Source organism: Balaenoptera acutorostrata, chromosome 11, assembly GCF_949987535.1.
Source record: "Balaenoptera acutorostrata chromosome 11, mBalAcu1.1, whole genome shotgun sequence".
Classification (NCBI taxonomy): domain Eukaryota; kingdom Metazoa; phylum Chordata; class Mammalia; order Artiodactyla; family Balaenopteridae; genus Balaenoptera; species Balaenoptera acutorostrata.
The window spans coordinates 75,086,727-75,230,905 of record NC_080074.1 but is presented as its reverse complement, the minus strand read 5'-3'; the positions used below and the strand labels follow the sequence as shown (position 1 = coordinate 75,230,905).

The 144,179-nt window shown below is 35.0% G+C and overlaps 1 protein-coding gene across 2 annotated transcripts; it reads right to left on the bottom strand.

Annotated features, from left to right (window-relative positions):
• Window positions 1-26,178: 26,178 nt before the first annotated feature.
• On the bottom strand, window positions 26,179-116,021 carry ABCD2 (ATP binding cassette subfamily D member 2). Of its 2 annotated transcripts, XM_007166912.2 has the most exons (10): window positions 114,959-116,021; window positions 113,273-113,453; window positions 100,431-100,552; window positions 97,457-97,625; window positions 96,635-96,729; window positions 93,009-93,154; window positions 62,146-62,291; window positions 51,979-52,063; window positions 37,131-37,256; window positions 26,179-28,708 (listed from the first exon to the last, which is right to left on the bottom strand). In XM_007166912.2, exons 1-10 carry the CDS (start codon window positions 115,892-115,894, stop codon window positions 28,489-28,491), a joined length of 2,226 nt encoding a protein of 741 aa, XP_007166974.1. In that variant the 5' UTR covers window positions 115,895-116,021; the 3' UTR covers window positions 26,179-28,488. The 2 variants fall into 2 exon arrangements, with proteins under 2 accessions (XP_007166974.1, XP_057412817.1); XM_057556834.1 differs by lacking the exons at window positions 100,431-100,552; window positions 113,273-113,453; window positions 114,959-116,021 and adding an exon at window positions 97,790-97,852.
• Window positions 116,022-144,179: the final 28,158 nt, after the last annotated feature.

Genomic DNA, 144,179 nt, shown 5'->3' with positions numbered 1-144,179 from the left:
TTACAGTGGAGGATTACTGGACTGAATGTCAATATTATGACGTAGTATGAGTGTGTTTCATGTTTGGTAATTGCAATCATTGTTGCTTTTGTTGTGGTCATCCATGTACAATGCTTGGTGTCAGTTTAATTATCTCTTGTAAAAATAAAATACAGTGTGTGTGTGTGAAAAAAAAAATCTTGTATCCTGCAGCTTTGCTGAATTAAAAAAAAAAAAAGGGAGGTGGTGTTTCCTAACAATGTCCATTGTTGGTATGTTGGATGGGATAATACTTCTTTGTGTGGAATAGTTCCAGGTTTTGAAGGACATATACCATTCTCCTAGAAGCCTGTCACTTATATATCAGTAGCAAACCCTTAGTCTTTGTGACAACCCAAAACAATCCCAATATTTCTAAACACTCCCTACAGCTCCTCATATTGAAAATCATGGATATTATATTATCCCAAAGAAGAGTAAGAAGCATTGCTTTCCAAAGCTTTTATTGCTTCATTTTTTGAAGAGCTTTCTTGCTTATGAGATGATCTTTTTACAGAAAACAAAGGGATGGGACTGGAAATCTGAATTAAATGGATTAACTGCTCTTGTGTGAGTATCTGAGAAAGAGAAGCAGAATAGCTGAAAGAGTGTGGTATTCTGAATAAGATATCTAAGTTTAGTTTAGAAGTTCAAGTAGTTCCAGATGATGACAAGTTCACCTGTAGCCATGGAAGTGGATGGCTTATGCAGGTAGAGGTGAATATCATTAGAGATGAAGATGCCAAGGCACAAAATGGCCATGTTTTTGGATGATTAATTCACATGTACATTGAAAAGATTCAGAATGATGGCAGGACTTGGGACAAAGAAGAAACTATGTGAGGTAATAGAGATTTAAAAAGGGACATGTGAAAAGATATTTGTCACCTCCAGTAGTCAGGAAGAAGCAAATTAGAAAATAATAGGGTATTATTTTTCACCAGTTTGGTAAACATTAAAAAATTGATAATGTTCTGTACTGGGAGCTGAGCAGGCAAACAGATATTCTTATGTATCCCTGAAGGGAGTGCTGCTATCTTTTTGATTAGACATTTGAAAATATCTATTAATTCTCCTGGCCCATTTTTGAGAAGTTATTCTGCAGGAACTTAGTTACAAATCTGTTTTTTTAGTTACAATTAACATAAAATTTTATATTATTTTCAGGTGTACAACATAATGTTTCAATATATTTAATCATTATGAAATGATCACCACAATATAATTCAGTTACCATTTACCACCACACAAAGTTGTTACAGTTTATTGACTATATTACCTGTGTGTACATTACATCCCCATGAATTATTTATTTTTATAGCTGGAAATTTGTATGCCTTAATCCTCTTTACTTATTTCATCCATCCCCCTATCCCTCTCCCCTCTGGCAACCACCAGTTTATTCTCTGTATCTATGAGTCTTTTTTCCATTTTGTTCTGTTTATTCATTTGTTTTGTTTCTTAGACTTCACATATAAGTGAAATCATACAATGTTTTTCTCTTATTTCACTTAGCATAATACCCTCCAGATCCATCCATGTTGCTTCAAAAGCAAGATTTTATTCTTTTTTATGGCTGAATAATATTCCATTGTGGTATATATATATATATATATATATATATATATATATATATACCACAATGGAATATTGAGGTATATATATATATAGCTATCACATCTTCCTTATGCATTTATCTATTGATGGATACTTAGGTTGCTTCAATATCTTGGCTATTATAAATAATGCTGCAGTGAATATAGGGATGTATGTATATTTCCAAATTAGTGGGGGGTTTTTTTGTTTTGTTTTGTTTTCTTCAGGTAAATTCCCCAAAGTGGAATTGCTGGATCATATGATAATATATCTTTAGTTTTTTTGAGGAATCTCCATACTGTTTCCACAGTGGTTGCACCAATTTACAATCCCACTAACACTCGCAAGGATTTCCTTTTCTCTACATCCTCTTCAGAACTTGTTTTATGTCTTTTTGATAGTAGCCATCCTGACAGTTGTGGGATGGTGTCTCATTGTGGTTTTGATTTGCATTTCCCTGATGACTAGTGATGTTGAGCACATTTTCATGTGCTTGTTCACCATCTATATGTATTCTTTGGTGACTATTCAGATCCTCTGCCCATTTTTTATTTATTTATTTATTTTTGGAGGTTGAGCTGTATGTATTTATTTATATATTTTGGATATCATCCTCCTATCAGATATATCATTTGCAAATATGTTTCTTCATTCTGTAGGTTGCCTTTTCATTTTGTTAGTAGTTTCCTCTGGTGTGCAAAAGGTTTTTAGTTTGATGTAGTCCTTTTAGTTTATTTTTGTTTTTTGTTGACCTTGCCCAAGGAGACAAATTTTTTTAAATGCTGCCAAGATTGATGTCAAAGAGGCTACTGCCTATATTTTCTTCTAGTTTTATGGTTTCATTTAAATCCCTAATCCATTTTTGAGTTTATATTTTGTATGATGTGAGAAAGTGGTCCAGTTTTATTCTTTGCATGTAGTTGTCCAGTTTTTTCAACAACATGTGTTGAACAGACTGTCTTTTCCTCATGGTATATACTTGCCTCTCTTGATGTAGATTAACTGACCATATGAGCATAAGTTTATTTCTGGGCTTTCTATTCCGTTCCATTGGTTTATGTGTCTGTGTTTGTGTCAGTACCATATTGTTTTGATGACTGTAGCTTTGTAGTATAATTTGAAGTCAGAGAGTGTGATACCTCCAGCTCTGTTCTTCTTTCTCAAGATTGCTTTGGATATTCGAGGTCTTTTGTTGTTCCATTACATATTTTAAGATTGTTTGTTCTAGTTCTGTGAAAAATGCCATGGGTATTTTGATAGGAGTTACACTGAATCTGTAGTTTGCTTTGGGTAGTATGGGCTTTTTAACAGTATTAATTCTTCCAACCCAAGAACACAGGATATCGTTCCATTTATTTGTGTCATCTTCAACTTCTTTCTTATAGTTTTCAGAGTACAGGTCTTTCACCTCCTTGGTTAAATTTATTCCTAGGTATTGTATTCTTTCTGATGCATTATAAATGATATTGTTCTCTTGATTTCTCTTTCTGATAGTTTGCTATAAGTGCGTAGAAATGCATCACATTTCTGTAAATTAAATTTTTATCCTGCAACTTCACCAAATTGATTTATTAGTTCTAAGAGCTTTTTGGTTGGGTACAAATCTTTTTATAGCAGTGTTAAAAAATTGGTAACAATATATTTATCAATAGTGGGACAGTGCATTGATAGTATGGAATAATATGCTCCTACTAAAATGAACATTAGAAATAAGTGATTTAAGAGCAAATATCTATAATAAGTAAGAATTTTTTGCAGTTACAGAATTATATGTGGAGTAAGCAATAAAAAGGAAATAAATCCTGTATATATTGCTATGAAAGTAGAGAAAGGTTTGGAGATTACCCACCAATTTGATCACATGGGATATATTATGGGATAGGATTAAATGGAAAAGATAGAAATTATGAATGCTTTCCTTATACACTTTGATTTTTTTGACTTGTCAGTACTACTTTTGCTTTTAAAAATAAAATTATCATAATAAATAAAACATTTTCTTCAAAGGAAATTAAAATCTTATAAGAGGATAAAAGAAGTATACAAATAGCATCAAGAAGCAGAACAATTGATGGGCCTTGAAAGATCAATAAATAATCTATTGAGGGCATAGTCTAAGGAAAGACCTCCATGAATTTTTTCTCATGCCTAATAATCTTTAAACAAAAAAAAAACATATTCAAAATTCTAAGTTAGATAGTCAAGTAGACAATGTACGAGCGAGATCTACCTTACAGAAAATTTTTTTCTTTATATGTGTTAGGAGTTCCTTCAAACATTAAGAAAAAAAATGCTTCAGAAAGCAATAAGCTCTAGATTTTGACAAGCAGTATTTAGAATTTAACAGGCACTCCATGGTACATGTTTCATTGCCTGAGACATATCCTTAAAACTATTCACTTTGTCTAGATATTGCCTAGAAACAGTGTATTGTTTTACTAAATACAGCCCATCCCTAGCCTTTGGCTATAGATACAGTATTTTCATGACAGTATTACACAGTATTACATGTCATGAAAATGATAAAGAAAAATAAGAAATAGCAGGCATATGTGAGAGATGAAAGCTATTATCTCTCTTAACCCAAGGTCATGAAGAATTCCTGCATATGAATATTATGTTTTGCAGAACTGGAATATACAAACTACTTCTTTAGCCCAAATTGTCATGGTGTTGCTGGGTTGTTGGGGTTTTTTTTCCCTTCATCTATTTAAGCTAATGCATCATGTTTGGAACTACAAACCTGGGTGTCATCAATGAACTCCACCCCTCATTTCCAGTTCCACAAGAACCATAAGTAGGTGGATAGGTGTGTGTTAGGGTGGTAGCCCTGTCACATCCATCTATCATATCCTTGCTCATCCAGTTGTTGAGCCAACAGGAAATTGCAACCCCATAAGGAATAAAGGTAAACATCCACTTAATCTTCAATGTTTCCAACTTCACTGGATATTAAGGGAATCAAATTCCAACTCTACAGCTTCTAATTGTATGATTTGAACACGTTATTTTATCTTCTAAGCTTCAACTTCTTTGCCTATGAAATAGTGATTGTATCCTCTTTGTAGAGCTTTTGTGAACATTAAGTGAGAAAATACATGGTAAGTTCCTGGTGCAATGTCTGCTTAGAAAATATTGACTCATCTCCTCATCTACCTATTTTACTTACCTGACTTCTTTTTTTTTTTTTTTTTTTTTTTTTTTTTTTTTTACTATATAATTGCTATAGTGTTTTAATGTCTTGACATGTGGGAGGGCTGGTTCCAATTCTGCTCTTTTTTTTTTTTTTTTTTTAATTTTATTTATTTATTTATTTATTTTATTTATGGCTGTGTTGGGTCTTCGTTTCTGTGTGAGGGCTTTCTCTAGTTGTGGCAAGTGGGGGCCACTCCTCATCGCGGTGCGCGGGCCTCCCACCGTCGCGGTCCCTCCCGCCGTGGAGCACAGGCCCCAGACGCGCAGGCTCAGTAATTGTGGCTCACGGGCCTAGCCGCTCTGCGGCACGCGGGATCCTCCCAGACCAGGGCTCGAACCCGTGCCCCCCGCACTGGCAGGCAGACTCTCAACCACTGCGCCACCAGGGAAGCCCCTACCTGACTTCTTATTTAAATTTTCTCTCACTCTCTAGTTCACTTACTTTCCATTCTTCCTGACCCTTTTCCTTCTCTAAATGCATATTCTTTCTCTGGAACAATTGTGATTCTTTTTCTCCCTTAATATTGCACTCCTTTTAAATTTTAGCCACTAGAGGGATAAATAATAAGATATAATTCCACTCATCCTGATCACACTGGGATCAGAGGATAAAATCAAAGAATCAAAGAAGAATCAAATAACTACAGAATGTTAACGAGATATTAGAAAACATCTAATAAAACACGTAATATTAAATGAAGGGACTAGGTATTTAAACAAATATGAACAGTAAACGTTATAGTTTTCAAATCATTACCTCTACAATATATATAGTTAAAAAACTAAATTTTATTTTTCCTTGAAATTTTCCTCTAAGCCATTTTCTGAAAAAAAAAGACAAAAGACAAATGTGAGGGCAGAAAACTTTTAGCAACAAAGCCAGTTTGCAGGTTGTTCAATTCAAGTAATTTAAAGTCCAAAATAAATCCATACATTCAATTAAAAATGTATAATCTCTATTGCACAGCAAAGGAAACCATAAAAAAAACCCAAAGACAACACTCAGAATGGGAGAAAATATTTGCAAATGAAGCAACTGACAAGGTATTAATCTCCAAAACATACAAACAGCTCATGCAGCTCAACATCAAAAAAATAAATAACCCAATCAAAAAATTGGTGGAAGATCTAAATATACATTTCTCCAAAGAAGACATACAGATGGCCAAAAAACACATGAAAATATGCTCAACATCATTAATTATTAGAAATATGCAAATCAAAACTACAATGAGGTATCACCTCACACTGGTCAGAATGGCCATCATCAAAAAATCTACAAACATCAAATGCTGGAGAGAGTGTGGAGAAAAGGGAACCCTCCTACAGTGTTTGTGGGAATGTAAATTGATACAGACACAATGGAGAACAGTATGGAGGTTCCTTAAAAAAGTAAAAATAGAACTACCGTATGGCCCAGCAATCCCACTCCTGGGCATATACCCAGAGAAAACCATAATTCAAAAAGATACATGCACCCTGATGTTCATTGCAACACTATTTACAATAGCCAGGACATGGAAACAACCTAAGTGTCCATCAACAGAGGAATGGATAAAGAAGATGTGGTACATATATACAATGGAGTATTACTCAGCAATAAAAAGAACAAAATAATACCATTTGCAGCAACATGGATGGACCTAGAAATTGTCATACTAAGTGAAATAAGCCAGACAGAGAAAAACAAATATCACATGATATTGCTTACATGTGGAATCTGAAAAAAGGGTACAAATGAACTTATTTACAAAACAGAAGTAGAGTCACAGATGAAGAAAACACACTTATGGTTATCAGGGGATAAGGGGGGAGAGGTATAAATTGGGAGATTGGGAATGACATATACACACTACTATATAAAAAATAGGTAACTAATAAGAACCTGCTGTATAGCACAAGGGTAATGGTCTAAATGGGAAAAGAATCTAAACAAAAAAAAAAAGAGTGGGTATATATATATAAAATATCAAATACCCTATATGATTAAAAGTATCAATTAAAAATGTAAACAGTAAAGAAATGACGAATTCATGTAAAATATCCAATCCAGAAGTTACACTTTATATTTATTCACCTACTTTTCACGCATACAGCAGAGCCTTATTTCTGGGATACTACTTTGTATTTTTGTTTGTTATTTGTTCATTATTCTCTTATTTAAAAAAATGTTGCTCTGATAATTTGAGGACAATCTAGGCCTCACATAGTTTTACCACAGGAATGCTGCTGGCAGTGAGAGTCCTGTCTGTACCTTAGAGCTGCACTGGAGAGGACCAAACAGTTGGAGGCTCCAAGATTAACATTCCATCAAGATGGAAGTGTTCAAATATATTCTCGTGCTTAAGTTATATTTTAAGAAAAGGCACTTATATGTTTGTCCATATAATTCTGTGTATAATTGGCAATATTTAACATTTTAAACAACAGTTATAAAATGGTAATAAGTACATACCTATCAATAATTGTTTTAAATGAAAATGAACTAAATTCTTCATTCAAAAGACATAGAATGGATGAGTGAATTAAAAAAAACAGACCCATCTATATGCTGTCTACAAAACACTTGCTTAAGATGTAAGGACACACACACGTTGGAAGTGAAGGGATGGAAAAGGGTGTCTCATACAAATGGAAACCAAAAGAAAGTTGGGGTAGCTATACTTACAACAGACAAAATAGACGTTAAAATAAAAGGCTTAATGGGAGACAAAGATGGGCATTATGTAATGATAAAGGGGTCATGACAAGAAGATATAACATTTGTAAATATTTATGCACTCAATATAAGAGCACCTATATAAATAAAGCAAATATTAGCACATTTAAATGGAGAAATTGGCAGCAATACAATAATAGTAGGGACTTTAATCCCCCACTTACATCAATGGATAGATCATCCAGGCAGAAAATCAATAAGAAAACTGTGGCCTTAAATGAGTTTTACACCAAGGAACTTACTAGATATATACAGAAAATCCTATCCCAAATCAGTAGAATACATTCTTGTCAAATGCACATGGAACATTCTCCAGGGTAAATCATATGTTAAGCCACAAAACACATCTCAATAAATTTGAGAATGTTGAAGTAATATCAAGCACTTTTCCCAATCATAATGGTATGAAACAAGAAATCAATTACAAGAAAAAAAATTTAAAAATCACAAATATGTTAATATAAACACCATGTTACTGAACAACCAGTGGCCAATGAAGAAATCAAAAAGGAAATTTAAAAATTCCTTAATACAATAAAAATGAAAATAAAACATACCAAAATCTGTGGGGATGAAGCAAAACCTGTTCTAAGAGGCAAGTTCATACTGATACAGGCCTAGCTCAAGAAGCAAGAAAAATCTCAAACAATCTAACTTTACATGTAAAGGACCTAGAAAAAGAAAAATAACTGAAGCACAAATTTAGTAGAAGGAAAGAAATAATAAAGGTCCAAGCAGAAATAAACAAAAGAGAGACTAATAAGACAATAGGGGAAAATCAGTGAAACCAAGAACTTGTTCATTGAAAAGATAAACAAAATTATCAATCCTTTAGCTACACTCACTAAGAAAAAAGGTAGGGCCTTTTTTATAGAAATTAGAAATGAAAGATGAGAAGTTATAACCAACACCACAGAAATAAAAGAATCATAAGAGACTGCTATGAAAAAGTATACACAAACAGATTAGACAACCTTCTAAAATGGATAAATTTCTAGAAACATATAATCTTGCAATACTTCATCAGGAAGAAATAGAAAATCTGAATAGCCCTATTACTTGTAAGGAGATTAAAGCAGTAATCAAAATCCTACCAACAAACAAAAGTCCAGGACCAGATGGCTTTAAATGGTGAATTCTACCAAACAATCAAAGAAGATTTAATACTTCTCAAACTCTTCTAAAAAATTGAAGAGGAAACACTTTTGAACTCATTTTATGAGGCCAGCTTTACTCTAATATCAAAACCAGGCAAGGACACTACAAAAAAAAAATGAAAATTACAAGCCACTATCACTGATGAACATGGATGCAAGAATCCTCAACTATTAGCACACTGAATCCAACAATACATTAAAATAATCATACATCATGATCAAGTGGGATTTGTTCCAGTGATGGTTCAACATCTGTAAATCAATCAATGTGATACATATTAACAAACTGAAGAATAAAAATCATATTATCATCTCAATAGATGCAGAAAATTCTTTTGGCAAAATTCAACACCCATTTACAATAAAAATTCTCAACAATGTTGGCTTAGAGGGAACATAACTACATCATAAAGGCCATATATGACAAGTCTATAGCTAACATCATACTCAATAGGGAAAAACTGGAAGGATTTCCTGTAAGATTAGGAAGAAGACAAGGATGTCCACTTTTACCACTTTCACTCCACATAGTATTGGAAGTCCTGGCCACAGCAATCAAACAAGAAAAAGAAATAAAAACATCCAAATTAGAAAGTGAGAAGTAAAACTGTCACTGTTTGCAGATGACATTATTTTACATATAGAAAACCTTAAAGACCCCACCAAAAAAAACTTATAACAAATGAACAAACTCAGTAGAGTTTCAGGGTGCAAAATCAATATACAAAAATTTGTTCCACTTCTATACACTAACAGCAAACTATCAGAAAGAGAATTAAGAAAACAATCCCATTTATAATTACATCAAAACATTAACCAATAATTTTAACAAAGGAGGTAAAAGACCTGCACACTAAAATTTATAAGACATTGATGAAAGGAATTAAAGAAGATACAAATAAACGGAAAGCTATTCTGTGTTTATAGATTGGAAGAATTGGTATCATTAAAATAGCCATACTTCTCAAAGAAATCTGCAGATTCAATGAAACCCCTATCAAAATTCCAATGTCTTTTTTCACAGAACCATTAAAAAACACTCCTAAAATTTGTATGAAACCCCAAAAGACTCCAAATAGCCAAAGTAGTCTTGAGGCAGAACAAAGATGGAGGCATTACACTTCTTGATTTCATGACTTTACAAAGCTATAGTCATCAAACTGTATGGTATTGATATAAAAACAGATATATAGACCAATGGAATAAAATAGAGAACCCAGAAAGAAACCCACACATATATAGTCAATTAATTTATGACAAAGGAGTGCAGGTTGTGTAATGGTGAAAGGATAGTCTCTTTACTAAATGGTGTTGGTAAAACTGGACAGCCACATACAAAGAATAAAATTAGACTACTGTCTTACACCATACACAAAAGATCACTCCAAATTGATTAAGGACTTGAATATAAAACCTGAAACCATAAAAGTCCTAGAGGAATACATAGGTGGTAAACACCTTGACATCAATCTTGGCAACGTTTTTTGGGGGATCTGACTCCAAAACTAAAGGTAACAAAAGCAAAAGTAAATAGTAGGATTACATCAAACTAAAAAGTTTCTGCACAGGAAAAAAAACCATCAACAAAATTAAAAGCCAGAATGGGAGAAAATATTTTTGCCATTAGATATTTGAGAAGAGGTTAATATCCAAAATATATTTTAAAATTTATACAATTCAACAATGAAAAAACAATCCAATTTAAAAAGGGGCAGAGGAATAAACATATTTCTAAAGAAAACATACAGTTGGCTATCAGACACATGAAAAGATGCTCAACGTCACTAATCATTAGGGAAATGCAAATCAATACCACAATGAAATATCACCTCACACGTGTCAGAATTGCCATTGTCAAGTAGATAAGAAATAGTAAGTAATGGCAAAGACGTAGAGAAAGGGAATCCTTGTGCCCTGTTGGGGTGCAGCTATTATGGAAAACATTATGGAGTTTCTTCAAAAAGTTAAAAATAGAACTACTATGTGATCCAGCAATTTCACTTCTGGGTATATATCTAAAGAAAACAAAAACACGAATTCAAAAGGATATGTGCACCCCTTTGTTCATTGCAGTATTGTTTACAATAGTTAGGATATGGAAACAACCTAAGTGTCCATCAATTGATGTATGGATAAAGAAGATGTGAAAGACCCTGTGACAAGAAGGTATGTTTCCCATTTCAGGGAATGAAAGAAGAACTTGGAGCAAAGAAGGCATTGTTCAAGAAGAGGCTCTGGAAGGAGAGAATCCAGATTGTGCAGGGTTTTATAGGCCAAATTAAGATTTTAGTTTTTCCCAAGAGTTACTGAAAGTCATTGAGAGAAGAACAATAGGATAAGAGTTGCATTAGGAAAATCACTCTGATTATTGTGACTAGAGTGGATGGGCCCAAGAGAAATGTGTGCCCATGTGTAGCATGACACATGTAGAAAAATGTTCATAGCAGTTTACTGTTCTTAACGGCCGTAAACTAGAAACAGACCAAATGTTCATCAAGAGTAGAACGAATAAGTAAATTGTCACTTATGTATACAATGGATTTCTATGTAAAATGGGAATGAACAGACTAAGACTGAACACTACTACGTGGATGAACTTCAAGCACATAACGTTAGATAAAAGCCAGACACAGAAAGACACATACGGTGTCATTCTATTTGCATAAAATTAAAAGCAGGCAAGACTAATGTGTGGTGCTAGAAGTTAGGATAGTAGTTATACTACGAGTGGTGAAGGAGGGAATAGTTATTAGAAGGGAGCATTAGGTGGGCTTCAGTGCTGGCAATGCCCTATTTATTAGGTGGTGGTTAAACAGGTGTTGGATTTGTGACAATGTATTTCACCGTATATTCACACTTCATGCAATTTTCAGTATATGTACAATATTGCACTGGAAAAAACATTTTTAAACTTTTTAAAAGAATAGATTGAATTATTAAGAGTTATTGAATGGATACTATGAGATTGGTTGGGAAGCAATGGCAGTAATCCAAGTGAGAGAAATGATTTCTCCTTGAACATTGCTAATGTGAAGATGGAAAGGAGACTTATTTGAGAGTTATTATTTAGGCGGCAAAATGAATAGAATTTGGTGCTGAATTAGATATGGACTGTGAGGAATGAGGAACTAACAAGGAGTATTCCTTGGAGCAACTGATTTTGGAAACAAAAGAAGCAGTCCTCTGTTTGTGAGAAGGGACAAGGGGTAGAACAAATGAGCTGTGAGAAAAGGAGAAGGAGGTAGGGTTGCATTTGTTCAGAGAGCAGAGACAGAGTTGTGGAGACTGAGAGAGCGAATGATCTAAAGAAATATGATAGGATTGCAGAGTGCTACTGAATCATCATAACTTTCTAGTGAACATTTTACTGTGAAGGGTGACTTGCTCCATCAACACTCAGCTGTTCCTGTCCAGGCATGAAGAGAACCAGTGACTAGGATCACATATGATTGGAGTTTTGCTGGATGGGTGTGATCAATATTGTTTTCAGGAATATGATAAGTCAAAATAGATCAGTAAGAGGTTGGGGTACATTCCAACTTTCCATCCTCATCATAATGAAAGAGGATTTTCAATGAGCATCTATTCAAGTGTTCCCTGGGAATATGGAAATTCACTTGAGAAGGTAACAGAGATGAGGGAAGCCAGTGTGATGAAGGTCATAGGTCTCCAGAATTACTATTCCTCTCCTCTCTAAACATACCTTCCATTGTCACTACAACCACAGTCACATATTACTGTTTTTCCTTCTTATCTTTCTCTTTATTGTTCTTTTTCTACAAGTCCCTTTCTCTTCCTCATGTCCTCTTCCCTTTAGGGGACTGTATGGAAGAAATAAAAGAAGTGGATCTGCCAAAATTGTGTTGGGACGCTGGCAGACTTGGGACTTGAGAAACTAAGTTGAGAGGAAGATTAGTGTTTTAACTTTTTGGACACATCAGTTTATACATAATTTTAGGCTTTAGTAACCAGTGGACCCATTGCAAAGACCCAAAGCAAAGTCTATACGATTTAAGTGATATGCCAACTAGCATTTGGACACTAGGCAAAATTGCAAAAGAAAGCATTTTTACCTTTTTTTGTGTGCCTATCTCCCTTTTTCTTTTGCCAATAGCTAATTTATTCATTCAGTTATTCAGTCATTTATTCCACAAACATATTGAGTAACTACTGATGTATAGTAATATATCAGACACTAAGCTAGTTGTCTTCTAACAAGTCAGACCTGGGGGGGGGGGTGTCTCTTAATCCAAAAGGACCACCCCTCCCTCCTAAATTAGCCCTCTCTTTTCCATGACTCAATCAAAACCAACCATTTCCTGAGGGATGCTGATTAGATTTTTATTTAGATAACTCATACAAGTATATGCATAAATGGTAATAACTATAAGCATATGCCAGGCTCTCTCCTGAGCACTTTATAAGTATGAATACATTTAATCTTCACAACATACTATGAGGTAAGTAGTATTATTATCTCTATTTTATTTTTATTTTTTTTACTTTTTTTCACACACACACACTGTATTTTATTTTTACAAGAGATAAATAGACTGACACCAAGCATTGTACGTGGGTGACCACAACAAAAGCAACAATGATTGCAATTACCAAACATGAAGCACACTCATACTATGTCATAATACTGACATTCAGCCCAGTAATCCTCCACTGTAACAGTTCCTTTACTTTGCAGTGAAAATTGATTTGTATAGTCTTTGCCTCTGAGTCCTTGTGGGATTTTGTTTTTTTAAATTCAAACAGAAAGTCACAAAAATTATACTCATCCTCATCAATTCACTCAGTCCCATGTAATTAATTTTTTTTCATCTTGATCTTTTGCTAGCACTTTTATGAGTTCATCAGTTTTTCACTAGAGTTCTGAAAATGTTTATTCATTCAGTTCAGCAGTACAGGCAGTTACCAGAAACCTATACTTGTGAGAGTCTTTTCCATGAATTTCTTGAAGATGAAACCCTTTTATAGGAACATATTTGCAAAAGCATCAGAGTACACCCAGAACTGTCTGTAAATGAAAAAGACTTAAAAATGACCACGGTTAAAGATTTGATGATAGTTCATAATAATACAGTTGACAAGAAAATTAGTTATTTCTGAGATATACATTTTAAAATAATAACTAGGATTGTGACATAACATTATACCAGAACATATAAGATTTTTAGAAATTTCATGTAATGTCTGAAACATTTATATTAACATATTTCCATACAAATAACCCAATGAAAGTTTAGTATTAGTTGTTTTGTTTGTTTGTTTTTTTATACTGCAGGTTCTTATTAGTCATCAATTTTATACACATCAGTGTATACATGTCAATCCCAATCGCCCAATTCAGCACACCACCATCCCCACCCCACCGCAGTTTTCCCCCATTGGTGTCCATATGTCTGTTCTCTACATCTGTGTCTCAACTTCTGCCCTGCAAACCAGCTCATCTGTACCATTTTTCTAGGTTCCACATACATATGTTAATATACGATATTTATTTTTCTCTTTCTGACTTACTTCACTCTGTATGACAGCCTCTAGATCCCTCCACGTCTCAACAAATGACTCAACTTTCTTCCTTTTTATGGCTGAGTAATATTCCATTGTATATATGTGCCACGACTTCTTTATCCATTCATCTGTTGATGGGCATTTAGGTTGCTTCCATGACCTGGCTATTGTAAATAGTGCTGCAATGAACATTGGGGTGCATGTGTCTTTTGGGATTACGGTTTTCTCTGGGTATATGCCCAATAGTGGGATTGCTGGGTCATATGGTAATTCTATTTTTAGTTTTTTAAGGAACCTCCATATTGTTCTCCATAGTGGCTGTATCAATTTACATTCCCACCAACAGTGCAAGAGGGTTCCCTTTTCTCCACACCCTCTCCAGGATTTGATGTTTGTAGACTTTCGCATGATGCCCATTCTAACTGGTGTGAGGTGATACCTCTTTGTAGTTTTGATTTGCATTTCTCTAATAATTAGTGATGTTGAGCATCTTTTCATGTGCTTTGTGGTCGTCTGTATGTCTTCTTTGGAGAAATGTCTATTTAGGTCTTCTGCCCATTTTTGGATTGGGGTGTTTGTTTCTTTAATATTGAGCTGAATGAGCTGTTTATATATTTTGGAGATTAATCCTTTGTCCGTTGATTCATTGGCAAATATTTTCTCCCATTCTGAGGGTTGTCTTTTCGTCTTGTTTATGGTTTCCTTTGCTGTGCAAAAGCTTTGAAGTTTCATTAGGTCCCATTTGTTTATTTTTGTTTTTATTTCCATTACTCTAGGAGGTGGATCAAAAAAGATCTTGCTGTGATTTATGTCAAAGAGTGTTCTTCCTATGTTTTCCTCTAAGAGTTTTATAGTATCCGGTCTTACATTTAGGTCTCTAATCCACTTTGAGTTTATTTTTGTGTATGGTGTTAGGGAGTATTCTAATTTCATTCTTTTACATGCAGCTGTCCAGTTTTCCCAGCACCACTTATTGAAGACAATGTCTTTTCTCCATTGTATATCTTTGCCTCCTTTGTCATAGATTAGTTGACCATAGGTGCGTGGGTTTATCTCTGGGCTTTCTATCTTGTTCCATTGATCTATGTTTCTGTTTTTGTGCCAGTACCATATTGTCTTGGTTACTGTAGCTTTGTAGTATAGTCTGAAGTCAGGGAGTCTGATTCCTCCAGCTCCGTTTTTTTCCCTCAAGACTGCTTTGGCTATTCGGGGTCTTTCGTGTCTCCATACAAACTTTAAGATGATTTGTTCTAGCTCCGTAAAAACTGCCATTGGTAACTTGATAGGGATTGCATTGAATCTGTAGATTGCTTTGGGTAGTAGAGTCATTTTCACAATGTTGATTCTTCCAATCCAAGAACATGGTATATCTCTCCATCTGTTGGTATGATCTTTAATTTCTTTCATCAGTGTCTTATACTTTTCTGCATAAAGGTCTTTTGTCTCCCTAGGTACGTTTATTCCTAGGTATTTTATTCTTTTTGTTGCAATGGTAAATGGGAGTGTTTCTATAATTTATCTTTCAGATTTTTCATTATTAGTGTATAGGAATGCAAGAGATCTCTGTGCATTAATTTTGTATCCTGCAACTTTACCATATTCATTAATTAGTTCTAGCAGTTTTCTGGTGGCAGTTTTAGGATTCTCTATGTATAGTATCATGTCATCTGCAAAAAGTGACAATTTTACTTTTCTTTTCCAATATGTATTCCTTTTATTTCTTTTTCTTCTCTGATTGCCGTGGCTAGGACTTCCAGAACTATGTTGAATAATAGTGGTGATAGTGGACATCCTTGTCTCGTTCCTGATCTTAGAGGAAATGCTTTCAGTTTTTCACCATTGAGAATGATGTTTGCTGTGGGTTTGTCATATATGGCCTTTATTATGTTGAGGTAGGTTCCCTCTATGACCACTTTCTGGAGAGTTTTTATCATAAATGGGTGTTGAATTTTGTCAAAAGCTTTTTCTGCATCTATTGAGATGATCATATGGTTTTTATTCTTCAATTTGTTAATATGGTGTATCACATTGATTTATTTGCGTATATTGAAGAATCCTTGCATCCCTGGGATAAATTCCACTTGATCGTGGTGTATGATCCTTTTAATGTGTTGTTGGATTCTGTTTGCTAGTATTTTGTTGAGGATTTTTGTATCTATATTCATCAGTGATATTGGTCTGTAATTTTCTTTAATTGTAGTGTCTTTGTCTGGTTTTGGTATCAGGGTGATGGTGGCCTCATAGAATGAGTTTGGGAGTCTTCCTTCCTCTGCAATTTTTTGGAAGAGTTTGAGAAGGATAGGTGTTAGCTTTTCTCTAAATGTTTGATAGAATTCACCTGTGAAGCCATCTGGTCCTGGACTTTTGTTTGTTGGAAGATTTTTAATCACAGTTTCAATTTCATTACTTGTGATTGGTCTGTTCATATTTTCTGTTTCTTCCTGGTTCAGTCTTGGAAGGTTATACCTTTCTAAGAATTTGTCCATTTCTTCCAGGTTGTCCATTATATTGGCATAGAGTTGCTTGTAGTAGTCTCTTACAATACTTTGTATTTCTGTGGTGTCTGTTGTAATTTCTCCTTTTTCATTTCTGATTTTATTGATTTGAGTCCTCTCCCTCTTTTTCTTGATGAATCTGGCTAATGGTTTATCAATTTTGTTTATCTTCTCAAAGAACCAGCTTTTAGTTTTATTGATCTTTGCTATTGTTTTCTTTGTTTCTATTTCATTTATTTCTGCTCTGATCCTTAAGATTTCTTTCCTTCTGCTAACTTTGGTTTTTTTTGTTCTTCTTTCTCTAGTTTCTTCAGGTGTAAGGTTAGATTGTTTACTTGAGATTTTTCTTGTTTCTTGAGGTAGGCTTGTATAGCTATAAACTTCCCTCTTAGAACTGCTTTTGCTGCATCCCATAGGTTTTGGGTCGTCGTGTTTTCATTGTCATTTTTTCTCTAGGTATTTTTTGATTTCCTCTTGGATTTCATTAGTGATCTCTTGGTTATTTAGTAACGTATTGTTTAGCCTCCATGTGTTTGTGTTTTCTACGTTTTTTTCCCCTGTAATTCATTTCTAATCTCATAGCATTGTGGTCAGAAAAGATGCTTGATATGATTTCAATTTTCTTAAATTTAGTGAGGCTTGATTTGTGACCCAAGATGTGATCTATCCTGGAGTATGTTCCGTGCGCACTTGAGAAGAACGTGTAATCCGCTGTTTTCGGATGGAATGTCCTATAAATATCAATTAAATCTATCTGGTCTATTGTGTCATTTAAAGCTTCTGTTTCCTTATTTATTTTCATTTTGGATGATCTGTCCATTGGTGTAAGTGAGGTGTTAAGGTCCCCCACTATTTTTGTGTTACTGTCGATTTCCTCTTTTATAGCTGTTAGCAGTTTCCTTATGTATTGAGGTCCTCCTATGTTGGGTGCATACATATTTATAACTGTTATATCTTCTTCTTGGATTGATCCCTTGATCATTATGTAGTGTCCTTCCTTGTCTCTTGTAACATTCTTTATTTTAAAGTCTATTTTATCTGATATGAGTATTGCTACTCCAGATTTCTTTTGATTTCCATTTGCATGGAATATCTTTTTCCATCCCCTCACTTTCAGTCTGTATGTGTCCCTAGGTCTAAAGTGGGTCTCTTGTAGACAGCATATATATGGGTCTTATTTTTGTATCCATTCAGCAAGCTTGTGTCTTTTGGTTGGAGCATTTAATCCATTCACGTTGAAGGTAATTATTGATTTGTATGTTCCTATGACCATTTTCTTAATTGTTTTGGGTTTGTTTTTGTAGGTCCTTTTCTTCTCTTGTGTTTCCCACTTAGAGAAGTTCCTTTAGCGTTTGTTGTAGAGCTGATTTATTGGTGATGAATTCTCTTAGCTTTTGCTTTTCTGTAAAGCTTTTGATGTCTCCATCAAATCTAAATGAGATCCTTGCTGGGTAGAGTAATCTTGGTTGTAGGTTCTTCCCTTTCATTACTTTAAGTATATCATGCCACTCCCTTCTGGCTTGTCGAATTTCTGCTGATAATTCTGGTGTTAACCTTATGGGAGTTCCCTTGTATGTTATTTTTCGTTTTTCCCTTGCTGCTTTCAATAATTTTTCTTTGTCTTTAATTTTTGCCACTTTGTTTACTATGTGTCTCGGCGTGTTTCTCCTTGGGTTTATCCTGTATGGGACTCTCTGTGCTTCCTGGACTTGGGTGGCTATTTCCTTTCCCATGTTAGGGAAGTTTTCGACTATAATCTCTTCAAATATTTTCTCTGGTCCTTTCTCTCTCTCTTTTCCTTCTGGGACCTCTATAATGCGAATGTTGTTGCGTTTAATGTTGTCCCAGAGGTCTCTTAGGCTGTCTTCATTTCTTTTCATTCTTTTTACTTTAGTCTGTTCCGCAGCAGTGAATTCCATGATTCTGTCTTCCAGGTCACTTATCCGTTCTTCTGCCTCAGTTATTCTGCTATTGATTCCTTCTAGTGTAGTTTTCATTTCAGTTATTGTATTGGTCATCTCTGTTTGTTTGTTCTTCAATTCTTCTAGGTCTTTGTTAATCATTTCTTGCATCTTCTCAATCTTTGCCTCCATTCTTATTCCGAGATCCTCTATCATCTTCACTATCATTATTCTGAATTCTTTTTCTGGAAGGTTGCCTGTCTCCACTTCATTTAGTTGTTTTTCTGGGTTTTTTTCTTGTTCCTTCATCTGGTATATAGCCCTCTGCCTTTTCATCTTGTCTATCTTTCTGTAAATGTGGTTTTTGTTCCACAGGCTGCAGGATTGTAGTTTTTCTTGCTTCTGCTGTCTGCCCTCTGGTGGTTGAGGCTATCTAAGAGGCTTGATGGGAGGCTCTGGTGGTGGGTAGAGCTGACTGTTGCTGTGGCGGTCCGAGCTCCGTAAAACTTTAATCCACTTGACTGTTGATGGGTGGGGCTGGGCTCCCTCCCTGTTGATTGTTTTGCCTGAGGCAACCCAGCACTGGAGCCTACCTGGGCTCTTTGGTGAGGCTAATGGCAGACTCTGGGAGGGCTCACGCCAAGGAGTACTTCCCAGAACCTCCGCTGCCAGTGTCCTTGTCCCCACGATGAAACAGAGCCAGCCCCTGCCTCTGCAGGAGACCCTCCAACACTAGCAGGTAGGTCTGGTTCAGTCTCCCCCAGGGTCACTGCTCCTTCCCCCAGGTCCCAATGCGCACACTATTCCATGTGCGCCCTGCAAGAGTGGGGTCTCTGTTTCCCCCAGTCCTGTCGAAGTCCTGCAATCAATTCCCACTAGGCTTCAAAGTCTGATTCTCTATGAATTCCTCCTCTCATTGCTGGACCCCCAGGTTGGGAAGCCTGACGTGGGGCTCAGAACCTTCACTCCAGTGGGTGGACTTCTGTGGTATAAATGTTCGCTAGTCTGTGAGTCACCCACCCAGCAGTTATGGGATTTGATTTTACTCTGATTGCGCCCCTCCTACCATCTCACTGTAGCTTCTCCTCTGTCCTTGGATGTGCTGTATCCTCCTTGGTGAAGTCCAGTGTCTTCCTGTTGATGATTGTCCAGCAGCCAGTTGTGATTCTGGTGCTCTCGCAAGTGGGAGTGAGAGCACGTCCTTCTACTCTGCCATCTTGGTTAATCTCTATATCTATTTTAAAAATGAGAAACCCAAGGGATGGAGAGATTAAGTAACATGGTCATCAGGGAGGTGGCAGAGGCAGGATTCAACAAAACAGTCTTTCTCCAAAGTCTGTTTTCCTAATGTCACTGCTCAGGTTCAGCTGCTTGCCACTTGAAAGCCAATACTCAAGAGATGAAAGGGAAAAAGAAAAAGCTACTTTTTTTCAGGAAGCCAGCAATCTGGGGAGAATGTGGACTCATGTCCAAAAACCACCTCCAAATATTCTGCTCAGCCATGAAAGTTTTTAAAGGGAGAATCATCTGGGGAGGGGGGTCAGAGCCATTGTTACCTTCCACTGTGTGCAGATTTTCTTCTGATTGGTTGGTGGTGAGGTAACCAGGGCAGTGTTCCAGGAACCTTGTGCTCAGTCTGAAGTTATCATCCTCCACCTGGTTGGGGGCCTTTTCTCCTTCAGAAGAATTCAAAGGTATTCTGTTATATATATTCCTTGAGGAGAAACCAGGACCCTGCCCCATGGCTGCACTACTGTTTCTTGACTGCTCCTCTTTGTTTCTGCATTTCCTCCCTTCTCTGATAAGCAGCTGTTTGAATCTGCCCTTTGGAACTCAGGGAAGGTCAGGGAGGCTGAACGAACCTTATTTCCTACAAAAAAGAAACAGGGGATACGGAAAGAATTTATACCTGGGAGGACCCCACAGGGTCCTGCTGCATTTCACAAATCACTGCCCAACATAGCCTACACCTGAGGCTTGTTGTGAGGCGAGAAGAAGTGCTGCATTCTAATAGACTCTGTTATGGGTTGGAATTGAATTGCTTTAGCCTTTGAATTCACCCTTTTGTTCTTACCATCAGGAGTCTAGTGGTCGTTAGGGTGAAGTTGTTCAGTTGCTATTGAATTTTATGTAAACATTAAAGAAAGCAAAAGTCTATTCATGTCTCTAATTTGGAGAAAGACCCCTTTATGGTCATTGGGATTGATAATAATGAGGGTATAGGATCTACGAATTCCTAGGCCTATTCTATCTGACTTGAGGGGTGTTGACACCTACCCAGAGAAGTAGAAAGAGGAAGGATATACACTTGTGGGATCTCAGAAAGAAAGAAAACATGGAGCTAGGTGATCCAATTAGACAGTTAATGTGATATCTAATTTCTACTGAATCAGCAAATTATGTGGAACTTTTATAATCAGCATCCTGTTGGGAAGACTGAGACCAGTGTATTACTTCTTATCTTATTCTAGAGAAAAGGAAAGAAGGTGGATGAAACAAATAGTATGAAATCCCACGATGCTCAAGTTTTTTCAGCAGAAAAGGAAAAAAATACACATTATAGTTTTGCCTAGCAGTATGGGTTTAGTTTATGCGGATATGAAGGAGAGAATGCACTTCTTTTTATATCTCTTCCTCAGTGATTTCACTCATTCTCATTAATTCATTTTCATTCTTTCATTCATTCATTTTTGTTCTTTTGCACTATTTTTATTCATTTGTTTACTCATCCATTTATGCACCTATTGAACAAATACTTTTTAAATGTCCTCCAACTGCCATGTATTGTTCTAGGTGCTATAGATATTGCCATAAATAATACAAGCAAATTCCTGGTCCAGAGTTCACAGTCTATGGAGGGCATAGGTAGTAGACAGAGAGAAACAACTAAGAAATTAATGAATAAGATAAAAGGAGAAATGAGTTTCATAAATAAAACTGATGTCATAGAGAGAAACTTGTTGGGGGGTTATTTTAGATTATGTGACAAATGAATAAAATTGAATAAAAGGTAGCATATGATAAATGTGATGACAGGATTTTAAATAAAGTGCTCTGTAAGCATTAAAAAAGAAAGAGTTTTGTTTAACTGGAAATAATTTAAGACATCCTTAAAGCTAGATAGAGTTTTGGTAGATGAAGTTGGTGGAAAAAAGACATTCCTGATTTGAGAAAGAAAATGAATAAAGGAGGAGATAAAAGGGAACACCTGCCATGTACAGCCAAAGGAATGAGGTGCAGAAGGATGGATGAGGGGTAAGGGGAGACAGCTTTTGGAAGCAAAGGAAACAGACTGCAGTCCTAAACACCATGAAACAAGTTTTAATTAAAAAATTCTTCAGGCAAAGGACTTGAATAGACATTTCTCCAAAGAGGATATACAAATGACAAAGAAGCATGTGAAAAAAATGCTCAACATTACTAATAATCAGAGAGATGCAAATCAAAACCACAATGACACATAACCTCACATCTGTTGGAATGACTATCATCAAAAAGACAAGTGATAACCAACAAGTGTTGGTTAGGATGTGGAGAAAGGGAATCCCTGTGCATTGTTGGAGGGAATGTAAATGGGTACAGCCATCATGGAAAATAGAATGGAGGTTTCTCAAAAATTAAAAACAGAACTACCATATGAACCAACAATCTCATACCTGGATATATATTCAAAATAATTGAAAGCAAGGTCTTGAGATATTTGCACACCCATGTTCATAGCAGCGCTATACACAATATCCAAGAGGAATAAGTAACCTATTCTTTCAACAGATGAAAAGATAAACGAAAGGTGGTAATACATAAAATGGAATATTATTCAGCCTTCAAAGGGAATGAAATCTTTTCACAAGCCACAATATGGATTAAACTTGAGGACGTTATGCTAAATGAAATGAGCCAGTTTCAAAAAGACAAATTCTGTATGATTCTACTTAGATGATGTATCTAACATTGGCAAATTCATGAAAGTAGAATAATGGTTACCAGGGGCTGGGGGGAGGGGGAAAGAGGAGTTACTGATAAAATTTCAGACTTATAAGATAAAAAATACTAGAAATCTGTTTCACAACAATGTGAATGTAGTTAACTCTACTGAAAAACACACTTGAAAATGGTTAAGATGGTAAACTTTAAACTTTATGTTTTTTATCACAATAAAAATAATTCTTCAGTTACTTTGGTTCTCAAAATCATTATGCTGCTTTTGTATTAAACTATTAAACTTCTAAGGTGTGTGTGTGTGTGTTAAGTTGCAGGAAAATATATGTATCTGTTTGGATCTACATTAACCTCATTTATCTAAACCCCACTTACATGGATCTTGGAAACTTTTCCCATATTGAGCAACAAGCTGTCCTAAACAAGGGGACTTTGATTATTGTTTCAACAGTTTTTATTACTCTTGAATTATCAATATCTGTGTTGCAAAAGTTCCCATTACATTAGTTTCCCAACAAAATGTCATCTGATTATAGGACTTCTTTTGCCTCACCCTGTGTGAGTTCTGACACATTTCTAGTGTAAACTTGTCTAACTTTATACAACTGCGTAATGTCTAGACCCAACACTTTTTAAGTATTAAGTTTAATATATTCAATATGTAAAAATTAAATAATATATTTGATATATAAGGTTGTCTCCTCTTTTATACAGATCAAACTGTAATTAAATGATAGATCCAAGTGAATATCATTTAGTGTTTAATATTTTATTGCCTCATTGATGCCTTATCTATTTTATAGGCATTAAATTACATAAAAATACATAAGGTGAATACTTAATCATCATATCACCTACATTAGAACACAAGTACAGAAATAAAGCATATAATTTTAAATATGCTTAACTCTGGAACCCTTGTCTATTTACTTTTATAATTATTGGGGATTTTTTGGTTGTTTTTGTTTTGCTTTGTGTTTTGCTTTTTAGAACTTTTCTGCTGTAGTTATCTTCATTTTGTGTTAACACGAGAGAGATGCTTTTCGTTGTACAAAACCGGCTAACTTTACATGATCTGAACTTGAGAAGCTCATATTTCTCAGGTTTCAAGACAACATGCTAAATGTATGGGAGCACCTACTGGTGAAGGATGATATAGTCATACAGACTGGTTTTATTGGACCTTGTAATTTAGACCAAGTTGGAGGGCATGAGGCTTATGAAGCCCTTAAGTGTATAATCAAGGGAATTCTGCTGCCAAAAAATGTTTATTGCTTAAATATTGCAAGAGAGTGGTCTTAGGCAGGAAATACAAGAACTGAGAAGACACTATAAAACAAATATACCATTTAGATGGGACCACAATATCTAACAGGCATAAAATTGTTTAGTATTGAGGTACTAAAAGGTTTCATGAGGGCTGAGATAAGGTTTGTCTCCTTCACTTCTGAATCCCTAGCATGGTAACTGGTACCTTGAATGTGTCAATAAATATTTACTGAATTAATAAATGTTAACCGATTTGGAATTTCTTCCTCAAAATATCTGAAAATTTGCCTTCTGTTCTCCTTCTCCCATAGGACCATATCCATCGTTTATAATAAAAACAAGGAAAAATATAATTTGTGTGATAAATTTCTTTTTTAGATGAAAAAAATAATGCTTCTTTTTGGTTAACCAGAAACCCTGAGCCAGTTAAAAAATATACTACAACTTTAGAGTTAAAAACTGCAATAATGAAAAATGACCTAAACTAATTAAAAGGAAGGTGATGGGGAGTTGCAAAGGCTTTGTAATCGAATATTTCTAGGTTCAAATTTCAGCTCCATAGCTTAGTAGCTGCATTAGGTTGGATGAATTGCTTAACTTCTCTGTTCTCACTTTCCTTTTTTATTAGAGTTTTGTGAAGATTTAATGAGTCAGTGTATATGCAATGCTTTGTGCCTACTTGGTAAATAATAAATAGCAGCTATTGAATTTTTCTCTGAATGAAGGTACTCATTTTCCTAATTTTCAGTGGACCGTAAGCTTCTTGGGAGAGGGACCATATTTTATTCATTCCTAGAACATAGCACAGTGTCTGGCATAAGTTGGTACTTAATAAATAAATGTGTTGAATTAATAAAGAAAATAAATATTTAAACAACTATTTGGTGACTACTGTGCACAGTACTTGACAAAATTGTGCATGATACAACTTGTAACTGAGTTGTATGTAGACACCCAACAGAATCATTTAAAATATAGAAAGAGGATATTTTCTATCACTGGAATAACCTGTAATTCCTTTGATTAATCAAGTTTTTTTCATGATGATTTAGGAACTCACAAGTAATGCTGAGCTCAAATAATTGCATACTGGATGGAGACTATATTATAATGTATTCACACCATAACCACATTGTAGCTTAGTCACATAGTGATTTTTACCATTAAGGACATTTTTCTCATTTGCTTTCATTAATACAACTACTACTCAACCCCTGCTTAAAAGTATAGATAATTGGTTTTGAAAATTTCACAATAAAAACTGTAAAGCCGTTTTGTACTTGGTAATCAGGAAAGGCACCAGCAATGAAGAAGGGATGCTTTTAATAAAAATATTTTATACATCCACCTGAAAGTTCTCATGTGGCAAACATTACAACTCTTAATCATACCTAAATGTAAATCATCAGACCTGTAAATACTCTGGGTTATGTGAAAGTACTTTACACTTCTAAATGAAAATAATTTTGCCCAAAAAGTAGTTATATCAAAGACATCTCTTTTAATCGATAGTTTAATAACCATTACCATTTTATGCATATCTCTGAAGTGTGTAACATTCTCTGGATTGGTGTTCCAATGTGTAACAAATTTTTCTAGGCTTATGGAATCAAAAAACTATTCCAAACAGGTTTTAATAAGCTAAAACTATTGCCAAATATGAAATTATATTTGGAATCAAAGTCTCAAAAAAAACTAACATGTTCATTTATACCTTTACTGGAAGAACAAAATTTGACACAAAAACTAAATTACTATCAAGGGAAAACCATTCCCATTGGAAACAAATGTAAACTCGGGTTGAATTTCAAGATATATCATTCTCTTTGAGATTAATGGAGAAAGATTTTTACACATTATCTTGTCGACAAGAATGCACACTATTTAGACTCATGCTTGGCATTATATGCTGTAGAAATGTAATGCAACATTTTCATAGAATGCAACTTATTTTCCAAGTTTATAAGTTAACAAAAAAAAGCACATTTAAAAATCGAGCTCTATAAACTTACAGCTTTTTTTGACCAAAACAGAACAAAACAAACGGAAGTCAAAATAATTGGGGCAAATAGATAACATGGTAAAACTTGTTTGAAAATTGAAATATTCTTTCTTTTTCCTTTCCTCATCTATATTCAAAGATGGCTACTTCATTTCTCAACTTGTTCATATTTTTCACAAAATATAACTATAAAAATAGTAAAATATGGTATACTCATTGGACCATTTTATAAACAGTTAAATGAAACATAAATACAAATTCAAATTAAAGATTTTTTCCCCCTGCAAGTTAGAGGATATTGGTCATGGAAGAAAATTCAGAAAAAAAAAAAAAAAAACAGGCACAAAAAAGCACATGCAAAACATGTTTCTCTTAGAACTTTAACATTTAAACTGCAGTGTGTATAGCTTTTAATACAGAATTTTAAACATCCTTGAATCCTGTACATTATAAATAATGAGTTCTTTACTTCAGCCAGTTGGTAGGATATATTAAATAAGGGCTAATTAAAACTCTAATATTTGTTTTGGCATTCTTTTCAAAGTTTCAAAACACAATATATTGGTTCCTAAATGCTTTATTTTTCAAATTAAGAAAATTAAGGCATAAAAATTATGTACATATTTCAAATGAAGACTTTTCATTTTCTTCTTATAACTTTAAAAATTAACTTAAGCTACTTGCCCCAGAATTTTCCCTACAGCCATATAAACTGAATAACTGCTAATATAGAACTTAGATTAATGAATAATTTTTATCAAGTTTAAGTTTTGGTTCCATGCATTTTTTTTTTTTAAACCTTTGATATCTGCCTCACTTTTCTAATAGGAAGTAGTAGTAACTGACAAATGAATAAATGAACAGCTAATGATACTAACAGGAAAACTTAGATGTACTGGTTTTGATTTTATATTACATTCCTTCACATAAGGTGGTTACATTTATTGATAATTAAAAATGTCTTAGCATGGAAGAATTGAAAATATGAAAATGTCATGATTCTATTACATGTTCGATTACAGGCATCATGAATGACATCCAGGTACTCTACCAGCTGAAAAAGTCTGAGAATCACTGACTTAGCATCTATTATGGCTGTGTCTAAATATGCAAATAAAATCCTAAACCACTAATAACAGCATTCCCATTTTCCCTGGCCTATCAACATGGTGGCATAGGCAGTAGGAGATTAAAATGGTAGTCCTGGCTTTCATACTTCCAACTTCAAGGCAATTGAATATATAAGATTTATTTCATATGACTATTCCATATAGATTCTTTCTCATTATGTTCAATAAATATTAAATTGATTTATAATGCAATTCCTCTTCTGAATGCTGGTTGTAGGGGTACATTAATATTGCGTATAAGTGCATAGCTGCTGAAAGATTTGCTAACTTTCCTGCCCTATTTTAAACCACAGATCAATAACCTTTCCATTTTGTACTTAAATTTCCATACCTTGTAAACAATAATCAAAAAATAATAACACTAACATTACTAAATTTATTCTCTTTTCAACATCTCATCTAACTTTTATTGCTATTATAGCCCAGTTGAATTTCAAGGATAATAATGAAAATAGCACTGAACCAGGGAAACAGGGGAAATTCATTTGACCCCTGGATCTGCCCCTAAATAAACTGCATGATTAGGGCAAATCTGAGTGTCAATTTTCTCAAAAGCAAACTAGGAAAAAAAAATTTGCCTCAAAAGTTTGTCACAGGATTAAAATTAATTGATGTAAGTGAGGATTGTAAATTATAAAGTACTATTCCAATGTATGTTATTACTACTATCATTTTGAAAATCCCTCTATTCTATTATAGCACTGCTATTTTCAAAATGTGGTGGACTCCTCCTTTGGGGACAAAAACAAGCTAAGTATTTCTGGACAGAATTTGCAATAAATAATCCTTCCAAGTAAAGTAACAGGCTGAGACAAACATTGTTTGGATAGTCCTTTTCTGTATTGGCAATTCTCTTTTTAAAATGAAAGTTTATTAACAAATATGTAAGAGTTCTCATTAAAATGAATTTATGTGCCCACGAGATGCTCAAAATCTAAAATTAAAAATAGGATATTTTATACATATAAAAGAAGTATAGCCATGCTTTTTTCTTTCAACCACTGCCATTAAAAGAATTTCTTTCGTTTTGAAATTATCTATCAAACTGTTAGCGCTTTTGTACACAGGTTTTAGTTGACCACTAGCAATAAAGGAACATGAATTCTAGCTGTTAAATCTAAAAACCATAAATGGACAGAAATGTTACTCAAACTTCTAATTTTCTGCACCTTGTTTCAACCCAAACACTGCTCTTAAGTTGTCCATTCTCAAGATATATCCCATGTTTGTTAAGAATTTCAGACACAACACATACACATTAGCAAATCTAGTATTCATCATGAATTTACCTAGAAAATCCTGTTTTACATGTGAATTAGGCTCTCACTAGGAATTAGTATAAGCCATAATGACTTATCTTACATAATGCATTTGTTTATTTTCTTCTGAAAAGTCAGATCTTATATTTCCTTGATGCTAAAATCTTATAAAACATTTCTTGCTGTCTTTTTTTCCTCTGTGCTTAGCTTAACACAATGCATGCCCTATAACAGTGTCTCTGAGCCTTTAACTAAAAATTAACTTTTAAAACATGTCAAAATAAGTTAGGATGTCTCATCTTCATTTTTTATTGTTTTCAGCACCGAGTCTTCTCCCAAAATTTTACATAGTTCATTGAGTCTCTGCTGCATTTTGGGAATTCCAGCTAGCTGAGATTCTAGCTTTTGTTTTTCTTCACTTAGTGTTAAACGAATAGCAGTGTCCAATTGTTCAAAGCGCCAACCTCCTTCACCATCAAACTGTAATAAATGAGTGTGGTATTTCCTGCATAATCAAAATGAAATAATATTATTAGCAATAATTACAAAAAGCCATTTTAGTTATAGATTTATCATTCTAATTGATATCCAAAGGCAAATTTTAAGTAAGGTGCCTATTTTACATTTGATTTTCAAGAATCCCTCAAAAGGTAAAGTATTGTGATTTTTTTTTACTCCAGAAGTCATTAGTCTAGCCTCTAGGAAATTCTATTGCTTGTATTAAATTTATTTTATATTCTGAGTATACGTGAATTGCAAAGGAAGACATACTGTTGCATATATTTATATTCATAGTCCAGTATGAATAAATACCAAAGCATACTTAGAATGGGAATAAGGAAAGGAAGCAGAGGGAAGAAAGTAAAAATTTAAAAGGCTATTAAAAAAATAACTAAGAAAAATAAAGGAAATACAATACCAATTCATTAGTACACTATCCTTCAGGAATGAGTTAGTCAAGTAAAAATTTCTCAAAAATTAAAGTTTTAAAACATTAAAAAAAAATGAACTGATAGAAATCTTCAGCTATCAATACTTCCATGCTTTCAAATAACTTAATCTCTTTTCTCATGGCTCAAGTTCATAATTAGGAACTTCAGAGAGGCATGGAGATGACTTTATTGATGAGACAGAAGGCAATTCACCTTCTCCTAAATGAAGGCTAAGGACACCAATCTCTGGGAATTGTAGGGTGTGTGTAAAGAGGGTAATCTGGCAGAGCTGTCCTTGCATGGCTGAGCCACTGCATTTTGTCACTATGCTGAAGAGGCACATGTTCTTATGTGTCCTCAGTTTTTGTCTTTCTCTTACAGTTTTTCTCACTTCCTGCTCTTTTTTAAGCTGTCATCAGTCATTATTTACTATGATCAGTGGGGGTATATCAAGTAGCTTTTACCTCCATTTTTAAACTGAGATATGATTCATATACCATAAATTCATCCTTTTAAAATGTAAAATTCAATGATTTTTGGTATATTTACAAGCTCATGCAACCATCAGCACTATCCAATTCCAGAATATTTTCTTCACCCCAAAAAGAAACCTCATACACATTAGCAGTCCCTCTCAACTTCTCCTTCTGCTCAGCCCCTGCCAACCACCAATCTCCTTTATGTCTCCATGGATTTTTCTGTTCTGGACATTTCATATATATGGACTCATACAAAATGTGGCTTTTTGTGACTGACTTCTTCCACCCAACAAAATGACTTCAAAGTTCATCTAGTTGTAGTGTTAGTACTTAATTCATTTTTATGGCTGAATAATATTCCATTGTATTACACATTTTATCCATTCACCAATTTATAGAAATTTGGGTTTCATCCCATTTTGTCTGGATGGTTTTAACATGCTGTAAGATGGGGAAACTAAACTAAGTTAAACTATGTCTAAAAGAGTAAATATCACTCTCAAGCTGAAGGCTGAAGTTCATGTGTTTGATAACATATGACAGAGATTAATCTTTTCCATATGCTTTTGAGTAACTATCTTTAGGGTTTTAAGTTTTCCAAAAATTTGACCTCACAATGGGTGGGACCTGACAAAAATTAAATTGAAAACAATGTATTCCTACATCAAGGGAAAAAATTTAAATGTGACAAAAGTGCTATTAAAATGTGAGAGCTAAAACAAAAGTAATGGAAAAACAAAAGAAGGATGGTGATATAAGAAAGAGAAAAAATAGTAAAAAAAAATCATTTTGTTTATTTCATTCTCAACTTCTCTTGGGCTTTCCTAACCTTGGATCTACAACCAGGAGCAATTTTAGAACACAGTAGTTCAGATCTTGAGCAACTTCCATCTTCAATTTATATTGGAGGTTTGGCTCATCACTCTGCTCCTACAACATTATTTGGTTTTTACATGGGGGAAGAAACTGTATAGGTGTTTCATGACCTGATATTCAAAGGTGTGTTCTATATTATGGGCTAAAATAATATTTCAGAGTTTATCTTAGTCAGAGGAATTTAAAAGAAACCACTATTTTAACAGAGGCTCTTTGGAAATAATCTGCAGACATTCTACACAAATAAGATAAAGCACTGGATAGTGATAATTATAAAATTGTAATTCTATTCAAGAATCACATAATTTAATAAGCTTCTATAATTTTTGACCTCTTCAGATACTGGTATTGATTTTCATCTTTACAATCAACAATTACCCATTTGCTGTTATGGAGGAAAATATAATACATATTTTTCCTCTTCTGAAATCTTTTCAGGGAAAATAAGAATTTCATGTAGGAAGAAAGGATAATCAGAAATAATAGATTTCTACAACCTAAAATAACTAAACCAGTTCATAAAGCAGAACTAATGCACTTTTCAGTTTACGGGGAAATATACTATGGGTAGCTGCAATTAAAAACATGTTTTTCTTGTTAGAAAGTATAAAATTAGATTTTATTATTTGTTTAAAAAATTGTCCACTACCCGCCTATTTGAATGGCCAAAATCCAAAATACTGACAACACCAAATGTAAAGCTGTGGACCAATAGGAACTCTCTTTCATTGCTGGTTGTAATGAAAAATGGTAGAGCTACTTTGGAAGACAGTTTTGCAGTTTCTTACAAAACTAATCATACATTTAACAGTATGATCCAGTAACTGAACGCCTTGATATTTACCCAAAGGACTTGAGAGAACTCATGTCCACACAAAAACCTGCATATGAATGTTTATGACAGCTTTATTCATAATTGCTAAAACTTGGAGGCAACCAAATGTCCTTCAGTAGGTGAATGGATAAACAAACTGTGTACATCAAAACAGTGGAATATTATTCAGCACTAAAAAGAAATGAGCTAGCAAGCTGTGAAAAGACGTGGAAGAAAATTAAATGACTATCATCACCAAGTTAAAGAAACCAATTTGAAAAGGCCACATACTGTATGGTTTCAGGTATATGACATTCTGGAAAAGGAAAAACTGTGGAAACATTAAAGATGAGTGGTTTCTAGGTGTTGGGGAGGGAGGGATAAATAAGCAGAGCACAGAGGATTTTTAGAGCAGTGAAAATATTCTATATAATACTATAATGATAGATACATGTAATTATAAATTTGTCCAAACCCATAGACTGCACAACACTAAGTGTACCCTAATGTAAATTATGGACTTTGGATGATAATGATGTGTCAGTATAGGTTCATCAATTGTAACAATTATACCACTCTGGTGGGGGATGTTGATAATGGGGGAGGCTATGCATGTGTGGGCAGAGAGTATAGGCATATTTCTGTTCCTTTCAATTTTTCTGTGAACCTAAAACTAAAAAAAAGTCTTAAAAACAACAATAACAACAACAAAAACCTCTTTGTTCTTAAATTAAGAAAAAAAATGGCTGAATATGCTTCCAATGTCTCTTTAGGCTACTTGAATAGGAACTAAATGACAGGAAGGCATAATAAACCCATTGATAGAAGTCAGAAAAACACCAGGACTAAGAGCCAGAAAGGACTCAAGAGTTCTTCTGGCCTGGTTCCACAGGCATATGTCATAACTGTCTTAAACCAGTTCCTGTTGGTTTTATCCAAGGGGAAATCAGAGCAATCACACTCATTGACATGGACTCTACCTCATCCTGGACTAGATCCAGACTGCCTCTGGGGAGACTGGCAAATCAGGGTCCTAACACTCCAGATGCTAATTAATTCTTTAACAACAGAGAGACAAACTACAAAATTCCATAGAAAGGGTCACTTCATGAAATTCTCTATTTTCAGGTAAATTATCTGAGGAAAGAAAAATATGAAAAATCTGAATGTTTAAATAAAGTGTGAAATAGATTATTATCTTCTCTATAGAAGTAGAATTCAGTCAAAGAAGTTTGAACAATTAAAGCCTGATCTGCACAGAATGCTCAGCTTACTCACAATTTTAAAGTAAACATTTCTATAAGGTAAAGGGTCTGGAAAGGCTTCAAAGACCCAAAGGCTTTAACTCAAATAAAGCTTGCTACTTAGTCTAGGTATGAAGTTGTGTATATAATGACAGCTTTGGCATAAATGTGATCAGCCACATGCCAGAAAATGCTCCAGTCAGAGAGAGAGGAAGAATCCTTCCTGTCCCTTGGGAAGTAGGAGGCCAAAGCATATAGAGTCCATTATATAGTTACTAACATGTCAAAGGAAAAGATTTTGATTTATGAAATAGAAATGCGAATGTAGAGAGTAGAATGTAGTGTGAATGAAAAAGTGTTTTTATGATTTATGCATGAGATACATTTTGAGTTCCTTATAATACGTAGAGCAATATAGTAGAGTATAGGGAGTAAGATCATAGTAAATTATTTTTCTCATTTTTCTAGCTCTCAGTTTCTTCATCTGTATAATGGGAAAAATTAGACTACCTGTACTCTATAGCATTGTTACTAGGCTTAAATAAAATGAGCCTGGAATAGAATAGGTGTTGAATCTGCATTAGCAACTATTATTATGATGATGAATCAATAAAAGAGTAGGGGAATGATAAAAATGGTATTGTAATTATTTAAAAAGGGAAAACCCCATTAGGTTTTTTTTTTTTTCTTCTGCCCATTTTTGGATTGGGTTGTTTGTTTTTTGAATATTGAGCTGCATGAGGTGTTTATGTATTTTGGAGATTAATCCTTTGTCCATTGATTCGTTTGCAAATTTCTTCTCCCATTCTGAGGGTTGTCTTCTCGTCTTGTTTGTAGTTTCCTTTGGTTTGCAAAAGCTTTTAAGTTTCATTAGGTCCCATTTGTTAATTTTTGTTTTTATTTCCATTACTCTAGGAGGTGGATCAAAAAAGATCTTGCTGTGATTTATGTCAAAGAGCGCTCTTCCTATGTTTTCGTCTAAGAGTTTTACAGTGTCTGGTCTTACATTTAGGTCTCGACTCCATTTAGAGTTTATTTTTGTGTATGGTATTAGGGAGTGTTCTAATTTCATTCTTTTACATGTAGCTGTCCAGTTTTCCCAGCACCACTTATTGAAGAGACAGTCTTTTCTCCATTGAATATCCTTGCCTCCTTTGTCATAGATTAGCTGACCATAGGTGCGTGGGTTTATCTCTGGGCTTTCTATCCTGTTCTGTTGATCTGTATTTCTGTTTTTCTGCCAGTACCATATTGTCTTGATTACTGTAGCTTTGTAGTATAGTCTGAAGTCAGGGAGTCTGATTCCTCCAGCTCCGTTTTTCCTCTCAAGACCGTTTTGGCTATTTGGGGTCTTTTGTGTCTCCATACAAATTTTAAGATTTTTTTGTTCTAGTTCAGTGTTTGTGATTGGTCGGTTCATATTTTCTATTTCTTCCTGGTTCAGTCTTGGAAGCTTATACCTTTCTGAGAATTTCTCTGTTTCTTCCAGGTTGTCCATTTTATTGGCATAGAGTTGCTTGTAGTAGTCTCTTGGGATGCTTTGTATTTCTGCAGTGTCAGTTGTAACTTCTCCTGTTTCATTTCTAATTTTATTGATTTGAGTCCTCTCCCTCTTTTTCTTGAGGAGTCTGGCTAATGGTTTATCTATTTTGTTTATCTTCTCAAGGCACCAGCTTTTACTTTTATTGATTTTTGCTATTGTCTTCTTTGTTTCTATTTCATTTATTTCTGCTCTGATCTTTATGATGTCTTTCCTTCTACTAACTTTGGTTTTGTTTGTTCTTCTTTCTCTAGTTCCTTTAGGTGTAAGGTTAGGTTGTTTATTTGAGATGTTTGTTGTTTCTTGAGGTAGGATTGTATTGCTATAAACTTCCCTCTTAGAACTGCTTTTGCTGCATCCCATAGGTTTTGGATTGTCGTGTTTTCATTGTCATTTGTCTCTAGGTATTTTTTGATTTCCTCTTTGATCTCTTCAGTGATCTCTTGGTTATTTAGTATCGTATTGTTTAGCCTCCATGTGTTTGCCTTTTTTACAGTTTTTTTCCTGTAATTCATTTCTAATCTCATAGCGCTGTGGTCAGAAAAGATGCTTGATATGATTTCAATTTTCTTAAATTTACTGAGGCTTGATGTGTGACCCAAGATGTGATCTATCCTGGAGAATGTTCGTGCGCACTTGAGAAGAAACTGTAATCAGCTGTTTTGGGATGGAATGTCCTATAAATATCAATTAAATCTATCTGGTCTTTTGTGTCATTTAAAGCTTGTATTCCCTTATTTTCTGTTTCGATGATCTGTCCATTGGTGTGAGGTGTTAAGGTCCCCCACTATTTTTGTGTTACTGTCGATTTCCTCTTTTATAGCTGTTAGCAGTTGCCTTATGTATTGAGGTGCTCCTATGTTGGGTGCATATACGTTTATAATTGTTTTATCTTCTTCTTGGATTGATCCCTTGATCATTATATAGTGTCCTTCCTTGTCTCTTGTAACATTCTTTATTTTAAAGTCTATTTTATCTGATATGAGTATTGCTACTCCAGATTTCTTTGGATTTCCATTTGTATGGAATATCTTTTTCCATCCCCTCTCTTTCAGTCTGTACTTGTCCCTAGGTCTGAAGTGGGTCTCTTGTAGATAGCATATATGTGGGTCTTGTTTTTGTATCCATTCAGTGAGCCTGTGGCTTTTGGTTGGAGCACTTAATCCATTCATGTTTAAGGTAATTATTGATATGTAAATTCCTATTACCATTTTCTTAATTGTTTTGGGTTGTTTTTGTGGGTCCTTTTCTTCTCTTGTGTTTCCCACTTAGAGAAGTTCCTTTAGCATTTGTTGTAGAGTTGGTTTGGTGGTGTTGAATTCTCTTAGCTTTTGCTCGTCTGTAAAGCTTTTGATTTCTCCATCGAATCTGAATGAGATCCTTGCTGGGTAGAGTAATCTTGGTTGTAGGTTATTCCCTTTCATCACTTTAAATATGTCAAGCCACTCCCTTCTGGCTTGTAGAGTTTCTGTTGAGAAATCAGCTGTTAAACTTATGGGAGTTCCCCTGTATGTTATATGTCGTTCTTCCCTTGCTGCTTTCAATACTTTTTCTTTGTCTTTAATTTTTGCCAATTTGATTACTATGTGTCTCAGAGTGTTTCTCCTTGGGTTTATCCTACATGGGACTCTCTCCGCTTCCTGGACTTGGGTGGCTATTTCCTTTCCCATGTTAGGGAAGTTTTCGACTATAATCTCTTCAAATACTTTCTCGTGTCCTTTCACTCTCTCTTCTCCTTCTGGGACCCCCATAATGCGAATATTGTTGTGTTTAATGTTGTCCCAGAGGCCTCAGGCTGTCTTCATTTCTTTTCACTCTTTTTTCTTTATTCTTTTCCGCAGCAGTGAATTGCACCATTCTGTCTTCCAGGTCACTTATCCGTTCTTCTGCCTCAGTTATTCTGCTATTGATTCCTTCTAGTGTATTTTTTATTTCAGTTATTGTACTGTTCATCTCTGTTTGTTTGTTCTCTAATTCTTCTAGGTCTTTGTTAAACATTTCTTGCATCTTCTCGATCTTTGCCTCCATTCTTTTTCCAAGGTCCTGGATCATCTTCACTATCATTATTCTGAATTCTTTTTCTGGAAGGTTGCCTATCTCCACTTCATTTAGTTGTTTTTCTGGGGTTTTATCTTGTTCCTTCATCTGGTACATAGCCCTCTGCTTTTTCATCTTGTCTATCTGTCTGTGAACATGGTTTTTGTTCCAGGCTGCAGGATTGTAGGTCTTCTTGCTTCTGCTGTCTGCCCTCTGGTGGATGAGGCTATCTAAGAGGCTTGTGCAAGTTTCCTGATGGGAGGGCCCATTAGGTTTTATGAAATATTATTTATAAAACATTTTTGTTCATTTTTCCTTAAAACAAAGCAAAAAAAAAAAAGCTTTTTCTTTCCTGTGCTTTCTCCAACTTAATCATATGGAGGGATATCAAGTTGTGATATTTCTTTTTCCTGGATTTTTAAAAAAGAACTAAAAAGATGATGTAAATTATATAAATATATTCTTTCCCAGTGTATGCTATGGAATAATGACTGTTTCAGTTTAAAAAACTCACTGGAGTTTTCTACTTCTTTTCAGAATTATTGGAATGTGATGATAATTTTTAAAAAATTCATTGTTATAATGTTAGGTTTGGGGTACCTTTTGTTCTTCCATTACTGTTATATTAGTTCTCATATTTTAATAGCAGTGTTTTCACATTTCAATTTTTCCCTTGACACAGAAATACATTGCTTTCAATTTAATTTTGGTCAGGCCCCACCCATTGGGCAGTCAAATTTTTGGAAACCTTAAAACCCTAAAGATCGTTACTCAAAAGTATACAGAAAAGATCACTAATCTCTGTCATATGCTATCAAATACATGAACTTCATCCTTTAGCTTCAGAGCGATTTTACTCTTTTAGACATAGTTTAATGTTAACAGAAATACAGGCAGAAAATAACTGATATGTCTTATGCTCTATAGTAAAAAGTTTGGCAAAGTTATTCTTTCAGAAATATAAAGAAAAATCATGTATCATAAATGAGCATTGGAAACACTTACCAAAGAGAAGGCCTGTGTGTTATAGAAAGTAAGGAAATTCCAGTCCCTTTCGCAGCCTGAAATATCTTTCCTTCAACATCAATGCTGACAGCGCTGGTGCATTCATCCAGCAATGCATATTTTGGTCTTAAAAATAAGCACAAATACATTAAAATTTTTCATTTTGAATTATAATTCTTTCTTTGGGTAATATGAGCTGCAATGTTAACAATTTTAAAGGAGCAAAAGAGAATAATGACAATATTAAAGGTGATAAATAATAAAGCAAAAAAGCAGTCATTACCCCTCTTTGGACTAGAATTTCATATTCTTCTTAGATTTTACTTTTTAAATTAATTTTTATTGGAATATAGTTGCTTTACAATGTTGTGTTAGTTTCTGCTGTACAGCAAAGTGAATCAGCCATATGTATATATATATATATCTCCTCTTTTTTGGATCTCCTTCCCATTTAGGTCACCACAGAGCACTGAGCAGAGTTTCTTGAGCGATACAGTAGGTTCTCATTAGTTATCTATTTTATACATAGTATCAATAATGTATATAGGTCAATCCCAATCTCCCAATTTATCCCATCCCCCTTTTCCCCCTTGGTGTCCATGTATTTGTTCTCTACATCTCTTCTTAGATTTTAAAATAGATTTTTTGATACCTGCTCATAATACAATATGCTTTATTGCAGATGGGTGAATCATGAATATGAGGCAGAGGAAAAATGAGACAGCTTACTGAATGCACTTTCCTGGAGCACGCAGGTTCATTCTTGGTGACAAGTTTCTGACTAATTAACATGAAAAATACATTACACATAGTAGCTAACTATCAAACAGGTCACAACCCTGTTGGCAAACATTTATTGCGAAGATAATTTTATCAACAATGTGAGTACCTAATCACAATTAATGGAATTTCATTGATCCAAGACCCTGCAAAAGTAAGTATGCTTAATCTGACAAATTTAGAGTAGGCATTTAACCTAGTAACTTTGAGTCCATTTTCTTAAGGAAAAAAATCAGTAAATAGTTTTCTGATTGTGCTCAATAATTTTTTTTCCTAGCTCCATTTTTACTCTGGAAATGACTGTCTACTACTATCAGAGGCACCTACCATTTGCCACTATTTCCTTCTGATAACTCTCTCCCTTTCATTTTCACCCCACAGGACTTTATCTTTTTTTCCCTTTCTCTGTCTTCTTTCAAGCCTGTCTAGACTTATTTGGTACTCAGTAGCATGACTTAGTTTTGTTAATGGGACCAAAGGTCAACTCATGCACTGTCATTTATTGTTTATTTCAGGGTTGAAAATCAGTACCAAGTATTTACCAGGACAACTTCCTCTGAAGAAATTCTGATATTTTAGAATAAATGACAATGAAAGTCCAGGACCAGATGGCTTCACAGGAGAATTCTTCCAAACATACAAAGAAGAACTTACACTGATCCATCCCAAACTCTTCCAAAAAGTTGAAGAGGAGAGAACACTCCCAAAGACATTCTAATGAAGCCACCATCACAGTGATACCAAAAGCAGACAAAGACACCACCAAAAAAGAAAATTACAGGCCAACAACTTTGGTGAATGTAGACACAAATATTCTCAAAAAAGTTAGCAAACCAAATACAACACATAAAAAAGATCATACACCACAACCAAGTGGGATTCATTCCAAGTTCACAAGGATGGTTCAACATAAGCAAATCAATCAATGAGATACACCACATCAGCAAAAGAAAAGATAAAACCACATGATCATCTTGAAAAATGCAGAAAAAGCATTTGACAAAATTCAACATCCATTTATGATAAAAACTCTTACCACAGTGGGTAAAAAGGGAACATATCTCCACATAATAGAAGCTATTTATGACAAACCCACAGCCAATATAATACTCAACAGAACAGTGCAAAGCTGAAAGCCTTCCCACGAAAATCTGGAACAAGATAAGGATGCCCACTCTCCCTCTTCTATTCAATATAGTATTGGAAGTCCTAGCCATAGCAAGCAGGCAAGAAAAAGAAATAAAAGGTATCCAAATTGGAAGAGAAGAACTGAAATGAATTCAGCAAGGCAGCAGATTACAAGATTAATATACAGAAATGGGTTGTATTTTTTACACTAACAATGAAATATCAGAAAGGGAATGCAAACAAACAATCCCTTTCAAAATCACATCAAAAAATAAAATAAAATACTCAGGAATAAACTTCACCAGGAGGTGAAAGACTTATATGCTGAGAACTACAAAACATTAATAAAGGAAATTGAAGATAATTCAAAGAAATGGAAAGGTATCCCACGTTCTTGGATTGGAAGAATTAATACTGTTAAAATGGCCATAGTACACAAAGCAATCTACAGATTTAATGTGATCCCTAACAAATTACCCATGACATTTTTCACAGAACTAGATCAAATAATTCTAAAATTTATATGGAACCATGGAAGACCCAGAATTGCCAAACAATCCTGAGGAAGAAGAACAGAACAGGAGGCATAACCCTCCCAGACTTCAGACAATATTACAAAGCTATGGTAATCAAAACAATGTGGTATTGGCACAAAAACAGACATATGGATCAATGGAACAGAGAGCCCAGAAATAAACCCACACGCCTATGGACAATTAATCTTTGACAAAGGAGGCAAGAATACACAATGGGGAAAAGACAATCTCTTCAGCAAGTGGTATTGGGAAAGTTGGACAGCTGCATGTAAATAAATGAAGTTAGAACACACCCTCACACCATACACAAAAATAAACTCAAAATGGCTTAAAAACTTAAATATAAGGCAAGACACCATAAAACTCCTAAAAGAGAATGCAGGCAAAACATTCTCTGACATAAATCGTACCAATGTTTTCTTAGGTCAATGTCCCAAGGCAATAGAAATAAAAGCAAAAATAAACAAATGGGACCTAATCAAACTTGTAAGCTTTTGCACAGCAAAGGAAACCATAAGCAAAACGAAAAGACAACCTATAGACTGGGAGAAACTATTTGAAAATGATGTGACTGACAAGGGCTTAATTTGAAAAATATACAAACAGCTCCTACAATTCAATAACAGCAACAATAAAAAAAAAACCCAATTGAAAAATGGGCAGAAGACCTACATAGACAATTCTCCAAATAAAACACACATATAGCCAAAGGGCACATGGAAAGATGCTCATCATTCCTAACAATTAGAGAAATGCAAATCAAAACTATAATGTGGTACCACCTCACACCAGTCAGAATGGCCATCATCAAAAAGCCTATAAATAATAAATGCTGGAGAGGTTGTGAAGAAAAGGGAACCATTTTACACTGTTGGTAAGAATGTAAATTGTTACAGCCACTATGGAAAACAGTATTAAGGTTCCTCAAAAAAACTAAAAATAGAGTTGCCATATGATCCAGCAATCCCACTCTTGGGCATATACCCAGATAAAGCTATAATTTGCAAAGATACATGCACTCCTATATTCATAGCAGCACTATTTACAATAGCCAAGACATGGAAGAAACCTAAATGTCCATAGACAGATGAATGTATAAAAATGAGTATACACACACACACACACACACACTGGAATATTACTCAGCCATAAAAAAGGCTGAAATAAGGCCATTGGCAGCAACATGGATGCAACTAGAGATATCGTATGGATATATGTGGAATCTAAAATATGACACAAATGAACCTATCTGTGAAACAAACAGACTCATGGACATACAGAACAGACTTATGGTTGCCAAGGGGGAGGGGGAGGTTGGGGTTAGCAGATGTAAGCTATTATATATGGAATGGATAAACAAAAAGATCCTACTGTATAGCAGAGAGAACTATGTTCAGTATCCTATGACAAACCATAGGAGAGGAAGTTTTTAAAAAAGAATGTGTGTGTGTGTGTGTGTGTGTATATATATATGTTATATATTTATAACCAAATTACTTTGCTGTACAGGAATAATTAACACAACATTGTAAATCAACTATACTTCAATAAAAAATACATTGTAAAAAATAAAATAAATGACAATGAAAAGATACAAATTGAAACAAGTATTAATTTCTCATTCAGCATAAATAATTATTTAGCCCTGCAAACTGTTTTTCTATGATGGACTTGCTTATCAATAAGGTCCTGTTACCTACTGGGGGGGCAGGTATAGTCAGGGATAATAGATACAGGAGTCAAAGCCAACTTTAACACTCCATTTGACTTTAATATCAACTCTCTATGCAAAGAATTAAAGATCACTGCAGGTTCCCCTTGACAACAGAAATAGTTTTGCTGGTTAGTTTTGATTACTGTTGTGGTTTAAGTATTAAGCTTTATTTCTTTGTCTCAGAGTTGATTTCTGTTTGTGGATGATTTTCTTAAGTGGAAACGAGGGAGAAGAAAAGGAAGTATAAAACAGAGAGGTTTGTAGTAAAATTTTCCTTTTTCTATAAATCTCTTTTCAGTAATTAATTTACTTATCGTATTCTGTCTTATTTTTTAGAGTACATTGAGCTAAACAGAGGAGATACAATTTTAGAATTAGAAAAATAGTATATTTCTTACCATCCATTGTCATAGCAACCCCTAGCCTATCAGACGTAAGATGTATCAAACACTGTTTTCTTGGTGGGACGGGTTGTGTGTGTGTACACATATGTAAGTATATTAAGCAACGGCTGTATGCTGAAACTGATATAATGAAGTAAAACATTAGGTAACATTGTTTCTCAGATTTTCCTTCCATTCTCTTTTGGTGCATCATCAGAAGAGTGAGCCTTGAGAAGGATCTAGTTAGTCTATTACCCATAAGAAGGGACTTTTCTGGTGAGTCTTTAAACATTAAAATTAAAATCCTCTCGGTCAAGGCCTGTTGGACCAGAGTCTGGCTTGGCACAACCATGTGGCTCACAGGGTCTTGGTGCTCCGGCTGGGTGTCAGGCCTGAGCGTCTGAGGTGGGAGAGCCGAGTTCAGGACATTGAACCACCAGAGACCCCCAGGCCCCACATAATATCAGTTGGTGAAAGCACTCCCAGAGATCTCCATATAAACGCTAAGACCGAGCTCCACTCAAGGACCAGCAAGCTCCAGTGCTGGACACCACATGCCAAATAAATAGCAAGACAGGAACACAACACCACTCATTAGCAGAGAGGCAGCCTAAAATCATAATAACTTCACAGACATCCCAAAACACATCACTGGACGCGGTCCTGCCCACCAGAAAGACAAGATCCAGCCTCATCCACCAGAACACAAGCACCAGTCCCCTCCACCAGGAAGCCTACACAAACCACTGAACCAACTTTACCCACTGGGGGCAGACACCAAAAACAACGGGAACTACGAACCTGCAGCCTATGAAAAGGAGACCCCAAACACAGTAAGTTAAGCAAAATGAGAAGACAGAGAAATACGCAGCAGATGAAGGAGCAAGGTAAAAACCCACCAGACCAAACAATGAAGAGGAAATAGGGAGTCTACCTAAAAAAGAATTCAGAGTAATGATAGTAAAGATGATCCAAAATCTTGGAAATAGAATGGAGAAAATACAAGAAATGTTTAACAAGGACCTAGAAGAACTAAAGAGCGAACAAACAATGGCGAACAGCACAATAAATGAAATTTAAAGTTCTCTAGAAGGAATCAATAGCAGAATAACTGAGGCAGAAGAATGGATAAGTGACTTGGAATATAAAATAGTGTAAATAACTACTGCAGAGCAGAATAAAGACAAAAGAATGAAAAGAATTAAGGACAGTCTCAGAGACCTCTGGGACAACATTAAATGCACCAACATTCAAATTATATGTGTCCCAGAAGAAGAAGAGAAAAAGAGACAGAAAACATTTGAAGAGATTATAGTTGAAAACTTCCCTAATATGGGAAAGGAAATTGTCAATCAAGTCCAGGAAGTGCAGAGAGTCCCACACAGGATAAATCCAATGAGAAACACGCCAAGACACATATGAATCAAACTATCAAAAATTAAATACAAAGAAAAAATATTAAAAGCAGCAAGGGAAAAGCAACAAATAACCTAAAGGGAATCCCCATAAGGTTAACAGCTGATCTTTCAGCAGAAACTCTTCAAGCCAGAAGGGAGTGGCAGGGCATATTTAAAGTGATGAAAGGGAAAAACCTACAACCAAGATTACTTTACCCAGCATGGATCTCATTCAGATTCAACGGAGGAATTAAAAGCTTTACAGGCAAGCAAAAGCTAAGAGAATTCAGCACCACCAAACCAGCTATACAACAAATGCTAAAGGAAATTCTCTAGGCAGGAAACACAAGAGAAGGAAAAGACCTACAAAAACCAACCCAAAACAATTAAGAAAATGGTAACAGGAACATACATATCGATAACTACCTTAAATGTAAATGTATTAAATGCTCCAACCAAAAGACATAGACTGGTTGAATGGAAACAAAAATAAAACCCGTATATATGCTGTGTACAAGAGACCCACTTGAGACCTAGGGACACATACAGACTGAAACTGAGGGGACGGAAAGAGATATTCCATGCAAATGGAAACCAAAAGAAAGCTGAAGTAGCAATTCTCGTAACAGACAAAAAAGACTTTAAAATAAAGACAAGAGAAAAAGAAGGACACCTCATAATGATCAAGGGATCAATCCAAGAAGAATATAACGATTGTAAATATTAATGCACCCAACATAGGAGTACCTCAATATATAAGGCAAATGCTAACAGCTATAAAAGGGGAAATTGACAGCAACACAATAATAGTAGGGGACTTTGATACCCCACTTTCACCTATGGACAGATCATCCAAAATGAAAATAAATAAGGAAACATAAGCTTTAAATGACACATTAAACAAGATGGACTTAATTGATATTTATAGGACATTCCATCCAAAACAACAGAATACACTTTCTTCTCAAGTGCTCATGGAACATTCTCCAGGATACATCATATCTTGGGTCACAAATCAAGCCTTGGTAAATTTAAGAAAATTGAAATCATAGCAAATATTTTTCTGACCACAACACTATGAGACTAGACATCAATTACAGGAAAAAAACTGTCAAAAATACAAACATATGGAGGCTAAACAATGCACTACTAAATAACCAAGAGGTCACTGAAGAAATCAAAGAGGAAATCAAAAAATACCTAGAAACAAATGACAATGAATACACGACGGCCCTAAAGCTATGGGCTGCAGCAAAAGCAGTTCTAAGAGGGAAGTTTATAGCAATACAATCCTACCTCAAGAAACAAGAAACATCTCAAATATACAACCTAACCTTACACCTAAAGCAATTAGAGAAAGAAGAAGAAATAAACCCAAAAGTTAGCAGCAGGAAAGAAATCATACACATCAGATTAGAAATAAATGAAAAAGAAATGAAGGAAACAGTAGCAAAGATCAATAAAACTAAAAGCTGGTTCTTGGAGAAGATAAAGAAAATTGATAAACCATTAGCCAGACTCATGAAGAAAAAGAGGGATAAGACTCAAATCAACAGAATTGGAAATGAAACAGAGAAGTAACAACTGACACTGCAGAAGTAAAAAAGATCATGAGAGATTACTACAAGCAACTATATGCCAATAAAATGGACAGCCTGGAAGAAATGGGCAAGTGCTTAGGAAATCACAACCTTCTGAGACTGAACCAGGAAGAAATAGAAAATATAAACAGACCAATCACAAGCACTGAAAATGAAACTGTGATTAAAAATCTTTCAACAAACAAAAGGCTGGGACCAGATGGCTTCACAGGCGAATTCTATCAAACATTTAGAGAAGAGCTAACACCTATCCTCCTCAAACTCTGCCAAAATATAGCAAAGGGAGGAACACTCTCAAACTCATTCAACGAGGCCACCATCACCCTGATATCGATACCAGACAAAGATGTCACAAAAAAAGAAAACTATAGGCCAACATCACTGATGAACATAGATGCAAAAATCTTCAACAAAATACTAGCAAACAGAATCCAACAGCACATTAAAAGGATCACACACCACGATCAAGGGGGGGTTATCGTAGGAATGCAAGGATTCTTCAATATACACAAATCAATCAATGTGATAAAACATATTAACAAACTGAAGGAGAAAAATCATATGATCTTCCCAATAGATGCAGAAAAAGCTTTCGACAAAATTCAATACCCATTTATGATAAATACCCTTCAGAACGTAGGCATACAGGGAACTTACCTCAACATAATAAAGGCCATATATGACAAACCCACAGCAAACATCATTCCCAATGGTGAAAAACTGAAACCATTTCCACTAAGATCAGGAACAAGAAAATATGCCCACTCTCACCATTATTATTCAACATAATTTTGGAAGTATTAGCTACAGCAATCAGAGAAGAAAAAGAAATAAAAGGAATCCAAATTGGTAAAGAAGAAGTAAAACTGTCACTGTTTGCAGATGACATGATACTATACATAGAGAATCCTAAAGATGACACCAGAAAACTAGAAGGAGTAATCAGTGAATTTGGTAAAATAGCAGGATACAAATTAATGCACAGAAATCTCTTGCATTCCTATACACTAATGATGAAAAATCTGAAAGAGAAATTAAGGAAACACTCCCATTTACCATTGCAATAAAAAGAATAAAATACCTAGGAATAAACCTACCTAAGGAGACAAAAGACCTGTATGCAGAAAACTATAAGACACTGATGAAAGAAATCAAAGATGATACAAACAGATGGTGAGATATACCATGTTCTTGGATTGGAGGAATCAACATTGTGAAAATGACTCTACTACCCAAAGCAATCTACAGATTCAATGCAATCCCTATTGAACTACCAATGGCAGTTTTCACAGAACTAGAACAAAAAGTTTCACAATTTGTACGGAAACACAAAAGACCCCAAATAGCCAAAGCAATCTTGAGAAAGAAAAACGGAGCTGAAGGAATCAGGCTCTCTGACTTCAGACTATACTACAAAGCTACAGTAATCAAAACAGTATGGTACTGGCACAAAAATAGAACTATAGATCTATGGAACAGGATAGAAAGCCCAGAGATAAACACACGCACATATGGTCACCTTATCTTTGAGAAAAGAGGCAAGAATATAAAATGGAGAAAAGACAGCCTCTTCAATAAGTGGTGCTGGGAAAACTGGAAAACCAAATGTAAAAGAATGAAATTAGAACACTCCCTAACACCATACACAAAAATAAATTCAAAATGGATTAAAGACCTAAATGTAAGGCCAGACACTGTAAAACTCTGAGAGGAAAACATAGGCAGAACACTCTATGACATAAATCACAGCAAGATCCTTTTTGACCACCTCCTAGAGAAATGGAAATAAAAACAAAAATAAACAAATGGGACCTAAGTAAACTTAAAAGCTTTTCCATAGCGAAGGAAAGCATAAACATGACAAAAAGACAACCCTCAGAATGGGAGAAAATATTTGCAAACGAAGCAACTGACAAAGGATTAATCTCCAAAATATACAAGCAGCTAATGCAGCTCAATATCAAAACAACAAACAACCCCATCCAAAAATAGGCAGAAGACCTAAATAGACATTTCTCCAAAGAAGATATACAGATTGCTAACAAACACATGAAAGAATGCTCACCATCACTAATCATTAGGGAAATGCAAAATCAAAATTACAATGATGTATCACCTTACGACGGTCAGAACGGCCATCATCAAAAAATCTACAAACAATAAGTGCTGGAGAGGGTATGGAGAAAAGGGAACCCTCTTGCACTTTTGGTGGGAATGTAAATTGATACAGCCACTATGGAGAACAGTATGGAGTTCCTTAAAAAACTAAAAATAGTACTACCATAAGACCCTGCAATACCACTACTGGGCATATACCCTGAGAAAACCATAATTCAAAAAGAGTTATGTACCACAATGTTCATTGCAGCACTATTTACAATAGCCATGACATGGAAGCAATCTAAGTGTCCATTGACAGATGAATGGTTAAAGAAGATGTACCACATATATACAATGGAATATTACTCAGCCATAAAAAGAAATGAAATTGAGTTATTTGTAGCAAGGTGGATGGACTTAGAGTCTGTCATACAGAGTGAAGTAAGTCACAAAGAGAAAAACAAGTACTGTATACTAACACATATATATGGAATCTAAAAAAAAAAAAAAAAAGGTTCTGACATACCTAAGGGCAGGACAGGAATAAAGATGCAGATGTAGAGAATGGACTTGAGGACACAGGCAAGGGGAAGGGTAAGCTGGGACGAAGTGAGAGAGTGGTATGGACATATATACACTACTAAATGTAAAATAGCTAGCTAGTGGGAAGCAGCCACATAGCACAGGGAGATCAGCTTGGTGCTTTGTGTCCACCTAGCGGGGTGGGATAGGGAGGGTGGGAAGGAGATGCAAGAGAGAGGGGATACGGGGATATATGTATACATATAACTGATTCACTTTGTTATACAGCAGAAACTAGCACAACATTGTAAAGAATTATACTCCAATAAAGTTGTTAAAAAAAAAGAAAAAGTACCCCCCCAAAATAAAAATAATAAAAATAGTAATCCTTTCAAAAAAATTAAAATCCTCTCAAAAAGAGTATACAATTTTGATACTTAATACTCCTTGCCAAAGTTCTCCATTTTAGTTAGCGCAAGTGCTCCACATTACAACTCAAATCTTGTTATTAATCCTTTGAGAATGAGGGGAGGTACTTTCTCATTATTATGTTTCCTTCACTCGATTTTTTAAAAATTTTACTTTTAAAAAAAATTTATTTATTTTATTTATTTGTTTTTGGGTGCATTGGGTGTTTGTTGCTGTGTGTGGGCTTTCTCTAGTTGTGGCGACCTGGGGCTACTCTTCGTTGCGGTGTGCGGGCTTCTCATTGCAGTGGCTTCTTTCGTTGTGGAGCACAGGCTCTAGGCATGCAGGATTCAGTAGTTGTGGCAGGTGGGCTCAGTAGTTGTGGCTGGCAGGCTCAGTAGTTGTAGTGCACGGGCTTAGTTGCTTCACAGCATGTGGGATCTTCCCACACCAGGGCTCGAACCTGTGTCCCCTTCATTGGCAGGTGGATTCTTAACCACTGTGCCACCAGGGAAGCCCTATTTTTACTTTTTATTGAAGTGTAGTTGATTTTCAATGTTGTGTTGATCATTGCTGTACAGCAAAGTGATTCAGATATACACACACACACACACACACACACATTTTTTTTTCCCCTCCTCAGCCATGCTGCGTAGCATGTGGGATCTTAGTTCCTTGACCAGGGATTGAACCTGCACCCCCTGCATTGGAAGCGTGGAGTCTTAACCACTGGGCTGCCAGGGAAGTCCCTATACATTCTTTTTTGATATTCTTTTTCATTATGGTTTGTCACAGGATATTGAATATAGTTCTCTGTACTATATAGTAGGAACTTGTTGTTTATCCATTCTATATATAAAGCTTACATCTGCTAACCCCAACTTCCCACTCCATCCCTCCCCCAAGCCCCTCCCCCTTGGCAACTACCAGTCTGTTCTTTCTGTCTGTGAGTCTGTTTCCATTTCATAGAGGAGTTCATTTGTGTGATATTTTAGATTTCACATATAAATGACATCATATGGTATTTGTCTTTCTCTTTCTGACTTACTTCCCTTAGTATGGTAATCTCTAGTTGCATCCATGTCGCTGTGAATGGCATTATTTCATTCTTTTTTATGGCTGAGTAGTAGTCCATTGTATATATGTACCACATCTTCTTAATCCATTCATCTGTTGATGGACATTTAGGTTGTTTACATGTCTTGGCTATTGTGAATAGTGCTGCTATGAACATAGGGGCTCATGTATCTTTTTGAATTATAGTTTTGTCCAGATATATGCCCAGGAGTGGGATTGCTGAATCATATGGTAATTCTATTTTTAGTTTTCTGAGGAACCTCCATACTGTTTTCCACAGTGGCTGCACCAATTTACATTCCCACCAACAGTGCAGGTCCTTCACTGGATTTAGCGTTTCTATTTCATTTTATTTTTTTTCCAATAAATTCTGCTTTTCAACTTGCTCATCTTCCCTCATCTTTCTGTGGAGCACTAAATTCTTTCCACTGTTATAACTTTATTTTCATTCAGTATCACATTATATCCAAAATATTTTAGATACAAAAGTTTCAAGTATTTATTTTAAGTTATATGTACTTAAAATCTCTTTAGGTTAGCATCTTTTATTAATGCCTGTTGTTTTTTCTTACAGAGCTTATCTTATTAACACACTGACATAGTGAGAAATTTATGATCATACCTTACATTACATCATATTACATTTCACCAATTATGCTAGGGATCATATTACTGAGTATTTATGGACGAGGCTCAAACAGATTCAGGGTAATAGTGGGTAACAGCTGGTCATAAACGTCACACTGTAAAGTTTACTCTTGAATCTCACCAAATCATCTCAAAAAGGTCATTCCAAAATGCACTTCACTAAAAAGTCTGAGTTCACAAATTTTGGTTCATACTTCTTTAGCTTGCCATATTCTTGAACTAACCATGTCATTATTACAAATACCATGTTATTACACAATATTTTTTCATTAATAAAATCCAGGTATAACACAAAAATAATACATATTTGTATGATTTAATTTATATGAAATTGTAGAACAGGAGAAGTAATTTATCAGGATAGAAATCAGAACAGAAATTGTCTATGGAGAGATTTGACTGGAAAGGGGCATGAGAGACTTTCTATGGTGATGGAAACATTCTTTATGTTAATTGGGATATTGGTTACATAATGTATATACATTTGTCAAAAGTCATAGAATTGTATACTTAAATACATTTATGTATGTGGTACATAAATTTATAATAATAATAACACTAATGATAATACTAATAAATAAACCCTGGCTAGCTATTACATAATAGTACACATAATAGCATACAAAATAAAAAGAGGGATATAGGGAATTCCCTGGCAGTCCAGTGGTTAGGACTCTGTGCTTTCACTGCCACGGGCCTGGATTCGATCCTTGGTCAGGGAACTAAGATCCTTCAAGCCGTGTGGTGTGGCCAAAAAAAAAGAAGAGGGATATATAAACTGCAATATACTTTATGAAAGTAGTTACATTAAAAAATAACAACCAACTTTTGTATACCAAAATAGAGAAAAAAATTATACCAAAATTTTATGTTACAGGTAGTGAGACAACAGATTTTTTCTTATTTTTACTTATCTAATTTTCTACTTTTATAATATAGACATATAATTATATTTAATAAAGTTGTTTAAATTATTTTTTTAATGATAAATATTTTGTGTTATATTCTCACCAAAAAGGCTGAACCTAAATATAATCAAGCTTTTAGCTCTAATTTCCAGTTTACAAGACAAATAGGAGACTGAGGAAAGAGGTAAAGGGATCTCATGAGGAAGCAGTCAGAGCAATCTAGAAAGGACAACATTCTTACAGGACAACTGACCCAGTTTCTTTAACAAGTCAATGGCATAAAAGATGGGGGAAGGGGACAGAGGCAGGGAGAAGAGACTCTTTAAATTAAAAAATAATTAAAAGATATATAACAACAAAATTCAGTATATAAAATTTGTTTGGATCTTGGTTTGAACAAACCAAGCATAAAAAGATATTTTTGAGACAATCAGGGAAAATGAATATGAACCAGGTATTACATGATTTTAAATGATTATTATCAAATTTTTAGTTATGATTATGATATATTATGTAAGAAAATATCCTAATATTTCAGAGATTGATGCCAAAGTATTTAATGAAAAAATTCCATGATTTTGGATTTGCTTTAAAATGCTTCATAAATAAAAAAATAGATAAATCAAGTGCTGTATTAAATCAGTGTGATAAGAATATGGGGTTCATCTTACAATTTTCTCTCTTAGATGAAGTTTTAATGGTTTTTCCATAATAAAAGATTTTTTAAAAATTGGTAGCCAACTTGTTGCTAAGTGTTTAATGAGGCTTACTTGATAATTTTTTTGTGTGTGGTTTTTATAAGCTTTTAAAAGTTCCCTATGAAAGTATTATTGCTTCCACTGCAGCTTCTTCAAGAGTATGGCATATGCCCCAGCTTATGGTCTGTTCAGGCATTCATGCACATAACTCTTGGGCTTTTTTGCCCAAGATATAAGTATTAAAAGTGAGTAACAACTCAGGTTCTCATTGCCAGAGGCTTAACATAAAAAAAAAGGGAATTTATTTTTCACAGAAGAATAGGACAAAAAAGAGAAACAAATCAGAATAGCTTTAATATTTCTTTCCAATGTCTTATGTTTGGTACCTTGAATTCAAAAGGCTATGAAGCTGGTTGCAAATAGAAAAGTTTTATCAAGAGAAATTTTTTCCTGCATCTCTTTATTTCTGACTCCATTAAGACTTAGGCTGGCTTGTTCCTTTTTCCATTGGATATGCCTCTGATTTTCAAGGAGGAGAGCACTACTAAGTTTTATGGGCTACTGGGTGGTTAGAAAGTTAATTTAGTTTGAATTTAATAATTTAATTGAGAAGTATTACTGAATGTCTACCTCCTGTGTTCACAACAGTATAACAGTGGTTATGTATTCTTCACATTTTAAAATTAGTAATAATCCTACTTTCAAACTTAGGACATATAAAAGTTTAATTTTGTCATCTAACATTACTCAACATAAAAAAATTTTTAAAAATACTTGGAGATTTCTGTCACATTAAAAAAATAACCTAGGAAATTAAAAAACTGTAAATTCTAAGCACTAGTTTTTCAGAAAAATATTTTCAGGCTAAAGATGAGGGCACGGAATCCTAGCCAAACATTTTTTGGTTACAACAATGGAATAGTCATTACTTGAGTATAATATACTTACCTATGATAAAACATGCGAGCCATGCCCATTCTTTGCTTTTCCCCTCCTGACAGGACATCTTTCCAGTCCATAACAGCATCCCATCCTTTAAAATATATATAAGTATGTATTTTATAAGGCATATTTTAACTAAAGAGAGCATATTTTACAGTTTTTATCTAGACAAGTGATTCCTAGCAAGTTTAAGTTATTAACACAAAGAACCTGATATTTCTCAGAAATGCTTGGATAAGCTAGAGAGCCTTATTTTTAAGCATTTTATTTTAGATTTGATATTTTTTACCAGTAATAATTACTTACATTGACAAAACGTCTTCTAAGAATTCCAAATACTGACACTCTGAAAATGTGTTTGTTTCTGAATATCTCCAAAGAGTTGACAGACTTAATTTGGAGAGTGGTGGGAGAAAAGATCAACAGATTTGCATAGGCTTATTGCAAAGTCTACAAAGGGTATGACAGGAGCTAACTTAAATGGTTTCCATCTGCCTGGCACTTTATATGAGTTTTCTCATTATATATTTCACAACCTTATTAGGTAGCTATTATTAGTTTTATTTTATAGGTCCATAAGCTGAAATTCATGGAGAAATTGATATATCAAATTTTACACAGCTATATATTAGAGTTAGGATTTATATGCAGGTCTATTTATATGCAGGACTTTCAGTTGGCTATTTATTCAAAAAGCAAGCCTTCTTTTTTTAAAAAAAAATAGGTTAGGTCAATACATACTGATACAGAAACGTACCTAGAATATTTTTTACATGGAAAACCAAATTGCAGAATTGTGTGTGTGTTTGTATACAGTTGACCCTTGAACAACACAGACTGAACTGTGAAATACTTAAACATGTAATTTTTTCAATAGTAAATACTACAGTACTATACAATTTGCAGTTGGTTTAATCCGCAAATGCAGAACGGCAGATATGGAGGAACCTTGGTTAGAGACAGCCTACTATAAGTTATATGCAGATTTTTGATTGCAGATTTTTCGATTGCCTGCTAAAACTTTTGAGTTTAGTGGAACAAAGGACATGATTTATTTAAATATGTAAAATTAAAGTTTCCTTTGACTCAAATACTTTTCTCTTTTGCCTTCTCAGTTGGCAGGGGGAAAATTTTTTAAGCCCAGAACACTTCTCTACTGTATAGCAATCTGAATCTATTTTTCAAATCCTCACTTATGTTTCATAAATGCTATACAATTAAGTCATAGAGAAAATTTTCTTTCTACAATTTTCACTAGAAGCAAGAACACATATACATATATAAATTATGATTGCATTTCTGTAAATAAACACACATACACAACCTCTCTGGGAATAGAATTATGAGACTTTTACTTTCTAAGCTATACATTTTTATACTATTTGAAAATTTTATTATTTTAAAATTATTTTTATGGCTTTTCTTAATTTTGTAATAAGAAAAAAACGTTACTTAGAAACAAAACCATGCGGCCTATTAGGAAGACAGCCATATCAAGTATTTTTCTGAAGTGGGAATATCATAAAATGGAGCAGACTAGGCAAAGCCTGATTTTCAAAGAGGAAAATGACTGTCAAAACTTCACATACACACCACACACACACACACGACATTTCCAAATCCCAAAGTATTCAAGGCTTAATTTTTCCATTTGGAAAAAATCCAGGCTCTTTGCTTTTTTTATTCTTCCTCAGCTGAATTTTCATCTTTATTAAAATTTCTAAATAAACTTGGTCAAAGGGAAAGGAAATAAGAAGTAGAGTTTCATTGTTTCTTGTGCACTGGATTGAAAATAAGATTTTCCCTGTTTCCCAATGATACTCCCCAGTAGGGACCAGTGTTCATTCTTGGGCAAACTTCCAGGAATTTTCTATCTATTTAAAAACATAATTTTATATTAGGAAAAAATCTCTAAATGCCATGTGGTTCAAAGTTCTTGCTTCTAGTGAAAACTGTTGAAATAAAATTTTCTCTATGACTTAACTTTATAGCATTTATGAAACATAAGTGAGGATTTGACAAATAGGTTCAGGTTGCTACACAGTGGAGAAAAATTCTGGGCTTAAAAAAATTTCCCCCCTCAACTGAGAATGCACAAGACAAAAGTATTTGGGTCAAAGGAATCTTTAATATTATGTATTTAAATAAATCATGTCCTTTGTTCCACTAAACCCAAAAGTATTAGTAGGCAATATTTCATGATCAGAGAACATATAAATCAAAACTCTGAGTCATAATATCATCTCTGATGTTGAAATAGTGAGAATAAATTAGCTAAGAAGTGAACAGTTTTCCTGCTTCCTAAAGATGAACAAACTGCTTTAGTTCACATCTATTCATTAACACTTCTACTCCTTTCTATTTTGTAATCTCTTTGATGGAATAAAACATAGTTTTAAAATCCATCTTTTACTAAAGCCAAGAATATCTCTAAGCAAAGTATTAGCTAATCTTACTAGAACTTCAGCAGGCTTCTCCCAGAGTAAGTGATGTCCTTGCAAATTTAAATGCTTTCCTGCTTTGCTTTAAAACACGTTTCATGTTTTAAGGACTAGGCAAGTAAAGTGGGTTTCCTTAGCATTTTTTTTTTTTTAATGTGTAAGGATATAGCAAGTCTTATTAGCATCTAAGAAGCTAAGATAGCATAGAGCAGTGGCATAGCCTAATATAGAATATTGACTTTCAAGTCCCATCTGTGTTTGAATCCCTGTCCCACGACTTGCTGAGGGCCCTGGGGAAACTACTAAACTTCTGAATTTCATCTGTAAAAGGGAGTTGGTAAAACCCACATCATCAGGCAGTCACAAATATTAAACAGGATGACACTGTAAATTGCTTAATATGTTATATTCTGCAGAGTAAGTACTCAATAAACCATAACAATTACTATTACATTATTAAGGAAAATTCTGAAAAACAGTTCCAGAATTTCTTTTGACTTCTAAAAGGATAGAATATCTCATGTTTATTATAAATTTCTATTCAGATTGTTCAATTTCAAACTTACCCAAAATTAACAGGCAGCTATTATTCAGCCACAGTGTTTTAAAATTGGGGAAAAGTTCACCATATGAAACAAAAAGAAAACCTGCTTTCCATATTTATAGCACTTATGAATTATGATATTATAAACACAATAAAATAAATAGAATAATGCCTCTTTTGCCTAACTCATTTGCTTATTGTAAGGATCAATAAAATAATACATGTGAACTTTCTATATAAAATATCAAGTACCATCACACAAAGACAAAATATCATGGTATCAATATCAACTAGTTCTATTATCTTTAGCAACTGATTCTTGCACATTTACTATGTGCCACTGTTTTCAATACTTTACATACAGTCTAACTTAATCTTCACAGAATCTTTATAAGGTAGATATTTATCCCCACTTTACAGGTGAAGATACAGAGAACAGAGCTATTTAAGATTTTTTTTTTCAACATCTTTATTAGAGTATAATTGCTTTACAATGTGTTAGTTTCTGCTGTTTAAGAAAGTGAATCAGCTATACGTATACATATATCTCCATATCTCCTCCTTCTTGTGTCTCCCTCCCAGCCTCCCTATCCCACCCCTCTAGATGGACACAAAGCAGTGAGCTGATCTCACTGGGCTATGTGGCTACTTCCCACTAGCTATCTATTTTACATTTGGTAGTGTATATATGTCCATGCCACTCTCTCACTTCATCCCAGCTTACCCTTCCCCCTCCCCGTGTCCTCAAGTCCATTCTCTACGTCTGTGTCTTTATTCCTGTCTGGCCCCTAGGTTCTTCAGAACCAATTTATATATGTGTTAGCATATGGCATTTGCTTTTCTTTTTCTGACTTACTTCACTATGTATGACAGTTTGTAGGGCTATCCACCTCACTACAAATAACTCAATTTCATTTCTTTTTATGGCTGAGTAATATTCCATTGTATATATGTGTCACATCTTCTTTATCCATTCATCTGTTGATGGACAATTAGGTTGCTTCCATGTCCTGGCTATCATAAATAGTGATGCTATGAACGTTATGGTACATGACTCTTTCTGAATTATGGTTTTCTCAGGGTATATGCCCAGTAGTGGGATTGCTGGGTCATATGGTAGCTCTATTTTTAGTTTTTTAAGGAACCTACATACTGTTCTCCATAGTGGCTGTATCAAGTTACATTCTCACCAACAGTGCAAGAGGGTTCCCTTTTCTCCACACCCTCTCCAGCATTTACTGTTTATAGATTTTTTGATGATGGCCATTCTGATGAGTGTGAGGTGATACCTCATTGGAGTTTTGATTTGCATTTATCTAATGATTAGTGATGTTGAGCATCTATTCATGTGTTTGTTGGCAAACTGTATGTCTTCTTTAGAGAAATTTCTATTTGGGTATTCTGCCCATTTTTGGATTGGGTTGTTTGTTTTTGATATTGACTGCATGAGCTGCTTGTATATTTTGGAGATTAATCCTTTGTCAGTTGCTTCATTTGCAAATATTTTCTCCCATTCTGAGGGTTGTCTTTTCGTCATGTTTATGGTTTCCTTTGCTGTGCAAAAGCTTTTAAGTTTCATTAGGTCCCATTTATTTATTTTTGTTTTTATTTCCATTTCTCTAGGAGGTGGGTCAAAAAAATCTTGCTGTGATTTATGTCATAGAGAGTTCTGCCTATGTTTACCTCTAAGAGTTTCAAAGTGTCTGGTCTTACATTTAGGTCTTTAATCCATTTTGAGTTTATTTTTGTGTATGGTGTTAGGGAGTGTTCTAATTTCATTCTTTTACATGTAACTGTCCAGTATTCCCAGCACCATTTATTGAAGAGGCTGTCTTTTCTCCATTGGATATTCTTGCCTCCTTTATCAAAGATAAGGTGACCATATGAGTGTGGGTTTATCTCTGGGCTTTCTATCCTGTTCCATTAATCTATATTTCTATTTTTCTGCCAGCACCATACTGTCTTGATTACTGTAGATCTGTAGTATAGTCTAAAATCAGGGAGCCTGATTCCCCCAGCTCCATTTTTCTTTCTCACTATTGCTTTGGCTATTTGGGGTCTTTTGTGTTTCCATAAAATTGTGAATTTTTTTGTTCTAGTTCTGTAAAAAATGCCATTGGCAATTTGATAGGGACTGCATTGAATCTGTAGATTGCTTTGGGTAGTATAGTCATTTTCACAATGTTGATTCTTCCAAACCAAGAACATGGTGTATCTCGGTAGTATAGTCATTCTCACAATGTTGATTCTTCCAAACCAAGAACATGGTGTATCTCTCTACCTGTTTGTATCATCTTTAATTTCTTTCATCAGTGTCTTATAGTTTTTTGCATACAGGTCTTTTGTCTCCTTAGGTAGGTTTATTCCTAGGTATTTTATTCTATTTGTTGCGGTGGTAAATGGGAGTGTTTCCTTAATTTCTCTTTCAGATTTTTCATCATTAGTGTATAGGAATGCAAGAGATTTCTGTGCATTAATTTTGTATCCTGCTACTTTACCAAATTCATTGATAAGTCCTAGTGGTTTTCTGGTAGCATCTTTAGGATTCTCTATGTATAGTATCATGTCATCTGCAAACAGTGACAGTTTTACTTCTTCTTTTCCGATTTGGATTCCTTTTATTTCTTTTTCTTCTCTGATTGCTGTGGCTAAAACTTCTAAAACTATTCTGAATAATAGTGGTGAGAGTGGGCAACCTTGTCTTGTTCCTGATCTTAGTGCAAATGGTTTCAGTTTTTCACCATTGGGAATGATGTTTGCTGTGGGTTTGTCATATATGGCCTTTATTATGTTGATGTAAATTCCCTCTATGTCTACTTTTTGGAGGGTTTTTATCATAAATGGGTGTTGAATTTTGTCAAAAGCTTCTTTTTCATCTATTGAGATGATCATATGGTTTTTCTCCTTCAATTTGTTAATATGGTGTATCACGTTGATTGATTTGCGTATATTGAAGAATCCTTGCATTCCTGGAATAAACCCCACTTGATCATGGTGTATGATCCTTTTAATGTGCTGTTGGATTCTGTTTGCTAGTATCTTGCTGAGAATTTTGCATCTATGTTCATCAGTGATATTGGCCTGTAGTTTTCTTTTTTTGTGACATGTTTGTCTGGTTTTGGTATCAGGGTGATGGTGGCCTCATAGAATGAGTTGGGAGTGTTCCTCCCTCTGCTATATCTTAGAAAAGTTTAAGGATCGGTGTTAGCTCTTTTGTAAGTGTTTGATAGAATTCACCTGTGAAGCCATCTGGTCCTGGACTTTTGTTTGTTGGAAGATTTTTTTTTTAATTTAATTTAATTTATTTTTTTATAAAGCAGGTTCTTATCATTTATCTATTTTATACATATTAATGTATGTATGTCAATCCCAATCTCCCAATTCACACACCATCCCCACCCACCACTTTCTCCCTGTGGTGTCCATATGTGTTGGAAGATATTTAATCACAATTTCAATTTCAGTGCTTGTGATTGGTCTGTTTATATTTTGTATTTCTTTTTGGTTCAGTCTTGGAAGGTTGTGCTTTTCTAAGAATTTGTCCATTTCTTCCAGGTTGTCCATTTTATTGGCATATAGTTGCTTGTAGTAATCTCTCATGATCCATTGTATTTCTGCAGTGTCAGTTGTTACTTCTCTTTTTTCATTTCTAATTCTATTGATTTGAGTCTTCTCCCTTTTTCTCTTGATGAGTCTGGCTAATGGTTTATCAGTTTTGTTTATCTTCTCCAAGAACCAGCTTTTAGTTTTATTGATCTTTGATACTGTTTCTTTCATTTCTTTCTCATTTATTTCTGATCTGATGTGTATGATTTCTTTCCTCCTGCTAACTTGGGGGTTTTTTGTTCTTCTTTCTCTAATTGCTTTAGGTGTAAGGTTAGGTTGTATATTTGAGATGTTTCTTGTTTCTTGAGGTAGGATTGTATTGCTATAAACTTCCCTCTTAGAACTGCTTTTGCTGCAGCCCATAGCTTTTGGGCCGTCGTGTATTCATTGTCATTTGTTTCTAGGTATTTTTTGATTTCCTCTTTGATTTCTTCAGTGACCTCTTGGTTATTTAGTAGTGCATTGTTTAGCCTCTATATGTTTGTATTTTTGACAGTTTTTTTCCTGTAATTGATATCTAGTCTCATAGTGTTGTGGTCAGAAAAATATTTGTTATAATTTCAATTTTCTTAAATTTACCAAGGCTTGATTTGTGACCCAAGATATGATGTATCCTGGAGAATGTTCCATGAGCACTTGAGAAGAAAGTGTATTCTGTTGTTTTGCGTGGAATGTCCTATAAATATCAATTAAGTCCATCTTGTTTAATGTGTCATTTAAAGCTTATGTTTCCTTATTTATTTTCATTTTGGATGATCTGTCCATAGGTGAAAGTGGGGTATCAAAGTCCCCTACTATTATTGTGTTACTGTCAATTTCCCCTTTTATAGCTGTTAGCATTTGCCTTATATATTGAGGTACTCCTATGTTGGGTGCATTAATATTTACAATCCTTATATTCTTCTTGGATTGATCCCTTGATCACTATGAGTTGTCCTTCTTTTTCTCTTGTCTTTATTTTAAAGTCTTTTTTGTCTGTTACGAGAATTGCTACTTCAGCTTTCTTTTGGTTTCCATTTGCATGGAATATCTCTTTCCGTCCCCTCAGTTTCAGTCTGTATGTGTCCCTAGGTCTCAAGTGGGTCTCTTGTACACAGCATATATACGGGTTTTGTTTTTGTTTCCATTCAACCAGTCTATGTCTTTTGGTTGGAGCATTTAATACATTTACATTTAAGGTAGTTATCGATATGTATGTTCCTGTTACCATTTTCTTAATTGTTTTGGGTTGGTTTTTGTAGGTCTTTTCCTTCTCTTGTGTTTCCTGCCTAGAGAATTTCCTTTAGCATTTGTTGTATAGCTGGTTTGGTGGTGCTGAATTCTCTTAGCTTTTGCTTGCCTGTAAAGCTTTTAATTCCTCCGTCGAATCTGAATGAGATCCATGCTGGGTAAAGTAATCTTGGTTGTAGGTTTTTCCCTTTCATCACTTTAAATATGTCCTGGCACTTCCTTCTGGCTTGTAGAGCTTCTGCTGAAAGATCAACTGTTAACCTTATGGGGATTCCCTTTAGGTTATTTGTTGCTTTTCCCTTGCTGCTTTTAATATTTTTTCTTTGTATTTAATTTTTGATAGTTTGATTCATATGCGTCTTGGTGTGTTTCTCCTTGGATTTATCCTGTGTGGGACTCTCTGCACTTCCTGGACTTGATTGACAATTTCCTTTCCCATATTAGCAAAGTTTTCAACTATAATCTCTTCAAATGTTTTCTGTCTCTTTTTCTCTTCTTCTTCTGGGACACATATAATTTGAATGTTGGTGCATTTAATGTTGTCCCAGAGGTCTCTGAGACTGTCCTTAATTCTTTTCATTCTTTTGTCTTTATTCTGCTCTGCAGTAGTTATTTACACTATTTTATATTCCAAGTCACTTATCCATTCTTCTGCCTCAGTTATTCTGCTATTGATTCCTTCTAGAGAACTTTAAATTTCATTTATTGTGTTGTTCGCCATTGTTTGTTCGTTCTTTAGTTCTTCTCTGTCCTTGTTAAACGTTTCTTGTATTTTCTCCATTCTATTTCCAAGATTTTGGATCATCTTTACTATCATTACTCTGAATTCTTTTTTAGGTAGACTCCCTATTTCCTCTTCATTGTTTGGTCTGGTGGGTTTTTACCTTGCTCCTTCATCTGCTGCGTATTTCTCTGTCTTCTCATTTTGCTTAACTTACTGTGTTTGTGGTCTCCTTTTCACAGGCTGCAGGTTCATAGTTCCCATTGTTTTTTGTTGTCTGCCCCCAGTGGGTAAGGTTGGTCCAGTGGGTTGTGTAGGCTTCCTGGTGGAGGGGACTAGGCCTGTGTTCTGGTGAGGAGGCTGCATCTTGTCTTTCTGGTGGGCAGGACTGCGTCCAGTGGTGTGCTTTGGGGTGCCTGTGAACTTATGATTTTAGGCAGCCTCTCTGCTAATGGGTGGGGTGGTGTTCCTGTCTTGCTAGTTATTTGGCATGCAGTGTCCAGCACTGGAGCTTTCTGGACCTTGAGTAGAGCTGGGTCTTAGCGTGTATATGGAGATTTCTGGGAGCGCTTTCACTGACTGATATTAAGTGGGGCCGGGAGGTCTCTGGTGGTCCAATGTCCTGAACTCGGCTCTCCCACCTCAGAGGCTCAGGCATGACACCCAACCAGTGCACTGAGACCCTGTCAGCCACACGGCCAGGTACGTGGGGAGTTTCTTGCCTTTTGGGAAGTCTGAGGTCTTCTGCCAGCGTTCAGTAGGTGTTCTGTAGGAGGTGTTCCACATGTAGATGTATTTTTGATGTATTTGTGGGGAAGAAGGTGACCTCCACGTCTTACTCCTCTGCCATCTTGAAGGTCCCCCAGCTATTTAAGACTTGATTCCAGAACTCTGACTTAGAAGCTTACATTCTTAATTACTGTACTACCCTGCTTCTTTTGATAATGTTAATGGGCTAAAAAATAAAACATAAAACCCATGCAAAATTTAACCTAGAATTCTAGCTTGCTATTTCATTAGTTTTTCTAGGTTATCAAATTATATTTTTATCAAGTTATTTGAAAGTAATTTTGTTTTTTTGAAAGTAATTCTCTTTTGAGCTAATATGTATAACTGTTTTTCCTACTTTTTCAAAAGTATGTTTTATGTTGAAATACTACAGTACAGAAGTTTCTATATTTTATCTAATTCTCTATTTGTTGCTTTAGAGAAGAAAATGTATTGGTAAGACTGTGGGTCTGAAAATAAATAAGTTCTGTGATACCTACTTCTCAAATTATTACATTTAATGTAAGCTGAGAGCTTGACAGGAGAATATTTCTGTCATGAACTTTACATACATTTAGATTGACTATGGCCTCAGGGACACATGTACATTAAAATATGACCAAAAAAAAAAAAAACTGTTTTCAAATGCTAGCAGCAGATTTAGTAAAAAGCTTAGTGTGCTGCATGAAATATAACATAAGCAGAAAAGAGCATGTTAATAATGGAAAAGCAACAAAAGCTGTAAACGCCATCTTTACTTGCGTGCTTATGTTCCAACAACAGCATACATTCAAATTAAACCCACGTTTATTTGTTAAAAATTAATTTAAATACATGAAAAAAACACAAATTATAGACTTTACCTCCTTCTCTTTGAACTATATGGTAGAGGTGAACATTATGTAGAATACAGTCTAGATCGTGGTCTGTATAGCCTTTACCATGCATGTCATCCACTGAATCTGGATAAATGACTTGATCCCGAAGACTTCCAAGAGACATGTACGGCCTGTAAAACACCAAGAACACAAGAATCTTAGTACAAAATCAGTTTCGTTTACTCAGTGTGACATCCTGGTGGTCTGAAAACTCCAGAGCAGACTTTAAATATCATATTTCTAGGATTATATTTATTACCTGGTGATGAGTATTTCTCAGGTGTGGCAGGATAAAACGCTGTTATATTCATGTAAAAACATATAGAGACATAGCCACAAGAAAAGTTCCTACAAGAAATACTTGGATGTTTTCAGCACAGAAATACATACTTGTTCTGTTGTATTTTATAATTGTTGCTTCTGTATTTCATCTAAAACTATTTGGGTTAAACATAAAATCTGAGGTTTTGACCCAGCAATGTGAACAAACAAAACTTAAAAAATATCATTCACAATAAGAGAAATGCAAGTTAAAACTATACTGAGTTTCTTACTTAGCACATTGGTAGAAGTTTAAAAGCTTGACAACTCACTCAATTGGCAAGTCTATGGAGACACAAGGTACTTTCATACAATGTGAAAATGCAAAATGGTGCAACCCTTTGGAGAGGATTCTACAAACCAATATATCATCTGGTCTTTGACCCACTTCTAGGAATTTATTTTAAAGATATACTTCCAAAAATACACCACCATCAACAAAAAAATGTGTAAAGTTATCCATTACAGCATTCTTTGTAACTGCAAAATATTGAGAACCTAAATGCGCATACAAAGGAGACTGACTGAATAAACTATAGAACCTGCACTGTGCAGCTATAAAACAGGATGTGGAAGATCTCTATGAATTGATATAGGGTGATTTACATAATATATTGTTAAGTTGAAAAGCAAAGTGCAAAGTAGATATATAGCTGGGTTTCTCAACAGTGGTATTATGGAGATATTAAATCAGATAATTCTTTGTCACTGAGGTATATCCTGTGTATTACAGGATGTTTAGCAGAACACTTGATCTCTATGCTCCAGATGCTACTAGCATCCACTGCAGCAGTGACAAAAAAATAAAAGTCTCCAAATATTATTTTGTCCCTTTAGGGGACAAAACCATCCCCATTTGATAGAACCACTAATATGTAGTATACCACTTCTATGTAAAGTGAAAGCAAAATAAGAAAATATACATCTGTCTGCTTATATTTACAAAAGGAAACAGTAAACCAGAAACTAATGAAATCAGTTACCTATAGGAGATGGGAGGAACAAGGCAGAATAGATAAGGGAGGGAAAGACCTCTTTAAGAATACTTTCTATATAGTTTTTACTCTTAGAATCATGTTAAAGTGTTATTATTTTTTAAAAAATTTAACCAGTAAAACGAAGGAAGAAACCCTAAAATTGAATACAAACAGAAACAAATTAACTGAAAAGTATATCAAATGAATAACATAACCACATAAAACAGGGAGGAGGGACTGATCCAAGTAACTTTCAAATTTGGTTACATAATTTCAGTTGAAAACCAAAAGAACCACAAAGAAACCTTAAAACTAATTGTTCATGTTTCTTGTTGCTATAGGTGTAGCAATTCTGAAACTATGTTGTAGGATTGACCAAGTAAGTAAACATTTTAATAACGTTAGGAGGTAAGGTTCTCACTGTGGAAGAAGGAAGATACAAATATGAAATGTGGGAAGGGGAGAAAAATATACTGTAATGTTTAATTTGAATTAGAGTATCAGCATGAATTCATAATTTTTTGAACAAAAATCTATTTCCTCGTTCTGTGTACATTTGCTGCATCCTGATACTATCCTTTGAGAAGGTCACAACAGCATTTAGGAAGTATAGAGGGTTGAATTGTGGACCTCAAAGATATGTCCAAGGCCTAACCCCTATTATTTGTGAATGTGACCTTATTTAGGAAAAAAAAAAAAGGTGTTTGCAGATGTAATTAAGTTAAGGATCTTGAGATAAGATTATCCTGGATTAACCAGATGGGTCTTAAATCCAATAAATACCTTTAAAGAAGAGGAAAAACACAGGGAGGAAAGTCATGTGAAGACAGAGGCAGAGATTGGAGTTATGCTGTCACAAGCCAAGGAACGCCGGGCACCACTGGAAGCTGGAAGAGGTAAGAAAAAATTCTCCCCTTGAGCTTCCAGAAGGAGGGTGACCCTGCCAACACCTTGATTTTGGATTCCTGGCCTCTAGATCTGTGAGAAAATAAATTTCTGTTGTTTCAGACCAGCAAGTTTTTGGTTTCAGTAGATCTCGGAAACTAATGCAGGTAGTATTATTGCAAAAAAATGTGTAAACTGTATTGTATCATTAGAAAGCTATCAGATAAACCCAAATTATGGGACTTTATGAATATACAACAACAACAGTCCTGCACTCATTACAAATATCAATGTCATAAAAAACAAAGAAAGGCTAAGGAATTCTTTCACATTAAAAGAAACTAGAGCAACATGGCAACTAAAATACAATGTATGATGATGGACTGAGAAAAACAAGTTATTATAAAGAATAGTATTATGACAATTGGAAAAATTTGAATGTGGAAAGTTGTTGGAGGAGGTAATCAAGAGGACTTCACTGCCAGTTGACCTGTGAGCTGGACCCAGGCAATCTGACGCTCCAACCCCCTTCCCTGACCTTGGAATGTATGCTCAACCCACAGTTCCCATAGCTGCCAACTATTTTCAAGGACACAGACTTGAGGGAGCAATGTGGTGTTGAGACCATACGGATGGTATACATGAGGGAACCCCATTAAAGCCTCTATATAAACTTTTAAGATTCTGGTGGATAGAAGTGGAGAGGCTCATTTGAGGCTGCCCATGACAAGCCTCAAATGTAAATTCCCTTGCTTATTAAACCTGCCATCCACCAATCTGGAGTGGTCTGCCTCTTTCTTCTGTCTCTTCTTGCCCTCTGTGTACAAGGGCCGGTTTGAGAACCAACAAAAGTATGTTCAGATAATATTATATCAATGTTAATTTTCATGAATTTGATCATCATACTATGTCTATGTTAGAGACTATTCTTGCTCTTTGAAAATACTGTTCCTCATTGAGTAACACGGGTTTGAACTGCATGGGTCCACTTATACATGGGTTTTTTTTTAATAGGAAATATTACAGTACTTCACAGTCTGTGGTTGGTTGAATCTGCAGATGTGGAACCATAGAAATAAAGGGCCGACTATAAATTATACATGGATTTTCAACTGTGCTGGGGTCAGTGCCTCTAACCTCTGCATTGCTCAAGGGTCAACTGTACACCCTAAAGAAGTTAGGGGTGAAGATTTATTTACAGCAACTTACTTAAAAAAAAAAGATGTGTGTGTGTGTGTGTGTGTGTGTAGAGAGAGAGAGAATTAAAGGTTTTAAATACAAACTGTGTTTGTAGATTAATTCTCTATCTATTTTCCCATAACATGCAAATGATTTAGTTGAAGGATAGATAGCACAAAAATTTATTTTATAACAGATTTAACTAACATTTGAAAATCAAAATATTTATATTTCAATTATACATATATGCATTCATGTAATAAGGTTTGCAATGGAGTCTTTGCAAACATAAGGAATCTCTAGTCATATTTTTAAAATTGAGATATAATTCACATTATAAAATTCAACCTTTTAAAGTGTAAAATTCAATGATTTTCAGTATATTTACAAGCTCATGTAAATATCACCAGTATCTAATTCCAGAACATTTTCTTCACCCCCAAAAGAAACTCCATACCTAAGAGCAGGCACTCCTAGTTCTTCCCTCCTCCCAAGCCCTGGCAATCACTAATCTACTTTCTGTATCTGTGGATTTGCCTATTCTGGAAATTTCACATATTTTCATATGTATGGAATCACACAATATGTGGTCTTCTTTCTGTCAGCATAATATCTTCAGGTTCACCTATGTTGTAGCATGTAGTAGTATTTCATTCCTTTTAATATCTGAATTAAATTCCATTGTATGGATACACCATATTTTGTTAATCTGGATATTTCAGTTGTTTCCACTATTTGGTTATTATGAATAGTGGGCATACACCTAGTAGTGGGGCATATGGTAACTCTGTTTAACTTTTTGAGGAACTGACCAATTGTTTTCCCAAGTGGCTGCACCATTTCTAGGCACTTTTCTTCTACCATGTTCCGTATGTCTTCTCCTGCTCTCTGATTTCCTTCCCTCTCCAGTCTAACCATATATTTTTTAAAAACAGAATTAGGACACAAAGTTATTTGTTTATTTCCATCATTTTAAGCATTTATATAATGTGGTATTATCTTAAATTAATATCTGGTAATAATAACAGTAGCATAAAATAGATACTGACCATCAGGACCAGTGAACAATTTTTTAGTCGGTATTCTGAGACTACTAAGAAGAAATACAAGGAAATATTGGGAGTCAGTACTTTAGCTAACTTACAAAGTGATGCCAGTTCCAACTTAATGTAAATCAGAAGTTTAGATATCCTTAGCATAAACCCCCAATATAATTCAATCCACAGAACAGCCATGACACAATACATAATTGAGACTGCAATAATTAAAATACATCTGAACGTTCATTTCAATGGTGTTTCTACAGGATTCCATCATAAGACTTGATTAACTGGAAATATTTGATGAAATTATATTTTATATCTACATTTTGGGGAAGACAGTATAGAGTCATGGTTGTGATAATGGGCTTTGGAGAGATGGTTCTGGACTGGAATCCCAATCTCACCATTTACTAGCAATGTGACCCAAATTCTGAGCTATAGTTACGTCATTTGTAAAGTAACTCACTTTACTGCATTTGTTATGAGGATTAAATGAAGCAGTAGGTTTTCATAAAGCAATGTAGAGAGCACTTAGTACAGTACTACAGGCACATAGTAGGCATTCAATAAACCATTATGGAGACAAAAAAGTTCATTTCAACTTAGGTTTAAGTTATCTACCTATGTGAAAGGGCAATATCTTAAAAAAGAGCATAAGTTTGTTTTCTATGACTGTGTATCTGTTTGTGTTTTGTAAATAAGTTCATTTGGAAACAAACTTATGGTTACCAAAGGGGGAAGGGGAAAGTGAGGGATAAATTAGGAGTTTGGGATTAGCAGATACAAGCTACTATATATAAAACAGATAAACAGTAAGGTCCTACTGTACAGTACAGGGAACTATATTCAACATCTTGTAATAACCTATACGGGAAAAGAATATGCCACACACCTACAGTCAGTTTATCTTCGATGAAGGAGGCAAGAATATACAATGGGAAAAGGACAGTCTTTCAGCAAGTCGTATTGGGAAAGTTGGAGAGCCACATGTAAATAAATGAAGTTAGGACACACCCTCTCACAGTACACAAAAATAAACTCAAAATGGTTTAAAGACTTAAACATAAGACATGACACCATAAAACTCCTAAAACAGAACATAGGCAAAACATTCTCTGACATAAATTGTACCAATGTTTTCTTAGGTCAGTCTCCCAAGGCAATAAAAATTAAAACAAAAATAAACAAATGGGACCTAATCAAACTTACAAGCTTTTGCATAGCAAAGGAAACAATAAACAAAACGAAAAGACAACCAACAGATTGGCAGAAAATATTTGCAAATGATGTGACTGACAAAGGCTTAATTTCCAAAATATACAAACAGTTCATTGAACTCAAATACAAAACCAAACAAACCCTATCCAAAAATGGCCAGAAGACGTAAATAGACATTTCTCCAAAGAAGACATACAGATGGCCAATAGGCACATGAAAAGATGCTCAAAGTCACTAATTATTAGAGAAATGCAAATCAAAACTACAATGGGGTACCCCCCACACCAATCACAATGGCCATCGTTAAAAAGTCTACAAATAACAAGTGCTGAAGAGGATGTGGAGAAAAGGGAACCCTCCTACACGGTTGGTGAGAATGTAATTTGGTGCAGCCACTGTGGAAAACAGTATGGAGGTTCCTTAAAAAACTAAAAATAGAATTACCATAGGACCCAGCAATCCCACTACTGGGCACATACCCAGAGAAAACCATAATTCAAAAAGACACATGCACCCCAATATTCATTGCAGCACTGTTTACAATAGCCAGGTCATGGAAGCAACCTAAATGCCCATCGACAGATGAATGGATAAAGAAGATGTGGTACATATATACAATGGAATATTACTCAGCCATAAAAAGGAACGAAATTGGGTCATTTGTAGAGACGTGGATGGATCTAGAGACTGTCATATAGAGTGAAGTAAATCAGAAAGAGAAAAACAAATATCATATATTAATGCATATATGTGGAATCTAGAAAAATGCTACAGATGAACCGGTTTGCAGGGCAGAAATAGAGACACAGATGTGGAGGACAAACGTATGGACACCAACAGGGGAAAGTGGCACAGGGGGGCGTGGTGGTGGTGGTGGTGTGATGAATTGGGAGATTGAGATTGACATATATAAATTAATATATATAAAATGGATAACTAATAAGAAACTGCTGTATAAAAAAATAAAATAAAATTCAAAAAATCAAAAAAAAAAAAAAGATACATGAACCCCTATGTTCATAGCAGCACTATTCACAATAGCCAAGACTTGGAAACACCCTAAATGTCCATTGACAGATGAATGGATAAAGATGTGGTGTATTTATTCCATGGAATACTACTCAGTCATAAAAAAATAATGAAATAATGCCATTTGCAGCAACATGGATGCAACTAGAGATTATCATACTAAGTGAAATAAGTCAGAAAGAGAAAGACAAATACCATATGATGTCACTTATATGTGGAATCTAAAATATGACACAAATGAACCCCTCTATGAATGGAAACAGACTCACAGACATAGATAACAGACTGGTGGTTGCCAAGGGGGAGGGGTTTGGGGGAGGGATGGAGTGGGAGGTTGGGATTAGCAGATGTAAGCTTTTACATATAGAATGGATAAACAACAAGGTCCTACTGTATAGCACAGAGAACTATATTCAATATCTTATGAAAAACCATAATGGGAAAGAATATAAAAAGAATGTATAGATACGTATGAATGTGTGTGTGTGTGTGTGTGTGTGTGTGTATATGTATATATACATATATATATCTGAATCACTTTGCTGTACAGCAGTAATTAACATTGTAAATCAACTATAGGTCAATTAAAAAAAGAATATGAAAAAGAATATATATGTAACTGAATCACTTTGCTATACACCAGAAATTAACATAACATTGTAGCTCAACTATACTTCAATTTAAAAAAAAAAAGAAAAAAGCAGATACAAAAGAATTTCTATTTAGCCAGCTAAAAGACATGTGGTTTTATTCCCATAGTAAATTTTTATTATTCTCAACATGATTAATAAATAATAAATACATAATTACCTAGATTTTAGAGAGTATATTCTGTTAAACACTTAAGTATCTCGTTTACCCAGAAATATTTCATTTAGTAACTGGAGCACCACTTAGTTCACTGTAGCAATTTATGGGACCTCAAAGGTATCAGTATGCATAAGGCTGCCAAATGTTTTCTTTGTAAAAGGAATTTGAAGAAGCAAAACTTTGTAACTTCTAATTGGGAGATTGGGATTGACACATATACACTATTGATACTATGTATAAAATATACAACTAATGAGAACATACTGTATAGCACAGGGAACTCTATTTAATCCACTGTGATGACCTAAATGGGAAGGGAATCCAAAAAAGAGGGGATATGTGTATATGTATAGCTGATTCATTTTGCTGTACAGTGGAAACTAACACAACACTGTAAAGCAACTATACTCCAATAAAAATTAATTAAAAAAACTTTGTAACTTCGGGACTTCCCTGGTGGTGCAGTGGTTAAGAATCCGCCTGCCAATGAAGGGGACAGGGGTTCCAGCCCTGGTCCGGGAAGATCCCACATGCCGCGGAGCAACTAAGCCCGTGTGCCACAACTACTGAGCCTGCGCTCTAGAGCCCGCGAGTCACAACTACTGAAGCCCGCGTGACACAACTACTGAAGCCTGTGCACCTAGAGCCCGTGCTCCGCAACAAGAGAAGCCACCACACCGAGAAGCCTGTGTACCGCAACAAAGAGTAGCCCCACTTGCCACAACTAGAGAAAGCCCACACACAGCAGCGAAGACCCAACGCGGCCAAAAATAAATAAATAAGTAACTAAGTAAGTAAGTAAATAAATAAACAAATAAAATTTATTTTAAAAACTTTGTAACTTCTTTAAAAGATTCATTTAATATTATTTATGCCTTCTTTATGACTTCTGAAATCTGTCAGTTCTCTTTGATGAACAGATATGAAAATTTATCTCATAAAAACTCTTAATTATAATTTTGTTTTGCAATGCTTAATTTCTTATTGTGTTTATAAGCCTAATAATATGTTGAATATGCATTCTCAAAATTAAAAAAAAGTAAAAACAGAACTTAAAAGAAGACACTCTTAGCTACTAAGTTTTAAAAAATTCAATCAGGATGAGATTTAAATTAAATGTCTACATAATTTGTTATTTGATTTACTGTTACTCAAAATGATTTAATAGAATATGAAAATTGCTATTTTGAAAATTTATGTGAAGGGAATATTGATGAAATTATACAAAAATATTTCATAAAAGTATATATTCATTAAGGACCCAAAAAATATTGCTTTATTAAAGTTCCATTTTTTTCTCAATTGTTTTATGATCATGTGAAATGGTAAAAATAACACATTCTATATGTGTTTATTGAGGTACATAGCAACTAAGGATACTCTAATAATAGATTTTATTAATATAATTATTTAAAAATACTACTATAAAGTTACAACTGAATTCTCTGGAAAGGCTATATCAAGGAAATTTGGGTTGATGTTGAATCTATTTGAAAGCACAAAAAAATGGAGGACCCTATATCCAATGTTTATACGATTAGTTTGCATGTGATCCTTTTTCCTGCTCATAGGCCTGGAATTTAACATTTTAAGTTAGCTCAAGTTTCTCTAGTGCTACCACAGTCATACATAATTGATAAGCACTTAAAGTACTCTTTACTAAACTTTCCTTTCTAGATATATAGGCCTATTCAGATTATCTTCTAAATAATTCAGGTAGATCAATTACCATGTCACTTGCTCTGGCCCATTCTTTTGTTGTTTGTAGTCCAAACAACAAAAGAAATAGATTGCTTACAATTAGTAGATATCAAAAAGAAACACTATCTAGTTTAAATTTACTTTCTCTAAGTAAAATCCAGAATTACCTCTATTTGTTGTGGAAAAGATATTGGAATAAAGCTATAGGTATCATACTATAATTTAGATTATCATTATTTAAGCAATTATCAAAATTTCCTTTGTAATCTGAAATTACTTTGAATGCATCTATATTTAAAACTGTTAATTATAATAGTAAAATTAAAGTAAAATTATTAGAGATCAAATCCACTCCCAGGGATTATGGCTTTTTACAGTTATATTACAATGTCTCAGGGTACTTCTATAATTTGTATTATACTGCCTACTTTTCTATATTAAATATCTGACAATATATGATTCTTGGCAAAATGTATTGACATTTATTAGGGTTTATACTATTCTCTATTTTTCTCTTTAATAGAGACAAAGTAGGAAGAAGAAAGCATTGAGAAATGTTAGCTCTATACTTGAAGTCTGTGGAATGATCACCCAAAATGCTAAATATTTCATAGTCATCTAGAATTTAATTGTGAACAATATTGATAAAAATTTTATAGCAATACTCATGTATTTAAGGCATGAGATGTGTTAGGTTTAAGAATAAGGTACAGGAGAGTAGGGGCAAGATGGCGGAAGAGTAAGACGCAGAGATCACCTTCCTTCCCACAGATGCAGTAGAAATACATCTACACGTGGAACTGCTCCTACAGAACACCCACTGAACACTGGCAGAAGACGTCAGACCTCCCAAAAGGCAAGAAAATCCCCACGTACTTGGGTAGGGCAAAAGAAAAAAGAAATAACAGAGACAAAAGAATAGGGACGGGACCTGCACCAGTGGGAGGGAGCTGTGAAGGAGGAAAGGTTTCCACACACTAGGAAGCCCCTTTGTGGGCAGAGACTGCGGGTGGCAGAGGGGAAAGCTTTGGAGCCACAGAGGAGAGCGCAGCCACAGGGGTGCGGAGGGCAAAGCGGAGAGATTCCCACACGGAGGATCAGTGCTGAGTAGCACTCGCCAGCCCGAGAGGCTTGTCTGCTCAGCCAGCCGCCGGGGCGGGCGGGGGCTGGGAGCTGAGGCTCGGGCTTCGGTGCTAGCTGGGAGGGAGTCCGGGAAAAAGTCTGCAGCCGCTGAAGAGGCAAGAGACTTTTTCTTGCCTCTTTGTTTCGCGGCGCGCAAGGAGAGGGGATTCAGAGCGCCGCCTTAACGAACTCCAGAGACGGGCGTAAGCCGCGGCTATCAGCGCGGACCCCAGAGGCGGGCGTGAGCCGCGGCTATCAGCGCGGATCCCACAGCAACAGGGGCACAGAGGGAAAAACAGAGAGATTCCCGCACAGAGGCTTGGCGCCGAGCAGCACTCACCAGCCCGAGAGGCTTGTCTGCTCACCCGCCGGGGTGGGCAGGGGCTGGGAGCCGAGGCTCGGGCTTCGGTTGGATCGCAGGGAGAGAACTGGGGCTGGTGGCATGAACACAGCCTGAAGGGGTTAGCCCACCACAGCTAGCCAGGAGGGAGCCCGAGAAAAAGGCTGCTGCCACCGAAGAGGCAAGAGACTTTTTCTTGCCTCTTTGTTTCGTGGCGCGCAAGGAGAGGGGATTCAGAGCGCCGCCTAAACGAACTCCAGAGCTGGGCATGAGCCGCGGCTAACAGCGCGGACCCCAGAGAGAGGTGCGAGCCGCGGTTATCAGCGTGGACCCCAGAGACCGGCAGGAGACGCTAAGGCTGCTGCTGCCGCCACCAAGAAGCCTGTGTGCGAGCACAGGTCACTCTCCACACCGCCCCTCCCGGGAGCCGGTGCAGCTCGCCACTGCCAGGCTCCCGTGATCCGGGGACAACTTCCCTGGGAGAATGCATGGCGCGCCTCAGGCTGCAGCAACGTCACGCCGGCCTCTGCCGCCACAGGCTCGTCCCGCATCCATAACCCTCACTGCCCCCGGCCTGAGTGAGCCAGAGCCCCTGAAACAGCTGCTCCTTTAACCCCGTTCTGTCTGGGCGGGGAACGGACGCCCTCAGGCGACCTACATGCAGAGGCGGGTCCAAATCCAAAGCTGAACCCCGGGAGCTGTATGAACAAAGAAGAGAAAGGGAAATCTCTCGCAGCAGCCTCAGAGGCAGCGGATTAAAGCTCCACAAACAACTTGATGTGCCTGCATCTGCTGAATACCTGAATAGACAACGAATCATCCCAAATTCAAGAGGTGGACTTTGGGAGCAGGATATATTAATTTTTCCCCTTTTCCTTTTTTTGTGAGTGTATATGTGTATGCTTCTGGGTGAGATTTTGTCTGTATAGCTTTGCTTTCACCATTAGTCCTAGGGTTAGGTCCATCCGTTGTTTTTGTTTGTTTGTTTGTTTGTTTTACTTAAAAAATTTTTTTTCCTAATAAATGTTTTCTTAATAATTTTTTCCTTATTTTCTATTTTTAGAAATTAAAAATAATTTTAATAAGTTTTTTCATATTTTTTTATTCTAAAAAAATTTTAAAAAATTTCTTCTTAATAATTTTTTTTCTTAATAATTTTTTTCTTATTTTTTATTATAAAAAATTAATAAATCGTTTTTTAAAAATTAAAAAAAAATTTCTGAATACATTTACTCTTAATAATTTTTTTTATTTTTTATTATAATAGCTTTATTTTATTTTATTTTATCCTCTTTCTTTCTTTCTATTTTTTTCTCCCTTATATTCTGAGCTGTGTGGATGAAAGGCCCTTGGTGCTCCAGCCAGGCATCAGGGCTGTGCCTCTGAGGTGGGAGAGCCAACTTCAGGACACTGGTCCACAAGAGACCTCCTAGCTCCACGGAATACGAAACGGCGAAAATCTCTCAGAGATCTCCATCTCAACATCAAGACCCAGCTTCACTCAACGACCAGCAAGCTACAGTGCTGGACACCCTATGCCAAACAACTAGCAAGACAGGAACACAGCCCCATCCATTAGCAGAGAGGCTGCCTAAAATCATAATAAGGCCACAGACACCCCAAAACACACCAACAGACGTGGACGTGCCCACCAGAAAGACAAGATCCAACCTCATCCACCAGAACACAGGCACTAGTCCCCTCCACTAGGAAGTGTACACAACCCACTGAACCAACCTTAGCCACTCGGGACAGATACCAAAACAACGGGAACTACAAACCTGCAGACTGTGAAAAGGAGACCCCAAACACAGTAAGATAAGCAAAATGAGACGACAAAAAAACACACAGCAGGTGAAGGAGCAGAGTCAAAACACACCAGACCTAATAAATGAAGAGGAAATAGGCAGTCTACCAGAAAAAGAATTCAGAATAATGATAGTAAGGATGATCCAAAATCTTGGAAATAGAATAGACAAAATGCAAGAAACATTTAACAAGGACGTAGAAGAATTAAAGAGGAACCAAGCAATGATGAAAAACACAATAAATGAAATTAAAAATACTCTAGACGGGATCAATAGCAGAATAACTGAGGCAGAAGAACGGATAAGTGACGTGGAAGATAAAATAGTGGAAATAACTACTGCAGAGCAGAATAAAGAAAAAAGAATGAAAAGAACTGAGGACAGTCTCAGAGACCTCCGGGACAACATTAAACACACCAACATTCGAATTATAGGGGTCCCAGAAGAAGAAGAGAAAAAGAAAGGGACTGAGAAAATATTTGAAGAGATTATAGTTGAAAACTTCCCTAATATGGGAAAGGAAATAGTTAATCAAGTCCTGGAAGCAAAGAGAGTCCCATACAGGATAAATCCAAGGAGAAACATGCCAAGACACATATTAATCAAACTATCCAAAATTAAATATAAAGAAAACATATTAAAAGCAGCAAGGGAAAAACAACAAATAACACACAAGGGAATCCCCATTAGGTTAACAGCTGATCTTTCAGCAGAAACTCTGCAAGCCAGAAGGGAGTGGCAGGATATACTTAAAGTCATGAAGGAGAAAAACCTACAACCAAGGTTACTCTACCCAGCAAGGATCTCATTCAGATTTGATGGAGAAATTAAAACCTTTACAGACAAGCAAAAGCTGAGAGAGTTCAGCACCACCAAACCAGCTTTACAACAAATGCTAAAGGAACCTCTCTAGGCAAGAAACACAAGAGTAGGAAAACACCTACAATAACAAACCCAAAACATTTAAGAAAATGGGAATAGGAACATACATATCAATAATTACCTTAAATGTAAATGGATTAAATGCTCCCACCAAAAGACACACACTGGCTGAATGGATACAAAAATAAGACCCATATATATGCTGTCTACAAGAGACCCACTTCAGACCTAGAGACACATACAGACTGAAAGTGAGGGGATGGAAAAAGATATTCCATGCAAATGGAAATCAAAAGAAAGCTGGAGTAGCAATTCTCATATAAGACAAAATAGACTTTAAAATAAAGACTATTACAAGAGACAAAGAAGGACACTATATAATGATCAAGGGATCGATCCAAGAGGAAGGTATAACAATTGCAAATATTTATGCACCCAACATAGGAGCACCTCAATACATAAGGCAAATACTAACAGCCATAAAAGGGGAAATAGAAAGGAACACAATCATAGTAGGGGACTTTAACACCCCACTTTCACCAATGGACAGATCATCCAAAATGAAAATAAATAAGGAAACACAAGCTTTAAACGATACATTAAACAAGATGGACTTAATTGATATTTATAGGACATTCCACCCAAAAACAACAGAATACACATTTTTCTCAAGTGCTCATGGAACATTCTCCAGGATAGATCATATCTTGGGTCACAAATCAAGCCTTGGTAAATATAAGAAAATTGAAATCATATCAAGTATCTTTTCTGACCACAACGCTATGAGACTAGATATCAATTACAGGAAAAGATCTGTAAAAAATACAAACACATGGAGGCTACACAATACACTACTTAAAAACGAAGTGATCACTGAATAAATCAAAGGGGAAATCAAAAAGTACCTAGAAACAAATGACAATGGAGACACGACGACCCAAAACCTATGGGATGCAGCAAAAGCAGTTCTAAGAGGGAAGTTTATAGCAATACAAGCCTACATCAAGAAACAGGAAACATCTCGAATAAACAACCTAACCTTGCACCTAAAGCAATTAGAGAAAGAAGAACAAAAAAACCCCAAAGCTAGCAGAAGGAAAGAAATCATAAAGATCAGATCAGAAATAAATGAAAAAGAAATGAAGGAAACAATAGTAAAAATCAATGAAACTAAAAGCTGGTTCTTCGAGAAGATAAACAAAATTGATAAACCATTAGCCAGACTCATCAAGAGAAAAAGGGAGAAGACTCAAATCAATAGAATTAGAAATGAAAAAGGAGAAGTAACCACTGACACTGCAGAAATACAAACGATCATGAGAGATTACTACAAGCAACTCTATGCCAATAAAACGGAAAACTTGGAAGAAATGGACAGATTCTTAGAAATGCACAACCTACCGAGACTGAACCAGGAAGAAATAGAAAATATGAACAGACCAATCACAAGCACTGAAATTGAAACTGTGATTAAAAACCTTCCAACAAACAAAAGCCCAGGACCAGATGGCTTCAGTGGCGAATTCTATCAAACATTTAGAGAAGAGCTAACACCTATCCTTCTCAAACTCTTCCAAATATTGCAGAGGGAGGAACACTCCCAAACTCATTCTACGAGGCCACCATCACCCTGAAACCAAAACCAGACAAAGATATCACAAAGAAAGAAAACTACAGGCCAATATCACTGATGAACATAGATGCAAAAATCCTCAACAAAATACTAGCAAACAGAATCCAACAGCACATTAAAAGGATTATACACCATGATCAAGTGGGGTTTATTCCAGGAATGCAAGGATACTTCAATATACGCAAATCAATCAACGTGATACATCATATTAACAAATTGAAAGAGAAAAACCATATGATCATCTCAATAGATGCAGAGAAAACTTTCGACAAAATTCAACACCCATTTATGATAAAAGCCCTGCAGAAAGTAGGCATAGAAGGAACTTTCCTCAACATAATAAAGGCCATATATGACAAACCCACAGCCAACATTGTCCTCAATGGTGAAAAACTGAAACCATTTCCACTAAGATCAGGAACAAGACAAGGTTGCCCACTCTCAGCACTATTATTCAACATAGTTTTGGAAGTGTTAGCCACAGCAATCAGAGAAGAAAAAGAAATAAAAGGAATCCAAATCGGAAAAGAAGAAGTAAAGCTGTCACTATTTTCAGATGACATGATACTATACATACAGAATCCTAAAACTGCCACCAGAAAACTCCTAGAGCTAATCAATGAATTTGATAAAGTAGCAGGATACAAAATTAATGCACAGAAATCTCTTGCATTCCTATATACTAAGGATGAAAAATCTGAAAGTGAAATTAAGAAAACACTCCCGTTTACCATTGCAACAAAAAGAATAAAATATCTAGGAATAAACCTACCTAAGGAGACAAAAGACCTGTATGCAGAAAATTATAAGACACTGATGAAAGAAATTAAAGATGATACAAATAGATGGAGAGATATACCATGTTCTTGGATTGGAAGAATCAACATTGTGAAAATGACTCTACTACCCAAAGCAATCTACAGATTCAATGCAATCCCTATCAAACTACCACAGGCATTTTTCACAGAACTAGAACAAAAAATTTCACAATTTGTATGGAGACACAAAAGACCCCGAATAGCCAAAGCAATCTTGAGAACGAAAAATGGAGCTGGAGGAATCAGGCTCCCTGACTTCAGACTATATTACAAGCTACAGTAATCAAGACAGTTTGGTACTGGCACAAAAACAGAAATATAGATCAGTGGAACAAGATAGCAATCCCAGAGATAAACCCACGCACATATGGTCACCTTATCTTTGATAAAGGAGGCAAGCATATACAGTGGAGAAAAGACAGTCTCTTCAATAAGTGGTGCTGGGAAAATTGGACAGGTACATGTAAAAGTATGAAATTAGAACACTCCCTGACACCATACACAAAAATAAACTCAAAATGGATTAAAGACCTAAGTGTAAAGCCAGACACTATCAAACTCTTAGAGGATAACATAGGCAGAACACTCTATGACATAAATCGCAGCAAGATCCTTTTTTACCCAGCTCCTAGAGAAATGGAAATAAAAACACAAATAAACAAATGGAACCTAATGAAACTTAAAAGCTTTTGCACAGCAAAGGAAACCATAAACAAGACCAAAAGAGAACCCTCAGAATGGGAGAAAGTATTTGCAAATGAAGCAACTGACAAAGGATTAATCCCCAAGATTTACAAGCAGCTCATGCAGCTCAATAACAAAAAAACAAGCAACCCAATCCAAAAATGGGCAGAAGACCTAAATAGACATTTCTCCAAAGAAGATATACAGATGGCCAACAGACACATGAAAGAATGCTCAACATCCTTAATCATTAGAGAAATGCAAATCAAAACTACAATGAGGTATCATCTCACACCAGTCAGAATGGCCATCATCAAAAAATCTAGAAACAATAAATGCTGGAGAGGGTGTGGAGAAAAGGGAACCCTCTTGCACTGTGGGTGGGAATGTAAATTGATACAGCCACTATGGAGAACAGTATGGAGGTTCCTTAAAAAACTAAAAATAGAACTACCATACGACCCAGCAATCCCACTACTGGGCATATACACTGAGAAAACCATAATTCAAAAAGAGTCATGTACCAAAATGTTCATTGCAGCTCTATTTACAATAGCCAGGACATGGAAGCAAAGTGTCCATCATCGGATGAATGGATAAAGAAGATGTGGCACATATATACAATGGAATATTATTCAGCCATAAAAAGAAATGAAATGGAGGTATTTGTAATGAGGTGGATGGAGTTAGAGTCTGTCATACAGAGTGAAGTAAGTCAGAAAGAGAAAAACAAATACAGTATGCTAACACATATATATGGAATCTAAGGAAAAAAAAAAAAGGTCATGAAGAACCTAGTGGCAAGATGGGAATAAAGACACAGACCTACTAAAGAATGGACTTGAGGATATGGGGAGGGGGAGGGGTGAGATGTGACAGGGTGAGAGAGTGTCATGGACATATATACACTACCAAATGTAAAATAGATAGCTAGTGGGAAGCAGCCACATAGCAGGGAGATCAGCTCAGTGCTTTGTGACCACCTAGAGGCATGGGATAGGGAGGGTGGGAGGGAGGGAGATGCAAGAGGGAAGAGATATGGGAACATATGTATATGTATAACTGATTCACTTTGTTTTAAAGCAGAAACTAACACAACATTGTAAAGCAATTATATTTCAATAAAGGTGTTTAAAAAAAAAAAAAAAGAATAAGGTATAGCTAAGTTTTGCTGTGTTACCATAGTAATAAGTTAGCAATCTGAAAGCCATAAAATCTAGCTATTCATAATTTATATAAATATACATTCTGGAACCAATCATGTCATCAGAATTTTTTCATGAACAGCAACAACTAGATTTGTGTCCTCAATGTGTAAGTCATTCATAATAGTCTTAAAATAAATATGTAGCAAAAAAGAAGAAATTCCCAACTGAAAAGATATACTTACCATTACTGAAATTACATTTATAAGATAGGATATTTCTAGGTACCAAAGGAGATATGTGCACAGCCTTTTAAGAGCAGGGACTGTGTTTATTTCCAAGTAGTAATAAAAATACTGTTAGTGTAATAATCAAAGTACTCCCAAACTGGGAAGAATGCAAACTTTTTAAAAGTCAACTTTGGGGCTTCCCTGGTGGCGCAGTGGTTGAGAATCTGCCTGCCAATGCAGGGGACACGGGTTCGAGCCCTGGTCTGGGAAGATCCCACATGCCGCGGAGCGGCTGGGCCCGTGAGCCACAATTGCTGAGCCTGCGCGTCTGGAGCCTGTGCCCCGCGACGGGAGGGGCCGCGATAGAGAAAGGCCCGCGCACCGCGATGAAGAGCGGTCCCCGCACCGCGATGAAGAGTGGCCCCCGCTTGCCGCAACTGGAGAAAGCCCTCGCACGAACCGAAGACCCAACACAGCCAAAAAATAAAATAAATAAATAAATAAAATCAAGTAAAATGGACAACCGCATGGGAATAGAATTTAAAAAAAAAAAAAAAAAAAGTCAACTTTGTTGTATTTATCATTATATTAGATTACTGTATGAAATTCCTGATATTTGACCTTTTGACCTACAAAAATTGCAATTCTATTTGGTTTAACCTAATAATTGACTCATAAAATAATGAAAACTTTTATATGCAAAGGAAGATTTTTTCCATTATCATTTTTATCATTTAGCCTATAAAAGAGTTAAATATGGGGCTTCCCTGGTGGCGCAGTGGTTGAGAATCTGCCTGCTAATGCAGGGGACACGGGTTCGAGCCCTGGTCTGGGAAGATCCCACATGCCACGGAGCAGCTGGGCCCGTGAGCCACAACTACTGAGCCTGCGCGTCTGGAGCCTGTGCCCCACAACGGGAGGGGCCGCGATGGTGAAAGGACCGTGCACCGCGATGAAGAGCGGTCCCCGCACCGTGATGAAGAGTGGCCCCCACTTGCTGCAACTAAAGAAAGCCCTCGCACGAACCGAAGACCCAACACAGCCAATAAATAAATAAATAAATAAATAAATAAAGTAGCTATAAAAAAAAAAAAGAATAGGGAACCATAAAATTAAAAAAAAAAAAAAAAAGAGTTAAATATGAAAAAAATGCATCCTTAACATTTTTCCAAGCGATAAATAAAAATTAAAGCAAAAAATAAAAAGCTACAGGAAATCGTTTTTATATTTATAGATCTTTTAGAGATTTTTAAAAACTGAACTGTACCAATTAATACACAGGAGGTACTAAAATGTATAGTTGGTCATTCTGAGCCAATTGCCCAAAGACATTTATGCAAAGTTTACTTGATTTGAACCTAATAGTCAGAAAGCAAAGGAATAGAAGTGAATTAGCTATAGCAATACTACTGAGCCTTATTCGTGGCTAAAATAATTTCTTTTAAAAAAGATATGTTAAGTGACAAATATTTATTGCCATCACAAAGAAGATTTTGTGACATATCTAGTGCAAGCAAGAAAATAGTTTGCTTCCTAATTAGTATAAGAAGCCAGACCAATTTGGCAGTAGAAACCAAATCAGTGGAGATGTTCATTCACTCATTTATTAAATCATTCAACAGACATTCATTGCACAGTTACAGTATGCCAATAGGTATACTAGAGACTTAGTAGAATACCCCCCAGTGCTGTACAGAGTGCTATACAGAGACATGCCCTTTCTAGCTTATATTCTATAAAGATTTATTCAATAGTGACTCAAAAAGGGCAAAATCTGTTCCAGTGACAACTCCCTCTCCTCAAGTTCAGATTTGTCTAATTTGGGAGCAACAAGATCAGTGTATGTATAACCTTTTAGGTATGGGGCTCCATGAGTATGCGTGGATTAAGCCATATTACATTTTTCCTTTACTACAGTGCCCTTTCAGACCAACATTCCACTCAGGCTAGCCTGCATCTTACTTAAGTAAATATACTCCTTGTCCTTCAGAGGCTCTCCCTATCTTGTTTTGGCACCTAGAGATTCATCAAAAAGAATCAAAAAGTCCGAAAGCTAGAGACTCAATAGAAAACAGTCATCAAGATATCTAAAGTAGCACGACCCCATATTCTTATGTATGTCCTTTTCCAGATCACACCCTCATTTTTAAATCTGAGATCTTAGGCAAAAAGAAGAAAAGTAAGGATCACACCAAAAATTCTTTACTGACTATGAGGGCACCCTCTCTTCCATGGAGAAAGGAGGCAAATTAGGTCTTCTAACCTCCTTTCTGGTCTCATGTGCTTTCTGGTTCCTTAATAGGCATTATCTAGTTTTAAATGTGTGGATTAAACAATGCTGTTATATAACATAGTTCTCTTATCCCTCCAAAGAGGAAATCCTGGATTTGGAAGGCATTCATAAAGAAACCATTCAAAAGAAAGTTCATATTTTAAAATATCTACAGAACTTATTTGACACAGGCATGTCTTAGCATGCAGTACAGTTGTGGCAATGCTGCTGTTACTAGTGTTATTTAAGTATTCTGTCCATTCTGCTGAACTTCCTAACACAAAACACAGTCTTTGTTGCAAAAGATAATCTCTTCTTTTGACAACTTAAAGGGTAAATAATAATTTTTTATGCCATAATGCATCATGAAAATTAAGATTTGCTTATTTTACTTTTCTTCAAGAAGTCTGATTTAAAACTACGGGTATATTTTTGAGAGATTATTTTATATTTTATAGATAAATGGATTTTAGAAGAATAGGAAAGAACAGAGAACATATTCTAATTTGAAAGTGATTTGAACATAGTTTAATTTAAATGAATTTCACTTTTACACAAGAATATAGCTTCTTTCACATTAACATAAATGAATGACAGCCAAGTATCTGTGCAAAACTTTATGCTAAAATTGGCTTGGATTGCCCTGTACCCCAAGCATTATAAGGACCTCTGCTTCCAAACAATAGCTTGATATTAGTACAGATTCAGCATACCAAGCAAACAACCTTAACTGGTGATACTCACTTTCAAGGGCAGGCAGGAGAGTAGTAATTTTTCAGAAACATGTACCCTGATGCTAGCAGTAAGCAAGACAAAGTGACTTTAGACTCAGACACACCAAAGTTCAAATGCTGGCTCCAAAATTTATCAGTGGAATGACTTCAACCTCTCTAAGTTTTCTCATCTATAAAATAGGGATACTAACACCAACTTTATGGGTTGTCATACAGATAAATCAGAAACATGTAATATATGTAAGCAGTGACTAATACACAGTAATTGCTTGTGTTAGTAGTAATAGACCAGAGATGCTCAGCGCTTGCTCAAGATGCCCTAGGATCCACCAATTATCTCAAGAGGTCATAAGATTGTCAAAATAAAAATCAATATTAATTCACCTTATTTAAGAAACACATAACCTATATCATTAAAGGGATGTGTGGAAATGCCATCAAAGAAAACAATGGATTACATGTTGGCACTGCTATAAGATGAGATTTCATGTCATAAGCTCTTCTAAGAGAAACAGTTGAAGAATATAGAAATTTTTGGAAGTGAATGCAAACTATAAAAGAATGATAGTTTGTTATTCCCCATAAATTTGGGACAGTGTTAGAGAATCTTTATTTTATTAATTAAGATTAATTAAGACTGTCTGAGAAAATATTTTAAGGTCAAACAGTAGGGCTTTTTTTTCTGCCTGAGGTGTATATTTTTAATAAGATTATTTTATTAACCTGCAATAAGAGGCAGTGAATACAGAGGATTTGTACCCAAAGATTTGGTGAACTCCGACCCTGGCTTTAAACTGGTGTGCAACTCTAAGTATTAAAGTTTATAATCCCTTTGAACTCAAATTTAATCATTTAAAATAATCTATTTAGCATGACATGCAGAGAGTAATCAATAGGTACTGTTCATATGTTAAAAGATAGAAGTAATGTTATCTATATTTAATTCTCTGTACAATCTAGTCATGCTATTATTCCTGTGTACAACCAAATTTAGGATTTTAATGTTGTATTTTATTTAAAACTATGATTCATAACTACTTTATCTATTAAGCAGCATTTACATTTAGTCTAGAAGATTCAGTAACATGATAGTTGAATATACTACCTTGTGAATGAAGCAGTTAGTAAATAAATACTGAGCTGATAAATAATATGTTATTTATAATTTCAGAATATCTTCTGACCAAAAAAAAAATGAGTGTTGTAGAAACAAGTTACTGTCTTCTTTTGCTATGTTTTTCAAGAAGCACTAACAGACTAAAATTTAACCTGTTAAGACTATGTCATTTATTCAAAAAGAGGAGACGAGCTTCTTAGGTGGATACTAGGGAAAGGGCAGACCCCCAAAGCACTACAGAACTTTAAAAAGTAATTCAAAGAACTTCAGCTGAAAGAACATCTTAGCAATGATTAAGGACCTAGGGGATGGATGCTATTACCTTCAGTATGTACCAATGACATAATATTAATAATAAATAATTGCTTTCCTCAGCTTGGTGTATTAGAAGGAGGGTGGATAGAACAGCCCTGCTTAGAAGGAAGTATCCAAAAAACAAAAACAGAAGACTCATGCTTACTTGAATCAGTGGCATTTCTGCTCTACTTAGACATTTGAGAAACATCCAATTTATGACAATTGTTAAAATTCTAACTTTCAAAACCCAGGTCAAGTGACATGCTGTTCTACAATATTTTTTCTCATTTTGAATATTTCTATAGCATTTCTTATCTTTCTTGAGGCATTTATTCTGGGTTTTATAGGACATAGTTGCATGTTTTTGTTTATGGCCAAATTAGACACAAACACACATTGAGAGTGACTGTGTCTTTATTTATTCACTATCCTCTAAAGCATCTTCTAGCAGGGCATTAATAAACACTGATTTTAAAAAAAAAAGAGTAGAGCATTAACAAAGAATAAAGTACAGTAATTTTCCCAAGATACGAAATACAATATCCCTACTATTCTACCCCCATTTTTTTCTTTTATTTTTTTCTTTGTTTTAAAAAATGTTTAGTCAAATTTAATTCAATCCTTATAATCCTTTCACTTTCTTAACCTTTTACTTCTCAAACTTCAAAGTCAAGTACGGGCAGAAATGTGTACAAATTATCTTTTCATGCAAATTTGTGGGAAGTCTGAATCTATTTTAGATCTGTTGGCCTTAGTGTAAGTATTTGGGCATAAAGTTTACAGTAGTAAGAAGATCATGGTTAAAATTTCTGTCCCTAGATATTTCTACCAAGAAAGGGTAGTGACAGCAGGAGCTTTGGGAACAGAATTACATGGTGGGCTGTTGCCAAACTGGAGACCGTTGCTGGGGAGAAATATGTGATGTATACAACTGATACCCTGGAGAGTTTTTTTTTAAAGTAGCACAAAGGAACCCAAGATTTTGCTGCCTTTTGTCAGTAAACAACTATTATCTTCTGTCTTGCTTCTTGCCCTCCCTTCCATCCTCCATCCCCTTCTTCTTTCTTTCCTTCTTCCCTCCTTCCCTTCCTCTCCTTCACGCTCTGTTTCCCCAACCCCCACCAAATGTTTCAATTTCCCATTCTGGTGTTAGCATACAATAGTATTTTGTTAGCAAGTGAACTAAACAAATTAAAGATTGGGGTTCAGGGATATCCCTGGTGGTCCAGTGGTTAAGAATCCATCTTGCAATGCAGGGGACGCCAGTTTGATCCCTGGTTGGGGAATTAAAATCCCACATGCCGCGGGACAACTAAGCCGGCAAGCTGCAACTACTGAGCTCATGCGCTCTGTAGCCCGCGCACAGCAACAAAGAGCCCGCGCGCCACAACTAAGACCAGACGCAGCCAAAAAAGAAAAAAAAAGAAAAAATGATTGGGCTTCAGAGTCTTTAATGGCTGAAGACAGAGATGTACTAGGGAATTACTAAATGACTAATGAGCCATAAATTTGTGGATTAGTGAAAGCTAGAGCAGGAGATCATAAATCAACCTTTAAGTGGTTAAGACAAAGTGCACCAAGAACTGACAAAAGAAATTCAGGATCTGTATTCAAGTGTAAGAATTTTCCTGAGGGTCAGATGGCTAATACAGTAGGGAACAATGAGTTTCAACTATCAGTTTAAAGAGTATAGTCACATTGCTCAGGAAATTCAGTCTCAAACAGCCTAAGATTGCCAAAATAGTTTAAGAACTATCTGAGCAAAACTAAGAATTTTACCATCTACCATCCCAAATAACTTTTTATTTGTATTCTTGAACCAAGGCCCAGGTTTTATTTTATCTGGTTCTCATTATTAACATTGCTGAAGTATCAGAAGATATTAACTGGGGAAATATTGAGGTGATTTCACAATTTCTCAGGAATTCAGGTTTCCCAACTTGAAACTGAGCCATAGCGGCTCTTCAAATTCTCTGAAAATTTCATTATTATTAAAAATTATTATTTTATTATTATTAAAAATTTCATTATTATTTAAATTATTAAAAAAATCAGCAGTCCCAATATACTTAATCAGAACATTTCTTCCCTCAGTTTACTTTTTTTCTGTACACTACATGACATTATTAGAAATCCACTTTAACAAAACCCACTCCTTTTTCCCCATAAAAATAACAATTAATTTACATTTGATCATTGCATAAAGAGATTGATCCTCTACCAAGAAGTCTTTCAGTCACGAAAAGTGAAAACAGGGGGATTATTATAAAGGTCTGTTTGTGACTTATGAAGTTGATTCTGTAGGACTTAATTCTATATTTAATTTACAGGTTTTTTTCTGCCAAACTAGTACTTAACCTATATTCTATTGCTATAAATTAATGTAATAAGATACTAGATAATATTCATTAATAAGAATATCCTAAAAAGAAAAGTTTAAGATTATCTACTGACAAATATTTTGAAATAGGTTGTAGCAGCTCTTTCTTTTTTTTTTTAAACTTTTTATTTTATATTGGAGTATAGCCAATCAACAATGTTGTGATAGTTTCAGGTGCACAGCAAAGCGACTCAGCCATACATATACATGTATCCATTCTCCCCCAAACTCCCCTCCCGTCTATGTAGCAGCTTTCTTTTAAATCATAAAGACACATAAGATTATTTTCAAACTTTTTTGAAAAAATCAATAGCTTTTAGAATACTAGACGTAAATACTATATTTAGGCTCTCCTAGTTTACATATACATTTAAATAAATTTTATGCTCTTTTGCAAGATATTGGTCCTATAGGATTTTAAACAAATACAAATTTTCATGTTTCTAGAAGCTTTATAATCAAGATAAAATGACTTTTAACATTAATTATTAAAAAAAATTAAGCCTTAAAAAATAGACTTTCATTCTCATTTTTCTTAACTAAGGTGTAGTTGACCTTTTGCCTAGGCAAAAGTAAATTTCATAATTAAGAAAAAGTTTCCTAGTGATTTATGTTTGTTGAAAAATAACATAGTTAGGTCTCCTGAGGGCAAAGACTAGAATTTTTGCACTTCTTTTTTCTTTTTTTTTCCACTTTTAAAAACTGTGGTAAAATACATGTAAAATAAAATGTACCATATTAACCATTCTTAAGTGTACAGCTCAGTGATATTTTTTCCAGGTTTACTGAGATAAAATTGACATATAACATGGTGTAAGTTCAAGTTATAAACATGTTGATTTGATATACTTACATATAGCAAAATAATTATCACCGTATTGTTACCTGACACTTATATTACTCACATAATTACCACTTTTTTTTTGTGGTGAGAACATTGGTCTACTCTCTTAACAACTACCAGTATATAATGTGTTATTAACTCTAATCACAATGGTGTGTATTAAATTCCCTGAACTTATTCAACTTCTAACTGTAAGTTTGTACTCTGGACCAACATCTCCCCATTTCCCCCACTCTCCAGCTCCTGGTAACCACCATTCTACTCTGTTTCTACAAGTTCAGCTTTTTTAGATTCCACATATAGGTGATATCAATACAGTATTTATCTTTCTCTGTCAGACTTATTTCACTTATGTTGTCACAAATGTCAGGATTTCCTTTTTCATGGCTTAAGAATATTCCATTGTGTATACATACATACCACATCTCTTTCTATTCATCTGTTGACAGACATTTAGGTTGTTTTCATATTTTGGCTATTGTGAATCATGCCTCAATGAACATGGGAGTTTAGATCATACAGTAGTTCTATTTTTAATTTTTTGAGGAAACTCCATACTGCTTTCCATAGTGGCTCCACCAACTTACATTCTCACCAGGAGTTCATAGGGGTTCCCTTTTCTCTACATCCTTGCCAACACCTGTTATTTCTTATCTTTTGAGATTAGCCACTCTGACAGGTGTGAGGTGATACCTCATTGTGGTTTTGACTTGCATTTCCCTGATGATTAGTGACGTTGAGCACCTCTTCATGTACCTGTTGGACAATCTGTATATCTTCTTTGGAAAAATGTCTATTAAGATCCTCTACCCATTTTTAAACTGTACTGTTTGCTTGTTTGTTTGTTTTCCTATTGAGTTGTATGAGCTCCTTATATATTGTGGATATTGACCTCTTATCAGATATAAGACTTGCAAATATTTCCTCCCATTCCATTGGTTGGCTTTTCATTTTGTTGATGGTTTCCTTCACTGTGTAGAAGATTTTTAGTTTGATGTAGTTCCACCTGCTGATTTTTGCTTTTATTGTTTGTGCTTTTGGTGTCATATCCAAAAAATCATTGCCCAGACCAATGTCAAGGAGTTTTTCCTATGCCTTAAGAGTTTTATGGTTTCTGGTCTTACATTTAAGTCTTTAATCCATTTCAAGTTCAGTTTTGTGAGTGGTGTAAGACAGAAGAAGTCCAATTTCATTTTTCTGCATGTGGTTATCCAATTTTGCCAATACCATTTATTGAAGAGACTATCCTTGAGTAGTCTTGACTCTCTTGGCAAATATTAATTGACCATATGCAGGCATTTATTTCTGGGTCCTCTATTCTCTTCCATTGGTTTATGTCTATTTTTATACTAGTACCATACTGTTTTGATGACTATAGCTTTGTAACAGAGTTTGAAAACAGGAAGTGTGATGCCTCCAACCATGTTCTTCTTTCTCATGATTGCTTTGACTATTCAGGGTCTTTTGTACTTCCACAAAAATTTTAGGATTGTTTTTTCTATTTCTGTGGAAAATGCCATTGGAATTTTGATAGGAATTGCATTGAATCTATAGATGGATTAGTGCAGTATGGACATTTTAATAATATTAATTATTTCAATCCATGAGTATGGGATATCCTTCCAATTGTTTGTGTCTTCTTTAGTTTCTTTCCTCAAAGTCTTATAGTTTTCAGTGTATAGATCTTTCACTTCCTTGGTTAAATTTATTCCTAAGTACTTTATTGTTTTTGATGCTATTGTAAATGGAATAGTTTTTCTTTATTTCTTTTCAGATAGTTTGTTGTTAGTGTATAGAAACACAATTGATTTCTGTATGTTGATTTTGTATCCTTCAACTTTACTGAATTCATTGATTTGTTCTAAATGTTTTTGGTGATGTCTTTAGGATTTTCTACATGAAAGATCATATTATCTGCAAAGACAATTTTACTTCTTCCCTTCTGGTTTGAATGCATTTATTTCTTTGTCTTGCCTGATTGCTCTATCTAAGATTTCCAGTACTTTGTTAAATGAGAATGGTCAGATGGGCACCCTTGTCTTGTTCCTGATCTTGGAGGGAAAGCTTTCATTCTTTCACCATTGAATGTGATATTAACTCTGAGTTTGTCAAATGTGGCCATTATTATGTTGAAGTATGTTCCTTCTAGATCCAGTTTGTTGAGAGTTAATATTATGAAAGGATATTGCATTTTGTCAATTCTTTTTCTGCATCTATTGAGATGATCATATGATAATTGTTTTTCATTCTATTAATGTGGTGTATCATATTTATTGATTTGCAATGTTCAACCATCTTTGCATCCCAGGGATAGGCTAAAGGCTCATCAATATTATCTTTACAAATAATCAGTTCTTAGTTTTATCAATCTTTTCTATTGGTTTTCTGGTTTCTATTTCATTTATTTATGCTCTTCTCTTTATTATTTCCTTCCTTCTGCAAACTTTGGACTTTATTTTTTCTTCTTTTTCTAGTTCCTTTGAGATGTAAAGTTAGGTTTACTTGAGATCTCTTTTCTTCTTAACTTATTGCTATAAATATCCCTCTGAGAACTGCTGTTGCCACATCACATAGGTTTTCATATATTGTGTTTCCATTTTCATTTCTTTCAAGATATTTTAATTTCTTTTTTGATTTCTTCTTTGATCCACTGGTTGCTCAAGAGTGTGTTGTTTAATTTCCACCTATTTGTAAAATTTTCAGCTTTCCTCCTGTTATTGATTGCAAGTTTCATGTTGTTATAATGGGAAAAATACTTGGTATGATTTCAATCTTCTTAAATTTGCTAAGACTTATTTTGTGTCCTATCATATAATATTCCTAGAGAATGTTCCATGCATGATTGAGAAGAAGTGTATTCTGCTGCCATTGGATGGAATGTCTGTATATGTCTACTAAGTCCATTTGGTCTAAATATTAGTTCAAGTCCAATATTTCCCTATTGATTTTCTGTCTGGATGATCTACCCACTGTTGAAAGTGGGGTACTGAAGTCCCTAACTATTAATTTATTGCTGTCTGTCTCCCTTCAGATCTGTTAGTATTTGCTTAATATATTAAGATGCTCTGATGTTGAGTGTACATATATTACAACTGTTATATCTTCTTGATGAATTGACCCCATTTTCATTATATAATGACCTTCTTTGTCTCTTTTTAACAATTTTGGCTTAAAATCTAATTTTTCTGATATAAGTATAGCTATCCCTGCTGTCTTTTGGTTTCCATTTAGATGGAATAACTTTTTCCATCCCTTCACTTTCAATCTATGTGTGTCTTTAAAGCTGAAGTGAGTGTCTTCTTATAGCCAGCATATAGTTGGGTCTTGTTTTTTCATCCATCCAGCCATTCTATGTCTTTTGGTTGGAGAAGTCAATATATTTACATTTAGACTAGTTATTGACAGGTAAGGATTTACTAATGCCAACTTACTGTTTTCTGTTTGTTTTGTCTCTTGTTCCTTTCTTCCTCTCATGTAGCCTTCCTTTGTGAATTGGTGATTTTCTGTAGTGGTATGCTCTGATTTCCTTCTCTTTATCTATTGTGAATCTACTGTAGGTTTTTGCTTTCTGGTTCCTATGAGGCATATGTAAAACATTTTGCAAGTTTTACTCTCCCCCTTTTATGTTTTTAATGTCATAATTTTTATATTGTGTATTCATTAATAAATTGTACTAGTTATAGTTATTTTAATACTCTCATCCTTTAACCTTTATACTAAGAGTTAGATGGTTAACACACCACCATAATACAGTATTAGAGTATTATGAATTTGACTATATATTTACACCAGGGTTGTATATTTTCATATGTTTTCCTGTTACTAATTAGCAGCCTTTCATTTCAATTTGAAGAACTCCTTTCAGAATTTCTTGTAAGACAGCTCTAATGACCATGAATTCCCTCAGCTTTTGTCTGGGAAAATATTTCTCCTTCATTTCTGAAGGATAACTTTGCTGATTATGCACTTTCTTATGTCTGAGAAATGTCTTTCATTGCTCAGTGTATAGCTATATTCAAGAACTGTATCTATATTATAAATGAAATCTAAAATAGCAAAAAATAAAAAATTTATATATATAATTTATTTGCATTAAAAGAGTAGATTCTATGATGTAACAGAATATTTTCCTCATGATTTTATGCTTTAAAACCTAAATAAGAAATTAAAATCGGTCTACTTAATGCATTAATGTCTGAAACTTAAACTTTGGCAGTATTATTTAGTTTTCAGATCCAGAACATTTCCCAAAAGGATTCTAAAGCACAGACAGAAAGAGACAATGATTCTGCTGTCACAGATGTTATCTATTTTGTGTTAAATATAAGTATTCATAGCACTGCTCACATCCAATATTTTTTTACTGCCAATACAGTTCTTCATCCTTCTACACTTCAGATAGCTTCCTACTACTCTGATAGGTCTTACTTTAAAGAAAAAGCCACACAAAGCCTCATCTGCATAACTACAATATATGATCTAAAAATTAGTCCAGTGGGCAGGACTGTACAAACAATTTCTGACAAAGGAAAAAGAGGAAGAGAGATGTGATAGCATCATACTTGATGTAACTTTTATATTTGCTCTTGTAATATAATTTCAGCATAGGTGCTCTATTAGGTTCCACAAAATAGTCCTCTAACACAGTAGGAGTACTTTTGTGATGTCGACCTAACCCAGGGTGATGACAGATGGAAAAATTACTGGGTCAGATGAATTTAATTTTAATTTTCTTTAAATTTAATTTTCTGTCACCCACAATGAATATTCCAAATTTTCAAGTATAACTTTCTGTTTAGACATCTGTAAATTGTTATGAAGGAAGATAGTTAAAAACTTCAGAAGAAAAATGTTCCTTTTAAATATTTCTATGCTTACTTTTACACTCATTATTAGAGTAAAGTATTTTTAATTAAGGTAGTTTCAAATCATTAATTAACTATATAACAGAATTGTGATAAGGATTATTTCACAGAGGCTCTTAAAATATAATTGAACAATTTTAGAACATATGAATGTATGCAGCTTGATGGAAAGACTAGTATACTATCCAAGAACTATTAATTTTTTTGTGAGAAGAGATAATCTGACATCTAAGGCAATATACTTACTCTTTGGACTAGCCTGTTACTCCTTGAGACTAACATCTATAGTCTTTGAGTGTTCATTACAATGATGTGAAAATGAAAAGAATTGTTATTATCCTGGAAACTATTATAATCAAAGCAGTAAGAAAACTTTTTAGGATAATTTTCATTTCCTTAATTGTATCTCTCAATAAAAACATGCTTAAAGATTACCTACAGAAGAGTTTAAGGAATCAAGATAATTCAAAAGCAAAAGGAAATTGTTCATTGTGATTTAAAAAACTTTACCTACCTTTGTGGAATATAGAACATATGTTGTGGAGGTGGTTTATATAGGATTCCTTCATACACAGGCCAGAGCCCACTTAAAATTCTGAAGAGAGAACTTTTCCCACAACCATTGGGACCAGTTATCAAAAGATGCATTCCTTCTTCTACCTAAGGTAAGAAATAAAATTAGAAATTACAATATGTAAAAATGGTTTCATTTGGCAGCATTTAAAAGGGATATTTTTTAAAAGTTTCAAACACATGATAACCTAGGACTGGCAAGGAATCAAAGAAAAATATATTGGGATTGAGACCATCAAATTTGGCTTTTGACTATGCTCTGACGCTAAAAGCATCATAAAATAATCCAATTCCAAAGAAATGGATCTTCTTCGAATGAGCACTGACTTCCCAAAATTTTCATTGAGGTCTTTCCATCACATACTACACAAATATGTAGGAACATAACCACGTGGAAATAAGAAATTGTAAAATTTTAATTTAAGTTAAAATAGATTAAATTCATTTTATTTATATTAATATTTGATTAAATTTACTTCAATTAAGATACAACTTTGTTGTATTTGTAAGTTGGAGTTCTACGAGTCAGCTGGGTTGTTTAATTCAGTAGTCTAAAATGTTACAGAAATCACAAAAACCCATAATGAGAGACATAAAATGATTCTAATTTTGGTTTATTCACAGATGGAGAAAATACGTTTATGAAATTAAGACAGAGACAAGCAAGAAGACTGTAATTTAGTCTTATGTCTAGGGATGAATTAAGTTATTTATCAATTGTTGATTGGATGATTCTCTTAGAATCTTTCAGCTTATTTATCATTTAAATTTAAACAGTTATATTTTATGACTTCTTATTCCACCTAATAGGATCAGGAAGTTGGCAATGTGCTATTTAAAAGGTATTGTAAGGGTCAAGAAAAAGCAACATTATTTAAAAATCTGATTTACTTCTAAAAACAAATGATATTTTATAATCAGTGACTAAAAAATGAATATAGTATGAAAGTACAAGAGGCAGAAATTTACAGTATGTCTGTATATGTAGCTTTGTACAGTATAGATACAAATATCTAAGGTCCATGATGTAGAATACATTATGTTGAAAACTCAAAGGTGAAAGAGCATTACATTACTTGTATTATGTCACTATAAGGAACCATATCCATGTATATCCATTACTCATTTGCTGTGTATAACATAAGCTAAAATCTTTTTGCTGAAAGAAGGTGGTAGGGAGAGGAAGGGAGGAAGGGAAGGAAAAAAAGGTTGATATGAAGGTTAGATACAAGAACTAAGAATGTATGTAATAAATAAATGTAAAGAAAAATGGTTCAGATTTATATTCTGAGTAATTAGTCATTTTCTCAGCAAACATTGATTGAATATCTAAATGTCCTTGACATTCTTCTAGGCACAGAAGATACAGTGTTGCTCAAGACAAAGTCCCTGTTCTTGTGGAGCTTACATTTCAATGGCAAAGACAGCAATAAACACATGAACAAAAAATTAACTAGTCATAAATGCTATTATGATAGCAAAAAAGGAAGATGTATTAGGGAAAGATGGTGGCATTGTGAGGTTGGCAGGGGAAAAGGGCTTCTTTTGATTAGGTGGTCAGGAAAGTCCTCTTTGAGGAGATACCATTTTGCTTTAGCCTGGTGACAAGAAGCAACAAGTAAGATCTGGTGGAAGAGCATTCCAGGCAATAAAGATAGCTACCACAAGGACATAAGACAGGAGCAAGCTTGAGTCTATAAAATCTGACCACAGATATTTTTTTCTCCCTAATTGTAGGCAAACTGAAATGCCATTTTGATACAGTAAAATTTAAAAAAAATCCTGGGAAGAACCCAGAAAGGGTTTTGTGATTTGCTCTGCTCTTTCAGTAGAGAGAGGATTAAGGAAGTGTAATTCTGTAGAGGCATAAACACTTTTCAAATGATTTTTTAAAGGTATGTGCCATGGCAAAAGGTATATAAACAAAATATTTAATAGGGTCATTCTCTACTAGGAATTCTCAGAAATTTAACACATTTTGAGTCGTAATAGAAGACTTTTCTACATTCATATTATTTTTTAGCATAAGTTTTCTGATGTTTAGTAAACAGTGAGTGTGAGGCAAAAGAATTCCCACATTTACTGAAATTTTCTTCTCCAAATGGTTTTTTAATTCCAAAAGGCTAACATAAGAACAAGAATGTTTTCCTCTAGAAACCTGTTTATTTATCAATCCATGCAGAGGAAACAAAATTTTCTATTATACTTTGGGGACCTGAGACTTTAAATAAAACTCCCTGTCTGACTCAGAAATAAATAATTATCATAAAAGTATACTATATTAACATATACCTTTGTAGAACCTCAAAATTTGACACTTTCACTAGATTAAGTATTTTAAAATTCATTTTATATAAAAATATACTGAGCTCTGAATTTTTTCACAGAAAGAGTGTTATGTGTCCACAATAATGTATTTAGTTAGTAGGTGGCAGAATTCAAGACTCTCCCTCTATTTAATAAATGGAGCAACAAGAATTGATATTATGAAACCTAACCTGATGAAAAACCTCTATACAAAGTCATACATTATAAATTGCTAAAGTATTAGCAAATAGTTAAATATCCCATGTAGGCCTCTTCAAAGGCTTTATTTTAAATCTACTTAAGATTATGATGCATCATTAGCACCTTATTGCTACTCTATAGGTCCATAAATGGAAAAATAGAGCCCAACCAAATTGTAGTTAAAACACAATTTCTCTTACATTTATTAACACAGAATTTCTCCCTGTTCAGTACGTCTCATCCTCTTCCAGCAGGCTTATGCATTTTCAAATACATCTTTAATAATTAAACCTAGACTAAGGTCCATATTAAAATCATTAAATGCACATATACGGTCATGTTTCTAATTCTGTTATCAAGTCCAATCATGTCATTGTTTGAACTAAGCACAGATAACTCCACTACACTTGTCAGCAAATTATTTTGTATTTGAATTCCAAAATGTGTGTTTGAATTTTACAATACTTTAAATCAGGGTCTCAGATTTATTAGCTATTTTTTTACCTTAGTTTTTGTAATCAAGACAGAGTATTAAATAACAAATAACTATTATTCTCAACGGAATTAAAAGCTAAATTCCAATTCATGAATCTTCTGATCATTTTTTCCTAATAGAAGATGTGATTATTGAAAATATAAATTAAATTTAGAGAATGTAAACTTGCTGATGACCTCTTCTCTCATATTTTAGTAAATATATAACAATATAGGCTTGTATTTTTTGAGTAACTCCTATAAGGAAAAAAAATAAAATGTATTTCCAGATATTAATTTCTGAAGAAATTTCCTATTGTTCCCAAAAGTTACTTTGTGTAGGCTCTCAGTGTACTCTAATTTTGATTTTCAACCAGGCCATAAAGCAATATAAATCAAATTTTTCTTTCTCTCTGCTTTCTGAGGAAGTAACTGCATCTGTAATTGAGCCTCTATGCATACCTTTCTTGATTTCCCCTCCTTTCCATATGCTCCTCCAAGTATTTAATATAAGGTACATGAATTCTGAGTTGTTTTGTATTATTGTGTTGGCAACAATCAGAAGATTCTTGAATATCATCTTACTTTGAAGTTTAGCTTGGAAGCCACCACTTCTCCCGTTGGTGTAATTATGGGAACATTTTCACAAATAATTCCATGATCCACATCAATAACTTTTCCTATAAGTTAAGGAAGAGTTTAAGTTTCAAAAGCTATCATGTGTTATTGCTAATTAAATAACTTAAAGTATAATGTAGCATAACAGATAAATTCACTATAAAGATAATTCACATTAATGAATCATAGAAATAAATGTAAATATAGATATCTATATCTAAAGCAAAGTCTAATGTAAATTTGCACATTTTGACATATCTATTTGGAAAGTCTCAGAAATATTATTTTACTATAATATGATGTTAATATCATAATGAGAGCAAAGCTAAACTCTATCTGGTATAACCCAGCCACACTGTTTATAACTACTTATTTCTCTAAATTAAACTTTCCTATAGAATAAAAACACAGTTGCAAAAAGGAAATTAAGACACAGAACTATAATTTTTAAAACTATAATAACCAAACCAAATGATAGAATGATGGAGAACAATATGACATTAGCTCTAATTCTGTTATTTGAATTTTAAATGCAAACAATTCATTCTGCCATATGTGCAGTTTCTAAAAATAATTCTAGACATTTTGTCCTAAATAAAAGTAGCATAATATTTTTTATGGTAATATTAGTCACTACTCCTCAAAATGCAGCACTGACTTTAGGAATAACTGTTTAAATAACTAAATGTTGGTTCCTTACATCTGTTCAAAGCTATCTTCTAAAAAACTTTGGTTCTGTTGATAAACATTTAAATATAGAAAAAATACAAAAACATATGAGTTTAATACCTTTGATTTCCAGTGTCTCACTGAGGGGTAATTCTACGTTAGCTCTACTCTTGCTATGGTTTTCAGACTCTTGCAAGACAGCAGCTCTCTTATAAATGCCTCTTTTTACTTCATCAAAGACCCAAAACATGTTGTATACTCGAGCAGTATAGCCTGCTAATTCAGTTATCTAAAACCAACATAGGGAGAAAAAATAGTATACTCGAGACAGACTTTTAAACAAATATGCAATCATATAAGCTTCTTGATTTAATGTTAAAGATCCTATTTTATTATACCTGAAAAGTAGATAGTACATCTGATAACTAAAACCAGTAACACTAAAAAACTTACCAAGAAAGCAGCATAGCAAGTCAACAGCTTAAGTTTGATTGGAATTAAAAAAACACATAAAAATTATTCATTCAAGTCAGGGTTCAAAGTGAAATGTAAAGACTTCAGAATATTAGTGAGACTTAAAAATCTTTCAAACAATTTTCTGATTTGGCCCCTGTTTGCATGAAAATTTGATTTCCAGAAATTAGAAGTTTTGTGAAAAGCTTAAATCCATTCAGTGAAATAATGATTCTTTATTTTGATATCTTTTTTCAATTAAAAATAGAAGAAAAATTCATATTTTTCTTATTATGAAATGACATTTCTGAGTCAAACTGATTGTCACAATTCCTAAGTTTGGCCAGAGAAAATACCCCTGCAGGTGGATATCAATATTGGGCGTGAGCTCAGTGAAAAGCTTTAAATCCTTTTCAGTCCAAATCCCACAAAATTCAGTTTCTTTTCAAGCCAAACATGATTTATATGCCCAAAGAAAAATATTAAATATGACTTTTTTTCTAGATGAGATTATAAGATGAGATAAATCTCTGCTTTAGTTCAAAAGGCTCAATAGAGTGGTATCTTGCTCCTATTCTGCCAGTTGTCCAATTTAGGTTGAATCTCTGTTGCTTTTCTATTAAAAGAACACCTTGTTATCAAGGTGACTCATCTGAAAGATGACTCATGTCCTGTCAAGACCATCTTTCTCAGTGAAAAGGAAGCAACAAAAACCATTCTCTTACAGAACTGTTTAGTAGGAAATTGGTATCAATAAGCAAGGCATGTCACTAATAAATGTCTCTTAAACAATAAACTATGGACTAATACATTACCAACATTGTGTAAGATTTTTGTGTGTGCAAAACTTAAACAGTGAATGAGCAGGTATTATTGTTAAAAGCCTTCTACCACATGTCTCTACTGTGTAAGAGATCTATAATTAGATTAGTATTTCATTTCTATATATTAATGTTATAGCTATTATATAGGATAATTTCTAAAATGTTATCTAGAAGAATCTCTTGAGTTCCCAAGTAGAGGAAAACAGAACTAAGGATTAACAAAATATGGATCCAAAGAAACCTAAGTAAATATAGTTGCATTAAAAAAATCCAAAACAAATGTGGAGGTCAATTAAAGAAAGGCAGGAGGCATTGAATTAGTAGACCAGGCTGCAGGGATGAATGGGCAAAGAGTGTCAAAAAAAAAAAAAAAAAATGAGAATGTGACTGTGGACAAATTACTTTGGGATATAAGACAAGGGGGTTTGTCTAAAAAGAAACCTTCTTCCCTCTAGAGCTAGTGGAGAATCCATGATGCTTTCACGTGCTTTCACAGGAGTAATAAGATTCTTTAGAAGTGAAAGTCCTATGATTCAATGCACATACAGGCAAAATAAAACAAAATGCAATCATTTCTTGTGTTGGAGACAATCTAGAAAAAAGAACTGATATTCTCTCTGTGACTTAGATAGCAAAGTGTTTGAATGTGAGATATATAAAATTTTGATTTCTCATTTAATTTTAATAATAAGTAATTTATTAGCTGAAAAAGCTATCCCCAAAACTGTGTCTCCAGATTATCAAAATTACTATTTGAAAAAAAAGTATTAATTGAGTTGTCTTGTTTTGTGGCCCTAAACAACTGGTTTTACCTTTTTTAAAAAAAACCAATTCAATAAATCAGTTGTTAAATGACATTGAAAAGTTTTGTCAGCAAATCACAAACTTTGCAACTATTTAATATAATTTATTCAAGGATAGTTTAATAGGTAGCTAAATTTATAATGATGCTCTGGCAATTTATATTGATGCAAAAGCCACAAGAGTAATTAATAGTGAGAATGACTGTCCATGGGAATATTATTTAATATCTGAATTGAATAAAGTGATTTTTAATATTAACCCTGTGCTATCTGTAGGTCTTATTACCATTCTCTCAGCAAATATTTACTGACCATATACAATGTTCCAAGCATTAAAATAGATATTAGGAATGTAAATATGAATAAGATAGTTCCTGCTTTCCACTCAGGGTCTTATGCAAAAGATAGACAATTATAATGTGGTAAAGCACCAGATGAACTATGAACACAGAGAAGGAAGACCCAGACTCTGCAGGGAAGTCAGAAAGAAAGTGGAATCACAAGATGGTTTTTTATACGTGGTTGGTAAGGCTTGACTTGTCCTGAAGTATAAGTAAAAGTTTGCAAGGTATATAAGTAATATTATTGGCTAACATTAAAGTGCTTACTATCACAACAACTCAACAAAGTCATCACTATCATTATCCCCATTTTATAGATCAAGAAACAGACACAAACAGGTCAAGTTCATATAATTTGTAAATACTGGAGCAAGAATTTAAATTTAGGCACTCTGGCTCCAAAATCCATACCAAAGGGCCTTTTAGTAAAATTTAAGAGCAAATATGTCGTACTATAGACAGAAAAAGGAGTTGACAATTGAGAGTATAAAAATTGAAAGGTATTAGCAGCAATAGACTTGGGAGTTGTTGTCCTTTATCTTGATTATACTCTTAGCAAATTTTGGTAGAGAAAAGATGTTTCCAAAATAACAAACATATGTGGTAATTTACATTTTTGCGTGATTTTCATATATCTTATTTTAATCAAATTGATAACAAGAAATGCAAGTACCTCTTTGTATGAAGACATAATCCTTTCAATAGCATCAGCTCCAGAGGCCAATAAATTTCGAGCAGTGGTAAACGCTTCTGTCCGCTCACTAACCATAGCTTGCTTTCGATCATCCTCTAGATCTGAAAGCAAATTACAAAACTGTCGAATTTTTTAAGTAACTGTTTTGTTTTGTACTGAGACTGTGACTAAAACAACCGTATGAAAACTTTTCATTAGTATCAGCAATTTCCTAGGAATTAATGAATTATTTAAAAAATAGTGTTTGTACCAGATTTTATTTAAATTTTCCTTTGTCTTATTATTTTTCTAGAAGGAGAGTTAGAAGAATTAAATCTATAGGAATTAAGACTATTTTCATTTAGCATTCTTTCAACCCTTACCAAAGTCAACGTTCTGCCCTTATTAGAGCTAGGTAATAAAATACTACTGATTCAGTCAATAAAATACCATTAACTAGAATCTAAGCAAATATTTCTAGTGTGATTTCTTTAATAGAAATGCAAAGTAGCTGACCCTCATACTAGCTCTGTCTACCTGTTTCAACTTTCACCCTACAGTTTAGCAACACCCCAACCATGCAATATTCTGCTTATTCTCTGGTATTTGCATATATAATATTTTCTGACCTTAATATACTTTCTTTTTTGCCAAGCTCTTTCTTAAAGAGTTAGCTCTTTAGTACAGGTTTCCCTGGAAACCCTTGTCTGGCTTTTCCAGTGGACTGTAAGTTCTTTAAGGGGCAAGACTATTTTATTCATTATTCCTAGTACTCACCAGAGTGTCTAGAACACAGTACTCCTTAATGTGTATTGAATGGATGGATGGATAGATAGATAAATATCCTAAATTGCTGTCAATGCAGAATTATGGTTAAGAGCCAGAAGTCAGACTAGGTTAGAGTCCAGACTCTACTACTTATTGGCAAGTAGTAAGGTTAGTAGAGCAAGCCACTAATCTTCTCCATGCTACTTTCTCATGTGTAAATGAGGGAAATAATAGTACTATCTCAAACAATTCTATCTCAGAAGGTTGTTGTGAGATTTAAAGGGGAAATACAAAAAAAGTGTTAGCCTAATCCATGGTTTATAATAATTGCTCTTAAATGTTAGGTGTTATTATTTTCTCTAAGTGTTATTGTTATTATTGCATATCTACTCCATTTAGTATTATTCTTCAAAATTATTCTCTCCAGGTCATTACTTTAATCTTGGCATCAATTTGATTCTCTATCTGGTATTTCTATGGACTATCACCAAAATTCTAAATTGAAAGCTGCAAATTAATGAAGAAATTAGAATAATATAAATAGCCATGGGCCCACTTTGCTATTTATTTTGCTTGGATTTATCTCAGTGAAAAGGTTTTTTTTTTTTTTTTTCTCCATGACATGCAAATATTTAACATGTGCCCTGCTATAACTACCAGATACTTTCACCTTTACTTGCTCATAGACAGCTCAGCTGAGTTTGAAAGGGATCCATGCATAATATAAGGTAAAATTCACTCAGCAGATATTTACTGAACAGCTGGATTTACAAGAAATTAGGCAAGGTGTTACCGGATATGCAAGGATTAAATGTAATTTTCAGATTCTTTCCTTAGGAAGCTTACAGTTTGATAGGAGAAAGAAGACAAGTTCCCAAATAACAATGCAGGGCAGCCTATGAGGAGAGTTAATATGACACATTTGAAGGATGCAAAAATAATTTCTTGCTGCAAGAGACAAGAAATGCTTCATGGAGGAGTAGACTGAGAGTGAGGCCTTGAAGACTGCATACAATTTTAAAAGATCACAAGTACAGCATAAGCAATGTCTCAAAGAAGGGAAATTTCAAGCAATGCCAATTGAATAATAACCTGGTCAAGTTACAGTATGGGTTGGTGTTAAGCACTGATTTTACTCAAGTATCAGAAAAACCATGAGTTCATGGGGGGCCTCCTAGCTCGAGAGTTAAGTACTGCTCCAGAGAACTATCTTTAGTTCCCTTGAAGTTAGTCTGTTTCCTTGAAGAATGAAAAAAGAAAGGCTTTGAGTGTTAGTATAAGTGATGAGAGAAAGACCTGAATGGCTAAATAGGCTGGGAACAGAATGTAGATATTCTTAAACACATTTAAATGTGTGAAAAATTTAGATAGCCACAAAAAATTAACAAAGGATTCTCAGCAAGCTACCAAAATAGTGATTGTGGTATCAGTTAAAGTGCTAAGAATAGTTTTGGCTCAGAGAATCTGGCTGATGATCTAAAATAATTATGGGATTTTATGAATTTGGGTTAAAAGGGGTTTGAATAATAGCTTTCACTGATAGCCTCTGTTAAGAAGAAATAACACTGATCAGAAGCAAGAAGAACTACAATACTGCAGCTTGCGAAACAAAAACCACATTCACAGAAAGACAGACAAAATGAAAAGGCAGAGGACTATGTACCAGATGAAGGAACAAGATAAAACCCCAGGAAAACAACTAAATGAAGTGGAGATAGGCAACCTACCAGAAAAAGAATTCAGAATAATGACAGTGAAGATGATCCAGGACCTCGGAAAAAGAATGGAGGCAAAGATCGAGAAGATACAAGAAATGTTTAACAAAGACCTAGAAGAATTAAAAAACAAACACCTAGAAGAACTAAAGAACAAACAAACATAGATGAATAGTACAATAACTGAAATGAAAAATACACCAGAAGGAATCAATAGCAGAATAACTGAGGCAGAAGAACGGATAAGTGACCTGGAAGACAGAATGCTGGAATTAACTGCCACAGAACAGAAAAAAGAAAAAAGAATAGAAAGAAATGAAGACAACCTAAGAGACCTCTGGGACAACATTAAACGCAAAAACAGTCGCATTATAGGGGTCCCAGAAGGAGAAGAGAGAGAGAAAGGACTCAAGAAAATATTTGAAGAGATTATAGTTGAAAACTTCCCTAACATGGGAAAGGAAATAGCCACCCGAGTCCAGGAAGCATAGACAGTCTCAGTCAGGAAAACCCCAAAGAGAAAAACGCTGAACACATAGTCACCAAATTGAAAAAAATTAAAGACAAAGAAAAATTATTAAAAGCTACAAGGGAAAAATGACAACTAACATACAAGGGAACTCCCATAAGGTTAACAGCTGACTTCTCAGCAGAAACTCTACAAGCCAGAAGGGAGTAGCATGATGTATTTAAAGTAATGAAAGGGAAGAACCTACAACCAAGACTACTCTACCTGGCAAGGATCTAATTCAGATTTGACAGAGAAAGCAAAAGCTTTACAGACAAGCAAAAGCTAAGAGAATTCAGCACAACCAAACCAGCTCTACAACAAATGCTAAAGAAACTTCTCTAAGCAGAAAACACAAGAGAAGAAAAGGACCTACAAAAACACACCCAAAATAATTAAGAAAATGGTAATAGGAACATACATATTGATAATTACCTTAAATGAGAATGGATTAAAGTTCCAACCAAAAGACACAGGCTCACTGAATGGATACATAAACAAGACCCATATATATGCTGTCTACAAGAGACCGACTTCAGACCTAGGGACACATACAGATGGACAGTGAGGGGATGGAAAAAGATAGTCCATGCAAATAGTAATCAAAAGAAAGTTGGAGTACCTATGCTCATATCAGATAAAATAGACTTTAAAATAGTGTTACAAGAGACAAGGAAGGACACTACATAATGATCAAGGGATCAATCCAAGAAGAAGATAAAACAATTATAAATATATATGCACCCAAAACAGGAGCACTTCAATACATAAGGCAAATGCTAATGGCTATAATAGAGGAAATCAACAGTAACACAATAATAGTGGGGGACTTTAACACCTTACTTACACCAAAGGACAGATCATCCAAAATGAAAATAAATAAGGAAACAGAAGCTTTAAATGACACAATAGACCAGATAGCTTTAATTGATATTTATAGGACATTCCATCCAAAAACAACAGATTACACTTTCTTCTCAAGTGCACACAGAACATTCTCAAGGATAGATCACACTTTGGGTCACAAATCAAGCCTTGGTGAATCTAAGAAATTTGAAATCATATCAAGCATCTTTTCTGACCACAATGCTATGAGATTAGAAATGAATTACAGGGAAAAAAACACAAACACAAGGAGGCCAAACCATATGTTACTAAATGACCAAGAGATCACTGAAGAAATCAAAGAGGAAATCAAAAACTGCCTAGAGACAAATTACAACAGAAATACAATGATCTAAAACCTATGGGATGTAGCAAAAGCAGTCCTAAGAGGGAAGTTTATAGCAATACAAGACTACCTCAGGAAACAAGAACAATCTCAAATAAACAATCTAACTTTACACCTAAGGAACTAGAGAAAGAACAAACAAAACCCAAAGTTAGTAGAAGGAAAGAAATCATAAAGATCAGATCAGAAATAAATGAAATAGAAACAAAGAAAACAATAGCAAAGATCAATAAAACTAAAAGCTGGTTCTTTGAGAAGATAAACACACTTGATAAATCTTTAGCCAGACTCATCAAGAAAAAGAGGGAGAGGACTCAAATCAATAAATTTAGAAATGAAAAAGGAGAAGTTACAACGGACACTGCAGAAATACAAAGCATCCTAAGAGACTACTACAAGCAACTCTATGCCAATAAAATGGACAACCTGGAAGAAATGGACAAACTCCTAGAAAGGTATAACCTTCCAAGACTGAACCAGGAAGGAAAAGAAAATATGAACAGATCAATCACAAGTAATGAAATTGAAACTATGATTACAAATCTTCCAACAAACAAAAGTCCAGGACCAGATGGCTTCAAATGTGAATTCTATCAAACATTTAGAGAAGAGCTAACACCCATGCTTCTCAAACTCTTCTAAAAATTGCAGAGGAAGGAACACTCCCAAACTCACTCTATGAGGCCACCATCACCCTGATACCAAAACCAGATAGAGATACTACAAAAAAAGAAAATTACAGACCAATATCACTGATGAATATAGATGCAAAACTCCTCAACAAATACTATCAAACAGAATATAAAAACACATTAAAAGGATCATACACCATGATTAAGTGGGATTTATCCCAGGAATGCAAGGATTCTTAAATATACACAAATCAATCAATGTGATACACCATATTAACAAACTGAAGAATAAACACCATATGATCATTTCAATAGATGCAGAAAATGCTTTTGACATAATTCAACACCCATTTATGATAAAAACTCTACAGAAAGTGGGCTGGGAGGGAACCTACCTCAACATAACAAAGGCCGTATATGACAAACCCAGAGCAAACATCATTCTCAATGGTGAAAAACTGAAAGCATTTCCACTAAGATCTGGAAAAAGACAAGGATGTCCACTATTATTCAACATAGTTTTGGAAGTCCTAGCCACAGCAATCAGAGAAGAAAAAGAAATAAAAGAAATACAAATTGGAAAAGAAGAAGTAAAACTGTCACTGTTTGCAGATGACATGATACTATACATAGAGAATCCTAAAGATGCCACCAGAAAACTACTAGAGCTAATCAATAAATTTGGTAAAGTTTCAGGATACAAAATTAACACACAGAAATCTCTTGCATTCTTACACACTAACAACAAAAGATCAGAAAGAGAAATTAAGGAAACAATCCCATTCACCATTGCAACAAAAAGAATAAAATACCTGGGAATAAACCTACCTAAGGAGGTAAAGACCTGTACTCAGAAAACTATAAAACACTGATGAAACAAATCAAAGTGGACATATATACACTACCAAATGTAAAATAGCTACTGGGAAGCAGCCGCATAGCACAGGGAGATCAGTTCAGTGCTTTGTGACCACCTACAGGGGTGGGATAGGGAGGGTGGGAAGTAGACATAAGAGGGAGGAGATATGGGGATATATGTATATGTATAGCTGATTCACTGTGTTATAAAGCAGAAACTAACACACCATTGTAAAGCAATTATACTCTAATAAAGGTGTTAAAAAAAAAGATGACACAAACAGATGGAGAGATATACCATGTTCTTGGACTGGAAGACTCAATATTGTGAAAATGACTATACTACCCAAAGCAACCTACAGATTCATGCAATCCCTATCAAATTACCAGTGGCATTTTTCACAGAACTAGAACAAAAAATTTCAAAATTTGTATGGAAACACAAAAGATCCCCAATAGTGAAAGCAATCTTCAGAAAGAAAAACAGAGCTGGAGGAATCAGGCTCCCTGACTTCAGACTATACTACAAAGCTACAGTAATCAAGACAGTATGGTACTGGCACAAAAACAGAAATATAGATCAATTGAAAAGGATAGAAAGCCCAGAGATAAACCCACGCACATATGGTCAACTAATCTATGACAAAGGAGGCAAGGATATACAATGGAGAAAAGACTGTCTCTTTAATAAGTGGTGCTGGGAAAACTGGACAGCTACATGTAAAAGAATGAAACTAGAACACTTCCTAACACCATACACAGAAATAAAGTCAAAATGGATTAAAGACCTAAATGTAAGGCCAGACGCTATAAAACTCTTAGAGGAAAACATAGGAAGAACACTCTTTGACATAAATCACAGCAAGATCTTTTTTGACCCACCACGTAGAGTAATGGAAAAAACCCAAAAATAAACAAATGAGACCTACTGAAACTTAAAAGCTTTTGCAAAGAAAAGGAAACTATAAACAAGACAAAAAGACAACCCTCAGAATGGGAGAATATATTTGCAAACAAATCAATGGACAAAGGATTAATCTCCAAAATATATAAACAGCTCATGCAGCTCAATATTAAAAAGGGAAACAATCCAATCAAAAAGTGGGCAGAAGACCTAAACAGACATTTCTCTAAAGAAGACATACAGATGGCCAAGAGGCACATGAAAAGCTGCTCAACATCACTAATTATTAGAGAAATGCAAATCAAAACTACAATGAGGTATCACCTCACACTGGTTAGAATGGCCATCATCAAAAAATCCAAACGATAAATGCTGGAGTGGGTGTTGAGAAAAGGGAACCTGCTTTCACTGTTGGTGGGAACATAAATTGATACAGCCACTATGGAGAACAGTATGGAGGTTCCTTAAAAAACTAAAACTGGAACTACCATACGATCCAGCAATCCCACTGCTGGTCATATACCCAGAAAAAACCATAATTCAAAAAGACACATGCACGCCAGTGTTCATTGCAGCACTCTTTACAATAGCCAGGTCATGGAAGCAACCTAAATGCCCATTGATAGATGAATGAATAAAGAAGATGTGGTACACATATACAATGGAATTTTACTCAGCCACAAAAGGAACGAAAATGGGTCATTTGTAGAGACATGGATGAACCTAGAGACTGTCATACACAGTGAAGCAAGTCAAAAAGAGAAAAACAAATATCGTCTATTAATGTATGTATGTGGAATCTAGAAAAATGGTACAGACGAACCAGTTTGCAAGGAAGAAATAGAGACACAGGTGTAGAGAACAAACTTATGGGCACCATGGGGGGAAAGCCCAGGGGTTGTGGTGGGATGAATTTGGAGATTGGGATTGACATATATACACTAATATGTAGAAAACAGATAACTAATAAGAACCTGCTGTATAAAAATAAATAAATAAAATAAAATTTAAAAAAAGAAATAACACTAGCACAGATGGACTGGTGTTCTGTATGGCATGGTAACTTCTATGTTGCTTTGGCAGATTATTATCTACTGGGCTTTCTCCATGCTTTTAAAATTATGAATTTGTAACAAAATTACAAATAGCTCTGGAAAGACTTCATTTGACTTATTCTACTGGTTTTTCTTTGGCAGGTAGTTTGAGAACAGTGCAAGAGTATTTTGTCATGCACACATTAGCAAATAACTTCTATGACAAGGCAAGATTCCTTAGTGTCAGAGATATAAATTCATGACCTAAAGCACTCGCCTATTTTGTATCCTAGGTAAACACATTTCATTTTCCTCACCAAATATTTAAAATATTTTTTCAAAAGTTCCACATTTAAGGATTAAATAGTTAACATATCTGCTCATTTTACTGCTACTTTTCATCACTGCTAATAATAAGTATGTATTGAAACATAGTCACATCTGTTGCTATTTCACTGAAAAGATGAGAAAGAATTTTATAACTCAGGTTTAAGTCTATTAATTTTTAAAAGTTAAAAAAAGTAGGCTATTCTTTTGTACTTTTATCCTTTGCTTTTATAATCTGAGTTTATTTAATTTCATTTACATGTTACCTTTGTCATCTTGACAAATCTCAGCAAAAACTATAGCCTTACTCTACTTCATACCATATATAAATATGAACTCTAAATAGATTGATGATATCAATGTGAAATGAAAAACCAATAAATTTCTAAAAGATAAAATTGGAGAGTATCTTTATGACCTTGGGTTAGACAAATGTTTCTTAAACAGGACATCAAACCATTAACCACAAAGAAAATGATTGATAAATTGAACTATATTAAAATGATAACTTCTCTTGGACACTGTTAAGAGACTGAAAAAGGAAGAATCAAGTGGGAAAAGATATTTGAGATTTTGTGTGTGTGTGACTTATTACAGAATACATAACAGCTCTCACAAATCAATTAGAAAAAAAAGATAAGCTAATTTAAAATTAATCAAAAAAATTATCAGCACTTCATAAGAACAGCTATCCAAATGGCCAATAAATGAATAAAAAGTGCTTAATCTCATTAGCCATCAAAGAAATGAAAACTAAGACCACAGTAAAGTACCACTATACACTCACCATATGCCTAAGATGAAAAATGCCTAAACGAAAAAGACTGACGTCAAACATTGACAAAGATGTGGAGCGACTAGAATGCTCATGCGTACTATACGATACTATTTATAGAAGATTCAAAAAATGAATGGTCAGTAAAATAATTATCTTTGCTGTGGCATGGCAAGGGCAGGAGTAAGTGGAGTTGGGGTGGGGGGCTAATGATGAAGATAGGACTGGGAAGGGGTATGGAGGCTTCTGGGATGAAGGTAAGGTTCTATTTCTTCTGAGTTGTGATTATGTATATGTCTTAACTTGGTGACAATTGGTTGAGTGGTGCACTAATGATTGTGTCTTGTTCACATATGTGTTATACTTTAAAAATCATAACTACATATATGCATAGCTACTTACAGCTAAAAGTATGTCTTTGATATATATTGATAATTACTGTTATTGGTCGACAGGAGAGTAATCATATCTAAACTGACCTATAATATAACATTTTATTTGAATAATTTGACATTGGAATATGAGACATACTAATGCAGCAGGAGCTATGGATCTAATCTTGTTGCAGGTACATTTTGAGAATACAAACATCACCCATGTTACTAGGGTGATAGGTAGAATATAGTTCTATTCCTAAGAACAGTATCTCTCAGTTGCTACTTCTGATGTGCCACCTCACACTAGCAGATTGCCAACACTGGCAGTGCCAGTGGCTTAGCTGCTCTCTTCCCTACTCGTTAGGTGTCTGTAATAAGGTCTGGCGGGAGAGACCTATAAGTAGCTTTCCCTGGCCTTGCCCAGAACTGCTTTTGATATAAAGAGAAGAAAAGTGGAAGTGGCCTATAACATTAAACAACTGAGATTATAGCTCCCAACTAACTATTTTCTTCACATAATTTCAGTCTTTCTCTTAATATGAAGCAAATAAAGGGGTAATGTCCTCTATAAAGATAATAGAGATGATACAAAATTAACCATTTCAATACCTTTTTCAACCATTTGGTCCATAATCCTGTCCTTACCACAGATTTTACTTAAAGTTGTAGCTAGATGGTGTAACCAATCTACTACAGAACTATTTTTCTTTCCTCCTCTCAAACAATTTATGTAGGCTATTCCTCCTATTTGCATCTTTACCTCCAACTTCCTAATCACTTTCAAATGCCTTGCTCTTTTAACAATAATCAGGCCAGCAAACATCTATTGAGCATTTCCTATGATGCAGGCATTGCTCTAAATTTTACACATGGGCTCTTCCTTAATCTTCATAACAACCCTGCTATAATTTCCCCCATCTTGGAAATGGGGAAACTGAAGTACAAAAAGGTTAAATGATTTGTCCAAAGTCACAGCCCAGTAAGCAAAAGAGCCAGCATTTGAACCCAGGCAATCTGATACCAGAGCCCACATAGTAAGAATGTAATAAATATTAACCATTGCTTCCACCTAAATTCTTACTATTTGCCATGGACTGTTTCAAGGCACGTTAAATACATTATTTTTAATTTCATAACAATTCTGTAAAATATATACTATTATTCCTATAGTTAAGAAAGGAAAACTGAGGCATATAAAGTTTCTGTAACTTTCTTAAGGATGGATAACTACTAACTAGCAGAGTCAAGATTTGAACAGTGGCCTGTTTCTTCCTTTACTCTTCTCTTTCTTTCCTCTTTTCTGCTTTTTCTCCCTTTTCTCTTTGCCATCCCTCTCTTACTCATCCATTTCTTTCCATCTATTTTTGCATTAAAATATGTACTATCATGTGCTTAATTTATCTCTAATATAAGAGACAACTCAGGGCGTAAGTATAAATTAAGATTGAAGACTAGATTAGGATAGATAGTATTTAATTCCAAGACCTAAAGCCTCAAAGATAATATCATTATCTAAAAAAAAAATCAATTATTTTGTCTGAGTAAAATGATAACAATGTTTTCATGTGGTATGTCATCATCATCACAGTAACCTTAGAAATTACAGAAGATATTGAAGCATACTCTCTTAATATTATCATATGAATTCATTTTATTCTTCTATGAAATTCTTATATTGCTTTTCTTTTTATAAAATTTTCTTTTGAAAAGAAGCTTTAAGAATTATTTTGTTTCAATTGCATCAATGTGATTATTAGCACAATTTCAATCTAAAATTTTAATGCTGTTTCTTTAATTTACTATTGTATTTTCAAGATTTGTAGGATTTATTTTTAAATATCTTATTACATCACCTACAGAAGATTGTTAGATTGTTTGCATACATTGTTTACTTCTTACTGGTCTCTGTGGGGTTAATTTGTCACCATTAATAGCTGCATTTTCTCTGTTCTATGTTGAATACTCCAGGGTTTTCTAATAAGACCAGTTCTTCCAAAGACTAACAGAACAACACCATAATTTTGTCATTGGGGTAGTTTCTAATATACATTATACATGAAACTTTTAAAATATCCATAAACTGATGGATAGATATTCACTATGAATATCTGACAATTTTGTTAAATTTCTTAGTAAAACTAATCTTAAGACCATACATTTTTGTCTTTTTTTCTCTAATACCCTTTTGAAAAAGCAATTTATTTTATTTCATTATGAAAGGATTAAATCTAAAAATACTAACAATGCCTTTTTCAATAGAAGCTTTTTAAAATGATTAAAACGAATTTTGAAAACAATAAACAGATAAAATTCAGTTTTCCTAGTGGTCTAAATACACTATTAGACAGTTGAGTTGCAGAGTACATTTGGTATATATATAGCACTTACCACAAGGGATTGACAAATCCTACTTTACCAAAATGAACAATTTTAGGTTAAGAATGACTCAAATTTGACAGGTGTTTTTGTGAGAATTGGTAAAGCATTAAAGCACTGTTTTAAATATTAAAGCATATGGTAATTTTTTACTTTTTATTGGATGACTTCAAACAAATAACTATTAATACTTAATTCTACACCAAAAATAACTGTAAAATAGTGTGAATTCTGTTACATTTTTCTTAGTGTTGCCTTTTGTTTTCCAGGCAATAATTGTCACCATGTCAATGTTCTTGATACATGCTCTTGATACATTATTCTACTAAATCCTCACCATCCCACTCTGAAGTAGCCTTTCTGATTCTCATTTTACAGATGAGGAAACTGAGGTTTAGACAGTTTAATTAACATGACTAAAAGGACACAGACAGAAAGAGGGAAAGCAGAGTTGAGCAAAGCTCTGTCTCACCACAAAGCCCATGTTTTTGTCTAGCTCCTTCAACACTAAGACCAATTTTGGTCAAGTGGTTTTTAAAGAGGAGGGGGAATATTTTACTTCAGAAAAAGAGAGGAAAATGCTGCTTCTTTAATTAATCCCCCTCTGTCCTGCCAATTAAGACCCAAACTCCCATCTCAAGTATTACATAACATTTTAATATTGTCCTCCTTGTCTTTATCTTTCTTAGTTGTTCCAAAGGATGAAAAATGTTGATTAAAAAAAAACACTGGGACAGTGGTAGGATAGAATTAGACACCTGCAACTTTACAACCCCTATCCTCACAATACCACCAAATAGGAGGTTTTCTATATTACCTACAAGTAGAGGAGACCTTGTTCCATGGCATGAAACTCTCCCTGAAACAGTATTATTAGTTGTCTAATGTAGTCAACCAACTATTCAAATCACAAATCAGGGCAGATCTAGTTATAGAATATTTATAGACTAAATGCATGCTATGTGCAGAACTGAAATTTACAACACTTGGGGAGACTTTCTATTATACTCTTTTTGAAGGTATTAATTTGTGTTGAGTTGAACTGTAAACTAGAGAATCATTCTATATTAGGCAGTATAATTAAAATTGCTCACGATCAACTCCCAAAAACACTACATCAGAGATTTCTGAAATATCACAGAACTGGAAAGGTCTTTTGAGTCACTTCTTTCATACTGCTGGTCTTATTACTGGATGTTGCAAAGTCTGCCATTGTGTCTGACCATTAAGGACTATAGAAGGATGGCTACACAATTCACTGACATAACTCCAGCAGTGACACCTTAAAGAGAAATAATCAGAAACATATATTTAATATTAAGCATAAATGCCATTACCACCATCTGCAAAGCCAGTTGCAGTGATAATAGGTAGAGCCACCATAATTAGTCCACTGCTGCTCCAAACATACTTCATCAAGAACTGCTCTATCATGATGTACCACAAACGTTTGGATAAAATGAGGTTCATCTGATTTGCTAAAGCTTTGTAACTTTTCTGGAGTTGCTTCATTTCTACCTATGGAGAGAAAAAGAGATAAGAATTAACCTAGTATGAACTATAAAAATAAATAACGTATGCTTGAGGACTTTCTTTAAAGATAATTACATATTATTTTGTTTTACTTAGTATACTATTATCTGTGATTCTAACAATCAGTAAATACAGATTAATGTCAGAATTAGTCATTATTTAGTTGTAATCACACCTGTATTATTTTTTAAATGTCTGATATTCAGTAAATATAATGTTAAATATAAATATATACAAGTGATTTATACTTATGTTTTCAAATTTATATGTATAAGATGTTAAAATTAAATGATATTCCGTAAGACATGAATAAACAGAACCTTATCCTTTTTGATTACAGCAAAAATATCTGAAAATAAACACATGACATGTATATGTGTAATTAGACTCCACTTTTGAACTAACTCAATTTACTAGGTTTTGTCTTAAATGCAAGAAGCCTACAACATGCTATAATTTATATCACTGAGCTCAGTGATTCAAGAATGACATAAATATGATTACTACAACGTATTAAGCCAATTTTCAAGTGGGAATAGAAGTCCTAAATTTGCTTTAAATTTTCTTCTTCAGATTGGTACTACTATAAAATTTCTTTTTTTGTTGTTATTGATGATGTTTCAAAATTAAATAATTCTGCTTCGTAATTATAATACCATTTCAACTTTAGAATAACTTACTATTTCATTTGCCAAGTCATTTGTATTACGATTTCAGATGCATCACCTTAAAAAGTCTTTAATGTACTGCAAGTTTATGTAATCAGGTTAACTATTTAAGGGACCTGTTTAATGTTGAAAATCTTTAATATTTAAAAATAACATTCTGGAACTCCTATTTTCCTCTTCATCTCTAATCTTAGCTTTTCCCTCTAAGCTAGATAAAATTTTATTTCACTACCTTTTTTATTTGTGTCAAAATAGGGTACTGAACATTAAGAGTAATGGAAATGCCATTTGTAAGCCACTCTCCTGCACTTCTTAGAACTGAGGAACTCCATCATGGACCAGGCATGCAAAATTGTCACACCTGTCTTTCATACGAAAGCACTTTTTTTTCTCTTGAAAAACAAACAAACAAACAATGCCATCCTAAATTTTCCATCTCAGTGGAAGTATGTTTACTTAGTTTCTAAACATATATTTTCTTCAATGTTCTAGGACCATCTACTTAGGATTTCAGTTTTAAGAAAATGCTTTAGAGATAATTCTGAGCATATTTGGATAACTGAGACTAAGTAGACTTTTTTAGAATGCTGAAAATGTTATTTTCATGAAACTTTAGAAAAGTTTGCACTCTACATATAATTCTTTAACAGCTTGTGATTAAAAAGGGTAATGGAGCATATATTTTAATACAGGTTTGAATGTCATAAGAATCTAAAACCCTAAAGAAGTGGGTCCATCAACAGTACAACAGATGGTATCTAGCACTGCAGTGGCAGCTTGAACAGTCTCACATTTCACCCGTCACCTTAATTTCTTTCTTACCTTATGTCCTCTGTAGAAGGCAATTTCTTCAACATTGGCTATAATTCTGGAGTGCACATACCGCAAATAGCCTTTCCTATGAGCTTCTTCAGCCACCAATTTACCAAATTTGGGAGAGCAGGCTTTTAACACTTTAGCAGTGGCATATACCACAAGCCCTGCTAAAAGGGTGGGCCCAATTGGGCTTGCTCCTCTGGATGTAGCAGTCTTGATGAGTGTATAGGAAGTCAGGATTACATCTAAAATAGGTTTGGTCAGATTGGAATACAAGTGAGCCACAGACTGAGAGAACATCATAATATCCTCAGTAAGAGACTGGTCAGGGTTTGCCAGCCTCCCATCCATATTGATCACCTTATAATAAGTCTGATTTGTAAAATAGGTTTCATAGGCATGGTCGACTAGGCGAGTTCTGAAGGCCAAGGCCAATTTGCCCTCTAGGTACCTTATTGCACTGTTGACAAAGGTGGCAGGGATGGCTATCATAAGCCACTTGATTAATTTGATGATGAAAGTCCGAGGCTTCTTTTCCACAATGCTTTTCACGATTTTTCCATCCAAACCAGCTACATAGATAGACAGAAAGGTTCTTGAGATTAGAGCTACTGAGTGGAGGCAGAGCCATCCTGTCTCAGTGGTCACAAGTTTTGGGAAGAGAATTTTCCGAAGTTCTAGTAGCTGTTTAAAAAAATCTGCATTCACTCCAGGCGAAGGTTTTTTACAAGTGGCCTCGGTGCAATGCAGTATTTCTCTGTTCTCTGCAGCCGGGTAAGCTTCTTTTTTCTTGCAGTGGCCAGATTGCTTTAAACGCTTGCCAATGATGGGAGAGAGGGTTTTCAGAGCATAGGCTGCAGCCACCACGCAGGCAGCCCTTTTAGCAGTCCTCGATCTGGTCCATTTCACTCGATCAGCTGCTGCATTTAGCATATGTATCATTTTCCCAGTTACCCAAACCGGCTTCAGAAAGAATTGGTTTTAAAAGATCATGCTCCCCGGGAATCCCAAGCAAATGTTTCAGGAAGTTCTACAGCGTTCCATACTCTGCAGCGTTTCTCCTCTTCTGTTTTTTTGTTTTTATTTTTTTAAGATTTTGTTCTGTGACATGCAGCACAGCACAGACTCCACTGCGTCTACTGGGGATGATTCCCTCAGAAGCTCAAGCTGCACCAAGCAGCCCCAAGCTCCTCCCTCTCAGGCCCCTCATTGGCTGTAGGGGCGACGGGACCCCTGGAATCCTCGCTGCTTTCCTTTGAACCTTGAAAATGAAGAGAGAACAAAACGAATTACATCCTTAAACAGTTCAGAGTTAAATGTCTATTTTTGGAGAGGTCGAATCAGGGCAGCTGCTGGCGACAAAACCTGCCCTAGCGACTGAGCATGCTCAGCGTCACTTAGAAACCCACAGAAGTTTCAGAAAATACATCACTTCTCTAAGGTTTTAGTAGATACCACAGAGGAAGAGCAAAAAGAAAGTGAGATTTCTAAGAGCTAAAAAACGAATGAGGGAGGAGGAACTGGGGAGATGAGAGAAGAGGGACACGAAGATCAACATATAATGAAAAGGGTATGGAATGAATCTGAAAGGGAGAGAGATGAAAGTGACAAATGGGAGGGGCACTGGAAAAAAACAAAGTATCAAGTACTTGGATCTGTTTTCCGGCACTCCTCCCTCCCCCATTAAATTTTTTTTTCCGTCTCTGTAATTTCACATGAAGTCCCAGAACCTATCAGACAAGTTGAGCCTATTTTTTTGTAAATAAATAGGAGATAAGTCTTCTGTATAATAGAAAATAATTCTTTGCTATGCGTCCATTCCAAAGTTTACTTGTCCTTATAATGAAAACCTTCCAGCCCCATAACTGCTATTTTTAGCAATAGAGATCTGATGCATTGGTGATTATTTACAAGGTGACTATTAAATAAATGAGAGCAGTGTTTCACTTCTACCACCCTCTTGTGTCCTTTAGAGTTGTTACTTGGAGGTATGTTACTTTATAATCAAAAGTTAACCATTTGGGAATCAAACAGGAGTTAGATGGTAGAAATAGCTTCTTCAGGATCTTACGTCATTTTGCAAGAGTTTCTTGTCTTTTGTAAGCTTTTGCTTTGTTTGTTTTGTTTAGGTTTACAGATAATCTGCTGGCTACTTCCCATTTCCATTTTGATTATTTGATAAAAATCAAAAGTGTTTAAAAAATTCTCTACATCCCTAATGGAGAATTTAACTGCTAAACAGTCAAGCAAAATTTTGATATTTTAAAAAATGTAAAAGCATGTTTTTAGGCAAAGATGAGTTATTCTCAAAAATGCAAAAACATTTTTGTTTCTCCACTGCCCCCGTTCCCCCATACACAACATACACACACATTTCTAGTCAGTTGGAAGCCTGGGAAGATATGCATTAAACTAGAACAGAGGTTGGCAAATTACAACCCAACTAGTGGGCCACATTTGTCCCACCACCTATTTTTATATAGCCCATGAGCTAAGAATAGTTTTTATATTCAAAATATGGCTGAAAATATATCAAAAGAAGAATAATATTTTGTGACATGTGAAAATTATATGAAATTTTTATTTCAGTGTCCATAAATGAAGTTTTATTGGAACACAGCCATACCCACTTATTTACTTATTGTCTTTCAAGCCACACCCATTTATTTACTTCTTGGCTTTCAAGCCACAGTGGCAGAACTGGGTAGATGAAATAGAGCCCAAAGTATTCATTATCTGGCCTCTGGAGAAGTTTGCCAAACCCTGTGCTAGAATATAAAACTTGCCTCAGTGTTGTGATCTTCATTATTCAGTTTACAGTGAATAAAGAACTACCCTCACTTTTATTAGTAACCATATTCTTAAACTTTCCAAACTCCTTCTTTTCCAGGTACCTATATGAGTTCCAAGAATCATCACAGATCTCTTTTCATTTGTTTGCATTCAATTCAGCAGATTTACTAATACATGAGTAGCAAATTCATGCAAGATTCTTTGATAGCTGGCCGTATTAGCACAGTAATCTATCATTCCATCAAGACTTTCTAAGTCTGTACATAGAGATCATAGTGTCATAGTGGTTATTTTCAAAAAAATTTTTGTTCCTAATCTCATGCTTCTCATGTGTCAAAATAAGGCTGCCTTACATGTATAAATTTTAATTCTTTATGTCATATCTCCTGACTATGATAGGACATGTGGAGGGTCAGGATAAACTTAACTGGGGGTGATAGGAGGATGTTCAGTTAGCAGAACATGATACACAGAGGGATGCATGGGTCAGAAAGCAGCTGGCAGTCAAGGGAAGTGGCCTGCATCACTGGCATAGGACAACAAGATCAGGGGAGGAGCAGGGCAGTGGGAAATCTAGAAGCAAAGAAAATTAGAGACCTAAATATGCAGGCCTAAATATGTAGGCAGGTCAGTTTACCAACTGGTAATGAAGCTGGGGTACAGGAAAAAGCTTTTAAAGCCTGGAGTGAAAGCCTTGTTAGACTGAGGAACTGGGTATAAAGAAAATGATCAAGAAGAGAAATTTGGTTGCCAGAAATGTGGTAGAAGGAAGGTTGAAGTCCAGTTACTAGAACAAGGGAAAAGGTCAATATAAGATTTAACTTGTTGTTAAGCCACTAAAGTACAGGCCTATCAGCACTTAAATTCCACTCCCACCCTTCGTCCCACCCTGCCCCCAAGGGTCAGGATTGATTTGAGCATCTGAGACCAGGCTCAAGCCTTCAGGAAAGGCAGAGATGATAGAAAACCAGATAGGTAATTCCAGTTGGAAATATATGCCATTTAAATAAGAAACTAAGAATGTCAAAGTACTTCTTTCATTTTTTTATACTGGCATGATGCAATTAAAGCAACGATAATGTTAATTTGAGTTCCAAACTAGAGAAAAGGGAGGTGGAAAAAAAAAATCACTGCTTACTATAGTAAACATAGTTCAGTCTAATTTCCACTCAAGCTTGTCAAGTTTACATGTTTTTATATGGGGAAGTATTAAAATTTTCTTAAGAGGGGAGAAATAATCTTAGACAAAGATATTGAAAGTAAATAAAAATTAAAAATAAGCAATAATTATTAAATTACTCTGTTCTCAGGTATCAGGTGAGATACTCTCAATGTCTGTGTCAAAGTGGATACTACCAATGTCCATGGAAGAGTAGGATTAAATACATTTTATATATGTTAGAGAACATATACATATATTTACATATATTAGGAAAACTATATGATTTATAAACTATAAAACATAAGTAATTTTTTATAATAAAGAAATCTACATATACAGGTATGTAAATAAAAATATATATCATGTAGATAAATATAAGCTTGTGTGTTTAGATAGTAAATCACCAGAAAGTAAATAATTTTTAGTAATAAAGATAAATTAAGGTTTAAGAATTTTGGATGGATTTCCTTTTCAACAAATGCTAAATAATATTTTATCAGTGCTGTATTTCTTTCTTGAACAGTTTCCTGACCCAAGAGGTTACCTAATTGCCCTCTGGCCCTAAAACAGCTCAGTCTTTGACTCTTATTATCTATCAGTCATGCTAGCCTTATTCATGTGAAGCATAACATTGATGATGAGATCTTAGGTCAACATTTCAGCTGTTACAAATAACTACCTAATAACTAGTCTAACTTTTTAGTACTTCACTGAATTTTTGTTATAAAAATCAGTATTTATATGATTACACAAGATGTCTATCCTGGGACATAATCCTATTTTAGGTACTATTTGCTAATGACAACAGAAAATGTATTATATTTGAAATTATGAGATATTCCCCAGGTTAAAATGTGGAAAACAATAATGACAATTGGGAAAAAAAAAGTATTTTGTGCATTTGTTTGGGATAAGAGATTCCTAGTTTCTAACCAAAATATCATAGAACACTTTGTAAGATAAATTTTTGTAAGGATATACAAACATAATACGGATATGGACAGCAAAACCCAATTTTTGTTTTGAGGTTTTTTTTCAGTAAGGAGTTTAAAGTCTTTGGGCCTTTACAGCTAAATTAAGTTTTGATGAAGTTCTCTCAAAAAATAACAAAATATACAGAATAATCAATTACTATAGTGCAATGTTTCTAATAGACAACTGTTTACTGAATATTAAAACTACAAGTGAAAGATTTTAAAGGATTTGGAGAAAGAGTGGTAAGTGGGAAAGGAAATATTATCTTTAGGATTATAGATCTATAACGTTGTCCTCTCTTTTTCTCCACCAAGTCTGGTCTTTGACCTGAAAGAAGAGGCTGAAACCAATACAGAACTAAATAAAATTATGGTGCAGGTGGTTTGAAACACTAACCCTGTGGCCACAATCCGGTATTTTATTTACTTAGGTTTCCCTTGCCTGAGCTGTAAAACCTGTGCTCTTTCTCCTTGAGGCGGGCTGACTGCTTTCCCAGAGCTTCGCTTGCGGCTCTGTCAGGATACGTTCTCCGCAGAAACCGCAGAGGCTGTCGGGAGGCCCGGAAGCAGCCTACCCCAGGCCACAGAGGCTGTCGGGAGGTGGGTCATACTCTCTGGAGCCGAGAAGGGGCCATCTGAGGCGTAAGAACCTGTCGCTCAGCCCAAGACGAAGAAGTCAGAGCAACAGCCTGTCGCGACCCCGGTGTCTTCTTGCTCCGAAGTTTTGAGGAGATGAATTGGGTCGGGGGATCCCGGTGAGTTGTACTGCTGGAGACTGAGACTGCAGCATTTGAGTCCCTGGACATTCATTCCCGTAATGGCGCCTCTTCCGTTAGCCCTGGAGGGGAGTGCACAGACTTAGCTGGGAAGAACTTGTCAGGAGTGCGTCTTTCAATCGTTATCTAAGATGGGAGATCCTAGCACCAAGTCTCTATTCCTAAACCAGAAGCAATCCAGCTTCTTCCCGCTGTGTTTCCAAAGGCTTCACGGGTGGGGCTACTTTCCATGCGGTTCTCTGCTCACCGTGTGTCCCGCGTCCTCCTCTAATGAGCACCTGAGCCCTTTTCTGCCTTCTTCCCGCCCTGCCCCTCTTTCTTGGGAGGGGTTTCCTTTAGGTCAATATATAATCTTTGCATGAATTTGCGAAGTATTATGGAAGAGGACATTCCTTGAGGCCCTTAAATACATTGATGGGGGTGGGCACTATCAACCATAAAAATCCAATATAGTTTGTTTTAAAGTGAGGTAAAATAAATAGTTTTTACTTTAATAACTTACAGAGAATTTACAATGTACTTTGTATTTAGGAGTAATCACATAAAACATAATGGGTTGGTAATTTAGTTTTATATAACCTATTCATTGCTATTGACCTTGGAGTCCATTAGGATGGAAATCATGTGGGCCTATAATTTCATTTGATCAAATTCCTTGATAAAAAAAATTGTTTTGATTGAAACTCTAAGCCATTAAATACAATTATTTTTCACAAGTAGACCCAGGAGAGTGGTATATGGTTAGAATATAACACATTTAAATTCTAACGAATTTGTAAGAGGAAAGACAATTTTTGTGTTCACCAAATATTGTAACTGTGCCCAATAATTTTAGCAGGCACATTTATCCTGTTGAAGAATATGTTAGCATTTTATTTTAGAAATTTATCTTGATTATTCCTGGCTAGTGTTCTACCATCAAACTTCCACTTTGGAGAAAAGTGAAAATTCATTTACAGGCTTCACAAGATTTAGTTGATATATGATTATAATTTCATACAATTTGATTATAATATTTTCTAAAATGTGAATATTAAATGAGTTATGAAGTCATTTTACAAATGCTTAAGCATTTAATGTGTTACATTTTAAGCATGAAAATGTAAAAGTGCTATTCTTATTCTGTTATATATCTCAAACTTCTGGTTATTCAGGGAGTAATATTTTAGTTGCTATTGGGAGGATGTAAAAGCAGTAAACCACAGGAAACCTGTAGTCAAAGACTGTGTTTCTCAAAGTGAGGTAGTGCTGTACCTGGAGGTATTAGGTACCAGGGGGCTTAAGAAACCACAGAAGAAACATGACACATCTCCTTGGAGCATCAGATCTCCTCGGAGATCAGAGAAAAATATATTTTAAAATTTAAACTAACATGGATACGTTATAGAGAAAAATACAAACCTCTTGTGAAATTTTAAGATACAATATGTAATTTAAAATAAATTTTCTTGTGTATGGTGGGGGTGCAGGGAGGTGAATGGGCTCCTTAGGGTCAAACTGCAGATTTGTAATGAAAAGATGAGTACCTCCACTTTCTACTATAACAGTTGGCAAGATTAGTTGATCATGGCATCTGATCATGAGACCCTAAAGGGCCTCAGAATCCCAGACAATGCTTAGTAATCACTAGCAGCTGATTGGAGCTACTATAGAATAGAAATTTAATTCTTATCCCAGACCATCCTGGAGTACTTGTTTCTTCCCCTCTGATGTTAGGATGGTTTTGTGGTTGAAAATTTTGGGAACTGTTAGGAACTTAAAATATAGACAAGTGAAATAACTGGAGAACATTTAGAGTCCCCTCAGAACAACTGCTCCCTTATAACATTCAACATTAAGTATTCAACAAGTATGTTTTTACATGCCTACATGTTTAGGACATTGTTAAGCTGTATGGGGGGATTCAGAAGTGAAAAGATATAATTTTGGCCCACAAAAAGAATATATGGTAGAATGGTGAGATTAGAATTAGGTAAATGACTATAATACTAGATAAATAGCACTTAATATATAACAAGCACTGTTCTAAGTGCTTTTTGTATATTATTAGCTCATTTACTCTTAACAAGAACCCTATGAGGTATGTACAGATGTTATCCCTATTTTACTGGTGGGGAAACCATTAACGTTAAATGACTCACCCAAGGTCACCTAGCTAATCAGTGACAGAGGATTAGAGAACAATGTGCTTAACCACTACACAGTGCTATATAGAAACATGTGTATTGTAAAAGTGGCCTGTGGATAAATAAAGGGCTGCGGATATTTAGAGAATTGAGAAACAGGAAATTATGTTAAGCCTTGAAGGATAGCAGAACAAACACCACAGAGAAGCAATGAAATACAGGTTCTTAAAAGTTGAAAAGGATGTGAGATAAATAATTGATCAAGTTGGAGACCTAACCTTTAGGAAGAGTTCTTAGAAGAGATGGATTGGGAGGGGAGGTATTAAAGAACTTGAAAGGATTATTTTGCAGACAGTGTGTGGGGGGGTCTGCATAAGGACAGGAAAACACTTAAGGGACTGTACATTTTTGTCAAGGGAATGAATGAAGCAGGCTATAGCAAGTTTACATTTTGGTCATAACAACTTGATTGTATACATTAAACTGAAGGAGAGTATTCTTGTATATTATAGGAACCTGATGTATGTTAAGTTTAATTACAGAATCATCTAATAGGAGCATCTTTATAGTTGCAAAGATCTTTACAGTTTTTCTTGGCATTTGACTTTTTGCTGCTCTTCAGTTTAGGGACTCTACCAGTTATACATAAAATGTCTTTTGTGAGGGAAAGGGCTAGGGAAGAAGTAAGCTTCCCTTATTTTCCTTTTTAAATTACTTAACTTGGTTTGCCTTTAGTGTTATGGTTTGTGGACATCTTTGCAAGATGTCATAACATTTCATTTCAAACAAAGTCTCATTTAGGGTAAAGATATTTGATCTAAGCTGAAACTAATTTGTACATCTCTGATAGCAGTTCCCAATCTACTGTCCCTGAAACTTGCTAATCAGTGATAAGGTCAGGTTTTTCAATTTAAGGACTGTTCTAAAATTATATTCCTCTTACTTTTTTTGATTTTAAAGTGCCTCTCCCCCTTTAAGTCCTCTCTTGACAAAATTAAAATATCAGTAATTTGTCAGTCTATCCAATTAAAAAAATTATTTTTATTTGGGAATCATTGACCTAGAACTCTAATTTTTGTTTTATACTTTTTACAAGTCACCGCTGAGACCCTGTATTTTCCTAGTCAGGTTAAGGTGTAAATTTGAGAGAGGTCAGGTATAAGCACTGATTTTTTAAAATTTGGAAAAGGTTCTCTTTTATTTTCCTTATTTATTGATTGGTGACTTGTTTCACCAAATTTATAGCCACCTCAGAAATGAGGGTGGTAGGATAGAGGAGAGGAATTAGAATATAAAGATGTAACCAGTCTTTGGGCCAGAATATGCTATTCAGAATGAGATCGCCTTTTTATAACTTAGATTGAAGAATGTGACCAGTGTCATAAGAAAGACACAGATTAAAATCTTGTTTAAATTTAGGTGAGGTAGAGGTTTGCATTTGTAAATGTAGGCCTAAAATGTTCACCTGTGCAAAACATTTGTTGAATGCTATGCACCAGGTGCTGTGCCAGGTCGAGGTACAAAATAACTGAAATTTAGTCTCTTTCTGATAGATTTATAGTTTATCGGGGGGAGGGGGAATATGACATGCTATTAAGCTTGAAAATGTTTAAGGTCAGAGGCCAAAATATGTGGTTTAAAAAATAGATACTGTGAATAATAGTAGAACATAGGATAGTTTTAGATAGGGTTTGGCAAATCAGAAACAAGTATGAAAGAAAGTTCAGATGGAGAAAGACAAAGAAGAAAATAAACATTACATAAGTAATTGGAGATAAGATTATATATTTAAATATTTTAAAATGTGTGTGGTATTTGCTTGACAAGTTGAAAGACAGACTGAGAAGTTGAAATTTGATCTGTTATTGAGGACTCATTCAAATTTAGAAGTAATGCAATGAAAGTGGTATTTTATGACTATTTGTGATATTAGTGGTGTGTAGGTTGGAATATAGCAGGGAAAGACTCCAAGATAGGAATACTAGTTAGGATTCTGCTTGCGGGGGGGGGGGGAAACAACTAATACTAATTTTTCATTTTCTGATATGACTGTATATTCTCCAAATCAAATCAATACCAGTGCTAACTCATTTTAGGTACCTTGCTATGCACAGAGATAAACTAATGTACACTTTGTTGATTTTAGGTACTGTGGGCTATGTGAATTTGGGTTAATTACTAAACCTCTGTACAGGGGCAGATCCATGTTGTAAGGAGCCCTCTTTATGGAAAAAGAATACAAAATTGTGACTACAAAATTATGTACAGGGCTTGGAAAGGGCATGCATATTCAGGTGAAGTGCCCTGAAGCTTAAGCTTTACAATAAATTGTTGATGTACTTGATCATTGTATTAGAAAGATTTCAACTGTGTGTAAAATTGTTGTTTTTAAAGATATACATTACAGTAAATTAGCCTCTGTCTCTATACATCTCTTTCTTCATCTGTTAAATGGGGATAATACTTAAATGTACAGTGAACATCATCTCAGTTGCTTGGGACAGTCATGGTTTATGCCTGTGGTCCTGGTGGCATGCCCAGTTCAGCTTTGGTCTTGGAGTTTTTTTGTTTTGTTTTGGTTTTATTTTTAATTGAAGTATAGTTAATTTACAATGTTGTGTTAGTTTCTGGTATACAGCAAAGTGATGATTCAGTTACACACATATATATACACACACACACGTATTCTTTTTCATATTCTTTTCCATTGTGGTTTATTATAGGATATTGAATATAGTTCCCTGTGCTATACAGTAGGACCTTGCTGTTTATTTTATCAGCACTTGCTGATAAAATTAAGTGTGCTGGGACATGAGCAGCTTGGGGCAACTAACTTGCTGCATTGGGTGGGAAGTATTTAATGCTGCTATCCTTGCTGGCCGCTTGTTGTACCAGCTAGTTGTGCCATTGCATGCTAAGGTCGGAGAGATTTGTCCAGCCACCATGGCTGGGGTTGGGAAATTTTAGATTAGGTGTCAGCGAAATATCTATAAGGAATTGGGGCCTTTCAGTCCTGTGATAGAACATACAAAGAGTAGTAGGACTGTTGCTGCTATAGTGGTTTTGCCAACAATTATTTTCTTTTTTTCTATTTTTTGGTAATGCTTTTGTAATCTTTTTGGCAGCAGGGAGCTCAAATAAAGAAAAATAAATACTTAATGATAAATTAAGTTCTGATATTTTGTTTTTCAGTTAAGTTGATGTGAATCTGTAACTTGTGTACAAGATGTGTGCCAACATTTATCATCTCTCATGGTTATGTCATTGACCACATGAAAATCTGAAGCCACAAACCTACTGAAAAGCATCAGGATTTACTTTCAGATATAGTAGTTATTTTAAGGCGATTATAGCTGCAGACAGTAATTTGACACATGGAACTGAAGAACATTAAAGATAAAATTACTTCTGCAATAATAATATGAATACAAATTTGATGTATCATAGCATCATGGGTAAAACAGGGTTCTTACTAAATTATGTACCTATGTAGCCAAGATATACCTGGAATTGGTTGTGGTTTACATATATTTCATAGTTGCATCCAAAGAGGCTTTATATTTTACCAAACAGAAGCTGCAGTTGTCACAGTTTCAAACAATTTTATATATGCACAGTTAATGTAACTGAATTACAGTGTTTTTGAGACAATACTAATGTTGAATACAAAAAGAATACTTTGGCATATCATTAAAAGCTTTCTCTCTTTGCTGCCTTTCCTTAATTGAATTTCATAAACATTTGAGTCCTTTAAGAATTACTTTATAAATCAGTCTGTTTGTCCTACATTGTTATTGAACATTTTTATAAGCAAGTCCTCTAAATTTTGATGACATTTTGTTCAAAAACAGTTGGAAATTTTTATTCAAAGTAGTCCCTAAATGGAGGGAAAAAACCAACTTTTGAAGGTTTTAGTGAATTATAATTATTGAAAATAATGTTTTTAAAATTTAATTGTGAATAGCCTGAAGTATACACCTATGTTGGAGTATCATTCACATTCTAAAATCTCTTCCACTGTGTGACTCAAGAGATGGCGGCTCATGCTTATCATTACAGCCTGTAACTGTGAAACATTGTTTTCTGTGTGAAAATACTATAAGAATTCAGTCTCTTAAGAACTTACTTTTAATTAGCCTCTGTATTCTGAGTATTAGATGGATTTCTGCCTGTTGATTTGCCAAATTTTTTTCACAATACTTTACCTTTTGTAATTCATACATCTAAAAACTTTTTTCTTGTATTACAAGAGAAGAATTTATTTAAAGCTATAATATTCTAAAATATATCATTACTATTCTTAACACATCAGGTAGACCTGCTTTAGTTTTGTGGAAAGCCAATGTAAGTACTTTTTCTAGGCTAGTTACTGCCCTGAATCTTAATAAGTCTGCTAGCTAACAGTGCTAGATTATGATGTTTTCGGTTAATATTAATTTCGGTGTAACACGAACCATAAAATATTATTTTTCATTTTTTAGTTTTTGCTCTATTAATTTTATTTACATTTTCCACTTTTAATTACATGTAAGGTATTATAAAATTTTAACAATCTAGAAACAGTTTCTCTTGCATGGTATCATGCCACTGAAAAAAATAAACTAAGCAGCAAACTAAAAAGCAAAACAAAATAAAAGAAACAAAAAAGAACAATTTAAGACTAACTGACAATTAAGGCATAAGACACCCATAGTTTTTAATCCCTAATGTAGTTTCATATTCCATGTAAAATGTACTTCAGTATTCTTTTTGATATTACTTTGACAGCCTTATTACTTTTGTCTTTTTTTTTTAAAAGAAAGTATTTCTTTAACATTTCCTTTAAATCTTTTCCTATTAGAAACAATTGCAAGGGGCAGAATGCCTTGATACATTTCTGTAGTCAGCATGGTTCATTTTTTTTTTTAACATCTTTATTGGGGTATAATTGCTTTACAATGGTATGTTAGTTTCTGCTGTATAACAAAGTGAATCAGCTATACATATACATATATCCCCATATCTTCTCCCTCTTGCCTCTCCCTCCCACCCTCCCTATCCCAGCCCTCCCTGTGTTACGCAACTGTTTCCCACTAGTTATCTGTCTTACATTTGGTAGTGTATATATGTCCATGCCACTCTCTCACTATGTCCCATCTTACCCTTCCCCCTCCCCATGTCCTCAAGTCCATTCTCTGTGTCTGCGTCTTTATTCCTGTCCTGCCCCTAGGTTCTGCAGAAACTTTTTTTTTTTTAACATTCCATACATCTGTGTCAACATGTGGTATTTGTTTTTCTCTTTCTGACTTCACTCTGTATGACAGTCTCTAGGTCCATCCACCTCACTACTAATAACTCAACTTTGTTTCTTTTTATGACTGAGTAATATTCCATTGTATATATGTGCCACATCTTCTTTATCCATTCATCTGTTGATGGACACTTAGGTTGCTTCCATGTCCTAGCTATTGAAAATAGAGCTACAATGAATATTGAGGTACATGACACTTTTTGAATTATGGTTTTCTCAGGGTGTATGCCCAGTAGTGGGATTGCTGGGTAGTATGGTAGTTATATTTTTAGTTTTTTAAGGAACCTCCATACTGTTCTCCATAGTGGCTGTATCAATTTACATTCCCACCAACAGTGCAAGAGGGTTCCCTTTTCTCCACACCCTCTCCAGCATTTGTTGTTTGTGGATTTTTTGTTGAAAGCCATTCTGACTGGTGTGAGTTGATACCTCATTACAGTTTTGATTTGTATTTCTCTAATGATTAGTGATGTTGAACATCCTTTCATGTGTTTGTTGGCAATCTGTATATTTTCTATGGAGAAATGTCTATTTAGGTCTTCTGCCCATTTTTGGATTGGGTTGTTTCTTTTTTTGATACTGAGCTGCATGAGCAGGTTGTAAATTTAGGAGATTAATCCTTTGTCAGTTGCTTCATTTACAAATATTTTCTCCTATTCTGAGGGTTGTCTTTTCATCTTATGGTTTCCTTTGCTGTGCAAAAGATTTTAAGTTTCATTAGGTTCCATTTGTTTATTTTTGTTTTTATTTCCATTCCTCTAGGAGGTGGGTCAAAAAGGATCTTGCTGGGATTTATGTCATAGAGTGTTCTGCCTATGTTTTCCTCTAAGAGTTTTATCATGTCTGGCCTTACATTTAGATCTTTAATCCATTTTGAGTTTATTTTTGTGTATGGTGTCAGGGAGTGTTCTAATTTCATACTTTTACATGTACCTGTCCAGTTTTCCCAGCACCACTTATTGAAGAGGCTGTCTTTTCTCCATTGTATATGCTTGCCTCCTATATCAAAGATAAGGTGACCATATGTGCGTGTGTTTATCTCTGGGCTTTCTATCCTGTTCCATTGATCTATATTTCTGTTTTTGCGCCAGTACCATACTGTCTTGATTACTATAGCTTTGTAGTATTGTCTGAAGTCAGAGTATGATTTTTCCAGCTCTGTTTTTCTTTCTCAAGATTGCTTTCGCTATTGGGAATCTTTTGTGTTTCCATACAAACTGTGAATTTTTTTGTTCTAGTTTTGTGAAAAAATGCCATTGGTAGTTTGAGATGGATTGCATTGAATCTGTAGATTGCTTTGGGTAGTATAGTCATTTTCACAATGTTGATTCTTCCAATCCAAGGACATGGTATATCTCTCCATCTATTTGTATCATCTTTAATGTTTTTCATCAGTGTCATAGTTTTCTGCATACAGGTCTTTTGTCTCCTTAGGTAGGTTTATTCCTAGGTATTTGATTCTTTTTGTTGCAATGGTAAATGGGAGTGTTTCCTTAATTTCTCTTTCAGATTTTTCATCATGACTGTATAGGAATGTGAGATATTTCTGTGCATTTATTTTGTATCCTGCTACTTTACCAAATTCACTGATTAGTCCTAGCAATTTTCTGGTAGCATCATTAGGATTCTCTATGTAGAGTATCATGTCATCTGAAAACAGTGACAGTTTTACTTCTTCTTTTCTGATTTGGATTCCTTTTATTTCTTTTTCTTCTCTGATTGCTGTGGCTAAAACTTCCAAAACTATGTTGAATAATAGTGGTGAGAGTGGGCAACCTTGACTTGTTCCTGTTCTTAGTGGAAATGGTTTCAGTTTTTCACCATTGAGAATGATGTTGGCTGTGGGTTTGTCATATATGGCCTTTATTATGTTGAGGTAAGTTCCCTTATGCCTACGTTCTGGAGGGTTTTTATCATAAATAGGTGTTGGATTTTGTCGAAAGCTTTATCTGCATCTGTTGAGATGATCATATGGTTTTTCTCCTTCAATTTGTTAATATTTGGTATCACAGTGATTGATTGCATGTATTGAAGAATCCTTGCATTCCTGGGATAAACCCCACTTGATCATGGTGTATGATCCTTTTAATGTGTTGTTGGATTCTGTTTGCTAGTATTTTGTTGAGGATTTTTGCATCTGTGTTCATCAGTGATATTGGCTTGTAGTTTTCTTTCTTTGTGACATCTTTGTCTGGTTTTGGTATTAGGGTGATGGTGGCCTTGTAGAATAAGTTGGGGAGTGTTCCTCCCTCTGCTATATTTTGGAAGAGTTTTGAGAAGGATCGGTGTTAGCTCTTTTGTAAATGTTTGATAGAATTTGCCTGTGAATCCATCTGGTCCTGGGCTTTTGTTCATTGGAAGATCTTTAATCACAGTTTCAATTTCATTACTTGTGATTGGTCTGTTTATATTTTGTATTTTTCCTGGTTCAGGTTGTGCTTTTCTAAGAATTTCTCCATTTTTCCAGGTTGTCCATTTAATTGGCATATAGTTGCTTATAGTAATCTCTCATGATCCTTTGTATTTCTGCAGTGTCAGTTGTTACTTCTCCTTTTTGATTTCCAATTCTGTTGATTTCAGTCTTATCTCTTTTTTTCTTGATGAGTCTGGCTATGGTTTATCAATTTTGTTTATCTTCTCCAAGAACCAGCTTTTGGTTTTATTGATCTTTGCTATTGTTTCCTTCATTTCTTTTTCATTTATTTCTGATCTGATTTTTATGATTTCTTTCCTTCTGCTAACTTTGGGGTTTTTTTGTTCTTCTTTCTCTAGTTGCTTTAGGTGTAAGGTTAGGTTGTTTATTTGAGATGTTTCTTGTTTCTTGAGGTAGGATTGTATTGCTATAAACCTTTCTCTTAGAACTGCTTTTGCTGCATCCCATAGGTTTTGGGCTATCGTGTTTTCATTGTCATTTGTTTCTAGGTATTTTTTGATTTCCTGTTTGATTTCTTCAGTGAATTCTTGTTTATTTAGTAGCGTATTGTTTAGCCTCCATTTGTTTGTATTTTTTACTGTTTTTTTCCTGTAATTGATATCTACTCTCATAGTGTTGTGGTCGGAAAAGATGCTTGATATGATTTCAATTTTCTTAAATTTACCAAGGTTAGATTTGTCACCCAGGATATGATCTATCCTGGAGAAAGTTCCATGAGCCCTTGAGAAGTGTATTCTGTTGTTTTGGATGGAATGTCCTGTAAATATCAATTAAGTCCATCTTGTTTAATGTGTCATTTAAAGCTTGTGTTTCCATATTTATTTTCATTTTGGATGATCTGTCCATAGGTGAAAGTGGGGTGTCAAAGTCCCCTACTATTATTGTGTTACTGTTGATTTCCCGTTTTATGGCTGTTAGCATTTGCCTTCTGTATTGAGGTGCTCTAATGTTGGGTGCATAAATATTTAAAATTGTTATATCTTCTTCTTGGATTGATCCCTTGACCATTATGTAGTGTCCTTCTTTGTCTCTTGAAATAGTCTTTTTTTCTTTCTTCAATTTTATTTTTTTTTAAATCTATATTGGAATATAATTGCTTTACAATGGTTTGTTAGTTTCTGCTTTATAACACAGTGAATCAGCTATACATTTACATATATCCCCATATCTCCTCCCTCTTGTGTCTCCCTCCCACCCTCCCCATCCCACCTCTTGTAATAGTCTTTATTTTAAAGTCTATTTTGTCAGATATGAGAATTGCTACTCCAGCTTTCTTTTGATTTCCATTTGCATGGAATATATCTTTCCATCCTCTCACTTTCAGCCTGTATGTGTCCCTAGGTCTGAAGTGGGTCTGTTATACACAGTATACATACGGGTTTTGTTTTTGTATTCATTCTACCAGTCTTTGTCTTTTGGTTTGAGCATTTAATCCATTTACATTTAAGGTAGTTACCGATATGTATGTTCCTATTATCATTTTCTTAATTGTTTTGGGTTTGTTTTTGAAGGTCTTTTCCTTCTCTTGTGTTTCCTGCCTAGAGAAGCTCCTTTAGCATTTGTTGTAAAGCTGGTTTGGTGGTGCTGAATTCTCTTAGCTTTTGCTTGTCTGTAAAGCTTTTAATTTCTCCTTCGAATCTGAATGAGATCCTTGCTGGGTAGAGTAATCTTGGTTGTAGGTTTTCCTCTTTCATCACTTTAAATATGTCCTGCCACTCCCTTCTGGCTTGCAGAGTTTCTGCTGAAAGATCAGCTGTTAGCCTTATGGGGATTCCCTTGTATATTATTTGTTGCTTTTCCCCTACTGCTTTTAATATTTTTTCTTTGTTTTAATTTTTGATAGTTTTATTAAGATTGTCTTGGCATGGTTCTCCTTGAATTTATCCTGTATGGGACTCTGCACTTCCTGACTTGATTGACAATTTCCTATCCCATATTAGGGAAGTTTTCAACTATAATCTCTTCAAATATTTTCTCAGTCCCTTATTTTTTTCCTCTTCTTCTTCTGGGACCCCTATAATTTGAATGTTGGTGCGTTTAATGTTGTCCCAGAGGTCTCTGAGACTGTCCTCAATTCTTTTCACTCTTTTTTCTTTATTCTGCTCTGCAGTAGTTATTTCTACTATTTTATCTTCTAGGTCACTTATACATTCCTCTGCCTCAGTTATTCCGCTATTGATTCCTTCTAGAGATTTTTGATTTCATTTATTGTGTTGTTCATCATTGTTTGTGTGCTCTTTAGTTCTTCTCGGTCCTTGTTAAACATGTCTTGTATTTTCTCCATTCTATTTCCAGGATTTTGGATCATCTTTACTGTCATTACTCTGAATTATTTTTCAGGTAGATTGCCTATTTCCTCTTCATTTGTTTGTTCTGGTGGGTTATTACCTTGCTTCTTCATCTGCTGTGTATTCCTCTGTCTTCTCATTTTGCTTAACTTACTGTGTCTGGGATCTCCTTTTCACAGGCTGAAGGTTCATAGTTCCCGTTATTTTTGGTGTCTGCCTCCAGTGGGTAAGGTTTTTTCATTGTGTTGTGTAGGCTTCCTGGTGGAGGGGACTGGTGCCTGTGTTCTGGTCGATGAGGCTGGATCTTGTCTTTCTGGTGGGCAGGACCACGTCCGGTGGTGTGTTATGGGGTGTTTGTGAACTTACTATGATTTTAGGCAGCCTCTCTGCTAATGAATGGGGTTGTGTTCCTGTCTTACTAGTTGTTTGACATAGGGTGTCCAGCACTGTAACTTGCTGGTTGTTGAGTGGAGCTGGGTCTTAGCGTTGAGATGGGGATCTACGGGAGACCTCTTGCCATTTGATATTATGTGGGGCCGGGAGGTCTCTGGTGGACCAATGTCCTGAACTTGGGTCTCCCACCAAAGAGGCTCAGGCCTGACACCCGGCCGGAGCACCAAGACCCTGTCAGCCACACAGTTCTGAAGAAAAAGGAGAAAAAAAGAAAGAAAGAAAGAAAAAAATAAATAAAATAACATAATTTAAAAATATATGTTATTGAAGATTAAAAGAAATAGAAAAGTAATTTAAAAAAAGAAAGAAAAAAGAAGAGGGCAACCAAACCAAAAAACAAATCTACCAATGATAACAAGCGCTAAAAACTATACTAAAAAAAAAAAAAAAGGATAGACAGAACCCTAGGACAAATGGTAAAAGCAAAGCTATACAGACAAAATCACACAAAGAAGCATATGCATACACACTCACAAAAAGAGGAAAAGGAAAATATATATATGCATTTATATATATTAAAAAAAAGGGAAGAGAACAACCAAATCAATAAACAAATCTACCAATGATAATAAGCTCTAAATAATAAATTAAGATAAATATAAAATCAGAAACAAATTAGATGCAGAAAGCAAACCCCAAGTCTACAGCTGCTCCCAAAGTTCACCACCTCAATTTTGGGATGATTTGTTATGTATTCAGGTATTCTGCAGATGCAGGGTACATCATGTTGATTGTGGAGATTTAATCCACTGCTACTGAGTCTGCTGGGAGAAATTTCCCTTTCTCTTCTTTGTTCTCACAGCTCCTGGTGTTCAGCTTTGGATTTGGCCCCGCCTCTGTGTGTAGGTTGCCTGAGGGCATCTGTTCCCTGCCCAGACAGGACAAGGTTAAAGTAGCAGCTGATTAGGGGGCTCTGGCTCACTCAGGCTGGGGGAATGGTGGAGTACGGAATGCGGGGTGAGCCTGTGGCAGGCAGAGGCCGGTGTAACGTTGCAACAGCCTGAAGCACGCCATGTGTTCTCCCGAGGATGTTGTCCCTGGATAACAGGACCCTGGCAGTGGCGGGCTGCACAGGCTCCTGGGAGGGGAGGTGTGGATAGTGACCTGTGCTTGCACACAGGCTTCTTGGTGGCTACAGCAGTACCGTTAGTGTTTCATGCCTGTCCCTGGTGTCTGCGCTGATAACTGTGCCTCACACCCGTCTCAGGAGCTCGTTTAGGCAGTGCTCTGAATCCCCCCTCCTTGTGCACCCTGAAACAATGGTCTCTTGCCTCTTAGGCAGGTCCAGACTTTTTCCCGGGCTCCCTTCTGGCTAGCTGTGGCACACTAGCCCCTTTCAGGCTGTGTTCACGCAGCCAACCCCAGTCCTTTCCCTGGGATCTGACCTCCAAAGCCTGAGCCTCATCTCCCAGCCCCTACCCACCCTGGCAGGTGAGCAGACAAGCCTCTCAGGTTGGTGAGTGCTGGTTAGCACCGATCCTCTGTGTGGGAATCTCTGCGCTTTGCCCTCTGCACTCCTGTTGCTGTGCTCTCCTCTGTGGCTCTGAAGCTTCTCCCCGCCCACTCCCCACCCCTGTCTCCACCAGTGAAGGGGCTTTCTAGTGTGTGGAAACTTTTCCTCCTTCACAGCTCCCTCCCAGAGGTGTAGGTCCTGTACCTATTCTTTTGTTTCTCTTTTTTCTTTTTTCTTTTGCCCTACCCAGGTATGTGGGGAGTTTCTTGCCTTTTGGGAAGTCTGAGGTCTTCTGCAGGCATTCAGTAGGTGTTCTGTAGGAGTTATTCCACGTGTAGATGTATTTCTGATGTATTTGTGGGGAGGAAGCTGATCTCCACGTCTTACTCCTCCGCCATCTTGAAGGTCCCTCCCAGCATGGTTTTATTTCTTTCTGTATCTGTCTCTCTCTGCCCCTCCCTCACTCTCTCCCTTACTGTTTTCCCCTTTTTTCCCTACCTTCCCTCATTTAACCTTTTTTACACCTCTCTGTTTTACTTTATTCTTTTTGCTTAACAAAAAATAATGTAACAAATATCTATATTCTTTCTTCATATAATTGGTAACTTGTAGTGTTTTATGAAGAGGTTATGACCTACTGATTTTCTTTTTAGTATGTAGCTATAATGGCAACTAATAGTGTTCATTCAGGCGTTTATTGAAAGAGATGGTTACAGTATATGACTTTAAAAATCCATTTTCTAGAATGAAATAATAATTGTTAAAAGGATGAGCCTCATTCCCATTTCCCCACTCCCAATTCTCTGGTAGTTAAAATTTCAAGGCAATATTAGAAAAACTCTTAAAGTTATTTTTTATAAAGTACATATAAATTTCATGAAGAAACTGGCATTTGAACGGGGTCTTGAAGGTCCTGAAAGTTTTGAATAAAAAAATGTGGTGGAAGAAGTATCTATATATGAAGAAGAGTAGTATATATTTTATTTTTTTAAACATCTTTACTGGAGTATAATTGCTTTACAATGTGTTAGTTTCTGCTGTATAACAAAGTGAATCAGTTATATGTATACATATATCCCCGTATCCCCTCCCTCTTGCTTCTCCCTCCTACCCTCTCTATCCCACCCCTCTAGGTGGTCACAAAGCACCAAGCTGATCTCCCTGTGCTCTGCAGCTGCTTCCCACTAGCTATCTATTTTATATTTGGTAGTGTATATATGTCAGTGCTACTCTCTCACTTCGTCCCAGCTTACCCTTCCCTGCCGAGTCCTCAAGTCCATTCTATGCATCTGTGTCTTTATTCCTGTCTTGCCCCTAGGTTCTTCAGAACCATTTTTTTTTTAGATTCCATATATATGTGTTAGCATATGGCATTTGTTTTTCCCTTTCTGACTTAGAGAAGCATATATCTTAATTTGGTTGGGTGTTGGAATACATGAAGTGGAAGAATGGAAAACAAGGTTGAAATCTTAGTGATGGACAGGCTATGGAAGTCCTGTCCCTAAGTAATAATCAGTGCTGCATTTTATTGTGCTTACCATTATAGTAAAATATATTGGAAAATATTTGCATAAAATCCAGGAGACTTTAAAATATAAGTATGGTAGTTAGGTACATATTTAATATTGCAGTAGTCAAAGTAGCTAATGACTTCTGGGGATTCATATTTTATATATGGCAGGGTGTTTTAATTATGTGGACTTTTTCTTTTTTGTTAGATATAAAATTCCACGTAGTTTCCCCCATTATTTAGGGGTATTGTTCTCCCATTTTTTCTATCTTTATTTTTCTCTAGCTTTATTGAGTTAATAATTGACAAATATAAGATATTTAAAGTGTACAACATGATGATTTCATATATGTGTACATTGTGAAAGTAATCCCCTCGTCAAGTTAATAACTATATCCATCACCTCACAGATTTTTTTTTTGAATTTTATTTTATTTATTTTTTATACAGCAGGTTCTTATTAGTTATCTATTTTGTACATGTTAGTGTGTATATGTCAATTGTCAATCCCAATCTCCCAATTCATCCCACCACCACCAACACCCCCCACCACCTTCCCCCCTTGTTGTCCATACGTTTGTTCTCTACATCTGTGTATCTATTTCTGCCCTGCAAGCCAGTTCATCTGTACCATTTTTCTATGTTCCACATATATTCATTAATATACGATATTTGTTTTTTATATTTTTGCCTTAATTCGCTCTGTATGACAGTCTCTAGATCCATCCACGTCTCTACAAATGACCCAATTTCGTTCCTTATTATGGTTGAATAATATTCCATTGTATATATGTACCACATCTTCTTTATCCATTCATCTGTCAGTGGGCATTTAGGTTGTTTCCATGACCTGGCTATTGTAAACAGTGCTGCAGTGAACATTCGGTGCACGCGTCTTTCTGAATTATGGTTTATTTTGTGTATATGCCCAGTAGTAGGATTGCTGGATCATATGGTAGTTCTATTTTTAGTTTTTTAAGGAAACTCCATACTGTTCTCCATAGTGGCTGTATCAACTTATCTTCCCACCAACAGTGCAAGAGGGTTCCATTTTCTCCACACCCTCTCTAGCATTTGTTGTTTGTAGATTTTATGATGATGCCCATTCTAACTGGTGTGACGTGATTCCTCTTTGTAGTTTTGATTTGCATTTCTTTAATAATTAGTGATGTTGAGCAGCTTTTCATGTGCCAGTTGCCCATCTGTATGTCTTCTTTGGAAAAATATCTGTTTAGGTCTTCTGCCCATTTTTTGATTGGGTTGTTTCTTTTTTTAATATTGAGTTGCATGAGCCATTTATATATTTTGGAGATTAATCCTCTGACCGTTGCTTCATTTCCAAATATTTTCTCCCATTCTGAGGGTTGTCTTTTCGTCTTGTTTGTAGTTTCCTTTGGTTTGCAAAAGCTTTTAAGTTTCATTAGGTCCCATTTGTTAATTTTTGTTTTTATTTCCATTATTCTAGGAGGTGGATCAAAAAAGATCTTGCTGTGATTTATGTCAAAGAGTGTTCTTCCTATGTTTTCCTCTAAGAGTTTTATAGTGTCCGGTCTTACATTTAGGTCTTTAATCCATTTTAAGTTTATTTTTGTGTATGGTGTTAGGGAGTGTTCTAATTTCATTCTTTTACATGCAGCTCTCCGGTTTTCCCAGCACCACTTATTGAAGAGGCTGTCTTTTCTCCATTGTATATCCTTGCCTCCTTTGTCAAAGATTAGTTGACCATAGGTGTGTGGGTTTATCTCTGGGCTTTCTATCCTGTTCCATTGATCTATGTTTCTTCTTTTGTGCCAGTACCATATTGGCCTGATTACTGTAGCTTTGTAGTATAGTCTGAATCAGGGAGTCTGATTCCTCCAGCTCCGTTTTTTTCCCTCAAGACTTCATTGGCTATTCGGGTCTTTTGTGTCTCCATACAAATTTTAAGATTTTTTGTTCCAGTTCTATAAAAAATGCCACTGGTAATTTGATAGGGATTGCATTGAATTTGTAGATTGTTTTGGGTAGTATAGTCATTTTCACAATATTGATTCTTCCAGTCCAAGAACATGGTATATCTCTCCATCTGTTTGTGTCATCTTTGATTTCTTTCATTAGTGTCTTATAGTTTTCTGCATACAGGTCTTTTGTCTCCCTAGGTAAGTTTATTCCTAGGTATTTTATTCTTTTTTTTCAATGGTGAATGGGATTGTTTCCTTAATTTCTCTTTCTGATCTTTTGTTGTTAGTGTATAGGAATTCAAATGATTTCTGTGCATTAATTTTGTACCCTGCAAATTTACCAAATTCATTGATTAGCTCTAGAAGTTTTCTGGTGACATCTTCGGGATTCTCTATGTGTAGAATCATGTCATGTGCAAACAGTGACAGTTTTACTTCTTCTTTTCCAATTTGTATTCCTTTTATTTCTTTTTTTTCTCTGATTGCCATGGCTAAGACTTCCAAAACTATGTTGAATAATAGTGGACATCCTTGTCTTGTTCCAGATCTTAGTGGAAATGCTTTAGTTTTTCACCATTGAGAATGATGTTTGCTGTTGGTTTGTGGTCTATGACCTTTATTATGTTGAGGTAGGTTCCCTCTCTGCCCACTTTCTGTAGAGTTTTTATCATAAATGGGTGTTGAATTATGTCAAAAGCTTTTTCTGCATCTATTGAGATGATCATACTGGTTTTATTCTTCAATTTGTTAATATGGTGTATCATATTGATTGATTTGCATATATTTAAGAGTCCTTGCATCCCTGTGATAAATCCCACTTGATCATGCTGTATGATCCTTTTACTGAGTTGTTGTATTCTGTTTGCTAGTATTTTGTTGCAGATTTTTGCATCTATATACATCAGTGATATTGGTCTGTAATTTTCTTTTTTTGTAGTATCTCTGTCTGGTTTTGGTGTCAGGGTGATGGTGGCCTCATAGAATGAGTTTGGGAGTGTTCCTTCCTGTGAAATTTTTGGAAGAGTTTGAGAAGCATGGGTATTAGCTATTCTCTAAAAGTTTGATAGAATTCACATTTGAAGCCACCTGGTCCTGGACTTTTGTTTGCTGGAAGATTTGTAATCACAGTTTCAATTTCATTACTTGTGATTGGTCTGTTCATATTTTCTATTTCTTCCTCATTCAGTCTTGGAAGGTTATACCTTTCTAAGAACTTGTCCATTTTTCCAGGTTGTCCATTTTATTGGCATAAAGTTGCTTGTAGTAGTCTCTTACGATGCTTTGTATTTCTGCAGTGTCCATTGTAACTTCTCCTTTTTCATTTCTAATTTTATTGATTTGAGTCCTCTCTCTCTTTTACTTGATGAGTCTGGCTAAAAGTTTATCAAGTTTATTTATCTTCTCAAAGAACCAGCTTTTAGTTTTATTGATCTTTGCTATTGTTTACTTTGTTTCTATTTCATTTATTTCTGATCTGATCTTTATGATTTCTTTCCTTCTGCTAACTTTGGGTTCTGTTTGTTCTTTCTCTAGTTCCTTTAGGTGTAAGGTTAGATTGTTTACTTGAGATTTTTCTTGTTTCTTGAGGTAGTCTTGTATTGCTATAAACTTCCCTCTTAGGACTGCTTTTGCTGCATCCCATAGGTTTTGGATCGTCATATTTCTGGTGTAATTTGTCTCTAGGTATTTTCTGATGTCCTCTTTGATTTCTTCAGTGATCTCTTGGTTATTTAGTAATGTATTGTTTAGCCTCCATGTGTTCGTGTTTTTTCGGTTTTTTCCCTGTAATTGATTTCTAATCTCCTAGTGTTGTGGTCGGAAAAGATGCTTGATATGATTTCAAATTTCTTAGATTTACCAAGGCTTGATTTGTGACCCAAGATGTGATCTATCCTGGAGAATGTTCTGTGTGCACTTGAGAAGAAAGTGTAATTTGCTTTGTTCGGATGGAATGTCCTATAAATATCGATTAAAGCTATCTGGTCTATTGTGTCATTTAAAGCTTGTGTTTCCATATTAATTTTCTGTCTGGATGATCTGTCCATTGGTGTAAACGAGGTGTTATAGTCCCCTAGTATTATTGTGTTACTGTCGATTTCCTCTTTTATAGCTGTTAGCATTTGCCTTATGTATTGAGGCGCTGCTATGTTGGGTGCATATATGTTTATAATTGTTTTATTTTCTTCTTGGATTGATCCCTTGATCATTATGTAGTGTTCTTCCTTGTCTCTTGTAACATTCTTTATTTTAAAGTCGATTTTATCTGATATGAGTATAGCTATTCCAGATTTCTTTTGATTTCCATTTCTGTGGAATATCTTTTTCCATCCCCTCACTTTCAGTCTGTATGTGTCCCTAGGTCTGAAGTGGATCTCTGGTAGACAGCATATATGTGAGTCTTGTTTTTGTATCCATTCAGTGAGCCTGTGTCTTTTGGTTGGAGCATTTAATCCATTCATGTTTAAGGTAATTATTGATATGTATGTTCCTATTACCATTTTCTTAATTTTTGGGAGTTTGTTTTTGTAGACCCTTTTCTTCTCTTGTGTTTCCCACTTATAGAAGTTCCTTTAGCATTTGTTGTAGAGCTGGTTTGGTGGTGCTGAATTCTCTTAACTTTTGCTTGTCTGTAAAACTTTTGATTTCTCCATAGAATCTTAATGAGATCCTTGCAGGGTAGGGTATTCTTGGTTGTAGGTTCTTCCCTTTCATCACTTTAAGTATATGATGCCACTCCCTTCTGGCTTGTAGAGTTTCTGCTGAGAAATCAGCTGTTAACCTTTTGGGGGTTCCCTTGTATGTTATTTGTCCTTTTTCCTTTGTTCCTTTCAATAATTTTTCTTTGTCTTTAATTTTTCTCAATTTGATTACTGTGTGTCTCAACATGTTTTTCCTTGGTTTATCCTGTATGGGACTCACTGTGCTTCCTGGACTTGGTTGGCTATTTCCTTTCCCCTGTTCGGGAAGTTTTCGACTATAATCTTTTCAAATATTTTCTCAGGTCCTTTCTCTCTCTCTTCTCTTTCTGGGACCTCTATAATGTGAATGTTGTTATGTTTAATGTTGTCCCAGAGGTCTCTTAGGCTGTCTTCATTTCTTTTCATTCTTTTTTCTTTTTTCTGTTTCATGGCAGTGAATTCCACCATTCTGTCTTCCAGGTCATTTATCTGTTTTTCTGCCTCAGTTATTCTGCTACTGATTCCTTCTAGTGTATTTTTCATTTCAATTATTGTATTGTTCATTTCTGTTTGTTAATTCTTTAATTCTTCTAGGTGTTTGTTCTTTAATTCTTCTAGGTCTTTGTTAAACATTTCTTGCATCATCTCAATCTTTGCCTCCATTTTTTTTCTGAGGTCCTGGATCATCTTTACGATCATTATTCTGAATTCTTTTTCTGGAAGGGTGCCTATCTCCACTTCTTTTAGTTGTTTTTCTGGGGTTTTATCTTGTTCCTTTATTTGGTACATAGTCCTTCACATTTTCATTTTGTCTATCTTTCTGTTAATGTGGTTTTCCTTCCACAGCCTGCAGAATTGTGGTTCTTCTTGCTTCTGCTATCTGCCTTCTGGTGGATGAGGCTATGTAAGAGGCTTGTGCAAGCTTCCTGATGGGAGGGACTGGTGGTGGGTAGAGCTGGGTGTTGCTCTGGTGGGCAGAGCTCAGTAAAACTTTAATCTGCTTGTCTGCTGTTGGGTGTGGCTGGGTTCCTTCCCTGTTGGTTGTTTGGCCTGAGGCAACCCAGCAATGGAGCTTACCCGGCTCTTTGGTGGGGTTAACTGCAGACTCTGGGAGGGCTCATGCTAAGGAGTACTTCCCAGAACTTCTGCTGCCAGTGTCCTTGTCCCCACAGTGAGCCACAGTCACCCCCTGCCTCTGCAGGAGACCCTCCAACACTAGCAGGTAGGTCTGGTTCAGTCTCCTATGGGGTCACTGTTCCTTCTCCTGGGTCCCGATGCGCACACTACTTAGTGTGTGCCCTCCAAGAGTGGAATCTCTGTTTCCCCCAGTCCTGTCAAAGTCATACAATCAAATCCCGCTAGCCTTCAAAGTCTGATTCTCTAGGAATTCCTCCTCCCGTTGCTGGACCCCCAGGTTGGGAAGCCTGACATGTGGCTCAGAACCTTCACTCCAGTTGGTGGACTTCTGTGGTGTAAGTGTTCCCCAGTTTGTGAGTCACCCACCCAGCAGTTATGGGATTTGATTTTATTGTGATTGTGCCCCTCCTACCATCTCATTGCAGCTTCTTCTTTGTCTTTGGATGTGGGGTATCTTTTTTGGTGAGTTCCAGTGTCTTCCTGTCTATGATTGTTCAGCAGTTAGTTGTTCTTCTGGTGTTCTCGCAAGAAGGAGTGAGCACATGTCCTTCTAATCCACCATCTTGAACCAATCTCTTTTTTTTGTTGTTGTTTTTGGTGAAAGCATTTAAGTTCTCCTCTCTTAGCAAATTTCAGTTATACAGTACAATGTTATCAACTGTAGTTACCATGGTATACAGTAGATCCTCAGACTGTAGTCATCTTGTAACTGAAAATCTGTACCATTTTTACAGAGCTTTCCCTATTTCCCCCACCCTTCAGCAACCACTTTTCTATTCTCTGTTTCTGAGTTTGAACTTTTTGTTTAGATTCCACATATAAGTGTTACCATGTGGTATTTGTCTTTCTCTGGATCATTTTACTTATGATAATGCTCTCCAAGTTCATCCATATTATTGCAAATGCCATGATTTCATTCTTTTTAAAGGCTGAATGACTTTCCATTGTGTATATATATACCACATTTTCTTGATCCATTCTTTCATTGATGAACACTTAGGTTGTTTTTGTATCTTGGCTATAGTTAATAATGCTGCTATGAACATGTGACTAGAGCTATCACTTTGAGATATGGATTTCTCTTTGGATATATACCCAGAAGTGGTATTGCTGGATCATGTGGTAGTTCTATTTTTAATTTATTGAGGAAACTCCATACTGTTTTCCATAGTGGCTGCAGCAATTTACATTCCTACCAACAGTTTACAGGGGTTCCTTTTTCTCCACATCCTCCCCAGCATTTATCTTTTTTATTTTTGATAAAAGTAATCCTAACTGGTGTGTGGTGATAAATCATTGTGGTTTTGATTTGCATTTTCTTGATAATTGGTGATATTGAGCACTCTTTCATGTACCTGTTGGCCATTTGTATGTCTTCTTTGGAAAAATGTCTATTTAGATCCTTTGCCAATCTTTAAGTTGGGTTATTTGGTTTTTTGCTATTGAGTAGTATAAGCTCCTTACATATTTTAGATATTGACCCCTTATCAGATATAAGATTTGCAAATATTTCTTCCCATTCCATAGGTTGCCTTTTCATTTTGTTGATGCTTTCCTTTACTGCGCAGAAGCTTTCTAGTTTGATGTAGTCTTACTTACTGATTTTTGCTTTTGTTCCTTATCCTTTTGGTGCCATATCCAAAAAATCACTACCAACACCAATATCAAGGAGTTTTTTTCTCTGTTTTCTTCCAGGAATCTTATGATTTTAGGTCTCACATTCCAGTGTTTAATTCATTTTGAGTTAATTTTTGTGTATGGTGTAAAATAGTAGTTTAATTTTATTCTTTTGCACATGGCTGTGCAGTTTTCCCAACACCATTTATTGAAGAGACTATCCTTTCCTTATTTTATATTCTTGATTGTCATAAATTAATTGACCATATGTATGTACGTTTATCTCTGGGCTGTCTATCCTGTTCCATTTGTCTATGTACCTGTTTTTATGCCAGTACCATACTGTTTGATTACCATAGCTTTGTAATGTTGTTTGAAATCAAGCAGTGTAATGCCTCCAGCTTTGTTCTTTCTCAAGATTGTCTTGGCTATTTGGGGTCTTTTGTGGTTCCATACAAATTTTAGGATTATTCCATTTCTGTAAAAGCTTTCACTGGAATTCTGATGGGGATTGCATTGAATCTGCAGATCACTTTGAGTAGTATGGACATTTAAATGATATTAATTTTTACAGTCCATGAGCACTGAATATCTTC

Bases quoted from the DNA above. Each gene is read 5' to 3' on its own strand.
- ABCD2 (XM_007166912.2), bottom strand. From the start codon at position 115,894: ATGATACATATGCTAAATGCAGCAGCTGATCGAGTGAAATGGACCAGA. The intron at 96,730-97,456 runs GTATTAAACTCA...CTTAACTTATAG, and splicing joins TGAGACACTGGAAATCAAAG to GAAAAGTTATTGATGTGGAT. The intron at 52,064-62,145 runs GTAAAGTCTATA...TATATTTTAAAG, and splicing joins TATAGTTCAAAGAGAAGGAG to GATGGGATGCTGTTATGGAC.